This window comes from Neolamprologus multifasciatus, chromosome 14, assembly GCF_963576455.1.
Source record: "Neolamprologus multifasciatus chromosome 14, fNeoMul1.2, whole genome shotgun sequence".
In the NCBI taxonomy this organism is placed as follows: domain Eukaryota; kingdom Metazoa; phylum Chordata; class Actinopteri; order Cichliformes; family Cichlidae; genus Neolamprologus; species Neolamprologus multifasciatus.
The window spans coordinates 24,019,689-24,141,584 of record NC_140452.1 but is presented as its reverse complement, the minus strand read 5'-3'; the positions used below and the strand labels follow the sequence as shown (position 1 = coordinate 24,141,584).

Sequence of the window (121,896 nt, the reverse complement as noted above, 5' to 3'; positions counted from 1 at the left end):
TAACATTTAGTCTCAATAAATGGGTGAAATCTGAATAGTATTGAAGTATTGAAGCCTTCTGATTTTTAGCGGAGTTTGTTGTTGAGATATTTTTATTAAACAACTTGCTACAACACCCACAATAAACTTCAGCAGTTTGCCTAGCAACACAGCCATTGTGACTGATGTGGGTAAAATGTACTACTTGTCTTTTGATTATAGTAGCTAATGATCACTTTATGTATTCATGCGTGGCTTTCATAAGGGGGCCTCTTGCCCAGGAAATATCAGAAAGCTTCCACAGGAAGTGGTCTAAAACAGAATGTCGCAGCAGGTGCTTTCTGCTTTCAGTTAGAAATACAATATCAATCTTTGAAATGTAATTATTTACACATGTCAGTTAAAAATGTAGCATTACTAGCATTCAGTTAAGATCGCTGATTTTTGTGCTAAACATATAACTCCCATATAAAGGTAAATATGGCAAACCATTGTTTTAAACAACTGAAACTCGTGGTCTTGTGGTTTCTTTCTGTGATGATGAATAGATTAATATAGCATCGTGCTGCTCACATTGTACGAGATGCTGAGGAAGATGCATGCTGCCAGGTGGCCGCTCCTTTTTACCCTGTGCCTCACGTGTGTGTCTTCAAATGGTAAGTTTTTAAAAAAAAAATCTATAGATAGATAGACAGAAGTCGGCTAATGAAAAGTTAATGAAACATTTAATGTATTTAGACAGTGATTTTGTAACATTCCGATTTTACTCATATTGATAGAAAAAGGCATATCACTGAATATATTTTCTAATAAAATAATTTTGTCAATATTAAGGAAACATAAACTGTAAATGATGCGAGAAAGGTTAGTTGAATGCCATATACAGATCACACAAGTTCAGTGAAAAAGTGAAGCACTGTCAGTCTTCATGCACTTTTTTGTGGTCTTCATTTGGTTTTTATCTTCATCTTAATCTGGTCTTCACAGTCAGTATACTTTCAAAAATGTCTAAACTTGTGTGACATGAATGTACACAACAAGAGTAAGTAAGAATAAGATGTTTCTAATTAAATATAATAATCAAGTGATTTAAATGGTAAATGGACTCATTCTTATGTAGCGCTTTGCTACTCTCCTGGAGCACTCAAAGCGTGTTATATGCGCTTTATTTAGGAAGAGTGAAGGTGTGAATTCAGCCTACAGGCATGTAGTGATTAAAATGTTTGTATGATGAACTCCAGCCAGACTGCACAAAAGAGCACAGAGGGGAACCATCTATGCCTCGTTTTTGGTGACAGTGATCTAAATGAATCTGTACTAATTGATGGAAGTGTGAGCTCTGAAGTAGGCAGAGGGAATTTGAAAAATAACCAGATAAATAAAAAGACTGACAAACTTAAAAGACAGAATAATTATTCTCTCAGCAGGATCATGATCCATGGCGTGATAGCTACCTTTTGATAGAATATTTTCTCACCTAATGTCTCACTTTTCAAATCAATAATGTATTGATTTGTCAAATATACTTTGACAGTCAAATATACTTTGACTGTGTCAAAATGTCAAATATACTTTGACATTTTGTTGTCTAATACAGAGAAATGCATTTTCACTCATTGGTCACCTCTTTAGATATATTATTTTTATATTGCGTTGAATCCGGGATTTGCCTTCAGAGCCACTGTAATGATTTGTGTCACAGATTCAACTCGTTGCTGTAAGAGTATCCCAGATATTTCTGTCCGTATTGATATGATAGCATCACACAGTTGCTGCAGATTCATCACATCCATGATGTGAATCTCCTGTTCGACCATATCCCAAAAATACTCTAGAATAAGATCTGGTGACTACTTGACTACAGTGATTCTGTTGGAAGTAGCCATCAAATGATGGTACATAGTGGTCATAAAGGCACACTGTGGACATGGTCAGCAACAATACTCAGGTAGGCATTTATGCCATATTCTGACCCTAGCACTCAAATGTTGTGGCTGATATCAAGATTTATGAAACGTTTTTTCAAACTGCTTTCGTCCAATTTTGGTGACCCTGCGTGACTTTTGGCCTCAGTTTCCCATTCTTAGCTGACAAAATGGCCCACAGGAAATGGTTGTGTGGAAAAATCACAATATATCAGCATTTTGTTCTGAAATACTCAGAACAGCTCCTCTGACACCAACAACAATGTCACATTCAAAGTCACTTACATTGCCTTTCTACCCTATTTTGATACTCGGTTTGAAAATCGAGAGGTTGTTTTGATCATGTCCGCTTGCCTAAATGCATGAAGTTGCTGTTATGTCACTGGGTGATATTTGCATTAATGAAAGGCTGAATTTTACCTAACGTACTGGTCAGTGTGGGCACGTTTCCTTATCAATATTGTTTTGTGCAACTATTTGTGGTCAGCCTAAATTTTTGTGTGTATGCAGAAACTAAATGAGTTGGGGTTTTTTTTTTTCATTTCTAGTATCTTTATCCAATATATAACATATGACCCATCAGATAAGAAAAAACTTTCCCTTCATGCACTATATTGTTTTTATGTGTTTGTTTATTGTTGTTCAAGTATAACATATCTTCTATAATATTCTATAATATTCTATAATATTATATTATCTTCTTTAATATTTATAAGCTTTTAGATTTTTTTTTTGTCGTCAGCTCTCTTCAGCTAATCTTATCGTCATCGTAAACATTGTTCGCTTTTAACTGAAATTTTTATTTTGCTGTGGTAAGACCTATTAAAAAAATGTCTGTTCTCATTCCCTATATAAGCTTTTTTCAAATATCGGTCTTTCAGAGAAGACAGCAAGCACACAAAATTATGATGATAATTGATTTGATATTACTTTGTTTCAGGCTTTGTGGTTTTTGTATCAACAGATCCTTTGCCGCTTCAGTTTTTAACTACTTTTGGTGTAACTGTACATTGGCATAAGATATGGTTACTCTGTTGAAACATTTAAAATTGCTTAAATCATTTTAACATTTTTACTAAAGATCATAAATTTTTACACTAACGTAGTACCACAGGCCAGTTTGAATCAATGTGTAAGGGTTGTATAATATAGTTGTATTTATTGTGATGACTTTTTGGTCATTTGAATATGAACTAACTAAACTTGATTATATTTCATTTTTTCCTTGAAGATGAAAAATCTTGTGAGGATTCAGTTAACTTCTGTGAGAAGATCAGTAAGACCGTTTCACTTGGCTCGTCTGTGCTCCTACCATGTAACCTTCGACCAAACAGCTCCAATTGGGTGACATGGAGCCACGCTGCCACAATGCAGGCAGAGATGGTCCAGCTTTCATCTCAAGGGCATGTTAAGTTCCTGGACCCCAGAAATGGCCGAGTCAAAGTCTTTTCAAACGAGCAAATCGACGGGAACTACTCTATTAGAATTGATGAGCTTGAAAAATCTGACCTTGGGTGTTACCGCTGTGGATGGCAGTGTGTTCAAGTCATGGAAAGTCGTAAGTGGAGATTTATTTTAAGCTATGTTAAATATTCAATACTAAACAGCAGCCTGTAGAGTTTCTTCCTTTCCAGGGTCACAAACCTCAAGACCGATTACACGAGAAGGGACAAATGATTAAGCGACTGTTTCCTGTGACACATATTTTGTAAAACCACAACTTTTCATGCAGGTGCAAGTACCGCCGACATGTGGCCAGTCATTTACATCTGTATTGGTGTGGCTGCACTCCTTCTGATGGTTGTTGTCAGCTTCTACATCTACTGGAAATGCATAGGTGAGAACCTGACATGTCAGACACAAAGCTGAAACTGGGTGGTTTAGTAATACACTGTTTGCTTCTGTTTCAGTTTGCAGTAAAAACAAAACACAGGACAGTGCCGAGATTCCCACCATTGCAGGTACAGAGTCTATGCCATACATTCATATCTGTGTTACATCCTTTGTTTGTAATTTTTTTTTTCACTTGTTACCATATTTTACGAACACTAAAAAACTAAAAGGGAATTTAAATTGGGATTACAAAGATATGTATATATAATATATATACTAAAATAACATTGCTGTTTCACTGGAAAAAGGTAACTGACGCAGGCCGGTTTGTTGTTTCCTACATGCAGCTCAGTGTTTAACATGCTAACCTGCAGTAACTACCTGCTGGCTTCATATTTAGCAGACAAAATTTGTAAAAATTTGCCAAGACATGGAATAGCTGTCTTCCCAAAAATCTCTGAATAGACCCTTAAGTTGCTCTGACAAATGTGCCACTGCAGATGCCAGTGCTCCACCTATGCCAACAATCAATGTACCAGTGGGTGGTGTACATGTGCGTGTACAACAGGCAGCAGGAGCCTACGGTAATAATCTCGTCTACGGTGAGTTTACTCATCTTTTCTTCCCTCCTTACTTGCTAAAATACAATCAATTAACTGTCTCCCACCTGAGAAATAATGATGAGTACATTTTAAACAAATCTTTTTTTGAACAACAGAAAATGATAACCTTCGGCCAGCAAGTGCAGAACCCCCCAGAAATCACTATGACTCACGTGGAGCTGTGCAGTATCTGGACAGCATTCAGCCTCAACAGCCCGGTCACAGCAGTGGTGGGATTTATCCAAACGTGGATCAGTTTCACTTTGAAAGGGTGGAAAGTCAGAGAACCAGACAGAGATTTCATTTAGGTGCTTGGAAAAAGTCAATTTACTTACTGCATTACTGGTGACTTCTAAATAACAGTGTGAAGTAACTGTCTTCTCTTACCCCATTAGAGCTTTTCAGCAGATTACGGCAAGCAAGTCTCAGCCGGCATTATTACGGTAATCTTTAATTATATTTACATTTAAATTATTTTATTATTATGAGTTCAGTTCTGTCCGATTTTGATTCATCCATTTTATTTCACAGTTAACCAACGCGATCTTCGCAAGCAACACGCCACGTCAAAGCAGGCGGAGAATCAAAAGAGAGGTAGTTTGAGTTGATGATAAATGAGGAGAATGTTTGACAATAAGCACAAAACACAGATTCCTTTATTAACTCACATTTCTTTTCCAGTTGGCCGCGAGAGGAAGAAAAACAAAGACAGTGAGTGTTGACTTCATCTGTGGGCATGTTACTAATCAAATAATACTGTACACTGAACTGCTGTTTCTTCCTTTTTAGACTGTGAATACAATAACCCGATTTACAACACGAGCTCAGACCAGCTCAACCGGCTGTAGAGAATGAAGGACAGAGATTTAAACTCCTTCCACAGTGAGGATTACTGATTTGTTTATTTTATTTCTTTGAAGTGATTCGTGTCTTATTGTATTTGTTTGTAGTATCACTGCACTTACTTCACTCCCTGTATTGTTCTTGTTTCTGAACTGCTGATGTTTGTATGCTCTTTTACTAAATTTCATCATTTATGGATTTTCACATATAATATATTTGCAATCTAAATGTACACACATTCAGAGATGTGTGTTACTTAAACTTAATAAAAGAACCTGTATGTACTAAATTTGGTTTGACTTTTATCACTGCATGTTAAAGCAGTTCTACGGTGCTTTCACTGTCAGCGCTTGTACCTTCTGTCATAGTAACAATGAGATTGCATTGATCTGAATCCCAACTTTTTATTATGTCACCAAGAATTGCTGCATCATTGTGAAAACTATTGCTAACTAAATAAAAGAGTGGCAGATCGTAGTGTTCTTTGCAAACACACACACAATCACACAAATGTTACTGCTGAGTGCCAACCAAATGCCTGATCCTCTAAATCTTCCCAAAAAACGATTCTGTTCATCAGGACGTAGCATTACGCAGCAGTAGAAACACTACTACTCTATGTCTCTCATCCAAGTGACCGGACATGCCCTTTGTTTCAATTTTAACAGTACACTTGTGAAGTTTGATGTAGGTCTCTTATGTGGTTACAGTGCTATTACAATCACAAACTGAAAACTAGGTTTGTGCTAGTTTTTGTCACCAGGACCACATTTTTCCATGATGTCAGCCTGTTAAACTTACAGGCTCAGTGCAAAGACACTTTAGAACATCATATGTCAAATAGTACTGAATAAATCCCACTCCTATTTCCATAGGTAACAGAGCTATAATATACAGCGTAACACAGCTGAACAACAACACCTACAGCCACAACTCATCTAAGTTGAAAAACGAATTAATATAGTTGACACCTGGTTAATATACGAGCTCAATTCAATTTTATTCTTATGGCACCAAATCAAAACAACAGTAACCTAAAGCATTTGATTTCAAATGTAAATTATTATTCCCAGATACAGTCTTCAGTTTGCAGCCATATGCAGCATTAAAGCTGCGTACCACACTCATATGCCGGCAGATAGAAAAATGCTTTAAGAGGAGCAGGAGCAAAAACAAAAGAGCAAGAAAAGCATTGTAGAAAACCATGCGTATGAATTCATGAGCAAGTTGGTCTTGGCAAAGCATCATCCACGTGACTTGATGGCAAAAACAAAAGCCAACACATCACAATCTGAGCAACGCAAAACAGTTGACGTGATGAAGCTAGCTGCTGCTTAAAAGAAGAGGGGAATGCCGAAAAAACAGAATGGCAGCTGACCACACCTTCTTTATTTCTGTTAGAGAAACCATAGACAAAGCATTTTTACAAAGCCCATGAGAGAATTTCTCTTCCAAACCCAGGAAGCACGTAAGCACTTTCTTAGTTGGGGGGTAATGGATATTCAGTGGCAGCGTCCTTACATGACCCAACACAATGTTATTAAGTAAAGCCAGATCACAAAACCAGCAGGTGATAAATTTCACATAGTTTGTACCAACAGCACAGGTCGCACAGGTGATCACACTTGCTCTCTGTTTCACAGATCTGCCTTGGTGTGAAAAAGGTTTTTGCAACCCAACACGGCAGAACTTAGTTTGTGAAATGGTCTCAACACTTTCCGTAACTTATGATTTAATGGTCCGGTTTGGTTTTGCAGTCACCTGACACATATGAGAGGTTCTAAAATTAAGCGAGGTAAAAATACTTCTAAATATAGCTGCAACTCTTACAGAGCCATGATTGATCAAGGGACATCCTCAGCACTTTAGTCGGTGCAACCACCTGAACCAATCTTTAATTTTTGTTTCATGCTTCACATATAAGGATTCTGATGACAAAACTGGGACGAAGATTTCTCCTTAATCAGAAGAAAGTAAAGGCCCAAGAGAAACAGAGACGTGACCATCAGCATCTGTGTTGCTCTTACTTAACGTGCTCATCTCAAGTTGAGTTTTATTTCCAACCACAACAACAGTAGTTCCGTCTACCGCTCAACCCAATTTTAACCTAATTCTACTGTTAACCTAATTTCACTAGATGCAGATGCAACAACAGCAGCCATAACCAGGAAACAAAAGCATTAACCCCAAAGGCACAAACTGACAAAAAAACAAAACAGGCCCAAAACAGCCAGAGCTCAATAACCCATACAACAACAACTCCCCACAGCACAGCCCTGTTCCTTTGCCTAACCCTAATCTAACTGAACCTCCCGCTTAGTTTTCAGGTGCTACTTAAGTTGGGTACTTATGCATTTAAAACCACAAAACTGGTCAAATATAAATGGCAAAAAACTGTTGTATCCTTGAATGTGTCTCCAAGGCAACCCTTCTAACCACTTTTAACATTACACTGTCAAGACCTCGCAATGAAGTCAAAAGGGAATTCCCTCTCACACCTAACAGCAATTTTCTACAAACCAAGTAGAAGCCTTAGCTCAAAACCAGGAAAATTCCCTGCAGAAGAGGGCTTACTGAGCAAACATGCAGCAGAACAAATCACATTCTGTTCTTCACTACAGCTGCTTCAGTTACCTCAGAACTAGAGCCCAACCGATGATCTGCTAATATATCAGTACCTGCATTTGCAGTGGCTGATAAATGAAATTGTAAGCATTTTATAAAGAACAGCTGGACGGGCATCCTTCAAACATGAGTGTTAATTTTGTTTTGATGTCTGTCCACCAGAGGGCAACAGGTATCTGTATCTCCACCAACAACATCCAGCTAAACCAAGGAGAGTTGAGCAGAGCACAAACTAGTAATCCATGACTTGTTGTGGCAGTAAAAACAAATACATTTTTAACAGCACTGTCATATTAATGATGATAAATAACTACACACAAAAATTATGGAAGCCTGTCTATATTTTGTGTGTTTGAAGGAAAAAACTATTGGCCGGGGTTGATATTTTTAAAAATCACAAAGAAATTGTATCAGTCAGGCTCAGCTTATAAAATCCTGCCTACTGCTCATCAGTCTCCCAAAGAGCTGGATTGTGCTCTTATCCCAAAACAAATCTGCACAAATACACACACTATCAGCAAACTACAATGACTGATCAACCATTGCAGTTATAGAAGTTGAGAAGTTAACTTATTCCATCCTTCGTCTAGTCTACAGTGCATTTGTCACAGACTCTAACTCAAGAGAAGATGGTAACTTAGACAATAAAATTCATTCACAAAAACATAAGCAATGTTTGTCAGTACGTTAGTAGTACAGTAGTATATGCACAAATGAGTATATGCACGCAATGTGCAATGTGTAACAAAGACAACAACAAAAAATCCAAGATATCTGCTACAGCAGATGAGTTTTAGTGTTAGTGTTACAATCAGAAAGAGAGGAAGGGAGTCTACAGGAAGAGTGGAGCTGTGATATACCAGCTCACTGGGCCAAGGTGTAGCTCATGCTCATGCATGATCATCCAGTAAGCTCAGAAAACACCAAAATAGAGTCACAGAGTACCAAGGAGTAGTCCTAACTACTCTAAATGTTTCTTATGTAGTGTCAATAGAATATACCGTCTTTTGGATCAAGATATCACTGGAGGAAGATGGAAATGCAAGAATTAACATTTGCATTACGTTCTCATCTTTTTAAGTCTTTAATTAACCTCTTTACCTGAAATGCTAAATTTAACAATGATTATGCAATGTATTTTTTATATTTATGTTAAAATCATTTTTGTGCACCCTTTCTGTCAGTGGTGTTTCCATCTACAGAAGTAAATATGACAACTCTTATAAGACAAAAAAAAAGACATAAGTTGCACATGTAAACACTTTAAAAATCCATTTACTGGATTTAGACTGTCATATAAAATGTGATATATTGACATCAAGGTTCAACATTCTGCTAGAGGCAGCTTTAAAAAAAAAAAAAAAAAAGTCCCATGATGAAGATTACAGGGACATCAGCGCCATCTTTCTGCAGCTCATTTACAATGAAGTGTTTCTGGTGTCACTCAATCGGCCAGTGACACTGATGGAAATGTACCTGAACTGTTTTGACTATTCAGTGTGCACTCAGTTTTAGTATTTGCAGCCTATGAAGATATGTCCATTACTGGAAATCTAATACTGGATTTTATGACAAACAACAGTAATAAAATGTCTGTAGGAAATTTTAATATATTAGATCTCAATGACATTTAAAAACAGTAATAGTACTAAAGTAAGTCATCTTAATTCCTAACATTTACTCCAGGATCAAAGAATGCAGTCACTGGACGCTAATCTCAAAACATAAATAATAACTTTTTATGTAAGAAACCTTACAATCTTTGGTGAATTAAGCAGTTTTATTATTATTAATAATAATGATGATAATAATAATAAGCATTGGGTGCAAATTGTTGAGGCACTGACATGCCTCAACAATTTAGGCTTCTGTTCTGGCCATTTATGGCACCACCAGTGAAATGAAGAGCCTGAACTCCCAAATCATTGAGAAATTTATTTAAAAACAATCAAAATACAATTGCAGGTAAAAAAAATATCCATTTCCTGCAATACCATTTAAAATCGATTAACTGAGAAACATGTACATATAATACAAAGATTAAGAAGCAAAACAAACATGGAAAAAGAATGATGAACTGTTAAAAACAAAGTCCTGAAGAACTATTTGTGGGTGAACGGATGTGGGGGGTTGACCAGTCGTCAGACTTTCATCCTTCGCATCATCTATAAGTTTGAAAGAAAAGAAAAAGACAAAGATTAAACCAAAACTCAGGAAAATGCATTTCAGCAACACTGCTACAAAACAAGATTTAATAACATCTGAATACAATAAAATGTTGTTGCACATGTCAGAAATAAAAACAAAACCCTGTTCTGTTGCCCTTTCATAAACCACTGCAGTGTCAGATGTTTACCTTGCGAGCGCTGGCTGTCAATCCAGGAGACTTTGCAGATCTGCTGGCAGCTTGGGGAGATTTCCTCAATCCTTTCGTTACCACCTGAGGTGATTTAAAGTTTCCAGTTCTCCCGGCTTGTCTCACACCACCACGTGAACTCCCCGATGGCATTTTTTCCTGGTGCTTGCATGCGCTCGTCTGAGCAGGCGACTTCTTCAAGCTGTCGCCTGGGGATTTTCGTGCAGAGCTGCGCAGCTTGTTCAGATGTTTCTTCAGGTAGTTATTGCTTTTAGGGGTGTTTTCGATGGTGAACATCATTGACTGCCTCCGCTCAGCCTGAGAGTAATGCAAGTGAAACTTAGCAAAGCGCTCAAAAACAAAGTTTTGTCACAATTTTGTGTGAGCTAAAATTACACTCACTGGGCTGAGGGCAGCACGAAGAGTAGAGCTCGAAGGACCACTGCTCACGCTCCTGTTTTTCGGGGTGAGTGGACGAGGGAAGCAGCTGGCTTTCATCTTTTTCTTCAGTTTGAGATAAAAAGCAAACATGAAGTTACATTTTAAACGTTTTTCTACTTATTTTGGATGACTATTCAATAACTATACAATATACTCTCCACCAGTAATAGTATACCACAGTTTCCCGTTCATGGTACTGTTCAACCAACCTCAGGTGAAGTTTGGTGTAGGGACAATGTGGATGAAGGCTGCTTTGTGCCTTTCGGGCTCCTCAGCTGATAGGAGCTGGCGGTCCTTGAGGGTAGCTGGCCTGGCATCAAGGACAGACGGTCGGAGCGAGTGCCGGCAGCAGCACCCACCTGCCCCAACATGAGTGACTGTCGATGTGAGATGAGGGAATCCCGCAGCTGGCTTGGAACCATGGATGCTCGGCGGATTGTGTCTGACGGATCACCTGTACGCAGCTCTTCATCTGTAAAAACCAATGGACCGCTCCTTCCAGTCTAGAAGAAGAAAGAAGAAAGATTTTAGTGCATTCAGTATACAGACGTTCAATTAGGAACAAACACACTATCTGAGAAATGTGGCATCCAAGTTCTTCTCTTATCACCTCAGACTCAACAGGGTAGCTGCTCTTTAGGTGAGGCAGACAGGCCTTGTTCCTGGACTGGAGCTCCGCAATCCTCAGCCAGTCTTCAGGTCCACCATCAGGCTCGTTTTCTGCTCCAACGCAGAAGGTACTGGTGGCTTAAAAGAAACAGATGAAGCAAAACAGTTACACATACACACAAATCTCAGATTTTACAGTTATTAGTTACTATGAACGTGCAGCTCCAATTTCAGCTTCCACCAAAAACAGTGATTCCCAAAGTGTGGGCCAGCGTCCCCTTATGGGCCACAAAGGTACTGCAGGTGGGCCACATCAGTAACAGAAATTTAGCTTGAAATCACCCACAAATACAAGTTACATACTTATATAAATTTAGTTATATAAAATGTGAATTATAACTAGTAAAGGGAGGTGGTTAGTAGAAATTATTTTAATTAAATAATCTTTACATTTGTAATAACTGTAATTATGATTTCTTCCATAATCAAGCAGCCCAAGTTGCTCCAACTATACAGTAATTGAATAATGCAATAACTGCATTATGAATAATGCTGTTTCTCTCTGAAGGCTCATTAGAATTACGATTTAAAAACTCCAAACTTAAATGAAATTCCATCAGGATTCTGCAACTCTTTCCTTTCAGGAGGGAAAACTGATCCTTTTACTCACGCTGTACATGGATGGTGCTCCGTCTGTACCCTGGAAGCCCAATGAGTTGGTCGCTGGCAGAGCTGGTCCTTCTTGCGGGAGTGTCAAACAGCTCCATAGACACGGGCCGGGCGGAGTTTGCATTAGCAAGGTTTGGCTGGGAGCGAGCTGAAGCCAGGCTGTAGAAGGTCTCATCAGCTTCACCGCAGCCCGGGGTCTTCTACCCAACAGAAATCAACAGTCACAACTACAGTAATACTTGGATGGAAGTTTTGGGATATTTAGAAGGGGAAACGTTGGACCCCTTAAATGTATTGTTAAGGTGCTGCGGTCAATTATTATGTGCTGCCAACAAGCAAGTGATGTACACAAAGATCTATTAGTCAACTAATCTTTTAGTATGATAGTTAAAACTTGAGACAGTGATTCCTTGTTAGAGAAAGGCATTCAATTCAATTCAATTCAATTTTATTTATATAGCGCCAAATCACAACAAATGTCGCCTCAAGGCGCTTCATAGATACAGAGAAAAGCCCAACAATCATATGACCCCCTATGAGCAAGCACTTTGGCGACAGTGGGAAGGAAAAACTCCCTTTTAACAGGAAGAAACCTCCGGCAGAACCAGGCTCAGGGAGGGGCGGCCATCTGCTGCGACCGGTTGGGGGTGAGAGAAGGAAGACAGGATAAAAGACATGCTGTGGAAGAGAGACAGAGATTAATAACAGATACGATTCAATACAGAGAGGTCTGTTAACACATAGTGAGTGAGAAAGGTGACTGGAAAGGAAAAACTCAATGCATCATGGGAATCCCCCGGCAGCCTACATCTATTGCAGCATAACTAAGGGAGGATTCAGGGTCACCTGGTCCAGCCCTAACTATATGCTTTAGCAAAAAGGAAAGTTTTAAGCCTAATCTTAAAAGTAGAGATAGTGTCTGTCTCCCGAATCCAAACTGGAAGCTGGTTCCACAGAAGAGGGGCCTGAAAACTGAAGGCTCTCCCTCCCATTCTACTTTTAAATACTCTAGGAACAACAAGTAGGCCTGCAGAGCGGGAGCGAAGTGCTCTAATAGGGTGATATGGTACTACAAGGTCATTAAGATAAGATGGGGCCTGATTATTTAAGACCTTGTATGTGAGGAGCAAGATTTTGAATTCAATTCAGGATTTAACAGGAAGCCAATGAAGGGAAGCCAAAACAGGAGAAATATGCTCTCTCTTTCTAGTCCCTGTCAGTACTCTTGCTGCAGCATTTTGGATTAACTGAAGGCTTTTCAGTGAGTTTTTTGGACATCCTGATAATAATGAATTGCAGTAGTCCAGCCTGGAAGTAATAAATGTATGAACTAGTTTTTCAGCGTCACTCTGAGACAGGATATTTCTAATTTTAGAGATGTTGCGCAAATGGAAGAACGCAGTCTTACATATTTGTTTAATATGTGCGTTGAAGGACATATCCTGGTCAAAAATGACTCCAAGGTTCCTCACAGTGTTACTGGAGGCCAAGGTAATGCCATCCAGAGTAAGAATCTGGTTAGATACCATATTTCTAAGCTTTTCAGCGCCGAGTACAATGACCTCAGTTTTATCTGAGTTAAGAAGCAGAAAGTTAGTGGCCATCCAAGTCTTTATGTCTTTAAGACATTCCTGCAGTTTAACTAATTGGTGTGTGTTATCTGGCTTCATGGACAGATAGAGCTGGGTGTCATCTGCATAGCAGTGAAAATGTATGCTATGTCTTCTAATGATGCTGCCTAGGGGAAGCATGTATAATGTAAACAGAATTGGTCCTAGCACTGAACCCTGTGGAACTCCATAATTAACCTCAGTGTGTGAAGAGGACTCTCCATTTACATGCACAAATTGGAGTCTATTAGATAGATATGATACAAACCACTGCAGTGCAATACCTGTAATACCTACAGCATGTTCTAATCGCTCTAATAGGATATTATAGTCAACAGTATCGAATGCTGCACTAAGGTCAAGAAGGACAAGCACAGAGATGAGTCCACTGTCAGAGGCCATAAGAAGATCATTTGTAACCTTCAATAAAGCTGTTTCTGTGCTGTGATGAACTCTGAAACCTGACTGAAACTCTTCAAATAAACCATTCCTCTGCAGATGATCTGTTAGCTGTTTGACAACTACTCTTTCAAGGATTTTTGATATGAAAGGAAGGTTGGAGATTGGCCTATAATTAGCTAAGACTGCTGGGTCTAGAGATGGCTTTTTGAGTAAAGGTTTAACTGCAGCCACCTTGAAGGCCTGTGGTACATAGCCGATTATTAGAGATAGGTTGATCATATATAAGATCGAAGAATTAATCAATGGCAGGACTTCTTTGAGCAGTTTTGTAGGAATGGGGTCTAAAAGACACGTTGATGGTTTGGAGGAAGTAATTATTGAAGTTAACTCAGAAAGATCGATTGGAAAAAAAAGAGTCTAACTTAACATCAATGGAACTAAGAGTAGCTGTAGATAATATTACATCTGTGGGATGATTATTGGTAATTTTTTCTCTAATGATAAAAATTTTATCAGAGAAATTTTAGAAACTGGTTAAACGAAACAATAACAATAATACTAGTACACCTTCATCAGCATAGTGACTAAATTACATAAAGAGTGAAGTTGAAACACCTGTAATTTAAAAAAAATAAAAAATACAGAGAATATTAAAAATGAACCAATTTTATCAGTGTGTATTATTGTGAACATGCAGTAAGCGTGTGCGTTTCCTCCACCTTGGTCATAGTGATGTTTATAACCTGTGTGGTTCTGCGGCGTTTGACTGACGAAGTTGGATTTTTTTGGGTTGAATCCATAATTTCCTCTGCACCGGTCCTGGAGGATGGGAAAGAAAAGGAATTTGAAAATGAAAGATTTTGAAAGCAATTAAATCAGTATTGTTTCTAATACATGAAATACAATTTAGACACAATTATCTGTAAAATTGTGTCCTATTCAGTTTTATACATTAAAATTACATTTAAGAACAAATGTTAAAGGGTCTGAATAATAAATTATTTTACTACAGTAACCAGGAAATAAAGTACTCACTCCTTAAAGGAGTAAAGAGTTTCAAAGTGTTTCATAATCGCACAATATTAGGGGACAAGATATAATCACTGCTAATTCTTAAATCTTGTCTTGATAATAAAACACGTCTTGGTAAGATCACAACCAATCTAGGGCTAAAAATGTGTAAGGAGTATGACCACAAAAGCACCTCTTGACTTGTCTGGTGTTTATAGGAGTGAAGTACAAAGTTTCCAGTGACTCGGCCTTTAGACCCCGGCGTTTGGCTGCCAAGCGTTCTGAACTGCGAACAAGTGGTGTGCTGGATTCATCGGGCGCTGAGAGTTTTCTGAAAAGGTTTGTTTTTAAAAAAGAAAGAAAACAGTGTGCATTAATCACTACCCCCACTAAATCTTTCCAAATCCAATGTAACACTTTCACCTTCCACACAGTGAGTGTCTGCATGTATACAGTTGTTTTTGTGAGAACTACCACAAAGGTGATATTCAGAATTTTGTCTAGTCTAGTTGTCTAGAGGGACATATTGTGTTTTGTCAGTACTACAGTAGTCATGAAACATCACAGGTGTGTCGTTGGGATTGAAAGGAAGTTTGAGGATGTGTAGGAACACAGAGTGGAGGCATGTCAGAATTTATGGGCCACAGCCCCTGAAACATGAATATCAATTTGTCATCCCATTTGGATTCTTTTCCATTTGTAATGCATTACTGCAATCATCGTGTGAGTCATGTAATGCATTTTAGTCCAAGAACACACTGACTTCAGCTGGAGCCATCCTTTACAAGATGAGCTTCAGTTATCTGTTACTCAAGTCACAGCTTTTAAAAGATTTTGCATCTCCTCTTCTTTAAGGAAAAACAATCTTTTAACTTTGTTCTGTGTGTTTAATTTATTTTCCCGTCTGTTTGGTGAGCAAGTCCTACAAAAAGATTCTGAGAAACCTTAAGCCAACACTTACCTTGTGGAGTTTAGAGAGTCTTCCATACTGCTCTGGTCCAGGCTATCTGAGCTCATAGCTCTCTTCACCTGTGCTCTAGTGCAAACCCCCGAGTTTGAGTAAGGCACCTCAAAGAAACATGAGCTTGTTGCACTGCGTCCATTGGCATGAATCTTGTTCTGTACTCTTAAATTCTGGTCAGCACAGGCCAGCTGAAAGTAAAGAAATTGCGACAGAACAGGTTAAAATGCTAAAAAAAAAATTAAAAAAAAAAATGTGGTTTTAATTTCTTCTGTGTTTCTGCTTATTGTGTTCAATCATCATGCTTTAAACTGCAATACTAACCTGTGCCTCCAAGCTGGCCACCCTGTGTGAAAGTGTCTTCTCATTGGCTTGAGCCTTGTCCAAATCAAGCTGAAGTACTTTCTTTTCCATTATCATAGTGTGCATTTCACGCTCTTTAGCTTCAAGAGAAAGCTTGAGAGCATCCACTTCTTCTTGGCTTTTCTGGAGAAGCTGCTTCTTGCTGTTGTAATGATTTGCAGCCTTCTCCATCTGTGGTATTCAAAACACGTATCTTAATTTTCTAGTCCAGATCATTTATCTCACACACAAAAGAATTCTCATGAACAAAACAGTTATTATATTAAGAGATAAGCAGAAACAAAAATGATTACATTCTCAAACAAATCCAAACAGATGTTCAGTCACAAGCAGTAAAATATATTTTGTAACAGTTTCTGGTCACACCAACCTGAGCCTTGTAGTGTTCAGCAGCCTCCGATTTAGTGGCAAGCTGTTCCTGCAGATCTCTCTTGATTAGCTCAATTTCTTCTGCTTTCTCTCCCTCTTTCAGCAATTTCTCATTCTCCATTTTCAGTATTTCCAGCTCTTGCTGCAGTACAGACTCAAGCTTTCGTGAGGCTACATTCTCCCTCTTTAGGGCCAGGTTGGCTTGGAGAAGTCTTTCCTTCTCAAAAACTATGGCTTCGTGATCTTTTTCTGCCTGGAGTATTCTAACCAAAAGCACCTGTTTTTCTTGGACAAGAGTCTCCTTCTCTTTGAGTGTGGTAACCTGCATCTCCTGCACATTCTCTTTCAACCTGATGTTAGCAGCTTGTGTTGCTTCATGTTGTGTCAACTCTGCAGTTGTGGATGCAAGTTGTTGCTGAAGGAGGTTTATTTGCTGAGCAGACTCTTGCTGAGTTTCAACTAATTTCTGCTCTTTGGCCAGAAGCCTTTCCACCTCCTCCTTCAAATCCTGGATCTCATTTTGGAGAACATAGGTCTGTTTGGAGCTCTCCTGTTTTATCTCAGCCACAAGTTTCTCACTGGCTTCAGCTTCAGCTTTTGTTTTTTGTATCACGTTAGCTTGAGCAGTGACCTCCTCTCTGAGTGTGTTTATACTTTGGTCTTTATCAGCTGCAAGTGTCTTGACAACTGACAACTCTGCCTGAAGGACTTTAACCTTCTCCTCTGCCTTTGTGAGAGACTCTCTCATGTCACATACTTGGTTTTTCAGAGTTTCGATCTCTTGTTCTAGCATGTCAGAGTGGATTGAGCCCTCTTTTCTAAGTGTGACCAGTTGTTCTTCTTTGGCCTCGACCTGCTCCCTCAGCCGCTTTACCTCATCTTCTGAGGTCATCATCATGTTTTGTAGAGAGTCCTTTTCCTGAGAAAACTCAAATTCCTTCTGTTTCAGCAGGTTTTCTTTAACCTGAGCCTGCTCTGTTGCAGTCTTCAGTGATTCATTCAAACACTGCACTTGACCCTGAAGACTTTGGATCTCATTCTGTAGAGCCTCTGACTCCATGCAGTTGTTGGTCTTCATCTCATCTACCTCAGCCTCTTTAGTCTGGATTTCCTGCTTCAGTCTATTTACTTCTGCCTCAAGAACTGAAATGTGTTTCCCAAGCTCTTCAATCTGCAAAGTGCTTTCCTCTTGTTGTTTGGTCATTAGAGCTTCTCTGGCTTGAGCCTGGTCCTTGGCCATCTCAAGAGAATGGGTCATGCTTTTTATTTGGTTGTTCAGATCATCAAGCTCTTGCTGCAACAATTCAGAGCGTATAGAGGCCTCAGTCTCTAGCAGAGCCATCTGTTCCTCTTTTGCCTGGACCTCATTTTTCATTCGCTTCATCTCTTCCTCAGAGGCAAAAAGTTGTTGCTGCAGTAGCTCTTTCTGGACGACGCTCTCCTGCTCCTGCTTTTCAAGCACAACTAGCTGCCTTTGAAACGCCTCCTCTGCCTTTGTGAGAGACTCTCTCATGTCACATACTTGGTTTTTCAGAGTTTCGATCTCTTGTTCTAGCATGTCAGAGTGGATTGAGCCCTCTTTTCTAAGTGTGACCAGTTGTTCTTCTTTGGCCTCGACCTGCTCTCTCAGCCGCTTTACCTCATCTTCTGAGGTCATCATCATGTTTTGTAGAGAGTCCTTTTCCTGAGAAAACTCAAATTCCTTCTGTTTCAGCAGGTTTTCTTTAACCTGAGCCTGCTCTGTTGCAGTCGTCAGTGATTCATTCAAACACTGCACTTGACCCTGAAGAGCTTGGATCTCATTCTGTAGAGCCTCTGACTCCTTGCATTTGTTGGTCTTCATCTCATCTACCTCAGCCTCTTTAGTCTGGATTTCCTGCTTCAGTCTATTTACTTCTGCCTCAAGAACTGAAATGTGTTTCGTAAGCTCCTCAATGTGCAAAGTGCTTTCCTCTTGTTGTTTGGTCATTAGAGCTTCTCTGGCTTGAGCCTGGTCCTTGGCCATCTCAAGAGAATGGGTCATGCTTTTTATTTGGTTGTTCAGATCATCAAGCTCTTGCTGCAACAATTCAGAGCGTGTAGAGGCCTCAGACTCTAGCAAAGCCATCTGTTCCTCTTTTGCCTGGACCTCATTTTTTATTCGCTTCATCTCTTCCTCAGACGCAAAAAGTTGTCGCTGCAGTAGCTCTTTCTGGACGACACTCTCCTGCTCCTGTTTTTCAAGTGGAACTAGCTTCTTTTGAAACTCCTCTTCTGCCTTTGTGAGAGACTCTCTCATAGTATTCACGTTGGATTTCAGAGTTTCGACCTCTTGTTCTAGCATGTCAGAGTGGATTGAGCCCTCTTTTCTAAGTGTGACCAGTTGTTCTTCTTTGGCCTCGACCTGCTCCCTCAGCCGCTTTACCTCATCTTTTGAGGTCATCATCATGTTTTGTAGAGAGTCCTTTTCCTGAGAAAACTCAAATTCCTTCTGTTTCAGCAGGTTTTCTTTAACCTGAGCCTGCTCTGTTGCAGTCGTCAGTGATTCATTCAAACACTGCACTTGACCCTGAAGACTTTGAATCTCATTCTGTAGAGCCTCTGACTCCTTGCATTTGTCAGTCTTCATCTCATCTACCTCAGCCTCTTTAGTCTGGATTTCCTGCTTCAGTCTATTTACTTCTGCCTCAAGAACTGAAATGTGTTTCCCAAGCTCTTCACTCTGCAAAGTGCTTTCCTCTTGTTGTTTGGTCATTAGAGCTTCTCTGGCTTGAGCCTGGTCCTTGGCCATCTCAAGAGAATGGGTCATGCTTTTTATTTGGTTGTTCAGATCATCAAGCTCTTGCTGCAACAATTCAGAGCGTGTAGAGGCCTCAGTCTCTAGCAGAGCCATCTGTTCCTCTTTTGCCTGGACCTCATTTTTCATTCGCTTCATCTCTTCCTCAGAGGCAAAAAGTTGTTGCTGCAGTAGCTCTTTCTGGACGACGCTCTCCTGCTCCTGCTTTTCAAGCACAACTAGCTGCCTTTGAAACGCCTCCTCTGCCTTTGTGAGAGACTCTCTCATGTCACATACTTGGTTTTTCAGAGTTTCGATCTCTTGTTCTAGCATGTCAGAGTGGATTGAGCCCTCTTTTCTAAGTGTGACCAGTTGTTCTTCTTTGGCCTCGACCTGCTCTCTCAGCCGCTTTACCTCATCTTCTGAGGTCATCATCATGTTTTGTAGAGAGTCCTTTTCCTGAGAAAACTCAAATTCCTTCTGTTTCAGCAGGTTTTCTTTAACCTGAGCCTGCTCTGTTGCAGTCATCAGTGATTCATTCAAACACTGCACTTGACACTGAAGAGCTTGGATCTCATTCTGTAGAGCCTCTGACTCCATGCAGTTGTTGGTCTTTATCTCATCTACCTCAGCCTCTTTAGTCTGGATTTCCTGCTTCAGTCGATTCACTTCTGCCTCAAGAATTGAAATTTGGTGTCTAAGCTCCTCAATCTGCAAAGTGCTTTCCTCTTGCTGTTTGGCAATTAAAGCTTCTCTGGCTTGAGCCTGGTCCTTGGCCATCTCAAGAGAATGGGTCATGCTTTTTATTTGGCTGTTCAGATCATCAAGCTCTTGCTGCAGCAATTCAGAGCGTGTAGAGGCCTCAGTCTCTAGCCGAGCCATTTGTTCTTCCTTAGCATGAATATCTGCATTTAGCCTCTTCATTTCTTCTCGAGATGCTGTCTTCTGCTTCTCGAGTGCTTCCATATGTTCAGCACTTTGTTGTTGAAGTAGCTCTATTTGTTGGACATTCTCTTGTGTGGTTTTATCCAGTAAGTCTTGCTTCACATGAATTTCCCGCTGCGCTTGTTTGAGAGATGAACTAAGGTCTTCCACTTGAGCTGTTAAGATCTGGATTTTGTCACTGAGAGTTTCTTGCACATTAGACTTCTCAAGAAGTAACTTGGCAAGCTCTTCTTCTTTGGCTTGAATTTCATCTTTGTTTTTGTTAGTTTCATCTGTAAGAATGTCAACTTCATCTTTGAGACTGTTAATTTGCTGCTCTTTAACAGCCAACAGAGAAGTAGCAGCAGTTAACTTTGTCTCAAGATCATTCACCTTTTCTTCAGTCTGACGAAGAAGATCTTCTTTTGCTTGCTTAATTTCCTGTAGTTTTTTAATTTCTTGTTCACAAGCAGCAATATGCTGTTGTAGCCTGTCTGTCTGCTCATTTTTTTGCTGCTCAACCTGCTCAAGCTGAAGCTTAAGGACTCGGATCTCTTCCTGAAGAACTCCCCTCTGCTCATTTATCTCCCTAATTTCTTGGTGGCATTCCTCCAGTTGCTGAGTTTTAGCATGAATCTCCAGCTCAGCCTTTTTCAGGGAGAAATGTGTAGTCTCTAGCTCATTCTTCAAAACCCTGATTTCAGTCTCCAACATTTCTCTCTGGCAATTTAAGAAGAACCAACAATTATAATCAATGAAGTAGAAAATAAAATTTCCTAACTTAAACTGAAAATAAACAATTCAAGATGTTTATCGCTTACCATAATATTTTATATTTTTTCAATTAAGTTTGATTTTAAAATTGTTAGCTTTTACATATAATTACCTCTACTATGGGTCCCATATTTTCCCCTACTTCATCCTTACTGGCCTTGCTTATTTCATCCTCCAAACAGGAAATCTTTCCTTGAAGGATTTGAATTTGTTCTGTAAGGAGTTCCTGAGAAATGAGAAAGGAAGCAGCTTACAGTAAATTAATTTGTATAAAACCCAACATTTAATGAGATCAATGGAGAAATAAGATTACTTACAGTCAACACAAAACTAATATAACTACTCTTCTTTATTTATAATAAAATAGGCAGACATGAGCATTTAAATGTGCTTTTCTTCTGAGTCTTTAACAGACATGATGTTTCCTATTCATTGTCCTTTTTGCATTCAGATTTCTCTGAATGATACAGGAATGCATGTTAAACAATATCTCTTGTGAATCTATACCTTTTGAGCAGTTGCTTGGTTGAGCTCAGACTGTAGATGGTTTCTTTTGTTTCTCCACTCCTCCTGAGCAGACGTTTGACTTTCCGTCAGTCTACCAACTTCTGTCTCAAAGGCGGCAAGCTGTGAGTACACAGCTTTCACCTGAGAAAATGTTTAAAAAATAAAAAGGTTTTTCAAATCCATGTTTTGATCTCAAAACTGACACAAAAAACTGCTCAAGACTCCTCAAATTTCTTCTAGTGCAACACTCTCCAGAAACATGAAATGCACATGACCTTTACTGAATCCTGTCATGAGTGAGAATTCACTCACATCACAGATTTGCCTCAAAAGGTTTGGAAGCCATAACAGCAGACACGGTCATTAGATCTTTACTGTAAATAAGAGACCCTCAAGAAAAAAACAAAACAAAACAAACAACAACTTAAAAAAAAAAACAAAAACAGAATATTTTGCATGTTATTACCTGAGAAGAAAGCACACCGTTTTCATCTGCAAGCTCATCCACTTTGCGCTCCATGAGTGAAGTGTTTGTCTTGAGGTCTTTATTTTGCTTCAGCATCTCATTAAGACGCTTCTGTAAGCTGGAAAATAAATAAATAAAAATGTTACTTTAAACACTTCTGTACAAAGGTCTTGAAGTACAGACTATTAGTCTGTTGTACAGAATTTAGTCTGTTGTTAGGGGGTTGCTAAGCAACATGATGACAAAATATCGTGTAACTTTTGTGGATAGAAATTAGATGTTATGGTTGTGATATTAAAATGATGATTTTATATTGTGTTATAGGTTGTTGATGGGAATCGAAACCCGGTTCTTGTTGAGAACCGGTTCCCACTGTTTCAATTAATTGGAAGCCGTAGGCTGTGAATCTCTTACGATCTCACTGTTGGGTTTGTAAGGCCATGTTACTCCTAAATTTCTATCTTGTTCCAAGAGAAGATATAAAACAAAGTTATAAGCTAATCGACCTGTGTGTTCTTCTTTTTTAAAACAAGAATCGATAAAGAATCAAGTTGTTAAACAGAATCGAAAAAGGAATCGGAATCGTGAAAGTCTTATCAATTCCCATCCCTAGTCATAGGTTCATAAATCACTGTTCTTGGGTACTTACTCATTGTTCTTGATCTCAAGCTCATTAATTTGTTCTTTGGTAACATGCTCCTGATCACCTTGTTCTTCCTTTAGTTTATCCAGGCGGTACTGCAACTGGTTAATGCGAGACTCTGGGAAAGAGAGAGAAAGAAAACCAAAGCACAAAGCAAAGTCTATTGAAAACATAACAAGCATAAAAAGCTTAAATGAAAATGCAGACAATCTTAGACAAATATGAGTGGTGCTTTAACAAGAATTTTGCCATTTCTCATATAAGTCTAACAAAATGCAAACCATACATTCAACAGATAGTACCTCTTTGTTCAATGAGCGCAATCTTGCTGGCCAGCTCCCTCTCCAAACTATCTCGGTAGTCTCGCTCCTTGATCATCTGTCGCTGCATTTTCCTCAGCTGAAATTTCGGTGTGTTCATTACATCCTCCAGAGGAGAACTGCTGTGTGAATTAAGCAGATCAGAAAGGTAAAGATTTTCAACGAAATGATGACAACCTGTGGATTTTCATCATGTATATTATAAGATAATGTAATACGAGGAAGTTTGGATTAACATAACCCATAAAACTGTCTTATATCTTTAAATGAATATTGTAACATAACCTGAAAATATTTAAGTCAAATCTGGTACCTGACTGAAGAAGAAGCCACAGTTTCTATGTCCACAAATTTAATTCTACTGGTTCGGTGGAAGAAAGGAGACTCATCACCCAAGAAGGAAGAGATGCTTGACATGTTAGTACCAGAGGTGGCTGCTGATTGCTCAAATATTTCTTGAGAGAAAGTCAAATCTGAGACAAAGATTGCACGATAGAGTCAAGCCAGTTAGTTTGTTTGTTTTGCTAAAGACTTCTTATTACAGTCTACCTCGGAGGGGAAAAACAAAAGTGACATATTTGTGACTTACGTTTTCCTCTCAGATGAGCGTCAAGTTCCTCGCTCAAATAAACACAACCCTCACTCTCCATCACAAAGGAACTAGTTAGGTGTGCTAGTTCCCGCTAGCAGAGTGGGAATAAATAAATACACAGAATTAAAAATAATAGCACCAAGCAACTCATGATAAATGAGATGAGATGTATAAGTGTGACCACAATACACCAGCAGCTCCCAGCTTACCTCCACATCGCAGTCCAACATGTTCAGAGTGCAGTGGTCATTCATCATATCATGGTATACAAGCAACAAAAGCACCTAGTGATGTTGCAATAAAAAAGTATGATAAGTGCTTTCTTTGGGCCTTTGAAAAGAAAAATGAAAAACAAGAGGAAGTTTTTTACCTTTGAAATTTCAGCTGTTAGGCTGATGCCATCTCTAATGTGGTCCCAACGCAGAGAAGAGCTCTTGCTTGTATTAAATCTGCAGTCCCCTAAACAACAAAACACACACATGCTCAGGTCAGTAATATATTTATCACACATTATAATAAAAATGGTACCAGTGAGGAAGTTTTACAGTGAGGCTCAGGAAGAAAAGCCAATCATCTTTAAACATGAAGGTCAGTTGCTCACATACTGAAGCGTCCTTGTGCAAGACACTAAACCCCAAACTAACACTTATCCACTAGAGTTAATGTGTGTTATATGAATGAGTGAATTTGGGTTGCAGGCTAAAACACGCCCTGTAACAGTAGAAAAGTGTTAAATAAGTAGCAGTCCATCTACCAGGACACAATCTGGATCCCACCCAGGAATGCAGGGTGTGTCCAAAGGTGCAAAATATCTGTTATTTAAGGGAGAGAAAACAATGTGTTTAAAGTAAGGATGAGCTCTAAGTTCCTATATCAACACTTTCTGAAATACAAAGCGGTTTAAGCCCGATCAGACCATGAAATCCCCTTTGATCATATGTACTTCAGTCATTGGTTTGGAACAACATAAGCCTCAATAAGCTACAGTGCTGTGATTCACCAGCTGGATCCTTTATTACATATATCTTGTATTAATATCACACTCGTTCAAAAAGACACTCTTTTAAGAAGTCTCTCCAGAAAGAAACTCACTTTCTAGAAACTCTGCAATGACTCTGAACCGATCCTCAGTTGCATCATTTAGACAGGGGATGGGCTGCTTTTTCCTAAAATGACAAAGAAAAAGAAGAAAAATATAATAAAATAAAGGTTTACTGCAAGGAAGTAGGAGCTCTATATTTTCCAAAAGCACACAACAAACACGTTTAACACCCTGTCAGTCGCTGACACTCCCTGTTTACACAAGCTAAACATTAAACCGCATTGCCAGCATACTTACAACATATAAACAAGTCTAAGTAAGATCACTCCGTCCTGCAAGTCATCGATGGTCAGCTCTGAGTCACAGAGTTTTAAACTGTTCACCTATAAAATTATAGTTTGGAGAGAAAAAAACAAAACAAAAAAGGGTTAAAACTAAACATTAGTGCAATCATTTCACCGTAATGTCCACTAACATAACTTACCCAGGCAAGTAAAGACTTTACAGCCAAGTTCATCTCCATCTTGGCTGACCCTTTATTCAAAAAGGGGATTTGCACTCAGGAAACTATAAAACAAAAAGCTATGTTAAATACTTGCAAGCTATCCAATTAGAACCGATTAACATTGTTGCACGACATTTTTTAACTACTACTACTTAACAAGTACCTGACAATAATATCTACACTATGTTTCAGTAAAGTTATTTTGACCATAATGTTTTAAAGCACCAGCTGCCGACCTACCGTTGCGCCGATATAGAGCTGCCAAAGGGTTCAGTAACGTCTATTAAGTCGAACGGTAGTAAAAATCGTGACTCACCTTAAAGGTTAGCAATTCTTGCCACTTGTACAGCAGTAGTCTGTAGTGTAGCTCATTAGTGTCTGAAGATACGCCTGACTGTCTACAGTACATAGAGTTACTGGTAGAAAATAAACAGTCCCATGTGAACTAACACCAAATTCAAAAAGAGACGAAGAAAATTGAACCAGCCAATCCGTTTACACGTATACACGCGTCTGAAAAATAGGCAAAGTTGATTGGTTTACAAAGCGGAAGTTGTGCTCGATCATGTCCGGGCAACACAGGCACTGCGGAAAAGTTAAATAAATAAATTACATCCTATCTCATTTTTAAACACTTTATATTGACCTCCATGCCAAGTGACATGAGTTACGGAAAACGGCGAAGGAGAATTTGTAAGGGCGTAGAGAACCGCGGCGTTCGTTCGGCGTCTCATGTTGATGACGTTTGCCAAGGTGAAACTACAATCTTCCGAGGAAGGACTACAAGCGCAGCTGTCAAAACGAAATGATGACTTTTGTTTTGGGTCACTATTGTTAAAACGTGGAAAACCCAATAAAACATAGATCCTTACAATGGATGGAATAGAAAATAAATATATACACTCAGTGGACACTTTATTGGGTACACTTTGCTAGTTCTGGGTGAAACTACAGAAATACTTAAATGCTACCTGGCAGAAATTTAATGAGATACTGGAGTGTGGAAAAATCCCAGTAGATCAGCAATTTTTAAAATACTCAGAGCCATCATTCAAAGCTATTTAAATTATCTTTCCTTCTTATGCTGATTCTTATGTGATTGTCTGGTTACATATTTGTATTAGCGAGAAGTTTTAATTTGATTGTCTTTGATACCAAGTGAACATTTTTGTCAAAATACAAGACATGTTCCCAAGAAGTATCAGTGGCACTGAAAATACCTGAATTTAAAGGTTAAGAGATGTAGCCCAATAATTTTATCCTTACAGTTTGTGCAAAAGCCCAAGTTTTATGTCTTGAATTAATTACATTCTCCATTTTGTAGACAAATTATGACTTGTAGAATAGCTGAGAGCCTGCAGGTGGCAGGCTAAACTATAATGACAATGTTCATATGACATTTTCTTTAAATGAGAGATTCGGCACAAGCTTTTACAGTAAACAGAGGTGAGAGGTGAAAAAACACATTTCTCAGCACTATAGGTATATAATATACTATTTAGTTACTTCTGGTTTTAAACTACACCATTTGACATTTTATTTTATTTTTTAATCTATTAGTTATTATATATTTTTATATTTTTTGGTATGATGTCCGGAGGTACCAAAGAAGTTAAAATGTTTGATAAAAGGGCCTGAAATCTGACTTTTCCTGTGATGAAAGTGACTGTTTTAATGTTAAGGTTGGACTCCTGTGACCCTGTGGGACTTATTTCAGTCAAAAACTAAGGACAGCTGCCAGTGACAGATAAAGGAAACACACATGGCTTCAGCTGGTTAACCTATGACCTGATAGATTAAGTCCCTTTATTTTGGAATTGTGAATCTGTCGTTTACCAGCTCTTTAAATTCATACAGACTGGTAATTCATACCACACAGTGACAGAAAAACACCTTAGACATATTTAAATATAATCCTAACCCACGAATTCTCAAAACAGAATCAGCAAAATTAGAATTGAGGTGGCACTGAACCTTGACTGACTTGGAAACTTTCCCAACCTTGTGAAACCTTAAACCATGACAAAACACTGCAGAGGCGTGGATTTGAGTGACAGAGGCAGTGACCTTTATTTACTTACAGATTACCAAACCACACCAAGTATTAATGTACATTTAAACAATTCTACAAAAGCAACCAACAAAATGTGAACTTACACAATGTTATATCATGATAGTTATATTAAAGTATACTCTATAATAGATTAATATTAGAATTTTTATATGAAAATTTAAATCTGGCTGTAAAGCATGGCCCATCTCAGAGTCTTTGTCTATTGCTTAGTAACTGAAATTTTGATTAACCAATTCACTTAAAACACAACACTCGGATCTTATGTTGATTAAAAGAAAACCTGCACATGACATTGCACATGACAATGATCACTTCATATATTTATCTTTCTTTGTGTCTCGTACTCCGGAAACATCAACATCATTTCCACAGGAAGTGGTCTGAAGCAGACTTTTGCATCAGGTCCTTTCTGCTGTCTGTCAAAAGTACATTATCACTGTTTGAAAGATATTCTTTTAGTCATTTGGGTTCATTTGTTTGTTTTTTTCCATGACTGCTGCTCAGTTACAATAATGGTTGTGTTAATCTGGCTGCAGTTAATATAAAGAATTTTTTCAAAGAAGTGAAACTGGTGGTCTTGTGGTTTTGTTCCGTGATGCTTGAACAGGTTAATATATCATCGTCAGGGTGCTGCTCACACTGTACAAGATGGTGATGAAGATGCACGTTGCCAGGCGGACTCTCCTTTTTGCCCTGTGCTTCACTTGTGTGTCTTCAAATGGTAAGTTTTTTGTTTTTTTAAGAAATCTGAAAATATAATGTTAAAAATGTAAAAAATAATAACAAGTTTTAGTGTAATGTTTAGAAAAAATATGTCTACATAAGTCTGTCAGGTTTTCTTCCAATTCTCTCTTTTTTTTTCTTTTTTTGTAAATATTTGACTGAGTGAAGAGCTCAGAATCCGGCCAATGAAAGTATTTAGACCATTAAACTATCACTTAACTGTCATGTCAGGGTAAAATCTTCTATAAACTATGTTAGAGCAAGCTGGTTAAAACCAGTTGCAAAACTGGGACATGACATTGGATTTAAAAAAAAAGAGACATCTACAGAGTTAAATTAAATAATAAACTTGGTCTGAATGACCACCACATTCAGATGAGTCAGTTTAACCTCCAGGGATCCAATCATTAAAATGCTTAAATGGAAAAAAGCAGGTGAGGGATTCCAACCAGACCTCAGTGCGGAGGTGGGACAATCTGTTTTTCTCTGACAGTGACACATGGCAACTTGTGTTTATTGCAGAAAAGGTGAACTCTATGTCATGCAAAGGTATTTGCAGAGCAAATTCACAAAATAATAATATTATTAAATATTATTAAAACTATTCTGAAAACGAAACAAGGTAAACTTTCAGCGATCTAAAGTCTACCAGCAACCTCTTTTCTAAAGATGAAGTGATCTTAAGATCACTCATAACACCTGAAGAAAACACAAAGGAAATGTTCAACTTTGGTTTAAACTTAACTAAACTGTTGTTTATCTGCATTTTAAAGAGTATATCTGCTTGATTTTTAACTTTATTTTAACATTTGCATAAAAGATCTTTTTTACCTTGATATAGTAACACAGGGTCGTTTTTTTTTACCTGTGTGTGGGTGGGCCATGTAAGATTGTTAATGGTTTTAAAAAGCATGATTAAGGTTATCACTTATACATTATTAGTCTTTGTCACAATCACTTAGTTACATTTCAGAAATCCACATCCTTTAACGGAGTGACCTAAACTTTCTCTTTTGTTTCATTTTTCCCTTTATGATGAAGACTCCTGTGAACATTTAGGAGAAATCGGTGAAGAACACAGACTGAAGGTTCCACTTGGTTCATCTGTGCTTCTACCATGCAACATTCAAACAAGCAAGTTCAAATGGGTGACGTGGAACTACAGTGACTCAGGGCAATTGCTCAATCTCTCATCTGAAGGGCACGTTACATTCCTGGACCCCAGAAATGGCCGAGTGAAAGTCTTTCCAAACCAGGGCTCAGAGGGGAACTACTCTATCAGAATTGATGATCTTGAAAAGGCTGACATAGGATTTTACCACTGTATACAGGAGGGAAAATGTGTTAGAGTGGTGCTCGATGAAATAGGTAAGTGGATTTTTACTTGTAGATTTTAAGTTTATTCAATATTAAGCAGCAGCCTGTACTGTTTCTTCTGTCCTTGGATGACAAATGTCAAGACCCAGCACACACGAAAAGGACAAATAAACAAGTTTCTGTTTCCTGTGACATAGATCTTGTTAAACCACAACTCTTCATGCAGGTACAAAAATCCCATGGCTGGCGATCTACATCTGTGCTGGTGTGACTGCTCTATTTCTGCTGGGTACTGGTGGCTACTACACTTACAAAAAATGCAAAGGTGAGAATTGCCCTGTCTGAAATTTAAAGTCAAAGCTGAGTGTTTTAGTGATTGTTTAGGAGGCTCATTGTATATTGAACTCACTTTTTGATTCTGTTGTAGATATCCATAACAACAAAAGCAACAGCAAAGTAGAGAAGAGTACGGTCATTCCCAGTAGTGCAGCTGCTCCGGGTAAGCAACAATTTCAACTCTGTGTCACTCCAGTAATGTTCATTTGTTGGATGTAAACTAGGAGACATTTGAAATTTGTATTCACAGAGAATAACGTCTGCTTTAAAATCATTTAACTACTTTCTTACTGTTTAAAATTGTATGACAGATGCATAAAATACATTTAAACAAGTATCACTTTCATGACTATCCATTATGTTTAATGTTCTTGTGAATTTGCATTATAATATCAACAATATACATAACACACTATACAGAGGTAAAACTACAAAACATGTCTTTATCTATCAAATCATAGACTGTGTACTACCTTTCAGCTGTTCATTTATAGTTTTACAAAATAATTTGATGTTTTCAATCAATATCATTAAGTAACTGTTAGGTCAACTGTTAACCAACGTACTTTAAATGTGCTATTTCAACCATTTATTCACTCTTTGACAGTTATTTACATATTTAATTCATCCCTTTTTTGTTTGTGAATCTGTCTTCATGTTTAGCAGAGCCAAACAGAAGAGCTCTTTCAGTTACTCTGCTAATGTTTCACTGCAGGTCCCAGTGCCCCACCCGTAACAACAATCAACATACCAGTAGGTGTGCATGTACATGTACCACAGGCAGTAAGACCCTACACTCATGATCTTGTTTATGGTGAGTTTACTCATCTTTTTCTTCTCTTCTTCACTATTAAACAAACATTTTGAAATCATTGTATATCAACTGAAAAATGAAAAAAAAAAAAGTTCAGTATATAATGTTCTCAAACAATAGAAAACGATGACCAGTTCCCAACCAGTGCTGACCCCACCACAAGTAATCCACACGGAGCTGTGCAGTATCTGGACAGGACCCAGCCTCAACAGCCCGGTCAAAGCAGCGGTGGAATTTATCCAAATTTGGATCCGTTTCGCTTTGAAAGGGTGGAAAGTCAGAGAACCAAACATAGATTTCATTTAGGTGCTTAGAAAAAGTCAATATGCTTACTGCAGTTTGCATTATTGGTGACTTCTAAATTGTCACAGTGTGAAGTAACCATTTTCTCTTACCCCATTAGAGCTTTTCAGCAGATTACGGCCACCAAGTTTCAGTCAGCATTATTACGGTAGAATGAGCAATTCTAGTCATCTTTTATTTTTATAATGATGCTATCATCATTTCAGTTCTGTCTGATTTTGACTCATCCATTTTATTTCACAGTAAACCAACATGATCTCCGCAAGCAACACGCCAAGTCAAAGCAGGCGGAGAATCAAAAGAGAGGTAGTTTGAGTTCACTGAGTTTTCTCCAAATGATCAGAATTATTTGTCACTGTTTGAGAATAAGCACAAAACACTGACTTCTGTTCTTTCCTCACCTGTTTCTTTACCAGCAGGCCGCGAGAAGAAGAAAAACAAAGACAGTGAGTGCTGACTTCATCTGTGGGCATGTTAGAGATGGAATAACACTGTGCACTGAACTACTCTCCCGATTTCCACTCTTTCCCTCTCAGACTGTGAATACAAAAACCCGATTTACAACATGAGCACCGAACAGCTCAGCCAGCTGTAGAGAATGAAGGGCACGAATGAAGGAGTTTAAATCTCATTTGAGAATGAGGGCTACGAATTCTTTTCTATTTTACTCCTTTAAGGTGATCCATGTCTTCTTGTATTTGTTTGTAAGTGCGCTGCATTCCACTATTCTCTTGAATACTGTTAGAATAAAGTTCATCAGTGTCTTCACATATAAACTGATTGCATGATGATGATACTAAAAATGTCTTCTATTGATATGTTTACCACTATGTACAGAGTTGTGTGACTGTAGAGATGTGTGCTGTTTAAACTTACAGATTGTTGTATTGAGCCTGTGTGTATGACATTGAAATAAGACTTTCTAAAAAATAAAAACAGTTTTATTGCCTTTCCATTATTTTAAAGAGAAAAATTCAAGATGTTTTTTCTTAGAAACAAAATCCCGCGCCCCACACACACATACGCACGCAGTGACTGTAACTTTAACAAGTTGGGGGGAAACCCATCTTGAAAAACTGATAACACCAGAGGGTGACCACGAGATGCTCATGTTGTGTGGGCACAGACACCTCACTGTCAACTGGCTGCATCAGTTTGCAGATCACCTTCTGGTGGGAGAGGTGGCAATTAAAGCTAACAACAACCAGCCCTCGCACTCAGTCTAGGCAACCACGAGTGAAGACCAAGTTTATTCTGGTGACATTTACTTTCTTTTCACTGCCTATTCTGAAATGTGAAACCCTGGCTGTTTCAAAACTATTTCGAAACACTGTGAAAATCAAAAAGGTCACTTTGATGTGAGGAGTTCATGTCTCTCTATATATCAAAGATTAAATTCACAGATCTTTTTAATGGCCATTTACGTTTATGGTAAGTCATGCGCTGTCAATATGTACAGGTATGTAGCTTTCAAAGTGCGTGGAGCTTTGAAATGTTTGTTGTGTCTGTGCTTCTATTTCTATCGATTCACACTCAGATGACCACAGCGGATATTACCAAGTCACTGCTATAGCAAAGCAGCGCCACTACTTCCTGCAAGAAAGTAACAGCTTGATTATCTTAACAGTTGCATCCTGGGGATGTTTTGTGAGAAAGAAAAGTAAGATAAACCCATTGTTTATTCTTCTATAACAGTAAAAGGACTTTTATTTTCAAAACTTTTCTTTAACTCAACATAAATATAACACAAATCTAACCATTTTCATTGAAGCACGTGCCAGCAGTGGCAGAGTTGAGTCAGAAAAGTGTTGAGTCTTTGCCTCTAATCTGTGAAAGGAAGATGAAAGGTAATGCACAGAAATATCACAATATATTTTAGTTTCTGTTTATCAAATAATTCAAGCATGTTTTCCACAGAAGTGTCATCAAAGCAGTTTCTCTGCAGCAAAGATGGCTTCAACATTACCATACACAAGCATGCAACAATGCCCCCTCTGAATCCGGATACAGTCTGGATTCATTCTGGCCAAAATCCCAACTGTAAACCCAAGAAAAGATCAGCTGACGCCATCACTTTAATCTTTCTGTTCAGTGACTGTGGCACTCGGTCTATGGTAACCATCAGCCTTTAGAATGTAAATAATGTTATATTTACAGTGTGAGTTATTGCATGTAAATTAAGTACTGCACAGTGGTGGGTCAGATTGCAATATTACGTATTGGATCCCCATTGAAGTGAAACACTTCCCCCCGGAAAGGCTTCATAATTCATGACCCTCCTTTCCAGTAAGATTTGGACGATGACACACTTCACACTTTTTTTTTTTTAAAGATAGTTGTCACTCATTCTAGTTTCCTTTTCCTTTTGTCTCACTGTGCAGTGCAGCTTTGCACTAACTCAAATGACTCAACTAGGCATCAGGGTTCAGCAAAAAAAAAGTCAGAGCGCCCACTAAAACTGAGGAGCAAAGGAACAAGAACTGAATTGAGGATTGCCAAAAGTCAAAGTTTCATTCCTATTTTTGTATTTGTTAATATGATTAAAATGTGGTGGGTCTTACTCAGATATGTTTATCTGCAGATTCCTCATATAGGTCTTTCTATTCCCATTTTTACCATCCAATAGTAGCTGAGCGTGGCCAGCCCGTGTATGTGGAGCTGTTTGTAGTCAAACATGAGGACAGGGATTTTATTCTGCTGCTGGAGGACAGCTGGGCTACACCGACTGAGGACTCAGATGGCCCACAAAGATGGAAACTGCTGCAAGTTTCCAGTACAGAACTAGCATAATCCTCCATTCACAAGTGGTTTGTGGTTAGACTTTTCTCTTTTGTGAAATCCCCAACAGCTGTAGCTCCAGCAAACATCAGCTGATAGAAAGTAATATTAAATAATTTCTAACAACAGCTTATCAAGCTTAAACCTGCTGCTAGGGATGCAACGATACCAATTTTTTCAAACCGATGCGATACCGATACCTGGATCTGAGTACTTGCCGATACTGAGTACAAAAACCGATACTTCTACCACACACACACACACACACACACAAATGCAATTAATTGGAAGACAGGTTTTATTTTATTCTCTGCCGATAAAAAATAAAATCTTACTAAAAATGACCACAAAAATTTCAAGTGGAAAATAAGCACTTCTGTTAAATTATTGCGGAGTATCCACATTGTAATTTAACAAAATATCACTGAACTATTGGCACTGTCTCGACCTTTCTGAATAATAAATAAACACTTCTGTTTGGAATAAAATAAATACAAATTAGGTTTGAGAATAAAATAAACTTTTAAATTATTGCAGTGTCCATATTGTAAACAAACAAACAAAATAATGAAAGTATTTGGCATTGACAAACAAACTCCTCATCTGCCCGTGGATCATCAGTCCACTGTGCCGTTAAACTGAGGACTGACATCATGCACACACTGCTTGTCTTTACCTCTTCAGAAAGTTTTGGCACCATTATCTCCCTGATGTATGGGCGGCTGGGAATTTCCTATCGCAGCTCGAGTATGCTGAGAAGACGGTGCAATCCTATGCTTTCCACGACTGGCATTGGCTGGTCATCCAGAGAAATAAAATGAGTCAGAGCCTCTGTTATTTAAACTGCCTGTGGATTTTCTCTTGACATTTTTCATTGCTTTTCCAAAACCTGAGTTAAAGTTGGCTGTTCCGGTCCACACTGCTGACATTTTGCTTAGCATAGCTACAGCAGCCTCCAGTTTCTCTTTTTTATCTGGAGCCGCCAGTCTCACTCGCCTAACCCTGTGCCTGTTTAGCGCGGGATGTCCCCCTAGTGACCAATCTAAAAAACTACAACAGAAATGACAAGCCACCCTCTGATTAATGAAATAAGTTAGTATCGGTTCATGGTATCGGTTAGCTTTTACGAGTATGAGTACACACACATTTTACAGTATCGACCCCGATACCCGATGCCAGTATCGGTATCGGTGCATCCCTACCTGCTGCTGTTGTTTAGCGCGACAACCGCTGGTTTCCTCTTTCTGGGCAAAGTGGGCGATAAACAAACAAGAAAGACGGGACTTGCAACAGAAAAGCTCAGTTTCATGATTGAAGTAGCAACAGGAGAGGGAGACTGCAAGCAGAGACAGCTGCTCAGCGTAAAGACACAGAATAGCGTTCCTTTTTACCTCAGTACCATTTTCTTCTGTTTGTCTGTGATAATAAGACTGCTTTCAGAGCCTTTGCCCAAGCAAGGGGAGGGTGCATCCGACCTCTTTGGCTATAATTGGCCCAGCTCAGAGTCGATCATGACCAATTGGCCAATCCACCACCTTTCATTGCTTATACCGTTACAAACAAAACAAACAAACAAAAAAACATCGGCCCATAAAAACGAAAAATCACCATCGGCCAGGGCAAATGCCCTGTGGTCAACAGGTTGTCTGCTCAGATGCACGCAAAGAGCAGATGTTGTGTGACCAGCAGTGTTGTTGTTACGAGTAGTTACGATAAAAGACCAGCAGATGTCGCCCTATGTCAGCTAGCACATTAACATTTTCAGTGTCTGATTGAAACAAATATAGATCTGCTGCAAACAAAAGGCTCTTTATGCAACTACAAAATAGTGTCAGCTTTTGTTCTGTAAATCTGTTTGACTCATTCAAATTGTATCAGAATTGATCTCTAATGAACTACATCCGCTAACAGCTGACATCACGTGGAACCAAACAAAAAAGTACAATTTGAAAATATCCATTCAAATTCAATTAAAATTGCAAATCTTCACATTTGTGCACAGGTTTAAACAAACCAGCATTTTTTTTGTTAATGGATAAAGTGCTGCTCATAGAGAGAGAGAGAGAGAGTGAGGGGGTGGGCAGGAAGTAAAAGTCACAGCAAGATACCAGAGATAACATCTTTCAAACAGGAGTCGACCTCAAAAATCATCTAAACATGGATCCCAGTATACTTGCACTTACACGAACACTTAGACAAAGAAAAGATCAGAGATGGAATAAGACTGAACAAACTACACTCAAGAGCTTCAAATTGAGAATTTAAGGGTTTAAGATGAGACACTTAATTGTGTTTACAAGCATTCTAACTCCCTAAACAACAAATGGTAACCAGAACTCAAATAAAGCAAGAGCCCAAACTCCATACCTCACATAGCACAAAAAAATGAAGCGCAAACCAACACAAAACAAAACACTGGGGGAAAAACAACAACTTCGAAATAACTTTAAAAAATTATGTTGGTTTGATACCATTGATACAGACTCATTAATCAAACATATCATGCAGAATGATGATGTGTTTAAACTATAGTTTTAATTGTATTGTGCAGGGTCAGCGCCAGAGCAGATGGACTGGATGGGCAACTAGCTTTAACAGGGGGACATTAGATTCAGCACACCTAAAAATGCATAAATAAAAACACATTTTATTACCAAATCTACTCAATTTTACTTATAACTGTAAAAGTAGGTCAGTAGAAATCAGCTGAGGGGGAACAGTGACCTTTTTGGACAGCCTGGACCCCTGGAGCCCGTCCATAATGCAGACACTGGTGTAGATTATTATGATAACACTAATTGTTAAGAGCTCCCTCACCTTAAATTTAACACCACACATCGCACACTGAACAAAGTGACAAACTGATGGTCTTTTCTGTCCTGCTAGCAAAAAGTAATTTACTGATTAATGTGTTTCTTCTGCTTTCTGTGTCGCAAAAGCAAGCTTGGATATGATGCATAATGAGATCATAACAGGATACACAAGAGAAAGTTAAGTTAAAAAAAAGAAGTTAAAATCGCCCACTAAAGGCTACACTGCATAACGAGTTCGTCTCTGTTTGGCTGTTTTCTCTGTACACACTGCACCAATGAAAAAATACCTTTATTTTGAAAGTTGTGTTTGAATTAGGCCCACCCACCCGTTTGTTTTGTCAGTGCCAAATATACTTCCGGATGGACCCTTTAAATAGAACCTGTGGTCTTGCGTGTTGTACCCTGATGCTCAAACATGTTAATACACCATCACCAGGGTGCTGCTCACATTGTACTAGACGCTGAGGAAGATGCACGCGGCTGGGTGGACTTTTGTTTTCTGCCTGTGCTTCAACTGTGCGTCTTCAATTGGTAAGTGACTCTGTGGAAGTCTAAAAAGTATGAAACTAGTCTAATTAATTAAAAAAAAAAATAAAAACAAAATGTGGATTGAAATATTTTGGCTGAATATTTGGACTTCTGACCCAGTGGATAGTTCAGAAAAATATTTTTAATTAGATTTAAGATATATTAATTAAACTAATCAACTAACATTCACGAGGTTGATTATTTTTGCATTTATTATTTATAATTGCATTTATTAAAGGAAATGTGAATTTCATATGCAAAAGTATTTAGAAAGCAAGTCTAACTCACAGTTTACCATCCAACTGATAAAAGACAATCAAACCTAAATCCAACAGTCACGAAACCTAAAGGAAATACAAAGGAAACTTCTGTGATATGTTTTACTGAAACATAACCAGAGATCTTTCTTGTAAAATACAGTGCTTGTGTCTTTAAAATACCTTTTAAATACCTACTACTTGCTTTGACACTTTCTTGTTTAATGCACTGAAACAGACATATGTTTAATTGTACTTTAGGTCTTTAATTACCTAGATATGATTGGTATACTGTTTAAATATGTTTAAAACTTCATTTTTTATCACTGTGTAGCTGGGTTGTATAAGATTGTTAGTGTCAAGGTCTGTGCAGGCAGACCATGATGAGTGGAAAGTAGTGGACCCAAATGCAGATTAACAAAACGTGGAAACGGAACTGGATTATAACAAAAGTTGCGCCTTTTATTGAGGCCGGAAAACAGAACATGAACCAAACACTCCTGCTTCTTCTTCCCTGTCATAATCATTCACTTTTATTGAAGAAATGAACACGTCATGAGCTCTGAATACCTGCAGTATGGAGGGGTAAGAGTTTGTTCTGTTGGCTCTTTGATCATGTGACCATGAGATGAGTAACCTAAACTTTCTATTTTGTTTCATTTTTCCCTTTATAATGAAGATTCCTGTGAACATTTAGGAGAAATCGGTGAAGAACACAGACTGAAGGCTCCATTTGGTTCATCTGTGCTTCTACCATGCAACATTCAAACAAGCAAGTTCAAATGGGTGACATGGAACTACAGTGGCTCAGGGCAATTGCTCAAACTCTCATCTGAAGGGCACGTTACATTTTTTGACCCCAGAAAGGGCCGAGTGAAAGCCTTTCCAAACCAGGGCTCAGAGGGGAACTACTCTATCAGAATTGATGATCTTGAAAAGGCTGACATAGGATTTTACCACTGTATACAGGAGAGAAAATGTGTTCGAGTGGTGCTGGATGAAATAGGTAAGTGGATTTTTACTTGTAGATTTTAAATAAATTTAATTTTGAGCTGTAGAGTTTCTTCATTTTGAATAACAAATCTCAAAGCCTGACAGGCAAAATGACAAATCAATAATCTATTACAATGATGTACTCTGATACATATCTAGTAAAACCGCTGCTCTTCATGCAGGTACACAAAGAATCCTGTGGCTGGTGATTTACATCTTCGCTGGTGTGACTGCTCTATTTGTGGTGGGTGTTGGTGGCCACTATGGCTACCAAAAATGCAAAGGTGAGAACTTGCTGTGTCTGACTGGATTGTCAAGTGATTGTTTTGGAGGGTGGATTGGTCACAGAACCACTGTACCAGACAAAAAAAATCATTCAACTGCCAAACTGCAAGATAGCCCATGTTTATAGTCCTGTAGACTTTGTATCACAGAGAAAATGTTTTGTTATTTTTATTTTTTTAAATTAACCTATTGTTTAGTTTAAAAAAAAAGTTGTTTCAAACCGTAATAAATTAGCTAATGATTCCAAAATAATAGGATCTGTTGTCCGACAGCATAATGCTAAGAGCACTTTTAACACAAACAAATAAAACAATAAATGTCAGACTACTGGAATAACAAATGTGAAATCTAAAATAAAATGTATTGTTTGTTTTCGTACAGGAGAAGACAGGTGAGAGGCCACAGAATCTTCCTTCTATAATTAATCCTCAGAAGAGGGAAAAGAGAAAAAGAAGAGCAAAAATGAAAATACTGAAAAGTTACTAAATTACAAAATTCTATAAATAAAATTATTCATTAACTAACTGCAATTAACAACATCTAAGGTTGCAAAGCCATTTCTAAAGCTTCAGGATTTCAGAGAACCACAATGAAAGCCTTTATCCACACACGGAGAAAACTTGGAAAAGGGGTGAGCCTTCCCAAGAGTGACCGCCTAACAAGAAGACTCCAAGATCACAATGACCTCATCTAAGAAGTGAAAAAGAAAACAGAACAACATCTCATGAACTGCAGGCCTCACTTGTCTCAGTTAATGTCAGAGGTCATGATTCAATAATAAGAGATATTGCTCCTTATCACAACTGTTTGGTTTGATTGAACGTTTTGCTGCTGCCGCACAACCAGTTATTAGGTTTAGGAAGCAATTACTTTTTTCACACAGGGCCAGTTAGGTTTGGATCATTTTTTTCCTTTAATAAATGAAATCATCATTTAACGACTACATTTTATACTTACTCGGGCTACCTTTGTGTGATATTGAAGTGTTTGATCTGAAACAGTTTGACAAACATTCAAAAAGAAAAAGAAATCAAGAAGAGGGAAAAACACTTCTTCACAGCACTGTATGTATATATGCTGATTTTTTTTTTTTTTGACACTTCCCTTTCACAACCCACTGTGGCTTATGGTTCTAATTTAAACTCTTACAGAAACCTGACATTTATGCAGTGTTTGCATCCACGTGTAAATTGCATTGGCTTCTAAAAGAGAAGGTTTGCTTATCTGTTGTTTACTAAAATATAGCAAGTGACAGCAACCACCAAATAAAACTAACAAAGAAAAGAAATATGCAAGTTATATATATTTCAAACTTTACTTGACACATGATTATATACTCAATATGTATGTTTTTTTTGCAACGGATTATCCAGAACAAAGTTTACTGAGTTCTGTCAAGATCCTTCAAAAAAGGAAAAATAAGTTTTGTACACACCTATTTGCAAACCATCTATCAGTTTCTTAATTTGTAGGGGAAGCAGACATATACCAGAAGAGTTTAATCTGAGACATTCCTTAGCTGCTGCTTTTAACCATGTTGAATTACAATATTTCTCGCTCCTTTTTCTCATTGCTCTCCTATTACTATGCAAGATTTAGAAAAAAGTGAGAACTGTATAAGTCAGCTGGGTACATTAAAGTTGCAGGTGATGTTTCTGTGTGTGAGTTTCAGCAGCTTCGTGCAAACCACCAGTTTTTATTCATACACTGTTTTTTACCACAATGAGGACAGTGGTTTCCATTCTCTAGGCCCTGAGGCATTAGTGCTAGCAACAACCACCGTCTGTGACCGAGAGGGCTTCTTACTAGCTGTTGCTGTAAAAAAAACCCTCTGTTAAAGGTGGAGCTGCTAACATGTGACTTAATTTGACACATTTTGCCTTGATTACTATTTACTATTTCTTTTTCTCTGTCAGCTTTTTAGGTCTCTCTTGTTTTGCTTTTGTTGGTCCATGTTTATCAACCACTACCTTCCCAGTGTGCACAGACATGCAGGGAAGGGGAAGTGCTGATTGTTTTAAGAGATTAGATTGGGCAATCCATTGTCAGTAATGAAAATGAACCAATAGTGCTTGTGGGGCCAGTGGGCAGCGGCCCAGAAGCTGACTTGTAGCCCGCATAAGTATATTGACTTATACTAGATGGTATGCCAGATTACCACTCCAGCCATGGGTGTAAAGTTTTAAGTAAATAGTAAATAAAATTTTATTTATGTAGCACCTTTCTAGACAGAATCAAGTGCGGCACATAAGATAACAATTCATAAAAGGTAAAACAGACAATATAAAACAGGCAAAAATTAACCAAAAGCAATTTTAAAAAGGAGAGTTTTGAGTTGTTTTTTGTTCTTAGTTCTCATAAGCTCCGCTGAATTATTCATGATTTTCATAAATCAAGATCTTCAGTGGATTCAGTCGATTTCTCATTGAAGTCATGATTGTGCTGCTTCACCAGCAGTTCCCCTATGTGATCAATGGAGATTCAGTTAACTAACGGTGGGGTCACTGCTCCCCCCATTCATAGCCTTCTATTAATGGTCCATGAATAACTCAGCCCAAAAAGGTTTTAATACCATAAGGACCTTCACCCTTGTTACGTGCCACCTCTTTGGTTCCATTATCTTTGAATCATTTGCTCTAATTATCAGCTCCACCTCAGCGTCAGAATTTCCACGGAGTTTAAGTGTGGCCAAGAATGTAATTCTTCCTGTCGTGGGATGTTATCATGAGTCACTGGCATCCTACAGTTCAGACAATTCCTTATAAGTGTTGCTGTTAAGTGGGGGGGTTGGCCTCCAATTTATAATTGTCTTCACACAGTATAGAAGATACTTTAATTTGCTTCTCAGGCAGATTTCGCTTTGTTTTTATTTATGTTGCAGCTCTAGAATTAACAATAGCCACAGAAGTAGCAAAGGAGTTTCATGCCTTCTGATGCAAACACCTGATGGAAATCAGACACCTACATTGATGATCTCGTTGGCCAGCTTTATAAGGAAGCAGCAGTGAATACGTGGGATCATTACCCTAACAGCAGTCACTAAGGGTCATCGCTTCCATAGAAGTTGTGAAGTAGAAGATTTATGAGTAAAACCAGTTTGTCCCTGTGCACCAGATTGGGAATTTAAAAAACATCCAGTGGTGAGCTGATGTGGTTGTGATTTCTGGAAGAAGGTTGTCATTGGAGAAGGGAGCCGGAGATCGACAGACGGATTGGTGCTGCACTGCTCCGTCGTGGTGAAGAGGGAGCTGAGTGTAAAAGCGTAGCTCTCAATTTACCGGTTGATCTACGTCCCTAACCTCACCTGGGCTTCTCTGCTTAGACTGCTGCCCACGCGACCCGGCCCCGGATAAAGCGGAAGAAGATGGATTGATGGGTGTCATTGTCTGAATTAAGTTTTGAGGAGACTGGCCCTTCCTGCTGTTCAGACCTTTTTGAAACTGTTTCAGTCTTATTCTCTGTAAATAAAGCACCTTATTCACTTGGAGCCCAGAGTCTTGCCTGTAAATAGGTCTCCATAACAAATGCACACTTGTCTTTTAATGAACTGTAACTCATAAGCAGTTTCTCTCTAACTCTTCCTAAACATATCAGGTAACTTTAAGATTATGGCATTCATATTGGATGGCATAGTCATTTCTGAAAGAAAACCAATGGCATTACAGCATGCATGTCGAAACAAGACAAAAGCCTTCAAGACTTTAATATGCTCAGGCTTAATTGTCAGCCAACCAAGTGTTTTCTTCATATTTGCAGTGCCTTTTTATGCTCATTTCCAAAATATTCTAAAAGCATCTTTGCTCTTTGATATCCCATATCAGCTGGCATGTGTTGACAACTCTTGAGAAATTCCTTAAGCTGTCTTCGGGTATATTGCTGCAAGAAAAACAAACAATCCACACTGCTTACAGCCGTACCTTCGACACTACTCAAAAAATCTGATAAATGTTCTGTACTCAAGGTTTTCATCAAAGATGGGTATGTCTCTGTGCAGCAATGACAATGAAGACTGATGTTAAAATAACAGAGCTGTAATGCTCATTTCCATGATGTTCATTCATTTCATTCATTAAGATTGCTTTGATCAACATTTGGCTGTATAGGCAAGGGCATCCTTACAAAGACCCAAGACTGTAACGACAAGCTGACAAACATGTTTTACCAACAACAATGGAAATGCTGTCATTTGGTCCAACATCATCATTACCCACATTTATAGTTGCCAACCTTATTATCACAACATCCATTGTTATCACTATCATGATTATCATAGGCTTTGTACTGGTTTTTGACATCAAATAGCCACTTTCCTATTTTGCGCAATATCTCTTTATTACTGTGCATTTGAGTTTCAAACCATTCATTTGTTTCAACATTTTCAGAAAGCTTCAAATGCTTTCTGTTTGGCTGACCTTTACCAGGTTCATTGTCCACTGTGAACAGCAGTTTTCACATCATTATAATAATGAATTACTGCAAAATCCTTTTTTAAAAGTTGTGATAGGATTTAAATGTCCTTGTTGTAAGAAGGTCAATCTCTTCCAAAGATCTTGAAACAACTTTAATCCTACCGTGACTCCGTGACTTCAATGGAAGTTCTAGGGAGTTACCATGTCGGACAGATCCTTCTCAAAGAATACGTTTTTACATTTGTCAGTGACACTTTTTAACTTGATAGATAAAGTTTATACAAAAGTCACTCTGGCAAAAACTGATTGCAGCTTCCATCTTGTCACAGGAATGTTGTTTGTGGCTCATGATGACTTGTTATCATCCATGCATTTGACATATGTTTTGCATATTATGGGCCAAAAAATCATTTACAGCAGTTTAAATACTGGAATTCACTTTCTGGCACAACACCTGTTGTACAGAGATTTTGAAACAGTGTAAAACCCATCTTCACAGTGACACCTGCTGGGCAATTTGGCAATGGACACATCTTTAAAAAAAAAAATTCATACACAGATTTACATAAAATCTGTGTAAAGGTACAAGATGAAAACAAAAACTAGCAAGTCTCTGGGACGATTTTACCAAAGCGACAAAGGGTATCTATATCGCTCTTATAATTTTGAAAAGAGCTTTTCAAAAGGTGTTGATTGTTATACTCTTTAAATGTAATGAAGGTTAAGGTGTCAAAAAAATAAAAATAAGGGAGAGCGAGCAGCATGATGGGTTGGGGAGAACACACATGGAAGTACGAGGGGAACACGGGAACAGAAATGGGAGACAAGATATGGACATGATGCGACATGACAGACTCAAATAGGAAACAGGGAGTGACATATCTGCAAAAAACATGGAAACAGAAATATAATTAAACATAGAAGCAAAACCAGGACTAAACTCAATACTAAATGACAGAAAACTAAAACATTAACACAAAGAAATCACAAAACAGCATAAACTCAAAATGCCGGGTCAGTTGACCCAGAACAATGACATAGTTAGACTTGTATTATTGACTGATCCACCTCATGTTGTGTAGCCTTCTGAATTTTATACTTATTGGGCTACATGCTTGTTTATTACATAGGATATACAGTACACAGAATCAACATTCACATTTTTTAACTGAAGTGTTTAATTATATGAGCTAAAGTCAATAAGAAAGTTACAAACTTCCCATATATGAAACGTACTTGCTGCATTTATTATATTTAAACCATACATATCATATAACACTTAACACCTGGATGTGTAAAGAAATGCCTCTGTTTTCCATGCCACTCTAAGCCTCGGGTATGCACAGAATATTTTTGTTCATTGTGTGGTTGAACTTAGCGCGGTTCTAAGCTTCGTTTCTATTGGTAGCTTCGGAGCGCAGCGCTGCGCATGCCGCGTCCCACGTGGAAGGGCCTTAGGAAGAAATCTAAAGCAAGGAGGCGGTCAAAGCCCAAACTTCGTTGTTTTGTTGTCTAAAGACGTTATACCATCACCAGCTAGATGATTTTATATAACGAGATGCAGATGAAGATGCACGCTGCAAGGTGGATTTTTCTTTTCGCCCTGTGGGTCGTCTGTGTGTCTTCAAATGGCAAGTGCTTCTGTGAAAAGTGTAAAAAAAAAAAAAAGGTCTAATCAGAAAACGTTTTTGATCAATACACGCTTTTGAAAGTTATTTTGATTGACTATTTAAACTTGGTGAACAGTTCAGAAATCTCTTGATGAAAGTTACTCTTAATGTATTTACATCGTTAAACTATCAACTAACATTCATGAGACATTTCATAACGTATTAAAATCTCTACCATTTGATTAACAAAAAACTCAGAGCAGAACTCTCAGAGCATAGCTTTCATTGAAATAAAGCACATAACATAAACTCAGTGAGAACTTTCCACCCGCTCCAGATGTTGTCACTGATAACATTCGAAGCGGATGAATTTCCAGGATTTTTGCAACCTGTTTATCTTGCGTCTTCCGCCGTTTTGCTTTCAAACATGTCTAAACGTGAATAGAATGTGAACAGACAAAATAAATAGAAACTTTTTTGTCCAATGTTGTGTGATCTTGTTTATTGTAGGAGGAAGTTTGCACTCTGAAGTATGAAGAAGCATTTAGAAAGCAAACTCAAAATCGTGACTATAGTCATGATATCCTGGAGAATCAAACCGAAATCTTACAGATTAGTCACAAAGCTTGAAGAAAATACAGGAGAAACTTTTATCACTGCTGATACTAAACTAATAATAATACAAATATTTTCTCTGCATTTTTAACTATATATCCGGTACTGTCTTTCAAGATTTTTTTAATACTGAGCAATACAGATAAATAAGATTTATATTTAATAGATTCACATCCTTTAATGCTTACTTGAAAAATAAAGTCTGGAGATCTACTGTAAGGAGGAGAAATAGGTTCTTCTGCTTGCTCTTTAATCATTTGAATATGAAATGAGTAACCTGAACTTATTCTCGTATTTAATTTTCCCTTTCAGATGAGAATTTTGCAGCATGAGCAGACTGAGCATTTCACTTGGCTCATCTGTGTTCCTACCATGCACTGCTCGGCCAGCCAGTTCCAACTGGGTGACATGGAGCCACATTCCCAACATGTTAAGTACCAGGACCCCAGAAATGGCAGAGTTAAAACCTTTCCATTTTGGAGCTTGGAGGGAAACTACTCCATCAGAATTGATGATCTTGGGTTAACAGACCTCGGATGTTACTCCTGTATACAGGGTGAAAACTGTTTTCAAGTGGTGATGGTTGAAATAGGTAAGTGGATTTTTTTATTTGTTTGAGCTAAGTTGAGCAGCACCCTGCAGTTTCTTCCTTTTTATGGTCACAAACCTCAGGCTCAACATACACAAAAGGACAAATGAATAAGCTACTGTTTCCTATGATTAATATGTTGTAGAACCACGTGCAGGTACAAGGAGGGACATGCAGACGATTTACATCTGTGTTAGTGTGGCTGCTCTCCTTCTGCTGTGTGTTGGCGTCTACACCTGCAAGAAATGCATAGGTGAGAACATGACATGTCTGACATTCTCATTCAGTAGAGATGGTAAAAGAATCTGGGTGGTTGAATTGCTAAGTGGGTAAAATTTACCTTACAACATTGATTATAAAGCAATATTGTAAGCTTCCTGTATATAATGATGTGACTGTTGACATTTTTACGTGTATTTTAAATAATCTGTGTGACTCAGGCAGAAACATAATGATAATGATTGTGTTTGGGAAGTGTAAAATAAAATCTGTTCTTTGTGTACAGGAACAAAAAGGTAAAGGACAACAGAATTTTCCACTCCTACAAGAGGGGGGAAAACAAACAAAAACTAAAGAAGAAAAGCCTAAAAAGAACGCAAAGAATAATGATAAAATATATTCAACAAATAAATAAATTATTCACAGCTAAAAAGAAAAAAATCATTGTTAATTCTGCTCTGTTACTTTTTCGTTTTGTATATAATCCAACTTAATTTGATTTCTTGTGGTTACTTTTTCCTTTAAATTGTTTTTGGTGAACTGTTCCATCATTGTAACACAGGTCTATGCCTTACTTTCTGGTTGAATCATTATTATGTTCTGTGAACTGTTTTGGACTATTATCAAATAAATCAAAGAAGAAATTTGCAGGATGATGATCAATGGAGATACAACTTCCATTAAACCATAAATGGAATTTAAGGTTTAATGCATTAAATCATATTTGTATATAGCCTATAGTGTAGCTCCAACACCCTCGAGCTCAGGAGAAAAGTGAATGAGGGCACGCTGTTGAACAAAACATGCTTCAGAATTATTTCCATACCTCACCTGTACTGGCTGGTTAACGGGACAGACAACAACAATCCAAAATAAAGAATGAAATTCACACCTCTTTTGTTGCACAGCATTTTGAGATCCCACTCTACTTTCTAGTCTGTCACTTTGGACTGGCTTCAGGTTTTTCTTTATTCAAGGGTTAAAATGGGGTTTTGGCAGGCAAACACAGTCCAAACATCAGTGACAGAACCAATCAAAAGCTATTTTATTTTTTATTTTCTCTCTGTACTTGTTGTAAAAAAAATAAAATAAAAAATAAAATAAAAAAAATACTGCCTGAACTCACATCGACATCTGGCAGCTGTTGTGTGAAGGTTAATAGAGCAAAGCATTTTGTTAGATGCATGAAACTGTTGGTTTTGTGGTTTTCTTCTGTGAAGCTTAAAGGGTTTACTAAAGCATTGCCAGGTGGCCGCTTACATTGTTAGAGATGCTGATGAAGATGCACGCTGCCGGGTGGAGTTTTTGCCCTGTGTTTCATCTGTGTGTCTCTAAATGGTAAGTGATTTTTTTCAAACCTTTAAAAAGTGTGAATACATGCTAATAAACTTTCATGTAAAAAATCAGTTTTGCTAAAAAATTAAAAGAAATAAATACTACAACACCAGCAACAACACAAACATCAGCTTTTTAAAAATATATATTGTACATTATTCTTTTGATTGCATATTTTTGGTTATATGTTTCCTGAGCTTCATAGCATCGTCTAACATGTCTAACATATTTTTAGAATTTAAATATATGTTGTCAAAATTAATGGTGACATCCAAAATCATTTCAAATTGTATTTCAAAGCAATAGCAAAATAGAGAACCGCATCTGCTTTGTCTGGTTTTTGATCTGATTTCCATCTTCATCTTCATCTTGTATTCACAGTTGATATACTTTCAAAATTGTCTAAACTTGATAGAAGAATAAACATGTAGAAAGACCAGTGTTTACAATTAGTCTGAAATTATACTAAAGTTCATTTGTGTAATGTAAAGTGATTAAAACAGTAATTAAAACATTTATATTGAGATAGCAGGGGTGTCTGACTTAATTCATATTAATTAATCAATTACTGTATTTTTTTACAGTAATGCATGCAAAGTTTTCTTGAGTCGGTGCACCAGGTGTCTTCATTAGTGTGAGCTCTGAGGTGTGCAGAAATTATTCGAAAATAATTTTTAACTGTATATATATTCCAACATTTTTCCTCAATAAAAAAAAGAAGAAAAAAATCAAAGAACAAAAAATACATTTTTTAAATATAGTATCATAGGGTCAGTTTTTTCCTGTTATGTAGGCAGGTCATATTAATGGCCTAAATCAGCTGTGTCATTAAAACATTTTATTTTAGCTCGCCTGCTGAATTCCTTCTGTCATAATAATTCATACATTTTAAAAATTTACTTTTTTAAAGTTATTTGAAAACATAAGAGTTGCGAATAGCTGCTGTAAGGATGAAAAAGAGGTTCTTGTGTTGGCTTTTTTTCATCAGAATATGAAATGATCATACTTGACTGTATTTCATTTTTCCCTTTAAGATGAAAAATCTTGTGGGCATTTTGAAGACTTCTGTGAGAAGATCAGTATGACCGTTTCAATTGGCACGTCTGTGCTCCTACCATGTAACCTTCAACCACACAGCTCCAACTGGGTGACATGGAGCCACGCTGCCACAAAGCAGGCAGAGATGGTCCAGCTTTCATCTCAAGGGCATGTTAATTTCCTGGACCCCAGGAATGGCCGAGTTAAAGTCTTTTCAAACGAGCAAAGAGACGGGAACTACTCTATCAGAATTGATGAGCTTGAAATATCTGACCTTGGATGTTACCACTGTGGGCGGCAGTGTGTTCAAGTGCAGTTGCCAGAAACAGGCCTAAGTAAGTTCATGTCTGTTTGTTTGTTTGTTTTTTTAAAAAACTATTCAACATGAAGGAGCAGCCGGGGTCACAAACTTCACAGCCTAACACAGGACAAATGCTGTTTCCTGTTGAAAACATCTCATAAAACCACAACTTATCATGCAGGTTCAAGCCAAGGCTTCCAGCCACTGATTTCCATTGTTACTCGTGTGGCTGCTGTCCTTCTGCTGTGTGTTGGTGGCTACTGCTGCTACAAATGCATTTGTAAGGAAACATTATGTCTGACATTCTCCATCAATAAAGAGGTAAAAGAATCTGGTTAGTTGGGGATTGATTAGTAATTTAACACCTGTTTCATTTATATTTCAGCTCACTGTAACAACAAAACAAAGGACAGTGCAAACAGTCCCACAACTGCAGGTAGTGAGGGTAAGCATTCATTTCAGATCTTGTAATGAAATGAAGGCCAGACAAAAGGAAATGTTCTTTTGTCCGTCCTGCTCTACAGAGAGAAAAATCTTTTTTCCTCAGACTTTTGTACAACAGATACTTAATAATTCATAATATAAATGGATTTTTAAATGAACCCCAACCAGTCTAAAATTTTCATTTTGTATTGTCTAATAGCCTGATGTAAAAAACAAAAAAACAAAAAACACACAGGTGCATCATGGAAGAAAATAGGTTAGACTACTGAAATAATTTTCTTAGGCTGTGGCTTCTTGGGCAATATTGCAAGCCTCCTATATGTAATAGTACTTTTGCTGTGAGTTTCAAATAATCAACAATTATCAGTCAGGCAAGAAGATACAATGTGCTCTATATCTGGGGAATATATGATAAAAAAAAACCCCCTTTTTTTAAATGTACAGGAGCAGAAAAATGAAGGGCTACTGAAAACTTCCTCCTTCTCACTTTCATCTTCATAAGAAGAAAAAAAAAACCCAAAGAAGATGCAGAAGACAAAAGACAACCACAAAGAATTATTTAGCTAATTGTGCAGATAAAAAAAAGAAAATTAGATTGTTAACTCTGTTGTAGCATTAAGTTACCCTGATCTCATTTCTTGCAGTTTTTTTCCTTACAAACTTCATTATGTTTATAAAAGAAATAGAAAATAAATCAGTGTAAATTCGCACAGGTATTTGTCTTCCTTTTTCCCAGTATAATTATAAAGTAGGCAAAGGTGAACAGCACTCAATGTCATTTTTTTCTATACATGTGTAACAAGTAACATATACTTTTTACTTCTGAAATGAGACATGGGGGTTGGTCTTTTGTTTCACACCTCACTGTGGTTTATGCATAGCTCTAACTCTTTGATATTATATTGAGACCCAACTTTCTTGCACTGTGTGTGTGTGTGTGTGTGTGTGTGTGAATTGATTGCAGTGGTTTCCAAAGAGAAGGTCTGTTGTAAAAATACAGCAATTATAGTTGACACTACAACTACAAAAAGACTAAGGTAAATAAAAGAAATGTATATGTTACATTCAATTAAAACATACACAGACCTTATTAACTTCACTATTCATTCCCAAAAATACCTAATCAAATTTGCAGTTTAGTGTCATCTTTTCACTTTTAGTTTTAAAGACCTCAGCTGCAGCTTGGAAATTGGAGGAGCATATATGTAATTATATACTCAGTATAATGTTAGCAGATAATACAGAAGCCAGTTTACAGGCTTCATTATAAGAAAAAAAGTTCTGCTGCTTATGAACGCAGACGGACATACAATCCTGCTGCTGTAGTATGCTGTTAGTCGTCATTTGTCACATGATGAACATCACACACTGATTTCATACCATCAGTGACTTCCCCATACTGTTTTGGCTATTATTATATCAATTAAATAAAAAAAAATCTAGTAGCAATAATCAGTGGAGGTACACTTTTCCTTAAGAATAACTCATATCTGTGTTTAGCCAATAATACATCTGAAACACTTTCAGGTTCAGGAGATGAATAGGGAGAGAAAGCAAGCTTTTCTCAAAGGGAGCTGCTGTGCCTGATTCTGATACCCCAGTTTGGGACATTCATGTCAAAGTCACAGTCATGGTATCTCCACCTTAAAGATCATCAGCACGGTAGCAGACTAGTCAATGGATATGTTTTATCCTAAATATTCAGAATTATCTATCAGTATGTGACAAACAATACAAAACAACAGTTCTGTTTTTCACTTCAACAGGTCACGCGAAGAGTAAATCCCAAGAGAAGTCCTGACTTGATCTGTAGATATATTAGTGATGGAATAATTCTGTTTTCTTTCTTCGTTTGTTTTTGACTTCTTTAAAGTGATACATGTTGCATCTACTAAATATATAAATTTTACTTCCCACAGGAAGTAAAATGCACTGTACGTGTGGGAGTTGTTTTTATTAAAGTTCATCAAATCATTGTCTTAGATAGAAATTAGTTACGTCATGATGATATGCAGAAATGGATCCTTAGAGCACTAAGGTAAAAATGTATATTGCTTACATTTAATAAGAGGTTGTTATAATAATGTGGTTTGTAAGAGATCCTGTTACTGCTTTTATAAAGAGTAATGTAAAGAGAAAATATTTTAATACATGGTGGGGTTACGGTTTTATATAGATTTATGGGTGGATTGGCAACTTTCCCTCTCATTAAGTTTTAATTTCAATAAAAGTAAAAATAGAAAAAAAAAATCCATCTACTTTTATTGTGAAGGTGCCTAGGTCATGTGTCCAAAACAGGACCAATAGAAATAGAGAATGACTTTAGTTTGCGGAAGTCGAGGAAGTAGCGTGTCGCCTTCGAAACGAGAGGACCAAGTTTTTAAATGAGCTGAAGCTCTCTAAAGTTTTATAAAGACTCTGGCTACAAAGATTAATTTCAGTGTGCTCTGCGCTGTTAAGGTCAGTGTTTCACGTGTTTAACTGCTCGCACGGCTCACCACACGCAGTTTTGTCGGTTATGTCCAAATCAGCGAAATGGAGCCCAAAAGAAAACGAGTCAAAACGTCTGCCCATCTACCAGCACAAAAGCAAACTAATTCAAGCTGTCAGAGACTGCAGCTTCCTGGTGGTCACCGGTGAGACTGGCAGCGGGAAAACCACACAACTCCCACAGTACCTGCGTGAAGCAGGTAAGCTGACTTTTACTGTCAAACAGACATACTCAATAATTCTGCACGTAAATTCACCATATAAGTGCAGTGTACCTGAACTGAACCGTCGGAATAGTGCGACGTGTGGCGACCATTAAATGAAAACTATGACCAACTTTCGTCTGTTTGTTGTTTCCAGGTTTTTGTAAAGATGGCAAAATTGGCATCACTCAGCCGCGCAGGGTCGCAGCCATCACTGTGGCCCAGAGGGTAGCCCAGGAGATGCAGTGCACTCTGGGAAAGGAAGTTGGCTATCAGGTCCGCTTTGATGACTGCACGTCACAGGTAAAAATACATAAAAATCCAATAATTATACTACTACTACCAATAATAATAATTTATCCCCTGCAGAAAATAGGTGTTTTCAGTATTTTTTTGACACACACTTGTTTGTGCCTGAGCCAGGACACTGTGGTGAAGTACATGACAGACGGCTGTTTGCTGAGGGAGGTTCTGGCAGACCCTGCACTCTCTCAATACAGTGTTATAATCTTGGATGAAGTCCATGAACGCAGCCTTAACACAGTGAGTCACCCTCCTCACCGAGAGTAATTAACATCATGTTGTTGAGACACTGACACACAACAAAGCTTATCAACTCCCTTAAACCAAAAAGCTAAATTACAGGTTTAAAAAAATAAAATAAAATTAAAAAAAAAAAAAAAAAAAAAAAAAAAAAAAAAAATATATATATATATATATATATATATATATATATATACACACACAGACATAGAGGACAGTTACAAGTACCTGGGGATCCCGCAGGCGAATGGGAACCATGAAGAGGCCACTAGAAAAGCTGCTACCACCGAGTACCTGCAGAGGGTCAGGCAAGTCCTGAGGAGTCAGTTGAACGGTAAGAACAAGATCCGGGCCATCAACACGTACGCTCTGCCCGTGATCAGGTACCCTGCTGGGGTAATAGGCTGGCCAAAGGAGGAGATAGAAGCCACTGACATAAAGACAAGAAAACTCCTTACTATGCATGGAGGGTTTCACCCCAAGTCCAGTACGCTAAGCGGAAGGAAGGGGGCTGGGGACTGGTGAGTGTCAGCACCACAGTCCAGGATGAGACAACGAACATCCAAGAATACATCACGAAGATGGCCCCAACTGACAGCGTGCTCAGTGAATACCTCAGGCAGCAGAAACCCAAGAAAGAGGAGGGAGACGAGGAACCATTATGGAAGGACAGGCCCCTGCACGGTATGTACCACCGGTAGATAGAGGAGGTGGCTGATATCCAGAAATCCTACCAGTGGCTGGACAAAGCTGGACTGAAAGATAGCACAGAGGCACTAATCATGGCAGCACAAGAACAAGCTCTGAGTACAAGATCCATAGAGGCTGGGGTCTATCACACCAGGCAAGACCCCAGGTGCAGGCTGTGTAAAAATGCCCCAGAGACAATCCAGCACATAACAGCAGGGTGCAAGATGCTAGCAGGCAAGGCATACATGGAACGCCATAACCAAGTGGCCGGCATAGTGTACAGGAACATCTGTGCCGAGTGTAACCTGGAAGTCCCGAGGTCAAAATGGGAAATGCCCCCAAGGGTGGTGGAGAATGACCGAGCTAAGATCCTGTGGGACTTCCAGATACAGACGGACAAAATGGTGGTGGCTAACCAACCGGACATAGTGGTGGTAGACAAACATGAGAAGACGGCCGTAGTGATCGATGTAGCGGTTCCGAATGACAGCAACATCAGGAAGAAGGAACACGAGAAGCTCGAGAAATACCAAGGGCTCAGAGAAGAGCTCGAGAGGATGGGGAGGGTGAAGGTAACGGTGGTCCCCGTGGTAATCGGAGCACTAGGTGCGGTGACTCCCAAGCTAGGCGAGTGGCTCCAGCAGATCCCGGGAATAACATCGGAGATCTCTGTCCAGAAGAGCGCAGTCCTGGGAACAGCTAAGCTACTGCGCAGGACCCTCAAGCTCCCAGGCCTCTGGTAGAGGACCCGAGCTTGAAGGATAAACTGCCCGCAGGGGCGTGCTGGGTGTTATTTTTTATATACATATATACATATATGTGTGTGTGTATATACATATATATATATGTGTGTGTGTGTGTGTGTGACGTCATATCTGTGGTGGGCCAAGGTTCACATGCACCCATCATGGGCGCTAGGGCTGCCACAAACAATTATTTTGATAGTCGACTAGTCACTGAACAAGACACCGGAGGACATTCTAGAGCATCTCACTCTTCTGATAATCAGTTGTCTGCTTGATGTTTATTAAGCTGTGTAAAAACTATTACTTTAATTTCAGCCAAACCGATTTCCTCAGGAACAAATAAAATACTGAAAAAATTCAAGTTATCTAAGTGACTTATATATCATGTTTAACCTGAGTAGCGAAAGACGGTGGTGGGTTTGAAAACGATTTGCCGGGAGTCCGGTGTTCTCACGGGCTCTAGTGAGCTTTGCCCCCGGCTAGCTATCGAACTAGTGGGTAACAGACGTCTCCGAAAACGTCGGAGCACTTTTGAAAATATGTGGTGTCTTGATAAACTGAGCAGATATTTGAGGTTTACACAGCTACATTCTTTCCTGAAATATGTTAAATGTTTATTTTGTGACCCAGAAAGAATAATAACAGTAATATTAAAACTAATTAGCTGCCGCCATTGTTGGAAACTGAGCAGGGCCGCGCTATGAATTCTGGGACACAGCTTCTTCTTCTTCGGGGTTTAACGGCAGCTGGCATCCTTGTACATGCAGTGCTGCCATCTCCTGTTTCAGTCCGTTATTACACTCTTAAATTCTACTACTTATTCCTGCGTCTTTTGGGATCTTACAAAGCTTCAAACGACACGTCAGCCATTAAATTAGACGTCGACGATTTTGATTGTCGACGTAATGGTGACTAGTTGACTAATTGTGGCAGCCCTAATGGGCGCTTCACAAAAAACTGTTTTTAATTTGGTCCAGTGAGTCAGTGTATCACCCAGCCTTCCCCGATTCTAACATGGGATGATTATTCAAATTAGTCTCACCTCAGCATTTCCACAGAAGTCCTGCTACAATCGTACTCTGCAAATGTTTTGGTAGTTAGAGGGGCATGCACTGTGTAGTCTTTAAAACAACATAGAAACATTAGATTAGTTAGAACTCATCTCTCAAGATAGCAAATATACAACATGATTTAAAAAAAACGCATAGGAGACTGAAACACTGAATGGGGTAAACAGCTGCACTAAAGTTATCCATTCAAACACTGCCACCTTTTGGTGAAAGTTTTGTTTCCCCGTCTAAGTTTGTTTCTCTGTGTGTTTTATTACAAGGACATTCTCCTGGGTTTAATAAAGAAAGTCTTCACTGACCCAGCCAAGGCCACCAAGGGCCGATCCTTCCCTCTGAAGGTGGTGGTGATGTCGGCCACTTTGGAAACGGACAAACTATCAGCTTTTCTTAGTAACTGCCCCGTCTTCGCTATTCCTGGGAGGACGTTTCCTGTAACCTGCACGTTTGGGTCGGCTGTTGGACCTAAAGATCTGGAAAGCACTGGTTATGTAAAAGAGGTACTCAGGGTCATCTGGAAATCAGGCACTGCTTTAGCCAATAATAAATATTAGTGATTAGGTGAGCTTAGATATGTTGTAGATTGATGTGTTTGGCTGGCGTTTATCAGATTTTACACCTTCTGCTCCACAGGTTGTGAAAGTGGCTCTGGACATTCACACTAGTGAAATGGCTGGGGATATTCTGGTGTTTTTGACAGGCAAATAATGATTAGTCTTCATCAAATATCAAGATTGCAATATACCCATTAAAAATAATATTGATAGTCAGCCACATTATTTCCTTTTTTTTTGACAGGTCAGTCTGAGATTGAACACGCCTGTGACATGCTGTTCGAGAAAGCCGAGTGCATAGACTATCGCTATGATGTAACAGACCAATCAGTGGATGGCCTTCTCATTTTGCCCCTTTATGGATCCATGCCGACTGGTAAACACACACAGTTGTGTCAGATTGAAGCCAGTGTCAGCTTTGTGTGGTATTACTGTGATGTCATCTTCTTTTCTTTCTTTCTTTTTTCCTGTCTTAGATCAACAACGGCAGATCTTTCAGCCACCACCTCCAGGAATAAGAAAGTGTGTCGTGGCCACAAACATTGCTGCAACCTCTCTCACCATCAATGGCATAAAGTGAGTAAAGACCGTGGGTCCAGTGGTTTAACAGTCTCTCTCACACCTTTTGGCAAACACATCGCCATGCCATTCTTGTCCACATTTAGGTACATTGTGGACAGCGGCTTCGTGAAGCAGCTCAACCACAATTCGAGGGTGGGCATGGATATCTTGGAGGTTGTGCCTATTTCAAAGTGAGTTTCTGAAAAAATTAAGTCATTTTAGACCTGCGTACAGCTTTAACAGAGACTTGATGTATCTTATTTGTAATCAGGAGTGAGGCGCAGCAGAGAGCGGGTCGAGCTGGAAGAACTTCAGCTGGGAAATGTTTCAGAATCTATACCAAGGAATTCTGGGAGAAGTGTATGCCTGAATACACAATTCCAGAGATCCAGAGGACGAGTCTGACCGCTGTGATACTCACGCTGAAGTGCCTGGGAATTCATGATGTCATCAGGTATGTTTTTACCTCATTCTGTCTCAGTTTCTTATTCAGTGTAGTTTAACTAACTTTGCCTTCCTGTTGTCACCGATTTATTCATTAACAAGGTTGATTTGTTTTTAAGGTTTCCTTATCTGGACTGTCCAGAGGAAAGGTTCATACTAGAAGCACTAAAGCAGCTCTACCAGTTTGATGCCATCGACAGGTGAGTACAGTGGATTTAAAAGTCTACACACCTCTATAAAAGTTACATTTTTTGCAATGTAAAATAATGACAGCAAGATAAATCACTTCCAAACTTTAATGTTAACTATAAGATGTGCCACCCAATTAAAAAAACAAACATGAATGCGTAAGTGTGTACACTCTTTTATAATAAGTGATATGACTATGGTCAAAACACATCAATCACCAATCTGCCATCAGTTAAAGTTCAGCTGTTCTTGTAGGATTTTGCTTACATTTACTTTAGTTGCATCTTACAAGCTGGTCCACAAAGAGCTTACAAAGCATCATCGTTGGAAGGACAAAACTTTAGGTCATTAAATACACCACAAAACACAGCAAAGATTATCATCAACAAGTGGAGAAAATATTGTGCAAATGTTACTTCTGTAAATATCCACTCAATGAGCGCTCAAAGTGCTTTCTACCACAAGTTTCATTCATCCAGTCACACGCACTCATACAGTGATTTTATGTATTACTTAAGTGCTTTATAACACTCACATACACTTTGCGGATGCACTGAGGGCAACTGAGGGTTAGGCATCTTGCCCAAGGATACTTCGACATCAGGACTGGAGGAGTCGGAGCAATCCACCAACCATCTGATTGGTAGATAACCCACTCTACTGACTGAGCCACAGTGACATTACTGTGAAAAGGACTACAGGAGCATTAAAGGAGCTGCTGGAACTTCTGGCAAGAACTGGTTGTGCACTACATGTGACAGCAGTCCCTGTGGTTAAGGATGGCAAGATGGAAGCCTTTTCTTATAGAGAAAAACATCTGATCCCAGCTAAATCTTGCATACATTGAACAAACATGAAGTCTTCCAAAAGTGTGTTGGAAAATATGTTATAGTGTGATGTGGCCAAGGCTGAACGTTTTGGTCATAATTCCAAAAGGTTTGTTTGGCAGAAAAAACAGCATTGCACATCACCAAACGAGCACCATACCCATGGTGAACCATGGTGGTGGCAGGAACATGCTTTAGAGGTGTTTTTCTTAAGCTGAGACTGGAATTTTAGTCAAGTGGGAGGAAATTACAAACAGTTCCAAATATCAGTCATTTTTGTCATAAAATCTTCAGGTGTTCAGGTGTTTATGCTAGAAAGATAAAGAGGAATTTCACCTTTCACCACAACAATCCAAAGTATACATCCAAATCATCAAAGTAATGGCTTCACCAGTAGAAGATTGAAGTTTTAGAATGGCCCAGCACGAGCCCAGACCTAAATTCAATGGAAAATCTCTGAAGTGACCCGAAGAGGGCTGTGCACAGGATACACTCTTGCAATCGGACAGCTTTGGAGCGCTTTTGCAAGGAAGAGTGGGCAAGTTACCAAGTTAACAATTGCTGTGCTGACTCCTACCCAAAAAGGACTCAATTTTGTATTAAAATCAAAAATGTCAACAAAGTGTTAGTGTTCATATTTATGCAACTAGATTATTGTACTTTAAAGTTGTTTTTATCTAAGTTTATATTGTTTATCGGTTGAATTATATGTGTTCTAGATCACATTAACCGTGGAAACGATTCTGAAATTATTTATCTTGGTCTTGTGTTTTTTTTTACATCACGAAACCATGGCATTTTATCAAGGATGTGTAGACTTTTTAAATCCAGTGTATTGTTGTTTTTCCAGGGGCACTAGTGGCAGTCTTGTGTAAATTTCATAAACTCTTATCCTCTTATCTCTTTGATGTTTGGGCTGTAGAAGAGGAAATGTGACAAAGCTTGGGGAGCTGATGGTGGAGTTCCCCCTACACCCAGGCCTCACCAGGGCCCTGCTCAAGGCTGCCTCCCTCGGCTGCCAAGACCTGTTGCTTCCTGTGGCGGCCATGCTGTCGGTGGAGAACATCTTCATCAGGCCAGGTCTGCAGTAAATTTTAATGTTGATAATTTAAAGGAAATGTCTTCTAACAGAGACAATAAGCTATACACACAATACAGTCCATTTATTTACTGATATGCTGGTTTATTTGTGTATGTATTTCACATTCTACCAAATGGGGAAGGCAGGTGACATGGTATGAAATAAAGCTTTCGGCTCACAAAGTGTTGTCTGATCTCTTGTTCCCCTCAGGCCACCCTGATAAGCAGAAAGAGGCAGATAAGAAGCACCGAGCGCTGGCTGCAAAGACTGGCAGTATGAACGACTTTGCCACACTTCTCAATGTCTTTCAGTCCTGCAAATCCAGGTGAAGAAAATAATCGATTAGTACTAGAAGATGCATTTCTATTTTCCAGTTCTTCCTCTAGAACTTCACATTGCATGACTTTATCTGTGAGCCTCTTATTTGCTCTATAGCGATCGACCTTCAGCGTGGTGTAAAGAGAACTGGATCCACTGGAGGGCGCTGAAGTCAGCCTTTAGTGTGGAGACTCAGCTACGAGACATCCTCCACCGACTCCAGCAGGTAAAGCTTTTTGACATCACTGCGACGCTCTGCTAATTTGTTCATATTGCTTCTCATTGTTTGTGGATCTGCCTGCTTGCTTTCTAGAAAAAAGATTTCCCTGTAGAAACATTTGATGGCAACAAGAGTGAACTCTTTAGGCGATGCCTCTGCACAGGATACTTCACTAACGTTGCAAGAAGGTATCTGAAATGATGCTATCCGGCCTCATTTGGGGATTTATTATATATAAAAGATAATAAAATCATGGTGGTTGTTGATGTATTGCTTTATCCCATCCCACATAGGTCTATTGGAAAGGTGTTTTGTACAATGGATGGCCATGGATCAATGGTTCACATTCATCCATCCTCATCTGTAAATGATTTTTAAAAATGTTTTTGGTTTAAATAATTCTCTGTTATAATTCAAACTGCAACATAAACGTACTCTGAGTTTTTCTTGTGGCTTCAAGGTATTTGACAAGGAGGGAGAGCTGAACTGGGTCATCTTCCATGATGTGCTGGCGACATCACGGGTGTACATCCGGACTGTCTGTCCTATTCGATATGAGTGGGTGAAAGATTTATTACCCAAGCTCCATGAAGTAGACGCCTATGAACTGAGCAGTGTGGCGAGAGAAGAAGTTACAGCCGAGGAAATGACAAAATGGGAGTCCAGGGAAGCCGCCAAAAGACAATCAGGTTGTTAAAAGTAGAATCTGAGGCAGAGCCTTCAGCTTTCAGGCCCCTCTTCTGTGAAACCAACTCCCAGTTTGGATTTGACTTCTCTCACCTATTTTCATGTGTTATACACCACTCTAAATGTAATCATTCTGGTTCTGCAAGAGATTTATTCCTCTTAAAAGGGAGTTTTTTCTTTCCACTATGACCAAGTGCTTGCTTATAAGGGGTCATGGGATTTTCTCTGTATTTGTGTAGGGTCCTTACCTTACACTATAAAGCACTTTGAGGCAACTGTTGGTGTGATTTGGTACTATATTAAATTGAAGAGGATAAAACTGAATTGTCAGAATATGTATTTATGATGTATGTATTTATTTATTGTTATAAATATTGTGGTTCTTGGTCTGTACTCTCATTACTGACAGATACCATCAAAAATAGCTCAAAGAGGGTGAATTTAAAAGGGTTAACCTGTGCGGTGCTTTTCTGTTTTTGTTTTTTTTAATCTTCCAGAGGTTTCTGATGAGGATGCAATGAAGAAGCTGGAGAAGCGAAACGACGAAACCACAGTGAGCGAAGCTCGTGCTCGCTACTTGCAGCGAAAGCAGCAAAGGCAGCAGAGTAAAGCTCTCTGATGTTTTTAAGGAAGTGATTCATACGGTGGAATACAAAGGAGCAGTTTTAGAAGACATTTAAATAATAAAATGTGGTAATAAAATCGCCCCTGTCTTCTTTAATCCCTCCACTTTACATGCTACACTGCAGCTGTGACTCTGTTTGCTTTTAAAACTCCTAGCTGACTGACTTGAGATCCATTAACATTAATTTGGCTTGTTTCACACGACTGTCACTCAGTCCAGCTCTTTCAGGCTAAGGTTACAGCAAAGCACTTGATGTACTTTCACACTGACCGTTCAGGTGCAGTGGACCCCTCTGTGGTCTCGTACGTCACTTCCTTTTAGTGTGAGTCTGCGGGGCCGCTGTACTGTCTGGCTGGGACGGAGGGCTTCAGTGCTAACCTTATTAAACTCCAAAGAGGCGTTTTCTTTTCTCCTGGATTGTTCTTTTTAATTACTTGTCATCGCATTTAACTGCCCGGCACCTTAGTGGAATCTGTTCACTGGTCTGTTCACACACGTTTCAACAGAGCACTGCAGCAGCGACTTGAGCAAGCACGCCGCCGCTACCGCTGTTGTTGTCAGAGAAGAAAACAAGCTCTGCGAGCAGTCCGCTAAGCTGTGTGATCATTGACAGAGTTCAATACACACACGCTTCCAGCGATAACTGGGGGTAGCTCTGCGATAGCGTAGCTCCGAGCCTTTTTAAAGAAGCGACGGCTGGGACTTCGTCGTTGTCACTGAAGCCGAGGTAAGAACAACCAGAGTAACGAGAAATACCGCAAACGGCTAACTAACATGCTAACTAGCTGCTAGCTTGAGGGATATTTTGGCTAGCTGCCTTGTTTGGTCGTAATGCGGTCACGGTCAGTGTCCTCGCTGCTACCTGACGCGCCACTTGGCCTAGCTGCACATCGGCTATAATGTTAGCTGGGAGTGTTGTAACTACTCTACTCATAAGCTAGAGAAGCTTTGAGCCCGCTTTGGACTTGGAGGAGTAGCATTTGTTGACTTTGTTTCAGTTAGCTAGCTACACCACTGGAGGATGTGGACGTGTTAACGTTACGGTAATGTTTACGTTTGGCAGCTTGTGGTCGCGCTGAGTACGGTGCTTAGTTTTAAATTTGAATTAAATGATATTTTCCGACAGAATAGCAGCATATGTGTCGGCTTGCCTCAGTTTCTTTAAGAGTTGCTGCATTTTAGGGCAAAAAACAACCTTAACGCTTGGCTGGTAGTGTTGGGAGGAGAGGTCACGTCTGTAAAAACAAAGGGGTGTAAGTTTACAAGGAAATGTCCTCCTTGTTTATTATCTCAGAGAGCAATTACCTATTATTCTGGCCAAGCTGTGATAACTAAGGATAGTCATAAAAAAAAAGAAAGTCTGAAGTCGAGGGGAGCTTTATCGGTTTCATCTTTGTAAACAAGGCAGTTCAAACAGTCTTTGTGACTGTACGCACTGTAATATTCAACCCCTTCATTTTCACCGAAACGCGGCGAAATTCCGGTAAACCTATTATCTAACATAAGCTGTTGATTCAGGACTGACCCTGGATCACCAAGGCCTCTCCACAAACATTTAACAAGAGCCGTTGTTGCTTTTTGACATTACACAGCGTTTCAGCCATTTCACTGTTAGATGAGCGGCATTGATTTCCTGATCACTTTCACTTGGCCATTGCTCGAATACGAGGATCTACTACGTTTGGCTATAACGTGACAGTAAAAAAAAAAAGCAACCAAAAAAACAAAACACCGGGGGGTGGTAAAGATTTGTCAGAGAGATTTGCATGAGATAATGATGACGGCACCCGGAGTGGTCATGAGTCAGTTTTCTTTTGTTGTGGAGTTGCTTTTCAAAGCGGCAGAAGGTGGAGAGTTTACTCAGGCACATTGCTGCAATGACAGCAGTCAGATAGGCATCAAGAGCAACACTTTTTTTTTTCTTCTTTGTGCATGTGTGTCAGTTTCAGTTTATGTCTTCACCGTTTTGCTTCCTTTAGGCACCGTATCTTCTCGTGTTCATTTTCGTTCCCCTGCACCTTAGTGAACATTAAAAACAATTACTTGAGGCTATGTGTTCCTATTCAAAGTGAGGAACCGAATTGTCCATTCAGGGAACGTTTTTAGTAGTTATCGATAACTAACATTACACTCTTTCCATAATCCTGTGCAGCTCTGCGTGTTTCTTATTTAAATGAATGTAGATAACCTATTTAACTTGGCTTTTTAACTGCAGGGCTCGCAAAATTTCAAAATCCCTGGTAGCCCTTCGGGCAGGGACTAAATAAATTTAAGTAGCCCTGATAAAAAAGAGAGCAATTTTTTGATTGATGTTTTGTTTCCGTTACAATATTATACATTAAAGTATAATATTGTAATGGAAACAAAACATTAATCAAAAAATTGTTGAAAAACAAATTACAACATTGTCTAAAAATTACAATCATCAACTCAAATACTTGGTTCTAATTGAACAGAAATTTCTATGAACTTGTAAGAACTGTGTAGGACATGAATCAGTCTGTGTCAGATCCTGAATTTGAAATTTCCACTGAAGTCACGGGTAAGAGGCAAATGGAACCAAGATCGAGGCCATTTGCTTTTTGAAGTTTGCAAAGACTGCTAAATTGTGCCAGTGGTAGTTCACTCTTTGCAACATAGTACGCTGTTTTAAACTGATTTTCAGGTTTATTTTTAGTATGTTATTTGCAATTGGTGTTTGTTCTGGGAAAGATATTGCAGACTGAGCAATAATGCATTTCTTGCATTTCTCATGGGTTCTAATGGGGGGCCTTTCTTAAAATGACTGGTCCCAGTAACAAAGGCGCTTGTCGACTCAGAAATCGAGGGAAAACCAACAACACACCCGGCAGAACATTATGTTATTTACATGGGTGCACGTAAGTGGTCCGCATGTGCGCATTCGCTGTCAAAATAAAAGACGCGCACCAGATAAGAAGTTGCAGCGCGCGTTTGCGTCCATATAAAAGGCAGTGTTTTTGTCCGCTAGAGTGGGATTTTCACGTCACATTCTGCACCACATCTCTGTGCGTTCATCATTTGTTTGAAGCCAGCTCACCTCCTGCAACCACTTTTCCGAGAATACGCGCTTCTTTTGTGGTTCGGACTCCTTCTGACATTTCTTTGGAGGTGGAGGAACACCAAAGTAATTGCTTAAAGGAGCTTCTTCGACATCTTTAAGAGTTCTAAACAAATGTCTGTCCTCCTCCAGAAAATCTTATGTACGCAAACACGCGTTGCAACTTCTTATCTTGTGCGCTCTTTTTATTTTGACAGCGAATGCGCACCTGCGGACGACTTCTGTGCAGCCCTGGTTATTTAGCTCGTCATATTGCAGCCACAGAAATTCTTTTGTCCATGAAACCATAAAGCTACACTTTCTTTTTGCCTTATAGTCTGATTTGTCATAACTTTTCCGTTTTGTGGTAAGCTTTTCTTTGGTTGGTCACTTCTTCACCCTGACCTGTCTTATTTGGCTCAGCAGAACTAAAATATATATCCTGCTGCTTTTACACACGCACTCACATAACGCTCAGCGATTCTCTGCGCGATCAACCTCTCACATGTTTAAGCCTGCTGCGGGAGATTTCACTTGTCATGTTTGCATAGTAAGCTAACGATTGATAAGACGATGTCAGAGGAATTGGTGCGCAAATTATCGTCACTCACCAATCAGTACTGTCGCTCTCTATACACAGTTCGTGCGATTGCAAAGTGAAAGCAAAAAACAAGCGCAAATTCAAACGCGATTTCAATATGTCACATATTGACAGTGGCTCACCGATGCCAATTACATAATTACACAGCTACATTTCAGAAAGAATGCAAAAGCATTGACATATATTTTTCCTTCCTATGATAGCCCTACGGGCAGGGCAGAGATATATTTTGGTAGCCCGACTGGAAAAATGGCTAGCCCCGGGACGTCGGGCTAGCGATTTTGCGAGCCCTGAACTGGCTTTGTTGTATTTTACCTTTCATGCTCTTCTTGGTTATTCTCAATTTAACTGGCGTGCTTGGTTCTTTCCTCCAGGTATTTCTTTCTTTTTTTGTTGTTGTTATCTGAGCCACAGTGAGGCACTTGACCAATAAGAACAGCTTGCACAATTTCCACCAACCTGTCTGCAGCCCCCTCCCTACCCAGACAGTCTTCTGCCCCAGCATGAATGAAGTCAGTGTTGTGAGAGAGGGATGGCTCCACAAGAGAGGTAAGGGGACCTTTGTGTCCATCACCTGAGTCTGCGTTAAATGACATAATTTTATATTTTAAGTATTAGCTACTTCTCGTGAGCTTGTCAGGGGTTCCTTTATTGACAGAGAACAGCTGTGACAGCCTTATTGGATTCCCAGTGTAATGATGTTCGAGTACATCTATAGGAAAGTCAGACATCACTAGCCTCTCTCTTTAAAAAATAAAAATAAATAAATAATCTGTTTTTCAGGTGAATATATTAAAACATGGCGTCCTCGTTACTTCATCTTAAAGAGCAATGGCTCCTTCATTGGCTACAAAGAGAAGCCTGAGGTGTCCAGTGACCACAACCTCCCACCACTCAACAACTTCTCTGTCGCAGGTCAGCTTTCCCTTCTGGCTGACAAACTTGAGTCAGTGCAATATCTAAACTCTGTTTTATTGTTGGTGGTTTCAGCTGAAGTGTCTGTGCTTTTGCAGAGTGCCAGCTGATGAAGACGGAGCGCCCCAAGCCCAACACGTTTGTCATTCGGTGTCTGCAGTGGACCTCCGTTATTGAGCGGACTTTCCATGTAGACAGCAATGAGGAGAGGTAAGACTTATGCTCTCTGTGGGAAAAGTGTCGTTCACAGTGGCTTTAGGCTGGTGCATCTTAAAATTCAATTTACTTGTGAAAATGGCTTTTGTCTGTAATTTGTCTCTCCATACTACATAAATATCCTAAAAATGAACTTAAATATTGTTCAGAGATGACATAAACTCGGCTTGAGCTCAATAAACCTTGTTTTCTTTATCATCATTAGCAGAGCGCTGTTTCACTAGAGCCAGACTCCAGTTATTTATTTATTATTTATATCCAGTTATTATTTAATTGCTCTGAAGTGGATTTTGCCCTTTCTTTTGTTTCAGATACATAACAATTTTAAATAAGTGAACTGATCATACATGTGCGGTCTTGGAGATTACAGATTTAAAACAACAGGAGAGTTTTATATAGCGTTGCCATGGTATCTAAATGTTGGCAATATGTTTTTTAATTTATATGATACAAAATCCTTTGTGTAACCAAGTTGATTTTAGTATGTAGTTTTGATCACATCTTAAAACGGCTTTAAAAGAATAAAAACGGAAAGACACAGAATGGACCAGAATTAATCCAGAGTAGATAAATGGGTCATTGTTAACCACACTCACTGAAAGCCATTTAGTTTCCAAGTATGAGCAGCCATCATAATCTAAAGAGAATTCAGGCCTGATTATTCACCTCTAACCCAAGCATTCGTCATTGGGCTTTGTTTACATCATCTCTGCCAAGTAGCAAATCCCAGCAGCCCCTAGATGACTAGTACACGGATTATCCTCTACCTTCTAAACTTAGCATGCTAGACTACAGATTTTCCCACTGAGATTTATTTAAATTTTGACTACTTTGATGCATGTGTGTTGCTCCAATCAGGGAGGAATGGATGCGATCGATCCAGGCGGTAGCAAACAGCCTGAAGAGTCAGCAGCAGGATGAGGAGCCCATGGAGATCAAATTTGGCTCCCCGAGTGACAGCAGTGGCATGGAGGACATGGAGATTGCTGTGTCCAAATCCCACACAAAAGTGGTCAGTATTTGCACAAGCAGTGCCTGGCAGCTGAGTGTATGCTGTGTTTGTCCAGCTAAGCTCATCTTTATTGAGCAAGTTGTTCAAACTTTAAGCCTCTTTCTCAAAGCTTTTTTTCCCCTTGGTTTTGATGAAGCAATCTTTAAATGAGTTCAGGGTAACATTTCATTATATATTTTATCCATTGCTAAGTCACTTCAATTGATTTTGAAGATTGCTGAAAATAACAACCAGTGAGGTTGTTATTGAGTATTAAAAACATAAAACATGTATAGCTGTTAATGTGTACTGATCAAATGCAAGTTTGTTGTTCTGTAAAGAAGTCTTAATTTATGGGGTAAAAGTGTTCCTATCATTTTATGGTCTTATCCCAGCTGAAGTGTTCTGCTTTACTTTGTGTTTGTGCGATATAATTCAAATTGTGATCTGCCTCCTTGTCACCTCCCTTACATGCTGTACACCAGAGGCCTGCACAAGTCTTTGAAGTAATTCTTTGAAATGAATATGAGTCCATTTTGTTGCTTTTGTTTCTCATGCAATATGAAAAATTAGCAATATTTTGAACTACATCATGGCATAACATGTTGCCTGTCATTAACACGAGAAATCAACATCAGCAGTGTCCAGTGGCTGTTACTTTACATTTTAGATAGAGGTAGTTCTGATGTATTTATACATAAGAACACATCCTTCAGTTCGATCAGAGTTCGAAGATGAAACATTGGTGGCATCTTTGAGAGTTGAGTTTCGTTCAAGAGCACTCGTAGACCCATTAATTTGTCTCGGCTGATCTTTGACCTCTGTTTTCTCAGACTATGAGTGACTTTGACTACCTGAAGCTTCTGGGCAAAGGGACATTTGGTAAAGTGATCCTGGTGAAGGAGAAGGCCACAGGGATGTACTATGCCATGAAAATCCTGCGCAAAGAAGTTATCATTGCTAAAGTGAGTCCTGTCACATCAATATGTGTAGTAGCAGAATTCTGAGCAGTTAGTTAGGTGTTGTTTACACTCCAAGTACTGAATGTGTGTTTATATTTAGGATGAGGTGGCACACACAGTTACAGAAAGCCGAGTTCTCCAAAACACACGGCATCCTTTTCTAACGGTGGGTAATGGTGCATCTATTGTTGTTTCAGTTTCTGCTTTCCTACAATGACTGGACTTTCATCACCATAACACAGTCAGTAATTCATCTTCCATCTTTTACAGACACTAAAATATGCATTTCAAACACACGACCGGCTATGCTTCGTGATGGAGTATGCAAATGGAGGAGAAGTAAGTCTTCCTCTTTCTCTTACTGTTGTGTCATTTCTTTGTGTGACCTTTTTGGAAAATGGCTAGTTGCAGAAGGGCAAAAACACAGAGGACACTGCAGTATTGGGTCACATTAATGAATAAAAAAAGAATAGGTTTGATTTGAGAAATGTATTCCAATGTGCCTTTTTTTTTTTTCAGGAAATCCAATGTCTTGAGAGGATTTAAGAATATTTTTTTGAGCTCATTCCTGTTTTTAATTCTCTTGCAGCTCTTCTTTCACTTATCCCGGGACAGAGTATTCACAGAAGACAGGGCTCGATTCTACGGTGCAGAAATAGTGTCAGCACTGGAGTATCTTCATTCACGCAATGTAGTTTACAGGGACCTGAAGGTAGGATGATTTCTGGCTTTGACTGTATAACAGTAATGTATACATATATTAAGGAGGGATATATAGGGATGAGCTACTAAGGGAGTAATGACTGGATAGCATCATTACTCCATGCAGCATCTCTGATGCAACACATAAAAACATCCAAGTTTTGCAGTCACACTGCAACAGGACAACAAATAAGCACTTTTAATATGTACAATAAGTATGCAATTTTAAATTATTTTCCCAGCATGGCTGTGGGCTGATTTGCCTCTAATTTGAATTTCTCCCCGCACAGCTGGAGAACCTCATGTTAGACAAGGACGGCCACATAAAGATAACAGACTTCGGCTTGTGTAAAGAAGGGATCACAGACGGTGCCACCATGAAAACCTTCTGTGGAACCCCAGAGTACTTGGCACCAGAGGTAATTCAGTGGTTGCTTTTATTGTCATGAGGGTGGTTTGTGGACAGTATGATGTAAAAAGGCACCAGTGACACAGAGCTGGATGAGACAAGTGGGATAGATGATAAACAATATTACCTTGATAAAAGGACCAGTCACAGTATTCAAAGTGGCCATTTTATCAGAGGATGTCTGTTGCCACCTTGTTCCCAATTTTCTTTTGTGATTGAAAAAATGTTTACTGATATTCCTGCACCGCTATTTTCATTGTTTGGTTTCTTTCTCAACACTTTTCATTTCTATCCTGTCAGGTGCTGGAGGACAACGATTATGGTCGAGCAGTGGACTGGTGGGGATTGGGTGTAGTGATGTATGAGATGATGTGTGGCCGATTGCCTTTTTACAACCAGGACCATGAGCGCCTCTTTGAGCTTATCCTAATGGAGGAGATCCGCTTCCCCAAGAACCTGGCTCCTGAGGCCAAGGCCCTGCTGGCAGGCCTGCTTAAAAAAGATCCCAAACAGAGGCAAGTTGTCCCATCACAATAAGCACTACTTTATGAATATTATGAAGAATAATTAGAGAGAGAATTAAATGGCTAAGTTAAACCTTAAAGATTTTTACAGCCACTTAACCAAAAATAAACTGGCTAAAATATGTTTTTGATTAAAGCTTAAAATTCTTGAGTGCATGAATATGTATTTATTGTTTTGAACTTTATCTGCAGCATAATGGATACATGGCAGCAGTTCAGCTGCACTTGTTGCACTCTGTTAGTTTTCTGAATCGTCCACTGTGCTCAGGGGCACCATGTATTCAGCTATAAAAGGAGTAATCATGTTATTTAAGCCCATGTTCTTTCTTGATTTGTTTTGGGTCAGGATAATGGCCATAAACAGGAATGTAATTAATGTTGTTTTGACCAAGCACTGCGTTTCTGGTAATAGTTGGAGAACTGCTAATATTAGCACATTAAGGACTGTCTGCAGGCTTACTAACACATTGTATATGGTAAGGAAATGAAAAATAAATTTGTCTACAAATTGGTAAATATAAGTCAGTGGAGACCAACACAACAAGTGTTTGTTGTGCCCATCTAATGACTGTGTTTTGTACATTTATTTGTAGCTGGTGAGTGTGTGGGTGGTGGTGACGATGATGGTGTTTTTGTTGTGTTTACAGGCTCGGAGGTGGTCCAGACGATGCCAAAGAAGTGATGAGCCACAAGTTCTTCACCTCCATTAACTGGCAGGATGTCATTGACAAAAAGGTGAGATGAAAACAAACGATGGGGGAAACTGGATGACCGGCATGCGAACTGACTGATTTCCTTCCTCTCCTCAGCTTATTCCACCCTTCAAGCCACACGTAACGTCCGAGACGGACACGCGCTACTTTGACGACGAGTTCACAGCACAATCTATTACAATAACTCCTCCAGACAAGTGTAAGTGCACTTAAGTGGCTGCTTTTCTTTGTGCTTGGATTTATTTTTCTAAGCAGCTCTGAGTTTTTTTGTTTTGTTTTGTTTTTTTACGTCTAGTTTCATCTTTGTATCATCTTCTTCTCTCCCCTCCAGATGACAGTTTAGACGTAGAGGATTCAGATCAGCGTACTCACTTCCCTCAGTTCTCCTACTCTGCCAGCATACGGGAATGATCCCTCAGACTTTTGAATGAGCAGGCAGGCTGACACACGATCACAATCCCACATACACACTTGCACTGCTGAGGAAATTCGAACGACACCAACAATTTAAAAAAAAAAAAAAAAAAAATTAACAAGAAAAAGAAAGTGGCACAAGACACATTTTCATTCTGTTTTTAACGCACACATACTGGCAAATCAGACAAGACACAGATCATAGTAGTAGGGAATGAACACACACAGACCCCGAATGACTGACCTCAGCAGGTTGGTGTGGATAGACTGGCAGCTTTGTCTCTGTAAGTCCTCTCAGGGCTTGCGTTAGGCTTCCCTGCGGGACCTCTGCTGCAACACATCAGAGCCTTGATACTTTGAAAACCAGGTTATGCCAGCAAGTAACACCTCTTTACCAGCTGTTCCATGCTTCACACACACAAATAAACACACACCAAAATCTACCAACTCATGCACAGACTGCATAAATGTACTTGATAGAGTTTTACAAAACTAGTATAATCAAGATTGGGAAAATCATAGCAATTTGATGATGGGGGAGACAAATTTTGATTTCATCACTTGTTACGGTTTTAAATGTAAAGCCATATTTCTGCTTTTTTTTTTTTTTTTTTTTAACAAGTGCTCTTTCTGGAACTTGCTGTTACAAATCAAGAGTGGGATTTTCCCTACAGTTGGGTTAAAGGGGGGCAATAAGGAAGAGGAGAAGGGTAAGGAGGGGTTGCCATTACTGTTTGCACTGCTTGTGTGTGTGTGTGTCTGCGTGTGTGTATGCAAATGGTCGAGCAGATGTGTGAACGTATGTGCATATAGGGTGCAAGAGAATGTATGAACAACCATTTTGAGTCTCAGCCATCCATTCGTGTCTGTTTTTATGCACGATGTTTTGTTTTGTTTTTTAACTCTGAACTTTTGCTGGAATATGGACAAGAGAGGACGCCTATGAGCACACTAAACACGCTGGGTGTTTTGTTTTTGTTTTTTCTTAAGGGAACAGGCATGTCATTTATGATTGGCTGGCTTACTGCTAAATTGAATCAGTCTGGATTATAAACTGGGATCGGGTGTATGGCTCACATTTGCTTTAAAATACTGCATTAAATTTATCTTGATGCAGCAGACAAGCTCTTAGCATCCAAAGTGTGCGACTAACTTGTAGCCAGTTGAAAGTCTAAGCAAGGTTTCCTTCAGGCTAGCCAAACTTCCATGTTGAAGCAGTGGGAATAGAAAGGAATTCCCCCCCCCCCAACCTGTCTACAGAGACCAATCTAGAGGAGAACAGACATCTACTGCTCTCACTGTCTCACTGGAGAATTTGCCACCAGTTGTTTATTTTCAATCTGTATTATCTTTTTTTTTTTTTGTTTTGTTTTTTTTTTGTGTGTGTGCTGTTTTGTTTTTTTAATTTAGCCCGTGGGTGTCTCCCCTGTATTTAGAGAATGAGCGTTCAATCATTGGTAAGAGGCCAAAATTTGACTGAGTTGTTAAACACTTCACATGATTCCACCTTTGATGTTTAGTCTTTGTGTTTTTAGTCTTTTTTTTTTTTTTTTTCTTAAATTCTGTGTTGAAGCACTTAAATCTGTGTAGCTGTACATCTGGAGCAACAGTCTGCAGGTTTACAATCAGACTAAAGGCTGCGTGAGCTGTTTGACCGACCTTCAGCCTGCGAAAGAGGAGGAACTGATGGAAACGCGAGCGCTGATGTTGAAATGATAAAAGCCCTGAACATGATATTGAAAGAGTACTCAAATTGATGAACGTGTATTCCATAATGCTGGAAGAGGATGCTGGTTGCTCTTTGAACTTAACTAAAGGAACATCAAAACATTTTTTTTTTTTTTTTTTTTTTGGATGTCATCATTTTTTGTTTTTGTTTTTTTTCCACCCCCCCCCCTTCCCCCCATCTATTTCTCAAACCTTTGAAGACACATTGTCTTGTTTGAGTATACGTTATATAAGATATATATTAAACTTTTTTTAAACCACTTTCTTTTAAGTTCTTCATTTCAAGGGGATTCCACGTGAGGATTGCTTATGTAGCAATTTGACTTGCATTGTCACATCAGACACATCAAAAAATGAACTTAATTGTTTTATTAATAATAATAATAATAACAATAAGCTGATATTAGAATAGCTTTATTGAGGGGAGGGAAAAAATGGAAGTTTTTACTTAAAGATACATTTGCCCCAAAATGGGTTAATTGTGAGCAAACTTACTGTGTATATAAATATTTTCTGCAACAAATCAGCATTCTCTGGGACATCCCTCGTGTCATGTCACATCTTTATTTCTTCAATTTTAAGTTTGTGTGAATGTTGTGGTGTGACAGAGCGTGCCTGTGAGTGAAAGTGGTGAAATGGACACGAGAATCTAAAGGCCCCTGCTCCTCAAATGATGATGATTATGTGGTGATCAAATGGCTTTGATTTACAGTTCACAACTCCAGCACCTCTTCTCACTGGCTCAGGCACAGCCATCATACTCTAGCCTAGCGTCCTGCGTTTTGGAAACAGCAGGATCAGATATCAGAACCATTGCACTGATGGACTCCACTGTGGACTTGCCTTCATTGCTATCACGGCCATAAGGGGGTGCTGCTGGACTTCTTTTGATATTGGTTGTGAAGCCATACACTGAACCTCGCTGCTGGCCACGCTTTAAGCAATGCTTCAATGCTAAACATGCAAGTTAATACCCCTGACCTCTCCTGTAGGCGTACACGGGCACAACAAGTGCCTCTTTATTATTTTGTAAATACCAAAAAAAAAGAAGCAGCTAGATGGGGAATGCAGCATTAGTAGAAGGGGAGGCCTGCAGCTTCGTAGTGTTTGATTTGCAGCTTTACTATGGTTATCTTGCTTCTTTGTATATTTGAATGTGATCAGCAGTCAGGAATGTCACACCTGATGCCGGTATAAAAGATTCCCCCCCCCCCTTTTTTTAATATAGATTTTTTTTTTTTTTTTTTTTTTTTTTTTTTGCTTGTTGCTGTTAGTTAAGGCTCAGAGGGCAATGAAAAAAAGCAATCTCTAAGGGGAGGACTTTGTCCTGGAAGGCATTTCCAGCCCCCTTTTGCAAGACTTTACAATGTAACGGGTGATACCTGCTACAGTATGGTAGCTTATAACATTTGCAACTATAATGTGCCAGTAAACATTTTTACTGAAGAAATCTGTGTGTGTTTTTCTTTCATGAACTTGGTCAGTGTAAGCTACATATACATGCACTCCGATTTCCTAGATAAGGCTGTCAACTAAAGGGACTGTACGTTTAGATTAATGTTACACAATGAGTGTTATTTATTAGAATTTAAATATAGATGCATATTAGGCCAGAAATAAATTTAACCCAGACCTAGTTGAAACCATGAGATGCTTTGAAATAGCATTTGAGCAATTATTTGAGAAAGCACATTTCCTACAAGCCAATTCTAGCAACTCAATTATTACATCATTTTGTAATTCGACGATTGCACTATGATAGCTTTGTTTGTATTATAAAACTAGTGAAGGAACATGGCCTCGCGTTGACCTTCGTGGGGTTGCATAAAATGCCCCAATTATGAGAGTATAATATAACCGTTAGCATTGTTCGATCTCACTAAAACGTAAGTCGCGGTGGACAAAACATTTCATTTAAGACTTAAAGTTTATCTTTTTCCTTGAACTACGCAGATGAATTTTATGAGCTTTTAAGGACCCATGAATGTCTCCCGGTTTGACGTTTTCACTACAATGTGCATTTTTGCGCAATCTCCATTTGTTTATTTATCCATCTATCTGGCTATCCACCGGAAGTTCTAACCTGCCCATCACACCATTGACCCCGCCCCAATCAGTGGACTCACCTGTCTTTATTAATGGCTGTTCTGGCTGCACGGCTCTGCTCCAGGCCTCCGTCGACACCCGTGGATAAGTAGCTGCAGCGGCCGTGCATGAGACCTCTGTCTTCGGCTGTGACCATGGCCAGGACTGGGTTCTGCGACACCAAGCCTCTGCTGGACTTACACAAGAAGGTTTGCTCGGTGTGCTCCAGAGACCCAGTCTTAAACATATGTGATATACTTCTAAAATCAACTGCTAAAATGAAGCATGGAAATTTCTTCAGTTTCCATGCTTCATTTCTTTTCTGCCTTAAACCTTGGTGTGCTTGCTCAAATGCTGTGAGAATTTGGGCAAGCTGATGGAGAAATGAAAAAGGGAAAGTAACCTTTACCTCATTAATCACATTCCTTTGTTATTGCACCCCGTTATCATCTCACAGCAACATAATTAGATGAGTCTGAAACTTTGTTTACTGCACTGCAGTCACCTTTCTCAAAGTCTGTTAGTTTATGTTATTAGACTGATTGTGTTCACCTGCCATGAGTCCATGTGGCTATAACAGGACCTTGATGTGAGACACACTTTTTGAACAAATCATTGCAGAGATATACTGTCAGCAGATTGTCTCACAAACTGTACTGGGGGGGAGAAATGCATAGGCATTCAATTTTAATGTCAGAATCAGAAAGTGTGAGTCAGTTACCGTCTGTGATCCCTCCAGGCGGATGAAAGGCGAGCCCCACTAAGAACCTGGGCTAATGCCTCTGGGCCTATAGATCGCTGGCAGCCTGTAGAAGCAGACGAGTCCAGGATGAACTTGCTTAAAATGGAACCAGGACGCAGATGGGTATGCTTTTTGTCTCCCAACACTAAAATGACTTCATGTACTTAAAGTGACTTAATGTATTCTTTTGCCAGCTAAGTATAGAATAGTTGCAGAAAATCTGTGTGGATGTAAAGTTCCTCTCCTTTGGAGTAATAAGTCTGGGTTAGAATTGGTGCTTTTATTTTCCTTGCCATGATCATAAGAGTTGCAAATTGAGCAGCATTTTGCGATGATCAAATGTGTTCTCTGCAGGAAAGGAGGCTGTCCTTGCAAACCAGTGATGGCATCATCATGGGGTTTCATGAGGACAGTAGGGCATGGTCACCTGGTAAATTAATTGGTATGTTTAGTTTTGTTTTGAAAGATCAGAGCCATAAAACCATGTGGTGCCAACATATAGGATGAATGGTTAATAAAATTGAATTGTCAGTGCTCATAAGAGGGAATATCGTTTTAAACCTGCTCAAAGTTTATAAACTTGTGCTTCTCTTGCTGTCCTGTATAGCAGAAAGGTGTGTAGAAGATCCTGTGCTGCTTTATCCTTGTGGCCTGCAGGGTCTTCCTAGCCTACAAGTGCTGGTTCCTAGTTTGTTGCGCCATGAAATAGAGAAGGCATTCGAGAAATTAGATGTCACATGGGACCGGACATATGCCTGGGAGATGTTTCTAGACATGATGGTGAGACACCATTAAACCCCTTCATGTCTCATCTGAGTTAACCTTGTCTTTCAAGCGGGCTGTGTGCACAGGTCACTTGTAATGTGACTTCACACACTTATTATTGCACTCTCATCCTTTATTTTTTAATGTGCCTTTTGTCTTCTATTTTTATCCTTTAGCGAACCCAAACACAGAACTCTCTTCCCAGTGCTGACCTCCCCAGGTATTTTACTGATGCCACTCGAGGTATTCTGGTGGATTGGCTCATTCAGGTTCATGTAAGTGCCCTTTAAAGTAGATTAATTTTTAGCTAATCAAAGACTGTATCCCTTTGTTGGGTTGTTTGTAAAAAGTAAAACGGGTAATGGGCACACAGGATGCGCATGAAAACACATCATCAAAGTAAGTGGATAATGTTGGGTTAATCTATATCTAAAAAACTATGAGCATCCATATTGTAAGTTGTAAATATGTAAATGGTGTTATTTATATACAGTTCAGGTTATTGCACATAGAATTTGGTATTGCACAGTGGTGGTTTATAGAGGGAAATGGGGAAAGTTGGGGGGCGGGGGTGGGACTGTGTGATCGGTGCGTGTAGAAGTTGAAGAAAACTGTTTTTGAGTCTGTGGGTCTTTGTGCAGATGCATCTTTAGCATTTCCCTGAGGGGGAAGCAGGCTTCATACAGCTTGCTCGCATTAGCTGATAAACCTGCACTTCATGTTCAACTCCAAAAAAGCCAAGATAGAAATATGTGAAAAGCTAAACAGCAATGCTTTTAAAATGGTAGTGTACAACTCAATGGATGGCATCACTGTGGTTATGTATGTACATCTTCCATATAGAGTATGAAGGTCCTGTTTTGTTTTTTCCCAGGAAATTATGCACTTTCAAGATGAGACCCTTTATCTGGCTATACACCTCCTCAACCGCTCACTGCGACTAATCAAGGTGACCACAGCCAATCTGCAGCTCCTTGGCATGGTTTGTCTGTTCATTGCTGCCAAGAAAGAAGAGTGTCTTCTCCCTGAGGTATGCTGCCTCAGCACTCCATGTCTGAACAGATACAGCATCCTTGGATCTCTAAATAAGCCGTGAGCATGTTCAATACAGTGTAATTTGGCATGCCTTCATAAATATATTTTATGTCCTCTTGTTTTTTGTGATTAATTGGCCAGCCTATTCATCTGGCCTGAAGCTCACATAGAATCTGGGTTTTTTTTTGTTTTGTTTTGTTTGTTTGTGTAAGAGAAAGGTGAAAACAAATTACCTAAAGATGATACCCTACCCAAAAACATAGATGACCTGAAAGCGGCTATCAAAGCAGCTTGGCTTCAGTACCAATTCAGCAGTGTCACAAGCTGATCACCCACATGCCATCCAGCACTGATGCATTAGTTTGTGCTAAATAATCCTTATCGAAGTGCTGAGTGTATAAACATACTCTTCAGAAGCTCAACTTTTTTTTTTAATTCTTTTTTTGGTATTCATCTTAAGAAATATTATTTTGAGATACTGGAATTCTGATTTTTCACGAGCTATATGCTATAACAATAAAAAGGAAAAGTGTATGAAATATTTCACATTTTGTAATGAATATATGAAAGTTTACCTTTTGAGTTGAATACAAAAAAAAACATTCACCTTATGATCTTTTGAGATTCGCTACTATTTTTAATCTTTCAAGTTAAGACGACAAACTTTTTTTCTAAAGCTGTTCTATCTCGTGGTGATTGCTCCAGGTGTCTGGACTCTGCTCCCTGATGGATCACACCTATACTAAGCATCAGTTTCTGCGAATGGAACGCAAAGTCCTCTCTGGCCTCAAGTTTGAGCTATCCTACTCTCCACCTCTTCATTTCCTGCTTATTTTTGCCTCCGTTGCTCACTGCAGTGCCATGGTAGATGGACAACATTTTTGTCAAGATGTTTTGTGCACATTGATCAGAAAGATCCAGTGTCACCCCATCCTGTTATTTGTGGCACTAGGTGGTGTGGATGGCTCGTTATCTGCTGGAGTTGTCGCTCCTGGAGGGCCAGTGTGTGGTGTTTCTGCCCGCTCAGCTCGCTGGAGCCGCACTCTGTTTGGCCCGCCAAGTTGTGCAGGAGCCTACAACACCAGAGGGAGAGGCTGCCTGGTGTTTAGTCTCCAGCATTCATGTTGGCAGGTCAGCAACACATTTATTCATCACAAATTAATTGGTTACCACATTTACATCTATACAAAGCTTTGTTACTTTCGTAGTGGTTAGTTTAATGTCTTTGGTGCTTTTCTTTCTTTCTTCCTTTCTTTCTTTTCAGTGAAGCTACTCTCATGAAGATCATGCATATTCTAGCCAGTGCTGCTGCCAAGGCTCACACCTGTGCTACTTTTCTTAAATTTTCATCTCCAGAAACCATGCATGTCAGTAGACACCCAGGACTGAAAAATGCCTCCAGTCTACTGGGTGTATGCAGTTGACATACCTGATTTGAAACAACTTAATTACATTCTTGAGCTTCAAAGGTGCTAAACTTGTACAAACTAGTTTAAACTAGTTATACTACACTAGTATAACTCAAGAATGTTATTCCTTTGACAAAAAGCTTCCAACCAAAGCAGTATCATCTTGACTATGGATCATGAAGTGTTGACATGTAATTGGGTAAAGAAACAAGTAAGATTTGTTGCCAGACACATGTACTGACCAACTTTGCAGCACACCTGTTTTATGAACTTATCTTGTAGCTGATTTAAAAAATATATATTTGAACTGTATTGATGTTTCCTTGTCTTGCCATTTTGTGGAGAGGATGTGATCTGAATGCCAAGTTATTTGAGAAAGTTTTAATGTAAAAAAAAATAAAGTGTCTGGTGCTGAGTATTGACATCCGGCCTATTCATTTTTGTATAAATGTGGAATACACTTAAGTTCAGTGGCACCTGGAAAGTGTTTCTATTCAATGGCACAGGAATGTTTAATAAAAGTGTAAAAGTCTGAAGCCACCTCTAATTTCTTTATATTTTGCTAGAAAAGGTGGAAATGGGTGCAGAGACGTATCGAGCCATGTGTCAATGTACAGGAAACTGGAACTTGTCTGTCAATATTTGCTTTTACCACATTTATTCTTAAACACAACCTGAACACTCTTAATTTCTTTGAGTCTTCAGGAATAGTTGGACGGATATGCAGCGATCTTTGGATATTGGTTGTCTTTTTGTTCTGTTCTGTCAAGATGATCCCAAACTCTAGGAAGACCAAAAAAACCAACACACACAATGGAACACTATCAATGCTTTCACTGCATTAGCAGAGTGTTTGGGATCATCTGACCTAGGTACTCTGGGTTCATTATTCCATAAATTAAACACTTACTTTTGAATCATCCTGACTACATCTGTATATATGAATGACCATTTAAGCCAAGAATGTTTAATTTGCATGTATCACTCTATAGAACTGGTTACTAATGTTCAATGCAGTGTAATTTGGCATGCCTTAGCCTTTCTTCCTGTTTCCCTTCCTTAACAATGTCTTCTTCACAGCCACCCTACCCCTGAGACCATTTTTGATGAGGACTCGATGAAGCGAGTACATTGATAAACAGAGTTGCTTCTTTAGGAATCACCTTGTTGGTGGAAAAAAATTCTTATACCAGTCAAAATCATGTTATCTTTGGCATTTTCATCAATTTAACTACAGAAATTGCTTTTGCAAAAGGCTTCCAGTAACTAAGTGAACAGAGATGGAAATTCGGCCCTTTGTTATCATCCATCGCGTAAGTGAGGTGCGTTTTTTATGCTTAAAGGATTCATATCTCAGTCTTAAACATTTTTTACTTTAGGTTTCCCACATTCGTTTATTCTTTCCTACTTTAATGTTTAGACAAGTGTCACCTTTCGCAAATGTGTCTTTTGACCCTCTTGGTTTCCTGCGCAAGCGCTGCCTTCCTGCGCACGTGTTTCCTATGATTGGCTCTTGGAGTTGTGTCACGGACCTTAGCTGAAGGAGAGAGCTCGTTTCGTGTGTGTGTGGTAGGTGGTCCAACAGGCAGCTGTGGGTTCAGTTAAGGTAAAACAGGCCGAACACACGTTTGTGTCTCCGCTGGGCTGTCCTCCCACAGTGTTGTTCATACTTACAGGATCGAGTGACAGCGTGCGGACACTGGTTATGTTTTTTTTTTTTTTTTCCACTTTTTCGGATCGTTTCTGGGATCGGCGACGTCAAGCTAGGAAAAATTTAGCCACTGTAATTTCAAAACAAAAGCGTCGCAGTTTGTCCGGTTGGATAAAAGTACAGGTAAGTAGTGACGGAAGAACCTAAAGTCAACAAACAACTATATATTGCACTGAGTAGTGTATAAAATATGTGATACTATTCACAGAACCGCGTCTTTTTACTTTTTTTTTTTTTTTTTTTAAGCTGCGTTTTATTTTGAAATTTATCGTATATGGTGTTCAGCTTAAACAGTTTGATGGACGTTGCCTAATTTCAAACAGTTTTAACCCTAGTTTTTTTAAAACCGCAAATTTGACAAAGCACGTATAATAAAATATACATACTGGATATACAACAGCTATAACATTTGAGCGTTTATGGACAGCATTTAAAAAAAAAAGCAGAGAATCTAGAAAACAAGCCTTAGAATGGTATAATTGGCTGTTTTACGTACAGAGGTTTTACGTTTAGCTTATGTCAACAGATAATCTACACACAGCGTTTATATTGCTACCACCGTGGATACTAAATGTCTTTTTTATGTTTTTGTTTGTGTGAGAGGAAGTGTATGTAAGAAAAGGGCCGGACTTAAAGTTGGGTATTACATAACACGGGGGGTGGGGGGAAGTGTGGTGTTGTTTAGCTGACAGCGGGCTGTGGTGCCTTCATGGAACCAGTCCGATAATATCGTAAATGCTGTGATGATGTCATCAGTCAAGCCCACCCGATTGGTAGGATAATATCTTTAAATTCTTAAAGAGCAGCCATTAAAGTTAAGTCCTTCAACTGCACAACCATGCATGCTGCTGTAGTTAAATCGTTATCATCTTAACTCATCTTTGAGACAGAGAAATCACAGTAGAGAGCACAGAGGGATAATATCAGATTGTAGCTACAGTTTGTGGGCAACATGAGGAGTTCTGTGCATTACAGCCTAATTGTGAGTCATTTTAGTATCTTCATTAAAGCAGAGCTTTATCATGTCAGTTTATTTATATCGGTGCCTGCGTTGTACCGTATGAATTGATATGATTACTTGTTTTTCGTCCTTTACGTTTTGTTTTACAGAACATAATGCAGGGTGACATGCTTGGAGCAATTTAGAAATGGTGCTGGCACATAGTTTTTCCCAGCTGAGTGACTGCCTGCAGCACTTGAAGCAGAGTACACATCACAGCTGAGCAGACAGTGGTGTGGGGTCAAGCAGGTAAGCTGCAAACGTGTGGGTGAAATGTGTTGTTGGAAAGTTAGAAAACCAGAAACCCATTTTTCTTTAACTTCCTAATATAATTATATGTATTTGTATGCTGATACATGGTACAGTTGAGTCCTAATTGAATAACAAGATCAGATATTTTGGTCATGCTGGTATGTAATTCTGTTGTCTTTCCTATAATCTTGAACTATTGTTTACACATATACTGCCATGTCAGCAATTGTCTTTCAAACAAACTTATTTTTATTTATTTAGCAAAGATCCATCAACTAACATTTATGTCTGTTTGCTGGCATGTCTGGTTGTTTGCACCATGGAGTACTGTGGTGCAAACAACAGTACTTTTTTTGTAGACTAACTCCAAAGGCATTGGGCTTTATACAATTAGGTCAGCAATTTACTGGGTAAAGAATTTTTTGTAATTTTCCCACTGTAGAAGTTTCTTATAAATCAAACTGTCAATATGTGGTTGGAGTAAGCTGAAGGCATGCAAAAATTAAATGCAATTTGCATTTACTATTTAGGAATTACAACTATTACAAGAGACTTACAAATAATTTGACAAACAATTTAAAATATAAGAATTGTTATTTGTGTTATTTATTTACCAAAGTCCTTCACACTAAATGACTACCTGGAGTCTAGAACCCGTGGACGTCACCAAATGCTGTTTTTCCTTCATTGAGATGCTCTTCCAGGCCTTTACTGCAGCCATTTTCACCCACTGCTTGTTTGGGGGCCTTTCTGTATTCAGTTTTGCATTAAATGATCGAACATTGCTTTGTTGAGTTGAGCTCAAGCAACAGACTTGGCTATTGAAGAAAATATTTCTTTGCCATTAGAAACTGTTGAATTGCTTTTGCAGTAGGTTTTGGGTACGTATCCATTTGCATTGTGAAGTGCAGAATCTGGACAGACGTTTCCTCTTGCCTCTTCTATCAGCAAACATCTCATCAAGAAATCCTAGTGACCTAGTTCCACTGGAATAATACTCTCTCCACCATATTTGACAGATGATGTAGTATGCTTTGGTTCATGGACTCTTTTTATGTCTTTGAGAATACTTTTCTCAACATTGTGGTGCAGACTAACTTTGGTATATTCTTGTAAAGTCTTATCTGGTTTTCCTGTTCTTGAGTGTAATCAGCTCTGTATTTCCATTCTTAAATGTGTCTTTTGATTGTTACCTTGACAATGATTGCCTCACCTATTTCCTATGTTCTTCACCTGGTTAGCTGTTGTCAAGTTCCTATCAACCAAGGAAATAATGTCATCATGGTCTTTAGTCATCTTCTTTTAGCCTTAGTCGTCTTCAATTCAATTCAATTTTATTTATATAGCGCCAAATCACAACAAAAGTCGCCTCAAGGCGCTTCATAGATACAGAGAAAAAACCAACAATCATATGACCCCCTATGAGCAAGCACTTTGGTGACAGTGGGAAGGAAAAACTCCTTTTAACAGGAAGAAACCTCCGGCAGAACCAGGCTCAGGGAGGGGCGGCCATCTGCTGCGACCGGTTGGGGTTAGAGAAGGAAGACAGGATAAAAGACATGCTGTGGAAGAGAGACAGAGGTTAATAACAGATATGATTCAATGCAGAGAGGTCTATTAACACATAGTGAGTGAGAAAGGTGACTGGAAAGGAAAAACTCAATGCATCATGGGAATCCCCCGGCAGCCTACATCTATTGCAGCATAAATAAGGGAGGATTCAGGGTCACCTGGTCCAGCCCTAACTATATGCTTTAGCAAAAAGGAAAGTTTTAAGCCTAATCTTGAAAGTAGAGATAGTGTCTGTCTCCTGAATCCAAACTGGAAGCTGGTTCCACAGAAGAGGGGCCTGAAAACTGAAGGCTCTCCCTCCCATTCTACTTTTAAATACTCTAGGAATGACAAGTAGGCCTGCAGTGCGAGAGCGAAGTGCTCTAATATGGTGATATGGTACTACAAGGTCATTAAGATAAGATGGGGCCTGATTATTTAAGACCCTGTATGTGAGGAGCAGGATTTTGAATTCAATTCTGGATTTAACAGGAAGCCAATGAAGGGAAGCCAAAACAGGAGAAATATGCTCTCTCTTTCTAGTCCCTGTCAGTACTCTTGCTGCAGCATTTTGGATTAGCTGAAGGCTTTTCAGGGAGTTTTTAGGACATCCTGATAATAATGAATTGCAGTAGTCCAGCCTGGAAGTAATAAATGCATGAACTGGTTTTTCAGCGTCACTCTGAGACAGGATATTTCTAACTTTAGAGATGTTGCGCAAATGGAAGAACGCAGTCTTACATATTTGTTTAATATGTGCGTTGAAGGACATATCCTGGTCAAAAATGACTCCAAGGTTCCTCACAGCGTTACTGGAGGCCAAGGTAATGTCATCCAGAGTAAGAATCTGGTTAGATACCATATTTCTAAGATTTTCAGGGCTGAGTACAATAACCTCAGTTTTATCTGAATTAAGAAGCAGAAAGTTAGCAGCCATCCAGGTCTTTATGTCTTTAAAACATTCCTGCAGTTTAACTAATTGGTGTGTGTTATCTGGCTTCATAGATAGATAGAGCTGGGTGTCATCTGCATAGAAGTGAAAATTTATGCTGTGTCTTCTAATGATGCTGCCTAGGGGAAGCATGTATAATGTAAACAGTATTGGTCCTAGCACTGAACCCTGTGGAACTCCATAATTAACCTCAGTGTGTGAAGAGGACTCTCCATTTACATGTACAAATTGGAGTCAATTGACCCTGTGCACGAGAAAATGCTAACTTCCTGGTTTGAGACCGGATGTGGGGTTGTACATTTCCGGTAGCTTTACTTTGCGGTCAATCGCTACTGCGAAGATATACTCCAAAATCATGTCCAAAACTCAAAAGCGGAAAGATCGCGTTAAGTTACAAAGAGCAGAAGGTGGGAACACTCACCACTGCTGTGTCATAAAAAATCTAATGATCAATTTTGATGTTTATAGAGTTTAGATCAATCAGTTGTTTACATCACTCAACACAAGCAGAACTGCATTACTGCATGCAGAAGACACATCGTCCACATTCAGAAGCACATTTCTGTATAGTGACTGGTCTTATAATTTAAACAGGCAAATGTTCAGCATTCAAACTACAGGTGAAGAATAGTCAAACCAGATGTTTCCCCGTTATGTCATATCAGCTAGTCAAGTACACACCTACACAGCATGTTAACAAACCGTGAAAAAAGCCACACAAAAAATGAATGATTGCTGGTAACGGTTTCTATACATTAGTATTTACAAAGGGTATGTTGTGACTTACCTTCAAAATTACAGCGGTCCCTCACTATAACATGGTTCACATTTCACCTCGCTGTTTCGCAGATTTTTTAGTGCAAGTTTGCATGCTTATTTTACATCACATTGTGTCCTGCGTCCTGATCGCTGCAGACGATCTCCTCCCTGACGTCTCTCCTGTACAGTACAGAATCGCTGCATCGATCGCTAGCAGTGTGACTCTGAAGTGCAGTACTGTATGTCCACGATGTCCACGAAACGTTTTGCACCGTCAAAAAATAAAATTGGCTACTTGATTTCACCTATCGCTGGTTATTTTTAGAACATAACACCCAGGATAAACGAGGGACAGCTGAGAAATATAACATTTGAATCCCTTTTCTCTTTTCCCCTGGGGCGCGGGGGGAAAATATCGACAAGTCGATGAAAATCATTTACAGATATATTGGGTAAATGCCCAAGACATCTATAGAAATGTAAATCGCCGCTTGATTCATTCATTTGCTTAACTTGTTTTGGACCGTAAACAAGGCGCGAATAGGACACCGGAAACAAAGCTCCCCACAGGAGTTTCCACACCGGAAGTAGCATATGCTAACGTGCACATAGTCAATTAGATAGATATGATACAAACCACTGCAGCACAGTACCTGTAATACCTACAGCATGTTCTAATCACTCTAATAGGATATTATGATCAGCTGTATCGAATGCTGCACTAAGGTCTAGCAGGACAAGCACAGAGATGAGTCCACTGTCAGAGGCCATAAGAAGATCATTTGTAACCTTCACTAAAGCTGTATCTGTGCTGTGATGAGCTCTGAAACCTGGCTGAAACTCTTCAAATAAGCCATTCCTCTGCAGATGATCAGTTAGCTGTTTGACAACTACTCTTTCAAGGATTTTTGATATGAAAGGAAGGTTGGAGATTGGCCTATAATTAGCTAAGACTGCTGGGTCTAGAGATGCTTTTTGAGTAAAGGTTTAACTACAGCCAGCTTGAAGGCCCTGAGGTACATAGCCGATTATTAGAGATAGGTTGATCATATTTAAGATCGAAGAATTAATTAATGGCAGGACTTCTTTGAGCAATTTTGTAGGAATGGGGTCTAAAAGACACGTTGATGGTTTGGAGGAAGTAATTATTGAAGTTAACTCAGAAAGATCTATTGGAGAAAAAGAGTCTAACTTAACATCAATGGTACTAAAAGTAGCTGTAGATAATATTATCTGTGGGATGATTATTGGTAATTTTTTCTCTAATGATAAAAATTGTATTTGTGAAGAAGTTCATGAATTCATTACTAGTTAACGTTAAAGGGATGGTTGGCTCAAAAGAGCTCTGACTTTTTGTCAGCCTGGCTACAGTGCTGAAGAGAAACCTGGGGTTGTTCTTATTTTCTTCAATCAGTGACGAATAGTAAGATGTTCTGGCTTTGCGGAGGGCTTTCTTCTAAAGCAGCAAACTATTTCTCTAGGCTAAATGATTATCCTCTAAATTTGTGACACGCCATTTCCTCTCCAGCTTACGAGTTATCTGCTTTAGGCTCTGTGTTGCTGTGTAATCAATTATTGTAAATATAAATGTTATCAGGAAATGATCAGACAGGAGAGGGTTTTCAGGAAACACTGACCTGTGCAAGAATCTACCAAATTGTTGGTAAACATTGTATGCTATCCTTCTAATAGTTTTTTTGTTGTTTTTTTAAAAATTTGATTTCATTTTTTCCAGCCTCACTTGCAACACTCTCTCTTTGGACCTTCATTCCAGTGAAAGGACACCCTGTGAAAAACAGCAATTAACCATGGATCTGTTTATCTGTTTAATTTCTCAAGGAAAAAAAAGGGCTGGGATGCACCTGGCATCAGGGATTTGTCCAATTACTTCTGAGCCTCTGAATCTGAATTTGTGCAACATTTTTGTTAAAGTTGAGAGTATGTGCTTCAATCACACTTTGATTGTTTAAAATCCAGTTTTGTGATTTTTTAAAAAAAATTGATTACTTAATTGATTAAAAAAACATATGGGCATGTACATGGCTTAATAGAGTCCTAAATGTATGTCAAGATCTGGTTTATAGTTAGGACTTAAAAAGTATCTGTCTAACTGTTGTTATGGCCCGTCTAGGCGCGGCCAGACCACAACATAAGGGGTGATCCATCCCCGTCCAACCCCAAGCAGCACGTCACACACTTAATATTTTTGTGACAGTGATTTATTTACAATAAGTGCGATAAACCAAGGAAGGGAGCATATCTTAACATCAGGGTGAACCCAAAGCCAAAACAACAAACAAAAGGGTAACCTATCTCACTGTGTCTTAGTGAGTGATGTTAGGACCATCTGTTCAACACTGTGGTTAATGTTGCTGTCTAAGGAATTTTAACCATACATCAACTGAAACAGAGTATTACATTTTAAAAATTAAACTGAAACAGTTACCCTCCTATAGTATGAAGTATGAGGATATTGCTGTTTATTTGTGGATTATATGTATGGTAAACCTGTTTAGGGTTACTATTTCCTACATCTTAGCACAGAGGAGCTATCTAAATTTCTCTGATTTTCTTGATAGGGTCCAGTATGCCAAAGGAACAGCCTCCATTGGATCAGCACAGCCCTTGTGCTGCACCCAGCAAGAAAGTTAAAGATAAGAGCAACAATACAGCTCTACTGGCTATACGTGACATTAAAGACAAAGATGACTCAAGCAGGAGGGGCTCCCACTGCAGCTCCGAGAAGGACTCTGGCTTCTCTGGTGAGTCCAAGTCGATATAGCGAACGCTTCATATTTTATTTCATAGCTATTCACCATGCTTTTTTGATTTATATACAAGCCAGTGCAAGCATTGATACCTTCACTTCAACTTTGCTGGAATAATGTCTAAAGCATCTCCTTGAATTCAAAGTGAAAAGGTTATTACAAATATATAGTTTTAGCTTTTGGGGTTAGATTTTCATCTATGTGACATTCCTAAGGGACACGGTGAAAGTTGATCAGAAGAAAATCATAATGCAATGAGTATTGTTGGACGTTCTTGTGTGGCTTGAGTCATTTAAGAGCATCTAATGCACTTTTTTTTTAATTTCAAATACAAATAAGAAAATGAATAAAACAGAAATACGAACACTGTGTTACTGATACCACAAAAGAAGTGTTGACTGTAGGAAAGCATGCATGTCGCTCCTGTCTTCCCTTTTGTGAGAATAAAGCAAATGTTTGCCTAGTTTGATTTGGTACTGCCTGATAAGGTAGTGAGGGGAAGAAAAAACATCTCTCTGCTGCTTTGTGTCACAAAAAGTTCAACTATCCTCTTGAATGTGGTGTTCAGCTGTTAGCATTTCTTCCTGTAATAACTTTTCTGCAGATGGTTCAGACTGGCAACAGGCAGATGTGGAGGACCAGAAGAGAAACAAAAGCCAATTCAGAGCCAGTGAACATGCAGAAACATCACAAAACCAAGAACGTATGCAAAGGAATCTTGGAAAGCATTCTGTGATGCCTGATGGTCATGACCAGCCACCTGTTTACATGATCAAGAACACGATGCTTAACCAGGTAAAGAAGGATACAACCAACACAGGATAGTCTTTCAGAAAGAAAAATAATGTTCACATCAGATGTACTGTGGAGCTCCTCACCAGTGTGTCATATTGACTTTTCTCTTCCTGTTTTGTTCCAGCAGTCAGATGTGACCCAGAAAAGAGGCCAGCTTCTCTGGAGAAACAGCGTCACTGACATCAACCATTCGGGTTCTCGTCAAATAATCCTTCTCCAGCAACCAGGATTGTTGCCTGCTACCTTCCAGCTATCAAAGCCCTTGTCCCGAAAGTTTAATGTCTCAGAAAGGAAAATATCTGGTTCCTACTTACCCATTCTGAACTCCTACCCACGCATAGTGCCAAATCCCAGCAAGAAACCACTGGATAAATATTCGATCCACGAATCCCAGAGTCTCAGCAAGAGGGTGTGCTCAGAACAAAAGAGTGATGGCCCGTCTGTGACCCGAAATCTGCCAGAGCAGCACCTTCATAAACAACCTAAGTTGGCACTCTCAGCGACTGGCATGCCGTGTTCTTCTCCACCCCAAGATCAACTGTCTGCCTCAAGTCCCACCCCTACTTCCATGAGCCAGAGATCCCCATCTGTATCCAGTCAGGACACCAGCTACTCGTTATTCACAACCAGTTCGGCTGGACTTAACAGAGATGCCACCACCAGTATTCGCCACCGACGTTTTCTCAACACAGTAAAAATCCTCAGACAGTCCGGTCTGCTGGACATTACATTGCGCACAAAGGAGTTGATGCGTCAGAGCAACGCCACAGAGCGGGACCTCTCCCAGCTGCGGCAGCACACAGAGCTGCTGTGCCAGGCTGCCAGCAACCCCAGCCTCAATCTAAATGGTATCACTATTTGGGAGCACCTCCATCAAGCTATGGCTGAGTCAGGAAATTATCCCAACCTTAAAATCCTGCAGAATATCCAAATCTCAACTGTGCCAGGTTCTGCCAGTCCATCAGAAAGGATTTCCAAAGGAGACACCAACAGGCCACAAGCTGCTGAGACCACACAAGCCCTGCCAACGTGCCTTCTCAGCACCATGCCAGAGCAACACTGTGGTGTACAACAACAGCCACAGTCAAAACAAGACAGGAAGCTCAAGGCCAGTAAGACATCCTTAGACAAAGCCAGCTTTACACCTCCTGACAGTTCTACTGGTTAGCCCAGTTGGCAGTGCCTTTTTGAAGGGTGAGTTTTAGTTGTGGACATTTAGTTTTATGAATATTTTAAACCCAGCGTTACAGGCGTCATGCAGAAAATCTCTGTAGGTTCATGGAAATCAAACAAAGACGTAGCTTTAGTCCTAACTGTGCATGTCGCAGTTTTCGGACTTAACTAATGGCTTAATACACTTGAGTGCAATCAAAGACCAGATTCACCATCTGATGACAGATGATGGTACGATGTCTGCTTGAGATGCACTTAAAGAAGAGAAAAAAACGTGTTTCCCTGGGAGAAGGGAAGGGGAGTGGCACTTCATGCAGTGATGACATCTGCAGTATATATTATCAAGTTTGGTTGTTTTGCTGTTGTTTCAAACCAACCCCATTCAGGGAAAGATGAATAGAAACAGTTCTTTTATACCTGTATCACCAACATCAGTGTGATTATTCTGTGCCTTTGATAGCACAGCACAAGCTAAAGACTCAAAATATAAACTGCACAACACTACACTGGACATGTGGATATCTGTCCAATCTCTTTTCCACAAAGCCTTAAAGCTTTTTTTCTTTTTTTTTTTAAACAGGGGCACATTTACATCACAGGCTATCATGCTGTTGTTGTTGGTTATAACAATTTTCTTTCTTTTACAAACACAGCACACATCTCATGATTAGGGATGGGTACCGGTATCCGGTGCCATGATGGCACCGGTTCTGACATAAACGGTAGTAACCAGACCGAAAAGCAGCGCGCATTTCGGTGCTTTATTTCGGTGCTTTTTTTTTCCTGAGCTGTGATACACTTTCTTCTTCCTTACATTTCTATTGGCGGTTGGCAAACAACTGAAAGGTGCATTACCGCCACCAACTGGTATGGAATGATACACTTTAGATTCTAGCCAATCATTTTACGTTTCGAGGATAGTAGGCGGGTCCAGGTACGTACGTTCTTTTAGAGCAGAGCTACAGATTAAAAATGCCCAAGGCAAAGCGGTCAAAAGTCTGGCTGTACTTCACAGCAAAAGATGCAAACTCAGCAGCCTGCAACAAGTGCTTTAAGCTGATACTGTCAAAGGAGGTCACACTTTAAATCCGATGAACCTAGCCCTGCCAGTGTAGCAGAAATGATGATGGCAGCAGCAGCCGTTCTTCTCTGCGTGAGTAGCTTAATGTTGTTCGTGTGTAATTTACGTTGAGTAAGCTAACCGCGTTATTAAATTAATGCATGTAACGTGAACTAGCAAACACCATCATAGCTACATGCGGCTGTCTTCTTGTTTGATGTCAGATACTCCCTTCACCCTGGCCAAAAAGGCTAAAATGACCGAAGAAAAAGTGGAAAACAGCTAAACATGAGAGGTTTTTGGACAAAGTTTGTGTTTTTTCCATTGTTTAAGCACTGCTTCCAGCCCAGAGTGATACCATATATGCCCTATACCTGCAGAAAAGACTAACATTGTTATCTTTTTACAAAAAAAACAGCTGAAAATGAGAGGTTTTTGGACCAATTTTGTGTTTTCCATTCTTTAAGCACCGGTTTGGGCACCGTTTAAGCACCGGCACCGTTTCAAAAGTACCGGTTTGGCACCGGTATCAGATAAAACCTAAACGATACCCATCCCTACTCATGATAATGGAAGCAATTCTGCAACAAGCTCTATGTATCCAGTCATACCACATCCTCTCATGTAGCTGCTTTATTTTTTTTACTTTGGTCTTACTTTTTTTTTTGATCAAGCCACTAATTGTTGCTTTTATATGGTCATTTGTTTTGCTTGTAGAAAACCACACTTTGGTTTATAAATGTAAAAATTTGAGTATAAACGTATGCTGTTGTTTTTGTTTTGTTTTTTAATGCATGGGGTATGTGCAAGATTATTCTCTCTTTCTGCATATGAACACATTTGTGAAACTTAAGGTGGTTTTTAATGCTAAGTTTTCATAATTAAGCTATTTAAATAAAACAATATGAGAAAATGGTCTATTTTTCAGTGTGGAGCTTTTCAAGGTGAGTCTCATATTATTGTTGTGTTTTTGTGCCACATGTTTACTTAACCTTGAGTTATTCTAGCTGCTGCTATGGAAACTGACAGGGTGCTTCATGTGGTAGAAGTGCAGCACTGTCTCTGGTTCCTGAAAGCCATGGAAATAGTTTCCTTTCCATTTGCTGGATTGTGTGGATTGTAACCCTTGTCTACACTGTTCTTTTCCTAATGAAATAACATGCTGACATATGAAAAGTACACTATGTACAGAGGTTGTTGGAAAGAGTGAGCAATTTATACTATTGGTCCTTGATATTTAATCAAAGTATAGACCAGATGTGGCACCCCCTTCGATTATTTTACTCCTCTAGGGTCTAAGCACTGTACCAGAATGGGATTTTAGGCATATGCATGGCGCTTTCATAAAGCTTAAAATGGTCTCTGTGTGGCCTGAATGTTTTAGTTACTTAATCATTTACAAATTATATGAAAACAATATTTACCATGTTATCATAACGCATGAAGTCTGTCTGTGTGTGATGATTTTTTTATTTTTTATTTTTTTAATTTTGTTTTGACTGCCAGCTCCTACACAGTCTGGAGTTCAGCGATCATACTTACTCATACATACACAGGAATGGCTTAGACTCCTTAAGGTTCTTCTTTATATTAAATGGGTGGTTGCTAGGCATCATACTAAAAATGGTTTTTATGGTAGTTTTATTGTAATGGAGAGAAAATATAGGCTGGATCCTATCGAAACCACCATTTGACGAGAGGCAGGCTACATCCTGAACAAGTCACCAGTCTGTTGCTGGGCTAACACAGAGAGACATGTAGGGGCTATTTAGAATCACCAGTTAACTTAACCCTACTAAAAGATAAAGTATAAGTAACCTAAATTGATTTGCATGTCCTCCATTTTGTGCGTGAGATGTGTGAGACATCTTCACGAGCTTGGGTCCTCTACCAGAGGCTTGGGAATTTGACTGTTGTCCACAGAGACCTTTGATTTCGTGCCTGGAATGTGTTGGAGTCAGTCTTCCAGTTTTGGGGTTACAACTCCTAATGCTCTTATTACCATTGCAACCACTTTGGAATTAAAAATAGCAGCTTGATAGTGTAGTGGCAACACCACAGTCTTTCGAACAGTTGGTCAGGGGTTTTGGCCAGAGCATGGATCCAGTAAGGGTCCCCAGGTTGTGCCCCCCATGCTGCCCAAACCTATGAGTGGGATATTTACAGACATCACCTGGCTTAACAAGGTCCATGTCAATATCTCTCATTGAAGATAAATTGGATACTGGAACAAGGCATACATGAAAAAGGACTGATATATAAAAATGAAAACTTAAATTTCTTTATAGGGTCCACATCTGTGGGCCTTTATGTTTTGTTGATTTCTTGCTCTAAATGCTTCAGACAAAACTAAAGTTGTAACTCAATCAACTCTTTGTATTTTTTACACTTTTCTTGGTGGATACCATTAAAGCACTCTCATTTGCAATTCAAATTTTAACATTTTATCTTTTATACAATCAGTTGTATAAAGGTAAACGGGGAAAGCCACATCACATTCAGCTCTAAATTGTAGCAAAAACCAAAGGACCAGATGACCTTTTTCTCTTAGTTCAGTTTGAACTACAGCAGAAGTTCTTCTCTGATGCTTTGCTCCCCAGTTTCTTTCCTTTGGTTCGCTGATTTTTCAAGATTTGGCTGGCAAAGATGATGGAAACGCTACAAAATGTAGGAAGTATACGTAAACAGGTTTGTTTGTGACAGTATCATACCTAAAAGTTTAATAACAATTCTGAAAGGCTACAACATAACAAGCTGCGATGTGAGTCATTAAAATCTTGTCATAGGCAGCAACACTTAGTTAGCTGGATGGCTGCATATTGTGATTAAAAATTACAGTGTAGGCACGTAAGCTATACATTTTTGTTTAACAATATACAGTGGGGTACATAATTATTTGAATTTTAAAAATTTGCTCACAAAGAAATAAACAATGGCTGGAGCCATGTATCATAAAATCATGGACGGCAACCTCCTTCGTTCAGCCAGAACACTGAAGATGGGTCTTTCAACATGACAGTCACTCAAAACATACTTCCAAGGTAACAAAGTAGCACCTAAATAAGCACATTTTAAATCTAAACGAATTAGGGAATTTCTGTAAAGAAGAGTGGATTAAAATCCCTCCTGGCAAGTGTGCAAATCTGGTGACTACCAACAAGAAATGTTCAATCACCTTGCTTGCCACGAACAATATACTCCCATTTTTGCTTTGGGATCAAAGACTTATTTAAAACAGTGAGATACAAATCATTTTATTAATTTTGGGGTTGATATTCTGTGTCTTTATTAAAATGAAACAACCATAAAACATAAAGCCTGTTCATTTCTTTCTAAGTGAACAAACTTTCAAATTCAGAAGGGGATAAAATAATTATTTCCCAAACTGTATTTAATCTTATACCATGATCCCACCTGATTTAGAATCCCAGTCCCAGTGCCCAGCTTATACAGGGCCCATCCTGGAACAAGCAGGATGGAGGAGAGGGCCAGTATCCACCCCAGCACATATGCCCAGGATGGGTAGATGTACCACCGATTAAAGGTCAGAGGCTGGTACTCAATGAAAGAATATATAAAAGAGCCCTGAGAAATCAAAAGGAGATGGTTTAGCTGGTGGCGAATTGAGTGCTGACATCCTAACACTTAGGATCGTGTTCCTGTCATGTCCTTTATTATGTCATAAAGCCGATCTACTCCTTAATAGGAGAACAAACAAGATAAACAACATATATTGATCACACTTGGTGTTAAACGGCACTATAATGTCTATAGTGTCCACAAGATAAATCTGAGAAAATTTCCCTGATCATGTCATCACCACGACATCACTAGGGAACGATATGGAAGAGCACACCTACCAAATATCCAACCCAGTGCCAGAGTTTCAAACACACATAGGAAGAGGATGCAGGCTCCATTACAAGCATAGTAGTCCAACAACTGGAACACAAACATTCCTCCCTAGACACAATGACACAGATATTTATTTCATATGTGTTTAGTTTTAAATCTAAAATCAGGAACTTAGGATATATAATTTTTAAATATTTTCTTTCAGACCCCCACACACATTTCTAAAACATTTTTTGGCAGTGATACATTACATACAGACCTCAGTAACCATGACAAGCTGAGAGAAGAAACATATTAGGCAGTAGAAAAGGAGAAAAATCTCCCTTCAGCCGGCTCTGCGCAACATTTTGGGAAACATATCGACAACGGACGTCATCACCACCTCCATGGCAACAAACTGTGCAGAGAATGGACAAAACACAAGTTGTGTGTGTCTTACTTGTGAATCCAGACCCAAGAGAATGAGCATAACAAAGAAACAGATGGACCACAGTTGAGGCAGGGGCATCATGGCTACAGCCTGAGGGTATCCTGGTATGAACGCCAGGCCTGGACCTGAAAGACAACAGCATGATGCCAGAAAACTGAGCTCCTTCTATATAAAACATGCCAGCCAGTGTTGAATGTTTGTGTTTTAGTTTGGACAGTTTGTGGTGTGTAATGGCATAAATATAACAGCAGGAATGCAGTAAATTGAACAGCCACCTGTGCCTGCTTATATTAACAAATATTACTTTGCTACTCATGTTTGACTGTCCACAAGATGGTGCAAGAGGCTGAGATTTGATTTGTATGGAATTTTGTTTTCACCATTGTGAGGAAAGAAAACAAGGACACCGTTAACCAGTTCCTAAAATCATCTTTAAAAAAAGAAAAGTAAACATGTCATGTTCATTGTTTCTGCTCTTACTGTCCTTCTTTAATGACAGTGAAACAAAATCAATATACTTATTTAAACATGAAAGGGACACAGATTTATATGTGATGTGTGTTTTGGCTAAACAAGAGTTAAGTTTTTCCAAGTGTTGATGAGCTCTGATGAGAGCCTATTGTTTTATTCCACTCCTCTTGTTTAAGCTCTAGGCAGTTCTTCTCCCTCAGCGCCAGCTCCCATATTTTCAGTCTCTTGCTTTCTACAGCCGAGCAGAGCAGACGGGCTAAAACTTTTTTATTGGTAAGCTGGAGAAAATAACCTCTAACGAGTGAAATACCATTTAAACTGATATTGTTCACCAAGTATGGTTTTGCATTGGTTGTTGTAGAGTATGCAGTGAAAACGGGGAGTTTACTGAGCCATGGCGTCACGTAAACACTGAGCATCCCACTCGACAGCGGTAAGCTAAATGTGGCTAATTAGACACGTGAGTGGTTGAATTGAATTGAATTGAATTGAATTGATACACCTTTATTAGTCCCACAAGGGGAAATTTCATAAGGCTGCCGACCTATTGCACGCAATGGCCATCTTACCCTCCGACCATACATACATTACACTAAACATCACATGGGGAAGACAGGTCAGAGAGGTATAACAATGGAAAATGCACCACATAAGGAAAGATAAGGAGAAAAAAATAACTCCCCCCAGACTCCAACAGGGAGATCAGTTTGAGAACAGAAAAAAACACCTCTGCACATAGCACATGAAAAAACTCTTAATACACCAAAGAAACACATGACAAGCAACAGGGGTGGGTAAAGGGTGCAGCATCAGAAGGGAATAAGCGTTGAAGGCGTTTGAAAAGGGAGGGGGGATGAGTGTGTGCATGTCCAGAGTTCAGCTGAGACAGTGTCCTTCGCCCTGCTAGGCTAAGTAAACAGTCTTCCAGCCAACCCAGGTGGCCTTGCATGGAATGGGAAGGAACAGACTAAACGCAGTCGTTATCAGGGTGTTTTGTTCAGCTCCAGCCTTGAGACCGCAGCTGGTGCCGAGAGGGTATCCGCATGAAGTGATGGTGGTTTTTACTTTAGTGCGAACAGCTCATATGAATTTCAAAGCAGTTCTACAGTCCAACACTGGTCTCCCAATCTCCCGCTGGAGAGCCACGAGCTTCGCCATACTTGCGTTCTGTGATGTTGTCATTTCTTGTGCTCAAGGAGCCGATTCTGAGAACTCACGGCAGTGTGCCTCCCCGAGATGTCATCCAATTTGCACCCAATTTGCGGGGCAATATGACCATTTTTGGTCATATTGCCCCGCTCTACTCCTGGCACATCATTTTCAAACCCCCGTGGTCTTTCGCTACTCTGGTTTAACGTGATATATAAGTCACTTACATAACTTAAAAATGTTACCGTTTGGCTTTTTTCAGTGTTTTATTTGTTCCTGAGTAAATTGGTTTAGCTGTGATTAAAGTTCAAGGTTTCACACAGCTGAATAAACGTCAAACAGAAAACTGATTAAACAGAAGTGTAAATGGTAAATGGACTTGTTCTTATATAGCGCTTTTCTACTCTGTCTGAGCACTCAAAGCGCTTTATACAACTAATTCATTCACCCAATCACACCCATTCACACAAGCACTTTTTTCTGACCTAAGTGCTAAGTAGTCTACCATTCATACACATTCACACTCCGATGGTTGCATCGGAGAGCAACGTGGGGTTAGTATCTTGCCCAAGGATATTTGGCATGCAGACTGGAGCAGCCTGGGATCAAACCACCGACCTTCTGGTTAGTGGCTGACCTGCTCTGCCACCTGAGCTACAGCCACCCTCTGAGATGGTCGAGAATTTACTCCAATGTCCTGTTATATATTAGCGAGCGAAGACCAGACGAGTTTATTAAACTCAGTTGATGACTGTCTCGATACTAGATACCTAGATACCTAGATACTTGAAGCCTTCTGGAAAATCTTTAATATTACTGCAGGTTACAACTGAATTTTGAACCTTGATACTGTGAATTTTGAACTTTGACATTTGATGTTGTACAACTTGACTGAATTGATGATAGCTTATCTGAATAGTAGTTACTGCAGTGTGACACTACTTTAGTTTAATTCATGAGGGTTATCCTTAAATTGGTCGTGACATATATTTGATCTTGTTTATAGGTCAGGTTTTTATATGGGATGAACCTAAGGACCAGTTCAGCGAGTCTGGATCTCAGACTGTTCCAGTGTTCACTGGATGGCGTGCTAACCCAAGATACCAGGAGACAATATACATATACATATACACACACACTCATTCGCACATTGATGGACTACAATCCTCTGTACAAACAGTGCGGTAGGACAGACAATCACACACACACTTCTCATTGGACAGAGTCTGTTGTGATGTTGGAACAAGAAGGCATAAGTGGGCAAGAGACAACATGGCACTGTTGGAATGCTACTAAGCAAGTAACCCCAGGAAAAGCGGTTACATGAATCGGATGTGAGACCTATTGGGTCTTTGATACACAGAATCCATTTCTAAATTACTCTAATTTATGAAGGTCCTCTGCTATCATTATCATTTTAAAAGTACTCAGGGGCAGACTTGTTTCTTTATGGTTTTGTGTATTCCTCTAAAAGCTAGTTAAGCACAGCAAAAGGGGAGTCCATACCCCATATTTATAAATTGGCTCTGTGTGAAATAGTTTTTTGCCTTATGGATCCCTGCATAGGTGCTCTGTCTGATACCTCAGCTTAAACGTATTGGTACCAGAGTGACATTGAGGACATAGAAACAGAACAGGAAGAGGGACAGATTAAAAAACAACCAAGACATAAAGTTTAAAAGTTTTGTAAAAACAGCATAACTGTATTCCAGCTTTATTCTAAAGAACTTTCTACAGCTTCAGTACAACTGTTAAACCTTGTTTTTAATGTATGTTTATTTGTTTGTTTTTTAAAATGTTATTTATTTTAACTCTTTCCTGCCTGGCAGCTTTGGCAATCAGAATTGCGATCCGAATGCATGGTGGTGCCAAACACATTTTGCTTTTGCAAGAACAGCTATATAGAATCTCTATAGACTCATTTTGTTCATGTGAATATTTTCTGTTTATTTATTTGTTTCTTTTGTGCTATTTCAGATATCACAATATATGTGGAAAAGCATTTATCCAATTTTAACTTAAAGTCCACTGCAAAAAAAACAAAAACATTATTCTCTTTAATATTGGCTAAAACGGTATAAACATAAATATGCAAGCAACAAACTGTGACAATTGTAACCTCGCTTATATGTTTGCATCACCTAAAACTCCTAATGTATTGGTAGATCACCTGGGCAGACCTAAGTCAAGTCAAACTGACTCAAATTTCTACATTTAGATTTTGAGATACCTAACCTGAAAGTTTGAGTTATCCTCCTAAGACCAAACTCTTCCATGGCATTCATTTTATATTTCTCTTTGATATTTGGTCATATTGGGACCCGATGAATGTAAAAACAAAGAATTACCAGATTTTTGTGAATGTGTGATGTCCGCATATGTGGACGCCAGGTCCTAGGAGGTAAAGGATAGAAAAATAATTTGTCAAATGCACTCAAATTTAATGAAACACACACAAATAGAAAAATGCCACAAAAGCAAACAAAACACAAACAAAGGTTTTTTGGGGGGAGACAATAACTTTACAGTAAAGGTGTGTCAGAAACTGAAATGAAGGAAGGATTGCACTGGGCCATGCTTAAAAGACAGGATTTATTGGTGTTGTGAGGTACTTAAGCACATGATTCATATAATGCTTAAGATACACTTTTACTTCTATTAGCTTGTCACTGCAGCAGGTGGTCTCTAATGTTTTTTCCCAAAGACTTTTATTTTTTTGTGAATGTATTTATTTTTGCTGCACTTTTTTTTTTATTTCCATTGTGTTTTATGTCACTTCCATTTGTTGCTTTTGAAACAGTTTTCTATTGCTGTGTTTTCTTGAGTTGCAGTGCATTTGACCTCTCAGGGCAGAAGACCACCATAATATTTTGAACTTGAAATTTCTAAGTTCAAGTTCAAAACTTGAACTTTGAAATTACACTTAAGTAAGTGTAAGTGTAAGTGAACAGTAAAACAGATGTAGGGGATTATAATCTACTACATCCTTGTTTTTATACAGAACTCCTAATGACTTTGACACTTTACCTATACAATATCAAAAGTGAGATTTGGATAGTGAAAGAAGGAGATCACAAATAGAAGCAGTGGAAATGAACCGGTGGGTGGCTCGTTTCTCAATTACAGTAAGGAGTAGGGTAAGAAGTTCAGTCATGCGGGTGGGCCTTAGAGCAGAGACACTACTGCTCCACACTAATAAGAGACAGCGGAGGTTTTACGGGCATTTGACTGCCTCAAGGGAACTTCCTGGGTAAGGTGCTCTGAGCATGTTGTACCTAAGTCTCTTGGCTGGTAAGGGATTTCCACCAGATAAGCCTGAGGCAGTGGCTGAACCTTGATAAGGTTACTCATAAAAATGTTATCAGTAACCTGTTTTTGTTTTCAGTTGTGGCGTTAACTTCATTGTTAGGATAACTACAGAATGGATTTAGAATTAACTAATGATCGTGTGCAAGTCTGTGACTTAACATTGTCATTTCTAGAAAAGGGCTGCATGTTGTTTTCTTGTTATAATAAAGACCTGAACAGCTTACCTTCTGCTAGTGGGCACAGCTTCCTCCAGCATGTAATGCCACCCTCCTGGGTGAACTGCCCTATAGTTGTCTCCAGCAGGAACCGGGGTACACCACAGGTTTCCACAAATACCAAATATGGCACCAGAAATGCACCTGAATTTATAACACAATACAGAAAAAACACACCTGATGTCCAGTTTCTAGGTAACAGCAACAATCTAAAACAATAAACATGGACCTGATATATGGTTTTAGCACGTGTTAACCAATGATACAAAGATTCTTTATTGACATTGTGGTGGGGCGTGGTCTGCGTTGCCATGCAGGGAGGGCGGACGCACCTGCACGGCATCCGGAATCACGCCCGCTGAGTTAAAACACGGGGACTGACTTCCGCTTCCGGTCGCATGGAGTGAAGTAGTGGGTGTGTTCAGCTCCGCTTATTAATTTTAAATATTGCATTTTCCAGACCACCTAATTCTTGGTTAGCTGAAGCCACGCTAAAATGGATACTAAGAAGACCAGAAAATACACACAAAAGACCATAGACATCGATTCTACCATCTCGAGGGGGGAATATGTCGAAGCAACTAAAGCTAAAGCTAATGCTAACGTGGAGATGGGGGAGGAAGCGCCAATATCTGTGGGAATGCTGCGAGCAGAAATACGTGCAGGACTGAAACCGTATGAAGATAGTTTGGACAGCATTAAAATCCAGTTGGCTAGTATACATAAAGGAATCAGCAGTGACATATCTGTGCTGCGAGAAGAAGCTAAAGCAGATATTAAAGCCACCCGAGACGAACTCATGGGAAAAGTTGAACAGCTGTTCACTATGCAAGCAGAGGCAGCAAGCACAAAGAAAGAGATGGAGAAGTCCCTGAGTGACACGACTGACAGGCTGACAACACTGGAAAAGTCCTATATGTCTCTAAAGGCAGACCATAAGAAGCTACAAGAAAAATGCACTAACTTAGAGAAGTCGCAGACAGAATATCAGAATAGTTGGTGTTGCAGAAGGCGCAGAAGAGAAAAACATCACCGATTTTGCAGCAAAGTTTCTGGCGGAGGTCCTCGGAACAGACAACTTTGACTCCCCTATTGTTATTGATCGAGCTCACAGAAGCCTTATCCCCAAACCACGCAGCTGGGAACGACCGAGGCCCATTATTATCCGATTGTACTACTTCACAGACAAGGAGAAGATCCTGAGACTGTCTCGTAATAAAGGAAACTTACACTTCAACGGGTCTCCAGTTTATATTTTCCCCGACATAAGTCCTGAGGTTGGGCGGATGCGAGCAACCTTTAATCAACTGAAGCAGAAACTCCGCAGCGCTGGCATCTAATACAGCCTGTATTATCCAGCCAAATTGGTGATTACGGCAAACGGCTCCATATATATACGTTTACCGATGCACAAGCGGCGGAGAAATTTATCTTGTCCAACAAGTTGATCACATTGGAAAATGAAACTGAATAGGAGGCACTGGCCAGCTGATCGAGAAAGACATTACTGGATGGTCACACTCACTGACTGAGTTGATAAACTCTTATTCAGGTGAAATATATTATTATGCTGTTGAGGATAATTTTACATCTTCTTCCTTTCTTTGTTCTGTTTTGAGAGAATGAATAAGTTTATAGAAGGAGAATGAATTAGAATGTGTTCGCAAGAAAATTTATAGTTAATATTTAAATTGATTAATATTAAGGTAATTTAAGTTACAAGATGATGTTTATTCTCTTACCAATGTAATCTCTCCTTGTATGTAAACCATCATAATAGGGATTAAGGGTAAAGGCAGAGCCTGAATTACTTTTTTTTCCCTTTTATTTATTAATTTTATTATTATTATTATTGATATTATTATTACTGTGAGTGTGCTTTATCAAAATTAAACTGGATATGAATAATATAATTCTTTAGGAGCTTAGTGGTAAGTCAGATGTTCATATCTCTCTCTGAGTTGAGACTTAAATACTTTTGTAGTATGGAGTCCCCTCTCTGTCCAAGTTCTGATGGACTGCTTTGGTCAGGGAGGAGCAGAGAGGAAGCAGGGACTGTTTTTGTGGGGGTTTTTTGTTGTTGTTTGGGTTCTCACCTGCACTTTTGTTTGTATTTTGTTTGGAGGCCATTTTATTAAAAAAGGAGGGGGGGAAGGGTTTAATTGGGTTGCAAATCTTTATTTATAAGTTAAATAATGGTTATTGATAATTAGAAAAACCTAGTAAATTTTGTGTCATGGAATTGTAAAGGACTCAATGGTGCTGTTAAGCGGGGCAACATTCTAGCACACCTTAAAAAACTGGGGACAGATATAGGATATTTGCAGGAAACCCATTTGAGAAATCAGGATCATCAGAAGCTATGTAGCAGATGGATTGGGCAGGTATTTCATTCTAACTTTACAGCTAAGAATAGAGGTGCAGCCATTATTATCAAAAAAGGGATCCCCTTCATAGCGTCAAAAGTATTATTGGACCCTCGTGGACGTTATATCATAGTTACAGGGAAACTTTATAACAATCAGGTTACACTAGCAAATATTTATGCCCCTAATGTTGATGATGCAGGTTTTATTAAATCATTTATATCCTCTTTACCTAATATGGACACCCATAAACTGATAATTGGTGGCGATTTTAATTTTGTTTTGGATCCTAGTCTTGATAGATCATCACAAAGATCAGCATTTAAATCAAAATCTGTGAAAACTATCCAGGAATTTATGAAGACATATAAACTGATAGATCCATTTAGAGCTATTTCCCCTAACTCTAAGCAATTTAAATTTTTCTCTTCTGTTCATCATACGTATTCTAGAATAGACTTTTTCTTAATAGATTATAGATTTCTTACACAGATCCAAAGTTGTGACTATAAGGCAATAGTTTTATCTGACCATAGTCCAGTATTGCTACAACTAGCAATAGGAGATAGACCTACTGCACCAAAATGGCGATTTAATAATGGTTTGCTGTTAGATAATATCTTAGTAAATGAAATAAAGGATCAAATCAAGCTATTTATTTCAATAAATGACACATTTGAAGTTACGAGATCCACACTATGGGACACATTAAAAGCCTACTTGAGAGGCCAAATTATCTCATTGAGTAGCTATAGGAATAAGCAACGAAAAGAAAGAGAGTTAAACATAACAATGGAACTTTTAGAAATAGACAAGGAATATGCCATTTCTCCTTCATCTAAACTTTATAAAAAGAAGGTCTCATTGCAGACAGAACTTAAATTGCTTTATACAAATGACACAATTAGATTAAGATTAAGATTAAGATTACTTACACAACTTCGACATAAGTACTATGAACACGGGGAAAAAACAGGTAGTTTACTAGCAAGGCAAATTAAAGAAGTTGCAGCATCAAGACTGATTACAGAAATAACAACTAGTGCAGGGCAATTAACAACTGACCCAAAGAGAATTAATGATGTATTCCGAGAATATTATAAAGCACTTTACTCTTCAGACTCTCCAGACATAATCGAAAGTTTTTTCGATTCTATTCAAGTTCCATCTATCAATATAGAACACAAACTATTGTTAGAACAACCAATAACATTAAGGGAGATAAATCAGGCTATTCAAAGTATGCAGTGCTCAAAAAGCCCCGGTCCAGATGGGTATAGTGCTAAATTCTATAAGACCTTTAGCGAACAAATTTCACCCGTTCTTTTGGAGGTATATAACGAAGCTCTAACTAAAGGATGCTTACCTTCAACCATGTATAATACCACTATCTCTCTAATCCACAAGCCTGGTAAGGATCCTTTGGAACCTGGTTCGTACAGACCAATAAGTCTATTGAACGTAGATAATAAAATATTGGCAAAGATTCTGGCTATGCGATTAGAGATAGTTCTCCCAACAGTTGTGTCGGAGGACCAAACGGGATTTGTAAAAAATAGACAGTTATCTTTTAATATTAGAAGGCTAGTCAATATTATATATACACATAATACTTCTGATCAATCTGAAATACTACTCTCATTAGATGCAGAGAAGGCCTTTGACAGGGTTGAGTGGGATTTCCTCTTCTCGACCCTGTCAAAGTATGGCATAGGCCCTAAATATATCTCCTTTGTTAAGCTGCTTTACACAAAACCTAAGGCCTCGGTTAACACAAATAATATAACTTCTAGTCCTTTTCTCCTCCACCGCTCTACAAGACAAGGGTGCCCTTTGTCCCCATTGCTATTTGCACTTGTCATAGAACCTCTCACCATTCAATTACGCTCTACAAAAGATTACAGAGGAATAAGGAGATTTGGTGTAGAACATAAGGTGACAGTTCTAACTGAATTTGGGAAAATTTCTGGATATAAAATCAACTTAACAAAAAGCATATTGTTTCCGATTAGTTCTTTAGAAAAATTAGATAGCGCTACATTGATCTTGTTTCCTTTTACAATCTCAAATACCTTCAAATATCTTGGAATAACTGTAAACCGTGAATTCTCTGGCCTTTTCAAACATAATTTTATTAATTTATACCATCAAACTGAACAGAACTTGGAAAGACTGTCTAAACTGCCCATCTCGCTTGCTGGCCGAATAAATATCATTAGGATGAGCACTTTACCCAAATTTTTATTTTTGTTTCAATGTATCCCAATATTGATCACAAAAACTTTTTTTAAGAAAATAGACCAGTTAATTTCTCAGTTTATCTGGAACAAGAAGACACCCAGAATAAAAAAGATATTTCTCCAAAGATCCAAGATTACAGGAGGAATGGGGTTGCCTTGTTTTCAGTTTTATTATTGGGCCTGTAATATACGTTGTATGTCATTCTGGGGCGGGGAACATAGACCTGATTAGGAACGGATGGAAAGTATGACTTTTTTCTCTAATACTCTTAAATCTTTGGTTCATTCAAACTCAGATCTGCGTAAGCATAAATGTAAAAATCCGGTAGTGTCTGACTCACTAAAAATTTGGTCTCAAATTAGAAAGCATTTTCATTGGCGTCAATGTTCAATCTTTACACCATTAATTCATAATCAAGCATACACATTGCTCTCAGGATCAACATTCCAGCTATGGACTTCCAAAGGGATACACACAATCAAGGATCTGTTTATTGATAATCTTTTTCCTTCGTTTCAACAACTTCAGCAAAAGTTTTCCTAGAAAACAGAGATTTTTTCAAGTATTTACAAATACATTATTTTATTAAAGAAATGTTTCCATCCTTTCCCAATGAACCACAAAAGTGGCTACTAACATCACTGAAGATCAATGGACTAAGGCACAAGAACTGGTTCACTCCACTTCTGTCTGCTGCAGGCATGGACTACTACAATTTAAGGTCCTGCATAGGCTCCATCTGTCTAAATTGAAGGTTTCAAGGATGTTTCCAGGGACTGACTCAAGATGTGATCGATGTGGCCAGAATTCTGCCTCATTGTCACATATGTTTTGGACATGTCCTAATATCGCTACCTACTGGTCTAAAATATTTAAAACTTTGTCTGATATTTTTGAAAAACAGCTCCCCCCAGACCCAGTAATGGCACTCTTTGGTGTAGCTACAGTTAAATACTTAAATAATAAACAAATTCGTGCTCTGAGTTTTATAACATTGCTTGCAAGACACCTTATACTTCTAAATTGGAAAAATAAAGCCCCCCCCCCAAACTCATTCTGGTTTGTTAAGAGACACAATGTATCATTTACAGTTGGAGAAAATTAAATTTTCATTGAGAGATAATGTTAAACAGTTTTACCTAATTTGGCAAACCTTTATAGATAACTTTAATAAGTAAAACTGTCAGGGCTCTGTGTGCGGGAAGGTGGAGATGTGGATCCAAGTGCAGACCTCTGAGTCGGAAATATAACTGAAAACCACAGCTTTATTGCTGGTACCAACAAAACAGAAACCAAACATGAAAACACTAACTGGACCACACAGGCAGGATCTGAGGGTACGACGCGACACTGGGTTGAGGACAACACAGGGCTAATATACACAGGGTGGTAATCAGGGAATAGGTAACAGGAGGGAGACACAGCTGGGAGAGATCAGGGCTAACGAGACAGGGGGAGCTAAGCTGCACACACTAACATAAGACAAAGACTTTCACAATAAAACAGGAAACCAGAAACCACTAAATAAAGATGCAGACACGACACTGAGAGACAGACCAGACACTGAACAGAAACTGCAATACACATGAGAACCCAAAACCAAAGAACTGATCCTTCACCAAGAACAGAAACAGATCTATAATGATAATAACAATAAACAAAGCACCAGAACATCAGGAAACAATCCATAATGCAAAAATAAACCAAAATATAAGAAACTCAAAATGCTGGGTCAACACTGACCCAGAACCGTAACAGTACCCCCCCTCCAAGGGCTGGCTCCCGACAGCCCCAACAAAAAAACAGAACAAAACAAGAGCACCAAACCAGGGCGGGCGGAGGGGGTCCAGGATGGAGGGTCCGAAACAAAACACAACACAAGGAGCACAAGTCTAGAACGGTCTATAAACATAAGAAAACAGTCCAACACGAAACAAGATCATTCATGAGTCCACAACAAGGTCTGGGGGTCGACCCAGGTGTCGACAACACAAAGACCGAGACAGTTCTGGAGGCCGGCCATGAAGCCAGCAGCGACGACGACAGAGCTGGTCCGGAGGCCGGCCACGAAGCCAGCGGCGACGACGACCTTGTTCAGGAGGCCGCCCTCGACAGCCATGATGCCGATTTAGAGGCCTGGAAAGCGGCCGGCAGAGGCGAGGCGGAACAGGACCAGCTGGCTCTGTGAGGAAGAGGACTCCCTTACTACATTTATTTATATTATATTATCTGTATAGCACTTTAGAGCACACCTTTCACTTTATTAAAAGCACCTTATCAAGCACTTTATTTAGCATTGCACTTTAAGCATGGATTTGCACAGTAAAACATTTGCACACAAGAAGTTTAAATATTTATTGACTATTTATTGGGAATTTTAAAATCAGTTGGTAGCCTTATTTCAGATCCTGCACAGCTGCTCCTCATCAAGGAATGTGGTGGTTGTCTGTCAGGAGAAAAGAATGGTGATTGAAATTGTGATTAAGGTTTACCAGTAAGGAAAACTAATGTAAATGTGTGTATGAAATCTAGGGATAAAAGTGGTGCAAATAAGTGTAAGATAATGATTACTCACCTTTCTTGCCTGTGTCCTCCTCAGGGTGTTTGGGCAAATGTTTCCCTGGGGTCCAGACACCATTTAAAGGTTCCGGGGGAGACCATTGGTAAAGAGAGTGTGGTGAATCTTTTTGTGCTTGGGTTTCTGGGTTTTTATAATATTGGGTTTGGTGTAATATTAAAGTGTGAAATATTTATTAATATGTAAATGTGAAATGTATTTGTGTATTTATTTATTCTTATTGATATATTGTATACTGTGGTGGAAGGTTGGGATTTAATAACTTACCTGAGAGTGGAATAATGGTTAAGTCTGTGACAGCTGAACATATTTAAGGCTGCCAGTTGTCATTAGAGGGGGGATTTTTTGTGCTGTGAAGAAGCTCGACAAATTGTTTGTAAGGAGAGCTGCATAGAAAATAAATACTTTGTTCCACTACACTTGCCTTGGTCCACCTCACTGTGTTTCCAGCCGCTAAGGGCCGCCCTGTTACAAGTGGTGTCAGAAGTGTGTCACTCATGCCACAGTGAGAAGATGATGACAAGAGGTGGAAGAAAACCAGGCCAAGAGGAGCAGCCTGATGAAGGAGTTGGAGCTTCATCTGAGCTACAGGCCATGGCAGCAACAAGCCCTGAGGACAAATTGGAGGAGTTGACAGGGTTGGTGAAATCTCTTATGCGGTCTCAAGCAGCCAGAGACCAAAAGTGGGAGAAGGATTTGTCACGTCAGGAGCAAAGGTGGAAAGGCATGCAGCATCAATTTCAGCAAATCCAGCGACAAGTTAACGCTGTAATTGATAAGCCTGATCCACCAGAGGCGCCAGCGCCCCCTACAACATCTGAAGAACAAGAACTTGGATTCAATGGTGAAGACATTCCAGTGGCCAGTGGGTCCAGGTCTTTAATTGAACCAAAACTTTTTCCTCTGTCAACAGAAGATGACATTGAACATTTTCTGACAACGTTTGAAAGAATGGCAAACGTGTGTCGATGGCCCAGAGATGAGTGGGCTATTCGTCTGGTTCCCCTGTTGACAGGTAAAGCCCGCACAGCCTACGTTCTTATGGATTTAACAGACTCTGAGAATTATGATAAGGTGAAAGAGGCAATTCTGGCAAAATATGAGATCACTGCTGACACCTACAGACGCCGCTTCAGATCTCTGAAAGTTGAACCAGGTGAGACGCCACGTGAACTTTATGTAAGATTGAAAGACCTGTTTTCGAGATGGATTAAACCTGAAAAATCAACTGTAGAAGAAATATCTGAGCAGATAATTCTGGAGCAGTTTTTGAGAATGGTTAATCCAGAGCTGGAGATCTGGATACGTGAGCATGACCCGAAGACGGCAAAGGAAGCAGCTAGCCTCGCAGAGGTTTTCACTTCAGCCAGAAAAGGAAGCAAGAGCACCTACTTCAGCCGGGAGACCCACTACGCCCAACCAAGTAAGTCCATTGGGGGTGAACAGGGTTCTGGTCAAGTTCAGGCTAGAAATTTTCCTAGTTCTAGGCAGCTCCCTTCTCATAGACCTCACAATGTGAAGAAATCCTTTAAGTCTTCAGTTCAGGATATTAAATGTTATCACTGTCATAACTTTGGCCATACACAACAATTTTGCCCTGCCCTTAAGTCAAAACCATCTTTTTTGTGTGCAGTCCAAGACCAGCCACAGAGCCGGTAGGAAAGAAAGCTTGTACTGTCCCTGTTTTAATTAATGGGCGTAAAGAGGAAGCTTTGCTTGACTCTGGGTGCTTCCAGACTCTTGTACACTCTAGCATAATTTCAGGAGAAAAGCTAAGTGGGGATGGGGCTACAATAAGTTGTGTGCATGGAGACGAACACAGGTACCCCACTGCTGAGGTTTACCTGACAGTGGGAGGTCAAACCTACTTGTTAGTGGTAGCTGTGGTCCCCAGTTTGCCATATTCAGTGATACTTGGTAATGACATCCCCACTCTTTTTGATTTATTACATCAGTCAGATTATGACCCTCAAGTGAGTGCTGAGAAAGACATTCAAGGCTTTGGTAATGAATCTGGAAGCTCACTTCCTCTAGATATGACAGTTGAGCTATTTAAACCCTGTCATGTAGTCACAAGAGCACAAAGTGCAAAGGAAATGATGCAAGAGCTACACTTTTCTGAGGAGTCTCTTGAAACAGAGCCAGGGAAGATTAGGAAGTCTAGGGCTCAGAAAAGAAGAGAAAAGTTCAAAGGCTCAGGGAAAAAAGGTACAGCATTGTTTCCTAAACCAAATAACCAACTTGAGTTTGATGTTCCCTCAGATTTAGGTGCAATCCAAAGAAGCGACCCTACTCTAAAACCCTGGTTTGAGAAGGTAACAGAGGTAGAGGGGGCTAGTCAAGGTCAGGTAAGCTGTCTTGCAGACACTGTTTACCTAATTAAAGGAGGCATCTTGTACCAGAGAAAGGGGAAGTGCGAAGCTGTGGCACTCCCACAACAGTTCAGGAACAAAGTTATGGATTTGGGTCATTCAATTCCATGGGCTGGTCATATGGCTTTTCACAAAACACTGAATAGGATCAGCAGCCATTTTGTTTGGCCAGGGATGTATGTCCGGGTCTCTGAGTTTTGCCGTTCCTGTAAAAAATGTCAGTTGACCTCAGGCAAAGGAGTAGCGCGAGCCCAGTTGCAACCACTGCCAATTATTGAAACACCGTTTGAGAGGCTAGGCATGGATATCGTGGGCCCTTTAGAGAAGAGTTCCACAGGTCATCGCTACATATTAGTCATATATGACTATGCAACACGGTTTCCTGAGGTCTTCCCACTCAGATCAATTAAAGCTCGTCACATTGCTAATTGTCTTCTGCAGCTTTTCTCTAGGGTAGGCATACCAAGAGAAATTCTGACGGATTGTGGAACAAACTTTCTATCCAAGTTGTTGCAGCAGGTTTATAAGCTGTTAGGGATAAAGGGACTTAAGACCACCCCGTATCACCCCCAAACGGACGGGCTAGTGGAGAGATACAACCAGACTCTCAAACGTATGCTGCGCAAGTTTGTCTCTGACACAGGTGCTGACTGGGATCAATGGCTGCCATACCTTCTGTTCGCCTACCGGGAGGTCCCGCAGGTTTCTACTGGCTTCTCGCCTTTCGAACTTTTGTACGGTCGCCAAGTGAGAGCCCCCCTGGATCTGCTTAAGGACTGCTGGGAGGACCCCAAAGCAGAGGGTGAAAACATCGCAGCCTACGTAATTAACATGAGAGAGAGATTGGAGAAAATGGCATCATTGATGCAAGACAACATGAAAGCTGCACAAAAACATCAAAAGACTTGGTATGATCAGAAGGCCAAGGATAGGGTCTTCCTTCCAGGTCAGAAAGTACTGTTATTGCTTCCCACCAGCAATAACAAGCTGCTGACAAAATGGCATGGACCATACGAGATCATCAGACAAGTGAGTAAAGTCACTTATGAGCTGAATATGCCAGAAAGAGTTAAAAAATATCAGACATTTCACATGAACTTGTTGAAGGAATTCCACAGCCGACAAGAGCCGGTCTATCAGTTACTGGTGCGTTCAGTTAAGGATGAGGAGGTGACTGAGAAGTTCTTTCCAACTAACATTCAAGTTTGTGCTTCAGTTGACCTTTGTCATTTGTCTCCTACTGAGCAGGCTGATATAAAACCACTCGTGGACCCACAGCTCTTTCGAGAAACACCAGGCTTTACATCACTGGTTCAGCACAAGATACGGGTGAAGGAGGATGCACCCGTTCGACAAAAGAGCTACAGAATTCCAGAACGGTTGGTGCCAGTGCTGCAGAAAAAAATAAAACTGATGTTGGACCTGGGAATCATTGAGGTGTCAAGTAGTGAGTGGTGCAGCCCGATTGTTTTGGTACCAAAGAAAGATGACACCCTGAGATTCTGTATTGATTTCAGATATTTGAATGCAGTATCCAAGTTTGATCCCTACCCAATGCCCAGGGTGGATGACCTGCTGGAGAGAGTTGGATCAGCAAGGTACATTATAACACTCGATCTCAGTAAAGGATACTGGCAAGTGGCTTTGGCACCAGAAGCGAAAGAGCTGACAGCCTTCAAAACTCCTTTTGGTATGTACCAATTTAAAGTCATGCCATTTGGGCTTCAAGGTGCACCAGCGACATTCCAACGATTAATGGACCATGTACTGAGAGATGTGTCAGCATTCTCTGCAGCATATCTGGATGACGTGGTGGTGTACAGCCAGTCCTGGGAAGAGCATGTCACTCACCTACAGAAGGTGCTACACTCCATCAGAATGGCTGGACTGACTATTAACCCCAAGAAGTGCTCCATAGCCAAGAGAGAAGTGGAGTACTTGGGCTTTGTGGTTGGCTCTGGGAAGATAAAGCTGCAGGTTGGAAAGGTTGAAGCAATTCAGTCCTTCCCAGTTCTGACAACAAAAAGGAAGGTGAGAGGTTTTCTGGGTCTAGTAGGCTGGTACAGGAAATTCATACCTTCTTTTGCAGAGCGATCCACTGTACTGAATGACCTCACAAAAGGCTCAGCCCCCAACAAAGTGCGTTGGACAGAAGACTGTGAGCAAGCATTCAGAGACCTCAAGGGAGCAGTTTGCACACATCCAGTTCTACACAGTCCAGACTTCAACAAACCATTCATCTTCCAAACTGATGCTTCAGGAGTTGGCCTTGGTGCTGTCCTTCAGCAAGAGGTGGAGGGTGAAAGAAGGCCTGTGGTGTTTCTGAGTCGGAAACTACTCGACAGGGAGACGAGGTATTCGACGGTGGAGAAAGAGTGCTTGGCCATGAAATGGGCTATTGAGGCCTTGAGGTATTATCTTCTGGGACGTCACTTCACTCTAGAGACTGATCATTGTGCCCTCCAGTGGTTGAACCGCATGAGGGATGCGAATGCCCGCATTGCAGGATGGTACCTGTCTCTGCAGCCTTATGACTTTACGGTTCAGTATAGGCCTGGGAAGTCAAATGTGGTTGCTGACTGTTTATCTAGGATGACAGAGGACTGAAGCACTTCGCGCTTAAGAGAGGGAGGAGGAAATGTAAGGAAGAGGACTCCCTTACTACATTTATTTATATTATATTATCTGTATAGCACTTTAGAGCACACCTTTCACTTTATTAAAAGCACCTTATCAAGCACTTTATTTAGCATTGCACTTTAAGCATGGATTTGCACAGTAAAACATTTGCACACAAGAAGTTTAAATATTTGACTATTTATTGGGAATTTTAAAATCAGTTGGTAGCCTTATTTCAGATCCTGCACAGCTGCTCCTCATCAAGGAATGTGGTGGTTGTCTGTCAGGAGAAAAGAATGGTGATTGAAATTGTGATTAAGGTTTACCAGTAAGGAAAACTAATGTAAATGTGTGTGTGAAATCTAGGGATAAAAGTGGTGCAAATAAGTGTAAGATAATGATTACTCACCTTTCTTGCCTGTGTCCTCCTCAGGGTGTTTGGGCAAATGTTTCCCCGGGGGTCCAGACACCATTTAAAGGTTCCGGGGGAGACCACTGGTAAAGAGAGTGTGGTGAATCTTTTTGTGCTTGGGTTTCTGGGTTTTTATAATATTGGGTTTGGTGTAATATTAAAGTGTGAAATATTTATTAATATGTAAATGTGAAATGTATTTGTGTATTTATTTATTCTTATTGATATATTGTATACTGTGGTGGAAGGTTGGGATTTAATAACTTACCTGAGAGTGGAATAATGGTTAAGTCTGTGACAGCTGAACATATTTAAGGCTGCCAGTTGTCATTAGAGGGGGGATTTTTTGTGCTGTGAAGAAGCTCGACAAATTGTTTGTAAGGAGAGCTGCATAGAAAATAAATACTTTGTTCCACTACACTTGCCTTGGTCCACCTCACTGTGTTTCCAGCCGCTAAGGGCCGCCCTGTTACAGGCTCTGACGGCAGTGTTGCAACTGCAGGACCAGACGAGGCAGGACCAGACGTGGATGACGACACAGAGGTAGAACCTGACGGCGGCGGGACAACTGCGGAACCTGACGGCGGCGGGACGGCTGCGGAACCTGACGGCGGCGATGCAGCCGGCGATGATGCGGATGCAGCCGGCGATGATGCGGATGCAGCTGGCGATGATGCAGATGCAGCCGGCGGTGAGGCTGCAGGCGGTGAGGCAGCCGGCGGTGAGGCTGCAGGCGGTGAGGCTGCAGGCGGTGATGTGGATGCAGCAGGTGACGGTGTAGAAGTCGCAGGGGATGATTCAGCTGGTGACGGCTGAACAGACGTCCCCGGACTGTCAGCTGACATGAGGATGTGCTTGCTGGGTCCTCCAGGACCCCCAGCAGACGAGGCGTGAGGCTGGACGGGCTCCTCGGGCCCTCCAGCAGACGAGACACGAGGCTGGACGGGCTCCTCGGGCCCTCCAGCAGATGAGACACGAGGCTGGACGGGCTCCTCGGGCCCTCCAGCAGACGAGACACGAGGCTGGACGGGCTCCTCGGGCCCTCCAGCAGACGAGACACGAGGCTGGACGGGCTCCTCGGGCCCTCCAGCAGACGAGTCACGAGGCTGGCTGGGTTCTCCCGAACCCCCAGCTGACGACACTTGAGGCTGGCTGGGTTCTCCCGAACCCCCAGCTGATGACACTTGAGGCTGGCTGAGTTCTCCCGAACCCCCAGCTGATGACGACACTTGAGGCTGGCTGGGTTCTCCTGATTGGAACAGAAGTTGTAGTGATGGTTGTTGAACTCGTGACTGAGCAGACAACCGATTTTCAGCGGCTCTCCTCCGGGGAACAGGAACAGGTGCAGGTACTAGGCCCGGCTGAGCGCCAGCCATCCCCACCTGAAGAACAGATACAGGTGCGGGGACGAGCTGTGTTCTGGCCGCCGCCTTTACCCTGGGAGCCGGTGTGGGTGCAGGAGCGAGCTGGACCTCCGCTGCTCCCACCCGAGGAACTGGAACACACACAGACAATGACTGGGCGCCCGCCATCCCCACCCGAGAAATGGGTACGGAAGCAGGGATGAACGGAGCCTCAGTTTGCCTGGGAACTGAAGCAGGGTCGAGCTGGACCCCAGCCACCCCCACCCAAGGGACTGGTATGGGTGCAAGGGAAAGCTGGGCCCAAGCTGTCCTGGGAACTAGAACTGGAGACTGAGAACTGGGCAGTGGAGCAGTAACCGTCACAGGGAAAAACAGGTTTATGGTACCAGACATGGTCCTAGAAAACAGAGACTTGTGGCAGGCTGAACTTGGTAGAACTGCTACTCTTTAAATGTCCAGGTTGACATTAACAGTCTTAGAAAAAGTGAGTTCAGGAGCAGTCACAGGTGCTGGAGCCTTCATGCAAGCAGTGTTTGAATAAACTGGGTGTGAAGCAACATTAAACACAGTCTTACAAAACGCAGCCTGGGAAGTTGCACACAAAGCTTCCAGGACTACTGGCTGAAAAGCGTGGTGCACAGAGTCAAACAAACAAGATCGGGGAACTAAGACTTTAACTAGAGCAACCAACTCTGCAGTATTTACACCAAGTTCTTTTGCCAGCTTGTTTATAGCAGACGACGCCTTGGTGCTCTTAGACTGGACAGTCACAGAATGCACAGTGTTAAAGAGTTCACAATGAGTTGCACCAACAGACTCCGAATTGGCAGTCTCTGGGCTAGCGATTTTTAACTCAGGAGAGGTTATAGGAACATGAAGTTTGTCACAGGTAGTCACAGAATGAACTGGCTGGGAGGCCGCACAGCACGTGAGTGAAGCAACATCAACGACAGTTTCACAAGGTGTAGCCTGAACAGGGTTGAAAGCATTTAGCTGGGAAATTACGCGGCCCATGTTTAGATCAGTGGTTGGAAAGATTGTCTTTTGTGTGGAGCAGCAGCCAGTCTTCTGGACGGGACTTTTAATATCCTGAGTGAGATTATTATTGTCAAGGTCACAAATTTCCATAACCAATCCACGCATGACATCTGAAAGCTCAGTATTAACTGATCCAAAAACAGGAGGCTCGGGATCAACATAACTTGGCTGAGAAGTAAAAACAGAAACTCCAGTCTTTTCGGAATGAAACCCAGACACACCACTCTCAGTTACTAAACACAAAACTTCGTTCGACTCTAGTGAAATAAGGTCATCTGACCCCTGAACTTTCTCAAATTTGAAAGGAACAAAAGGAAAATCATTAGAATGTTCAGAGTCCTGAAAAGTAGCCTCAGAGTCAGCCATCTTAGGACCGTCAGTTTCTAATTCTACAGACTCAGAGTAAACAGCCACGGAGTTAACAAACTCATGTTTTACTGGCTCTGGGCATAAAATTCCCAGCGTGGAAGAAGCCGGGTGAAAATTGTCCTGTTCACTCACCACACCCAGCTGTTCAAAGCAGAAAGTAGACTCCGGTCGCGGTGAGGGATGGCGACGACGAGAACGCCGCTTTACTTGGAAACGGGAGAGACAGAAAAAACGGAGGGTGTCGGAGCAACAGTGACTGGCCCCTCATCCTCCGACCACATTCCTGCCAGGCATGAGGCAGGTGAGGGGTGGTCGGAACCAGACGTGAGGGAGGAAGGAGTCCGATGCTGCGACTGTAGCTGCTGCAGTGGGGCTGTAGAAAGCTCCGTCCGCTGCGGCGGCGTGAGAGGGCTTGCTCGTTGTGACTGAAGCAGTGTGGATGAGGAGATGAGGGTGAATTGGGCCAGCTCCCAGGTTTTGACTGCCTCCTTAGCCTGGGTCAGCAAACGGCTGAACTCCGAGGCAATAGAAAGCTGGCGCAGTTTAGGATTTCTGTCGAATATGGCTTGTATGGCATTCAACCCGACTGAGAATGTCTGCAAATCCGAGGCGTGGCTTATGCGAGTCATTAGTCCGAGGATGCGAGCAAGGTCTACCTCTCTCTCTCGAGGTGAGCAGAGTCCGCTGGATCCATGTTATGGTCGCGTCATTCTGTCAGGGCTCTGTTTGCGGGAAGGTGGAGATGTGGATCCAAGTGCAGGACTCTGAGTCGGAAATATAACTGAAAACCACAGCTTTATTGCTGGCACCAACAAAACAGAAACCAAACATGAAAACACTAACTGGAACACACAGGCAGGATCTGAGGGTACGACGCGACACTGGGTTGAGGACAACACAGGGCTAATATACACAGGGTGGTAATCAGGGAATGGGTAACAGGAGGGAGACACAGCTGGGAGAGATCAGGGCTAACGAGACAGGGGGAGCTAAGCTGCACACACTAACATAAGACAAAGACTTTCACAATAAAACAGGAAACCAGAAACCACTAAATAAAGATGCAGACACGACACTGAGAGACAGACCAGACACTGAACAGAAACTGCAATACACATGAGAACCCAAAACCAAAGAACTGATCCTTCACCAAGAACAGAAACAGATCTATAATGATAATAACAATAAACAAAGCACCAGAACATCAGGAAACCAACCTGGGAGCAGGGCAAAGTCACTTGCGGAGGCCGCCCATGCCTCAAGTGGCGGTGGCGGCGAGGCTGGTCCGGGGGTTGGCCACGCCTCCAGCAGCAGTGGCAAAACTGAAAAAAAAAAAAAAAAAAAAAAAAACACGGTGTGTGGTGTTGTGGTGTGGTGTTGTGGTGAGATGTGAATAAAGATGGCTCTAAATGATACTCCGTGTTCCTGCCGTGCCTTATTCTCACCACATTGGTGCCGAAACCCAGGAGGCGGCACAGCAAGTCTACAACCGAGCCGGAGGAGAGAGGATATGGCCCAGATGGGGGCCGAGATGGCTGCTGCACAGCGGAAGCAGGCGGTGGAGGTGAGCCGGCAGCGGGAAAAGCAGAGGGCGGAGACCGAGCGCCACTTGGAGAGAATGGCGGAACCTGCGACGCTGCTCCAGGCCTGGGCGACACCGCCGCCGCCACCCCCGCCAGGGTTGCCTGATAGTGGGGAAGCGGTGGAGGAGCCGCGTGGGGGTCCGCGCCTGCCGGAGGAAGGGGAGCAGCCGGGTAAAGGGCTGTTCCTGCCGGGAGCGGTAGAGGATCCGCTCCAACCGGAGGCGGCGGACGAGCGGCGCGAGGGTCTGCGCCGGCCGGAGGAAGAGGAGCCGCGTGAGGGGCTGCTTGAGCTGGGACTTGAGGCGTTGGCAGGGGTGACGGAGGAGCAGCACGAGGGGCTGCTGGAGCCGGGAGAGGTGGAGAAACCGGGAGGGGAGACTGCTGTCCCTGTGCCCCGTGCTGTCAGTTTTGCCACTGCCGCTGGAGGCGTGGCCAACCCCCGGACCAGCCTCGCCGCCACCGCCACTTGAGGCACGGGCGGCCTCCGCAAGTGACTTTGCCCTGTTCCCAGGTTGGTAACCGGTGGGGTGGGGGGACTAGGTTCGGCCGGATGACTCCCCAGCCTCAATCGGACCATGGGGGATGTGTGGTGGGGCGTGGTCTGCGTTGCCGTGCAGGGAGGGCGGACGCACCTGCATGGCATCCATAATCATGCCCGCTGAGTTAAAACACGAGGACTCAGGTGTGGGGGTGGTTTTCTGTGGTGAGAAGTGTAAATAAAATGGCTCTGAATGTTGATCTGTGGTCCGCTGTGCCTTATTCTCACCACAGACATTATTTAGTCACATTGCCATAATTGTTGTTTTCTTCCACATGAATCAAAAGGATCCTGATGCAAGCAAACAAGCTGCCCAGGAACTCAATGGAGCAGAGTTCATACAGCTTCCTTCTGATTTAAAGGAATCAAGGTGCTGCAAAATCCAGAATTGAAGAAAAATTGGAGGAGAGAATGACTACACTAAGTCTGAAGTCATCTCTTAACCTAAAATGTTGAAGATTTTGTTCTTCTTTTTTTTTCAATGTGGGTACCAGCTGAAATTTTTCTTTTAATTGAGTACCACTGACTCAGTCTTTGACAGATAAATTGAGAAGACCTTAATAAAATATAACAGGTCTTGTTATCTTCATCTTCTTCAAATCCTCGCCATCTAAACAATACAGAGAATGCCGTCTGTTTGAAAGCATTTAACCTTAATCAATGTTAAGTGAAGAGCTCATCAAATGATGATGATGAGCTCTTCATTTCATGCTCTTTTTTACATGGCAGTGTATTATTGCTTCTGGCCTCTGGTGCATCCTCTCTTTGGCTCTTGGAGGAGGTGGACACATCTTTCCCCCTCTCCCTCCCTTATCTTCCCCGTTGCTGCTTCTATGTCTTTGTCTAGTCTCGTCTAACTCTAACCCTCAAAGAGTTTCTCAGTCTTGTTCTCTAAAACCTAAAGAATTATGGATTTGATCAACTGGTCCCATAACGGAATTGACACCCTGCTGGGCTTGGGAGAGCCCGAATGTCCTGCGGAGACGTTTGCTGCCGCATACTCTATGGGCGGTTGCGTCGTGTGTCTGGCGACACTCTCGATGGAGGAGATTAAATGACATGTACCAATTCGGAACCATGATAACGAGTTCTGGCTGATTGGAGCTGGCTCGGACATGGCTTATTGAAGAACAAAAAGCGGCTACAGCTGTTCAAAATCCCATAAGCCTGGCCAACATGATAGACGATTGGCAGGGCTTTGAGTACTCAGACTGTGTTTTGAACACAACATGGATAAGATCTTGGAGAAGCCTATGGCTCTACAGTATGGATAACATCTTGGAGAAGAAGAACAGGAATTGAGAGAATTGGTGACCAGTGATGGACATTAGACCAACTGTAAAAATTGGATGCAGTTGTTCGCACTAAACCCAAACATTCACCATCTTCACTCATGTGGCTATCTCACTCGTGCCAGCTGAAGGCCTGCCAAGGTCGAAGCTGACTGGAACAACAAATTCTTCACATGATAACATAATTGTTGTCAGAACTCTTTGAACCTCCTTCAAGGCCACCTGGGTCCACTGGAGACTGTTGATCTTCGCTTAACCAGGCGTGGTGACACTTTCTCTCAGCTGAACACGGGATACACACACACACATGCACACACATGAAATATGTACACTGATACTGATACGCCCTCACTATCACCCTCCCTCCCCCGAATCCAACGCCTCCTCCCATGCTTACCTCCCATCCGATGTGGACACCGGATCAGCTGGAGGCGCAATCAAAGATTGCAGCGGTCCCAGATATGCTGTACACACTGGAATATTCTCCCATGTTGCTTGTCTGTGTTTTATTGTGTTATGGTGTGTTGTCAAGACGAGGAGGACGCACAACCAGGAGTAGAAGCCAAATCAATCCTCTCCACACAGACAAGCATAAACACACTCGACTATCACTAAATCAAATTTAACACACGTTTGTAATGACGCTAATTCAGTTTACAATAGGGTTCATTCGCAGTTGGAGGACAATTGTGGCCATAAATATTTTGTACTTGTAAATCAGGATTTGTATGTGTAAAAAGAATTTGTGTGTGCATAAAAAAGATTTGTATGTGGACTTAGCCAAAAAATATGTGTGAAACTCTGCACTCAAGTTTCAAGTTACAAGTACAAATTTTGACCCTATTTTTCTTCCTTTCATCTGATTGGTTAATGTCATGTCAATCACAAATGTAACTATCCAATCAGAGAACAAATGGGTTTGGCAGTCGGAGGGGTGCTTTTTTTGAACTGCAGGTCCTTGAAGGGTAATACAGTTTGAAGCTGGAGGATCTCTATATAAATATCCGACAGAAGCTAGGTCCCCTAACTTTCAGTAGCTGTTGAAAGCACAGTTGTGGTATATCAGTGGTTAGAAATACCATTATTACTTTAGGATTAGTTTAACACAAAGTCAGGGCTGACCCGGGACCATTGCCGTGAGCAGAGATGGGCAGTAACGCGTTACTGTAATCCGATTACTTTTTTCAAGTAACGAGTAAAGTAAGGGATTACTATTGCAAAAACGGTAATTAGATTACCGTTACTTTCCCGTAGGAACGCTGCGTTACTGCGTTACTAAAACCGTGATTTTCTTGCGAGAATGTCTCATGACAGTGACGTAAGCGAGTGTGATGTTCGTGACAACAGCTGTGTGCAGATCAACAATGGATCATATATCGAGTGCGGGAGAGAGTATGAGCGTGCAGCGTTTAAAGCGTGGAAGTACTGACCTTACTTTGAGTTTGATTCCGTAAAAAGTGACAAAAACATTAGTGTCCGCTGTGCGTGGGAAGAAAACTTCTTTTTACAGCGGAAAAAAAACCCCCCTAAACTTCCAAGCAAGCACCGAGTAGCTACGTCGTAATGAGAAACTCACAGAGAAACTGCGGTATCCTTCCACTGACCGCTGCGGCACACCTGCACCAGGATAAACCTCCGCCTACTCTACTCCTGCTTTACAGGTGAAAATAGAGCAAAAGGACCGCTAGTCTTTGACTTTATTTATTTTCTGCTATGTTTTACTTGCATCTGAAAGAGTGAGTGTAAACACAATATGTATATATATATATATATATATATATATATATATATATATATATATATATATATATATATATATAATGTGCTGGAATGTGCAGAAAATAGGTTTAAATGTTAAACTAATTTCTTCCAGTCAGAGAATGGTGCATATAATTAAAATTTTGCTTCATGCATAAAGTTAAAAGATTAAAACTAACAAAACAAGTTTTGAAAAAAGACTTTTCTATTTGATTACATTTTGTATGATGGATTATGTAGAAAAAGTAGAATTGGGCTGAAAGATCTATCGCTTTATCACCTATTCAGGTTGTAAATCATGTTTTTAAAAAGTAACTAAGTAACTAAGTAATTAATTACTTTTGAAAATAAGTAATCAGTAAAGTAACGGGATTACTTTTTTGGGGAAGTAATCAGTAATTAATTACTGATTACTTTTTTCAAGTAACTTGACCAACACTGGCCGTGAGTGACAGTGCACAGCATAAAGGTCCTTTCACATCGGACGCAGCATGTCCTGCTAATGCTAACTGCTAACTAAAAGCCAAGGATCCAGAATTTGTTGCACTGGCTGCTGAGCTCTGTGGGTTTTTGCAGCAGCTCTACCTGTATTAGATACACCTGCTCCTTGTCGTTTCTATCTGTAGCGAAGACTGTGTCATTTCCACAACACTGCGCTCCCCCCCCCACACCAGGTCCCCAGCGCTGTTGAGAAGCCCCATTCTCTGCAGCCTGCTGGAGCGGGGGGTCTGGGAGGAGGAGTTGGCCGTCCAATTGGGGTCTGGAATGTGGGGCCTACCTGCTGCTGCCGAGTCGGGGCAGTCTGCTTCTCTCCACCCCAGGGAAAAGGGTAACACTACCTGGGTCTGGGTGCAGTTTCCTCCTCCAGGGGCAAGGGTACCTAGACCTGGGGTATAGAGTATGCTTGGGGAGTGTGATTGTGTGTACAGTGTCTCTCTTTGTGTCTGTCTCCACGTTGGGTGAGTGTTGAGTAATTGCATATGAGAGCATGAGGGTGGGAATGGATGTCTGTATCTGTGTGTGCCTGTATGTCTGTGTCTATATGTCAGGTTGGGTATCAGACGCCACCTCTCTAGGGACATCTCAGGCCCCCCAAGGTATGGAGGCCTATCTCCCCCACCACTTACCCTGCTAGTGGCAGACGCCCTCAGACATCGGTGCGTTGGTGGTTCTTTGTGTCCGGGGGTGGGCGTCCAGGTACACACCGGCTCACTCCTTGGTGGCTGCTTGTCGGGGCCTGGAGCTTGCTCGGGCCACTTCGGGGGTGTGGTGCCCTCAGCCTCTCGGCTGCTTGTTTTCTCTTTTTTCTAGCTCAACAGGTGATCCAGGGGATTGATACATGTATTTTTTGTCTGCTTATTTTGTTGGTTTTTTGCCCTTTATCCCCATCCCTCTTCCCCGCTGTTTTTCTTTCCCTCTTTCTTTCTCCCCTTTCTTTTCCCCAGTCAAATCTGTCCCGTATTTAGCAAGTGAAAATAAAATAAAATAAACAATAAAAGGAGAATCAAATAGACCATTACAGCAAGGCTGGGATGGTCCATTTGGTAAAGTAAATCCGTTGGGCATCTTTCTTTGCCTTTAGACAATAATTCTGATGGCCAAAGAGCCAAACGGGACAGGCAAAAAAAAAAAAAGAGAGAGAAAAAGAAAGGCTCTGAAGGTCCCTGTATTAAGCACATAAACCTGTGACACAAAAATCACCAAACTCACCCCCACAGACTGTTTTCCTTCCTGGTGATGAAGGAAAACGCTGGGCTGGCATGTAAAAGGGCATTTATTCCCTTCAAGAACCTGAAGCTCCATAAAGCACCCCTCCAATAGCCAAACCCATCTGTTCTAGTAGCTGCAGTTCCACCAGTGCAAAACAAGATGGCGCCAGTGTGCACGGCCAGCCGTTTGTCCCTTCCAGTGTTATTGTTTGCTTTTGTTTTACTCACTTCAAAAGATGCTTACTCTCTGTGTGTTTACAATCACCAAACGCTTTTAGATTTAAGATTAACTTGCTTGAGACGTGAATCTTACTGGAACCACGGAAATCAGAAATTTCTCCCTCCACCGTTTCTGCCCGGCGTTCCTGTCCCAGCCTGCCTCTGCTTTGCCTCGAAGCTACCCCAATCAACCAGGCGCCGCCAGGAAGACGAAGCGGTCGACTGGTGAGATTGAAGGCTGCCTTCTTACATCCAATGATCAATTGGATGAATGATCAATACTTTGAGGCGGCCAGATCTGACTACGTCAAACACTGGACCTCCCCGACCATGATCTACCTCTGTTTGGTTCCTGTTGCTGGGATTACTACAATAAACCCATGTCTGCGACCTCTGCGACATTGTTGGAGAGGAGTAAACTTCCAGAACCTACGGACGCTTCAACGGGCTCCTATTTCCACTACTAAGCCTTCGACTTCACTAAGGATTAGCCTTGCTAATGTCCGCTCGTTAGCTAATAAAACCTTTATTTTAAAGGACTTTTTTTTACTTACTGCGATTTGGATC

General features: G+C 40.2%; 7 protein-coding genes and 2 pseudogenes across 21 annotated transcripts; 8 read left to right on the top strand and 1 right to left on the bottom strand.

Annotated features, from left to right (window-relative positions):
* Positions 1–322: 322 nt before the first annotated feature.
* LOC146504112 (uncharacterized) lies at positions 323–32,185 on the top strand. Of its 2 annotated transcripts, XM_085130502.1 has the most exons (11): positions 324–635; positions 3,136–3,462; positions 3,637–3,741; positions 3,815–3,865; positions 4,238–4,339; positions 4,456–4,647; positions 4,735–4,782; positions 4,871–4,933; positions 5,021–5,050; positions 5,129–5,183; positions 31,298–32,185. In XM_085130502.1, the coding sequence occupies exons 1-11, from the start codon at positions 563–565 to the stop codon at positions 31,479–31,481; spliced, it is 1,230 nt and encodes a 409-aa protein (XP_084986628.1). In that variant the 5' UTR covers positions 324–562; the 3' UTR covers positions 31,482–32,185. The 2 variants fall into 2 exon arrangements, with proteins under 2 accessions (XP_084986629.1, XP_084986628.1); XM_085130503.1 differs by lacking the exon at positions 31,298–32,185 and having other exon boundaries at positions 323–635; positions 5,129–9,032.
* On the bottom strand, positions 9,729–25,810 carry LOC146504114 (uncharacterized). Of its 7 annotated transcripts, none has more exons than XM_085130496.1 (24): positions 25,443–25,809; positions 25,106–25,188; positions 24,919–25,004; positions 24,672–24,745; positions 23,950–24,038; positions 23,789–23,863; positions 23,577–23,670; positions 23,301–23,460; positions 22,970–23,106; positions 22,674–22,785; positions 22,025–22,142; positions 21,559–21,699; positions 21,164–21,277; positions 16,600–20,997; positions 16,191–16,400; positions 15,867–16,057; positions 15,099–15,236; positions 14,614–14,713; positions 11,884–12,082; positions 11,215–11,351; positions 10,814–11,107; positions 10,566–10,667; positions 10,164–10,481; positions 9,729–9,972 (listed from the first exon to the last, which is right to left on the bottom strand). In XM_085130496.1, exons 2-24 carry the CDS (start codon positions 25,142–25,144, stop codon positions 9,949–9,951), a joined length of 7,350 nt encoding a protein of 2,449 aa, XP_084986622.1. In that variant the 5' UTR covers positions 25,145–25,188; positions 25,443–25,809; the 3' UTR covers positions 9,729–9,948. The 7 variants fall into 7 exon arrangements, with proteins under 7 accessions (XP_084986622.1, XP_084986623.1, XP_084986620.1 ...); XM_085130497.1 differs by having other exon boundaries at positions 22,970–23,109; positions 23,301–23,442; XM_085130494.1 differs by having other exon boundaries at positions 22,970–23,109; positions 25,443–25,808.
* Positions 27,678–31,343, top strand: LOC146504113 (uncharacterized). The gene is made up of 10 exons (XM_085130504.1): positions 27,678–27,921; positions 28,965–29,291; positions 29,467–29,565; positions 29,668–29,739; positions 30,292–30,390; positions 30,511–30,696; positions 30,794–30,841; positions 30,937–30,999; positions 31,110–31,139; positions 31,230–31,343. Exons 1-10 carry the CDS (start codon positions 27,849–27,851, stop codon positions 31,286–31,288), a joined length of 1,056 nt encoding a protein of 351 aa, XP_084986630.1. The 5' UTR covers positions 27,678–27,848; the 3' UTR covers positions 31,289–31,343.
* LOC146504111 (zona pellucida sperm-binding protein 4-like) lies at positions 32,185–33,567 on the top strand (annotated as a pseudogene).
* A 4,153-nt stretch (positions 33,568–37,720) lies between these two features.
* On the top strand, positions 37,721–51,121 carry LOC146504110 (uncharacterized; annotated as a pseudogene). The gene is made up of 5 exons (XR_014877886.1): positions 37,721–38,075; positions 38,245–38,473; positions 45,287–45,573; positions 45,716–45,895; positions 48,159–51,121. The product of XR_014877886.1 is annotated as an uncharacterized LOC146504110 (transcript).
* Positions 51,122–51,258: 137 nt separating this feature from the next.
* On the top strand, positions 51,259–60,219 carry dhx40 (DEAH (Asp-Glu-Ala-His) box polypeptide 40). Its single transcript, XM_085131177.1, has 17 exons — positions 51,259–51,597; positions 51,758–51,903; positions 52,024–52,143; positions 54,910–55,146; positions 55,280–55,346; positions 55,445–55,576; positions 55,677–55,776; positions 55,866–55,952; positions 56,033–56,215; positions 56,325–56,405; positions 58,144–58,301; positions 58,513–58,627; positions 58,738–58,846; positions 58,934–59,028; positions 59,134–59,203; positions 59,301–59,529; positions 60,025–60,219. The coding sequence occupies exons 1-17, from the start codon at positions 51,426–51,428 to the stop codon at positions 60,144–60,146; spliced, it is 2,223 nt and encodes a 740-aa protein (XP_084987303.1). The 5' UTR covers positions 51,259–51,425; the 3' UTR covers positions 60,147–60,219.
* A 271-nt stretch (positions 60,220–60,490) lies between these two features.
* Positions 60,491–72,835, top strand: akt2 (AKT serine/threonine kinase 2). 3 transcript variants are annotated; one of them, XM_085131183.1, is made up of 14 exons: positions 60,491–60,879; positions 64,281–64,360; positions 64,595–64,726; positions 64,825–64,936; positions 65,801–65,954; positions 66,767–66,898; positions 66,996–67,061; positions 67,166–67,234; positions 67,485–67,607; positions 67,888–68,016; positions 68,307–68,521; positions 69,178–69,265; positions 69,340–69,442; positions 69,575–72,835. In XM_085131183.1, the coding sequence occupies exons 2-14, from the start codon at positions 64,315–64,317 to the stop codon at positions 69,652–69,654; spliced, it is 1,449 nt and encodes a 482-aa protein (XP_084987309.1). In that variant the 5' UTR covers positions 60,491–60,879; positions 64,281–64,314; the 3' UTR covers positions 69,655–72,835. The 3 variants fall into 3 exon arrangements, with proteins under 3 accessions (XP_084987309.1, XP_084987307.1, XP_084987308.1); XM_085131181.1 differs by having other exon boundaries at positions 64,186–64,360; XM_085131182.1 differs by lacking the exon at positions 60,491–60,879 and adding an exon at positions 60,899–61,195 and having other exon boundaries at positions 64,186–64,360.
* A 384-nt stretch (positions 72,836–73,219) lies between these two features.
* Positions 73,220–77,733, top strand: ccnp (cyclin P). Of its 4 annotated transcripts, none has more exons than XM_085131186.1 (9): positions 73,220–73,688; positions 74,210–74,335; positions 74,567–74,654; positions 74,820–74,992; positions 75,154–75,252; positions 75,852–76,007; positions 76,718–76,876; positions 76,965–77,143; positions 77,277–77,733. In XM_085131186.1, exons 1-9 carry the CDS (start codon positions 73,599–73,601, stop codon positions 77,434–77,436), a joined length of 1,230 nt encoding a protein of 409 aa, XP_084987312.1. In that variant the 5' UTR covers positions 73,220–73,598; the 3' UTR covers positions 77,437–77,733. The 4 variants fall into 4 exon arrangements, with proteins under 4 accessions (XP_084987312.1, XP_084987313.1, XP_084987315.1 ...); XM_085131187.1 differs by having other exon boundaries at positions 73,223–73,688; positions 74,823–74,992; XM_085131189.1 differs by having other exon boundaries at positions 73,238–73,679.
* Positions 77,734–80,251: 2,518 nt separating this feature from the next.
* Positions 80,252–92,376, top strand: LOC146504106 (CLOCK-interacting pacemaker). 2 transcript variants are annotated; one of them, XM_085131185.1, is made up of 4 exons: positions 80,252–80,381; positions 86,226–86,408; positions 87,019–87,209; positions 87,337–92,376. In XM_085131185.1, the coding sequence occupies exons 2-4, from the start codon at positions 86,234–86,236 to the stop codon at positions 88,375–88,377; spliced, it is 1,407 nt and encodes a 468-aa protein (XP_084987311.1). In that variant the 5' UTR covers positions 80,252–80,381; positions 86,226–86,233; the 3' UTR covers positions 88,378–92,376. The 2 variants fall into 2 exon arrangements, with proteins under 2 accessions (XP_084987311.1, XP_084987310.1); XM_085131184.1 differs by having other exon boundaries at positions 87,334–92,376.
* The last annotated feature ends 29,520 nt before the right edge of the window (positions 92,377–121,896 follow it).

Coding starts and splice junctions, on each gene's coding strand:
- akt2 (XM_085131183.1), top strand. CDS start 64,315: ATGAATGAAGTCAGTGTTGTGAGAGAGGGATGGCTCCACAAGAGAG. Junction 64,361..64,594: donor GGGATGGCTCCACAAGAGAG/GTAAGGGGACCT, acceptor TCTGTTTTTCAG/GTGAATATATTAAAACATGG. Junction 67,608..67,887: donor TAGTTTACAGGGACCTGAAG/GTAGGATGATTT, acceptor CTCCCCGCACAG/CTGGAGAACCTCATGTTAGA.
- LOC146504114 (XM_085130494.1), bottom strand. CDS start 25,144: ATGGAGATGAACTTGGCTGTAAAGTCTTTACTTGCCTGG. Junction 22,786..22,969: donor TGCGCTCATTGAACAAAGAG/GTACTATCTGTT, acceptor TCTCTTTCCCAG/AGTCTCGCATTAACCAGTTG. Junction 10,482..10,565: donor TTCGTGCTGCCCTCAGCCCA/GTGAGTGTAATT, acceptor CATTACTCTCAG/GCTGAGCGGAGGCAGTCAAT.
- LOC146504106 (XM_085131184.1), top strand. CDS start 86,234: ATGCCAAAGGAACAGCCTCCATTGGATCAGCACAGCCCTTGTGCTGCA. Junction 86,409..87,018: donor GAAGGACTCTGGCTTCTCTG/GTGAGTCCAAGT, acceptor ACTTTTCTGCAG/ATGGTTCAGACTGGCAACAG. Junction 87,210..87,333: donor AGAACACGATGCTTAACCAG/GTAAAGAAGGAT, acceptor GTTTTGTTCCAG/CAGTCAGATGTGACCCAGAA.
- ccnp (XM_085131186.1), top strand. CDS start 73,599: ATGAGACCTCTGTCTTCGGCTGTGACCATGGCCAGGACTGGGTTCTGC. Junction 74,993..75,153: donor AGATGTTTCTAGACATGATG/GTGAGACACCAT, acceptor TTTATCCTTTAG/CGAACCCAAACACAGAACTC. Junction 75,253..75,851: donor ATTGGCTCATTCAGGTTCAT/GTAAGTGCCCTT, acceptor GTTTTTTCCCAG/GAAATTATGCACTTTCAAGA.
- LOC146504112 (XM_085130502.1), top strand. CDS start 563: ATGCTGAGGAAGATGCATGCTGCCAGGTGGCCGCTCCTTTTTACCCTG. Junction 3,463..3,636: donor TGTTCAAGTCATGGAAAGTC/GTAAGTGGAGAT, acceptor CTTTTCATGCAG/GTGCAAGTACCGCCGACATG. Junction 5,184..31,297: donor TCAGACCAGCTCAACCGGCT/GTAGAGAATGAA, acceptor TAGAGAATGAAG/GGCACGAATGAAGGAGTTTA.
- dhx40 (XM_085131177.1), top strand. CDS start 51,426: ATGTCCAAATCAGCGAAATGGAGCCCAAAAGAAAACGAGTCAAAACGT. Junction 51,598..51,757: donor ACAGTACCTGCGTGAAGCAG/GTAAGCTGACTT, acceptor TGTTGTTTCCAG/GTTTTTGTAAAGATGGCAAA. Junction 55,777..55,865: donor CTCACCATCAATGGCATAAA/GTGAGTAAAGAC, acceptor GTCCACATTTAG/GTACATTGTGGACAGCGGCT.
- LOC146504113 (XM_085130504.1), top strand. CDS start 27,849: ATGGTGATGAAGATGCACGTTGCCAGGCGGACTCTCCTTTTTGCCCTG. Junction 27,922..28,964: donor CACTTGTGTGTCTTCAAATG/GTAAGTTTTTTG, acceptor TTTATGATGAAG/ACTCCTGTGAACATTTAGGA. Junction 30,697..30,793: donor CAAACATAGATTTCATTTAG/GTGCTTAGAAAA, acceptor TTACCCCATTAG/AGCTTTTCAGCAGATTACGG.